Source organism: Mercurialis annua, linkage group LG5 (assembly GCF_937616625.2).
Source record: "Mercurialis annua linkage group LG5, ddMerAnnu1.2, whole genome shotgun sequence".
NCBI classification, from domain to species: domain Eukaryota; kingdom Viridiplantae; phylum Streptophyta; class Magnoliopsida; order Malpighiales; family Euphorbiaceae; genus Mercurialis; species Mercurialis annua.
In genome coordinates this window covers 11,223,078-11,358,494 of record NC_065574.1, presented here as the reverse complement: position 1 = coordinate 11,358,494, position 135,417 = coordinate 11,223,078, and the positions used below count along the sequence as shown (strand labels likewise).

General features: G+C 33.2%; 16 protein-coding genes and 2 long non-coding RNA genes across 28 annotated transcripts; 4 read left to right on the top strand and 14 right to left on the bottom strand.

The window, feature by feature from the left end:
- Positions 1-17,082: 17,082 nt before the first annotated feature.
- On the bottom strand, positions 17,083-18,132 carry LOC126682882 (glycine-rich protein 2-like). Its single transcript, XM_050378650.2, has one exon. The coding sequence runs from the start codon at positions 18,058-18,060 to the stop codon at positions 17,461-17,463; it is 600 nt and encodes a 199-aa protein (XP_050234607.1). The 5' UTR covers positions 18,061-18,132; the 3' UTR covers positions 17,083-17,460.
- Positions 18,133-18,686: 554 nt separating this feature from the next.
- LOC126683010 (uncharacterized) lies at positions 18,687-19,338 on the top strand. Its single transcript, XR_007641573.2, has 2 exons — positions 18,687-18,780; positions 18,930-19,338. It is a non-coding gene; the product is annotated as an uncharacterized LOC126683010 (long non-coding RNA).
- Positions 19,339-37,721: 18,383 nt separating this feature from the next.
- On the bottom strand, positions 37,722-38,039 carry LOC126681461 (chaperone protein dnaJ 11, chloroplastic-like). The gene has a single exon (XM_050376999.1). The coding sequence runs from the start codon at positions 38,037-38,039 to the stop codon at positions 37,722-37,724; it is 318 nt and encodes a 105-aa protein (XP_050232956.1).
- A 10,901-nt stretch (positions 38,040-48,940) lies between these two features.
- On the bottom strand, positions 48,941-49,545 carry LOC126682518 (chaperone protein dnaJ 11, chloroplastic-like). Its single transcript, XM_050378237.2, has one exon. It carries the CDS (start codon positions 49,390-49,392, stop codon positions 49,075-49,077), a length of 318 nt encoding a protein of 105 aa, XP_050234194.1. The 5' UTR covers positions 49,393-49,545; the 3' UTR covers positions 48,941-49,074.
- Positions 49,546-61,488: 11,943 nt separating this feature from the next.
- On the top strand, positions 61,489-68,658 carry LOC126683011 (uncharacterized). Of its 2 annotated transcripts, XM_050378825.2 has the most exons (8): positions 61,490-61,820; positions 62,009-62,214; positions 62,301-62,721; positions 62,802-63,009; positions 63,594-63,701; positions 63,796-63,948; positions 64,033-64,102; positions 68,447-68,658. In XM_050378825.2, the coding sequence occupies exons 1-8, from the start codon at positions 61,600-61,602 to the stop codon at positions 68,524-68,526; spliced, it is 1,467 nt and encodes a 488-aa protein (XP_050234782.1). In that variant the 5' UTR covers positions 61,490-61,599; the 3' UTR covers positions 68,527-68,658. The 2 variants fall into 2 exon arrangements, with proteins under 2 accessions (XP_050234783.1, XP_050234782.1); XM_050378826.2 differs by lacking the exons at positions 64,033-64,102; positions 68,447-68,658 and having other exon boundaries at positions 61,489-61,820; positions 63,777-63,943.
- Positions 68,659-69,594: 936 nt separating this feature from the next.
- Positions 69,595-70,758, bottom strand: LOC126682831 (uncharacterized). The gene has a single exon (XM_050378592.2). The coding sequence runs from the start codon at positions 70,712-70,714 to the stop codon at positions 69,758-69,760; it is 957 nt and encodes a 318-aa protein (XP_050234549.1). The 5' UTR covers positions 70,715-70,758; the 3' UTR covers positions 69,595-69,757.
- On the bottom strand, positions 70,714-76,025 carry LOC126682262 (pentatricopeptide repeat-containing protein At2g21090). 6 transcript variants are annotated; one of them, XM_056106063.1, is made up of 6 exons: positions 73,796-76,025; positions 73,328-73,391; positions 73,109-73,224; positions 72,434-72,531; positions 71,816-71,884; positions 70,714-71,624 (listed from the first exon to the last, which is right to left on the bottom strand). In XM_056106063.1, the coding sequence occupies exon 1, from the start codon at positions 75,792-75,794 to the stop codon at positions 73,983-73,985; it is 1,812 nt and encodes a 603-aa protein (XP_055962038.1). In that variant the 5' UTR covers positions 75,795-76,025; the 3' UTR covers positions 70,714-71,624; positions 71,816-71,884; positions 72,434-72,531; positions 73,109-73,224; positions 73,328-73,391; positions 73,796-73,982. The 6 variants fall into 6 exon arrangements, with proteins under 6 accessions (XP_055962038.1, XP_055962035.1, XP_055962036.1 ...); XM_056106060.1 differs by having other exon boundaries at positions 70,714-71,884; XM_056106061.1 differs by lacking the exon at positions 72,434-72,531.
- LOC126682264 (uncharacterized) lies at positions 73,365-77,674 on the top strand. Its single transcript, XR_007641423.2, has 2 exons — positions 73,365-73,453; positions 77,211-77,674. It is a non-coding gene; the product is annotated as an uncharacterized LOC126682264 (long non-coding RNA).
- LOC126682263 (anthocyanidin reductase ((2S)-flavan-3-ol-forming)) lies at positions 76,542-80,563 on the bottom strand. Its single transcript, XM_050377871.2, has 6 exons — positions 80,358-80,563; positions 78,274-78,440; positions 77,620-77,820; positions 77,268-77,427; positions 76,950-77,163; positions 76,542-76,783 (listed from the first exon to the last, which is right to left on the bottom strand). The coding sequence occupies exons 1-6, from the start codon at positions 80,482-80,484 to the stop codon at positions 76,642-76,644; spliced, it is 1,011 nt and encodes a 336-aa protein (XP_050233828.1). The 5' UTR covers positions 80,485-80,563; the 3' UTR covers positions 76,542-76,641.
- Positions 80,564-87,735: 7,172 nt separating this feature from the next.
- Positions 87,736-92,669, top strand: LOC126683121 (translocase of chloroplast 120, chloroplastic-like). 2 transcript variants are annotated; one of them, XR_007641610.1, is made up of 3 exons: positions 87,736-87,989; positions 88,189-92,131; positions 92,229-92,669. XR_007641610.1 is itself a non-coding variant. In XM_050378955.1 (2 exons), the coding sequence occupies exon 2, from the start codon at positions 88,213-88,215 to the stop codon at positions 92,035-92,037; it is 3,825 nt and encodes a 1,274-aa protein (XP_050234912.1). In that variant the 5' UTR covers positions 87,736-87,989; positions 88,189-88,212; the 3' UTR covers positions 92,038-92,669. The 2 variants fall into 2 exon arrangements, 1 of the variants encoding a protein (XP_050234912.1); XM_050378955.1 differs by having other exon boundaries at positions 88,189-92,669.
- Positions 92,670-93,602: 933 nt separating this feature from the next.
- LOC126683122 (dirigent protein 21-like) lies at positions 93,603-94,270 on the bottom strand. Its single transcript, XM_050378956.1, has one exon. The coding sequence runs from the start codon at positions 94,238-94,240 to the stop codon at positions 93,686-93,688; it is 555 nt and encodes a 184-aa protein (XP_050234913.1). The 5' UTR covers positions 94,241-94,270; the 3' UTR covers positions 93,603-93,685.
- A 4,426-nt stretch (positions 94,271-98,696) lies between these two features.
- LOC126682419 (dirigent protein 23-like) lies at positions 98,697-99,363 on the bottom strand. The gene has a single exon (XM_050378102.1). The coding sequence runs from the start codon at positions 99,305-99,307 to the stop codon at positions 98,747-98,749; it is 561 nt and encodes a 186-aa protein (XP_050234059.1). The 5' UTR covers positions 99,308-99,363; the 3' UTR covers positions 98,697-98,746.
- A 1,969-nt stretch (positions 99,364-101,332) lies between these two features.
- On the bottom strand, positions 101,333-104,477 carry LOC126680215 (probable amidase At4g34880). Its single transcript, XM_050375279.2, has 5 exons — positions 103,808-104,477; positions 103,011-103,225; positions 102,359-102,604; positions 102,080-102,278; positions 101,333-101,877 (listed from the first exon to the last, which is right to left on the bottom strand). The coding sequence occupies exons 1-5, from the start codon at positions 104,336-104,338 to the stop codon at positions 101,500-101,502; spliced, it is 1,569 nt and encodes a 522-aa protein (XP_050231236.1). The 5' UTR covers positions 104,339-104,477; the 3' UTR covers positions 101,333-101,499.
- Positions 104,478-104,848: 371 nt separating this feature from the next.
- LOC126680216 (probable amidase At4g34880) lies at positions 104,849-107,915 on the bottom strand. The gene is made up of 5 exons (XM_050375280.2): positions 106,768-107,915; positions 106,468-106,682; positions 105,983-106,219; positions 105,695-105,893; positions 104,849-105,280 (listed from the first exon to the last, which is right to left on the bottom strand). Exons 1-5 carry the CDS (start codon positions 107,293-107,295, stop codon positions 104,924-104,926), a joined length of 1,536 nt encoding a protein of 511 aa, XP_050231237.1. The 5' UTR covers positions 107,296-107,915; the 3' UTR covers positions 104,849-104,923.
- Positions 107,916-108,042: 127 nt separating this feature from the next.
- On the bottom strand, positions 108,043-111,017 carry LOC126680214 (probable amidase At4g34880). Of its 4 annotated transcripts, none has more exons than XM_050375274.2 (5): positions 110,348-111,017; positions 109,321-109,571; positions 108,973-109,212; positions 108,677-108,875; positions 108,043-108,529 (listed from the first exon to the last, which is right to left on the bottom strand). In XM_050375274.2, exons 1-5 carry the CDS (start codon positions 110,861-110,863, stop codon positions 108,137-108,139), a joined length of 1,599 nt encoding a protein of 532 aa, XP_050231231.1. In that variant the 5' UTR covers positions 110,864-111,017; the 3' UTR covers positions 108,043-108,136. The 4 variants fall into 4 exon arrangements, with proteins under 4 accessions (XP_050231231.1, XP_050231232.1, XP_050231234.1 ...); XM_050375275.2 differs by having other exon boundaries at positions 109,321-109,535; positions 110,348-111,016; XM_050375277.2 differs by having other exon boundaries at positions 109,321-109,554; positions 110,348-110,519.
- A 4,983-nt stretch (positions 111,018-116,000) lies between these two features.
- LOC126682172 (probable amidase At4g34880) lies at positions 116,001-126,936 on the bottom strand. Its single transcript, XM_050377766.2, has 6 exons — positions 126,348-126,936; positions 125,609-125,823; positions 125,236-125,478; positions 125,011-125,140; positions 116,639-116,707; positions 116,001-116,554 (listed from the first exon to the last, which is right to left on the bottom strand). Exons 1-6 carry the CDS (start codon positions 126,885-126,887, stop codon positions 116,189-116,191), a joined length of 1,563 nt encoding a protein of 520 aa, XP_050233723.1. The 5' UTR covers positions 126,888-126,936; the 3' UTR covers positions 116,001-116,188.
- LOC126682171 (uncharacterized) lies at positions 119,136-124,995 on the bottom strand. The gene is made up of 7 exons (XM_050377765.2): positions 124,374-124,995; positions 124,215-124,290; positions 123,432-123,519; positions 120,631-122,893; positions 120,244-120,561; positions 120,061-120,160; positions 119,136-119,987 (listed from the first exon to the last, which is right to left on the bottom strand). Exons 4-7 carry the CDS (start codon positions 122,889-122,891, stop codon positions 119,283-119,285), a joined length of 3,384 nt encoding a protein of 1,127 aa, XP_050233722.1. The 5' UTR covers positions 122,892-122,893; positions 123,432-123,519; positions 124,215-124,290; positions 124,374-124,995; the 3' UTR covers positions 119,136-119,282.
- A 1,149-nt stretch (positions 126,937-128,085) lies between the features above and the next one.
- Positions 128,086-130,599, bottom strand: LOC126682173 (uncharacterized). Its single transcript, XM_050377767.2, has 3 exons — positions 130,367-130,599; positions 129,673-130,129; positions 128,086-128,582 (listed from the first exon to the last, which is right to left on the bottom strand). The coding sequence occupies exons 1-3, from the start codon at positions 130,518-130,520 to the stop codon at positions 128,228-128,230; spliced, it is 966 nt and encodes a 321-aa protein (XP_050233724.1). The 5' UTR covers positions 130,521-130,599; the 3' UTR covers positions 128,086-128,227.
- Between the last annotated feature and the right edge of the window lie 4,818 nt (positions 130,600-135,417).

The following is a 135,417-nucleotide window of genomic DNA, read 5'->3' as shown; positions in this document are numbered from 1 at the left end:
AATCAGTGTTAAGACTGTATTGTAAGAAGTGAAATTAAAAGAATTAACAGTAAGAAGCAGAAGTGTAAAATAGAAAGAAAACTGATTATACAATAAGAAAGAAGTTAAGCGAAAGCTGATTAACGAGAAAAGTTCTCGAAATAGTTAAATGCTAAAGAAGCATGTAGGATTATTATGAGGTCATCTTGAATAAGGAACTAGGACGTAAAGGAAAAACATTATTGAATGAAAAGTCAATAAGAGATTCAAGGTAAACTTTCAAAGAGCAATTAGATGAAAGTGAAGGGGATAAGAATATAAGTAATATTAGTGCATAAGAGAGACTATACAAGCCATATGATCAGAAGTAATGTAAATTACGTATCTAAGACAATGGTAAAGAACAAAAGATCACGACCAATAGGACGACGTAAAGTTTACGATAGCTTAAAGAAGCGAAAGAATAAGAAGTGGGAGATAATGAAGGATGTATCAAGTTTAGCTATGTTAAGAGATAGTAACGGTGCTAGACAGGGTACAAGTTAAAAGAAATTAGTTAATCAGGAGTGAGATGTCAGATAACGGTAGAAAGGAGTAAGCAACGACGATAATCAGTAAGGAAGAAGGATGATATCGTTAGATGATAGTAAGACTAAAAGTCGTAGATTGTGATTACGAAAGGAAAATACTCAAAGAGTATAAATAAAGTAAGTACGTTATTAAAGATGGAATCAACACATTGTGACCATTCACGTATAAAGAAGATGAGTAACAACCCCATGGCTACTGGAAATGAAATGATGGAACGAAAAATGTTAGACAATGGTTAGTAACAATCAGATAGCAATAACGCAAGGACTACGACATCAAGGATACGTCCAAGGTTATTCTATTTCGGGGGAGACAACAAATGAAACGAAAGTAACAATGAGAAGATTCTCAACTATGCAACAGCAAGAAGCTACTATAAACAAGATAGATAATCGATTAACAATAAGTACGAAGTCATAACTATAAGTGAGAGCTAAGATTTAAAGTAAAGGAAGAAACTAAGTCTGACACGTAGTAATGGACGTCAAGGAAAGTATAAGGACGATTTTAAGATCCCAACAAGTTCTATGAAAATTCGAGGACGAATTTTTATAAGAGGGGAAGAATGTAATACCCCAAAATAATTAATTAGCTAATTGGACCACGTGTCCAGTTTTGAGTCGCGGAAGTGGCGATATTGGAAAAGTTTTCCGATAAATAAGTTTCAAGTAGGTCGGTTTTGAGAAATTAGCTATGAGAAGATTAAGGTTATATTTCAATTCTAAAGTTAGAATTGGAATTAATAGGAAAAATGTCAAGAAAAGTCTAAAATGAAGTACAGGGACCAAACTGGTAATTTAACCACTTTGTGTCGAAAATAGAAATATTGGATTTGACGGGAAAGTGTTATTATCGGGCTTTGTATTATTTATAGGATATAAATAATACGTATAAGTCGTAATAAAAGAGTTTAATGATTTAGCTATGGACTAAATCGTACGAAAGAAAAGTTTAAAAGATAAATGATAAGAAACAAAAAGAACAAGGATCAAAGTGGGCTTTTAGCCAAACAATATAAGAAAGGAAATATGAAATGAAGATCAGAGAAGGATCGAGAGGAAACAGAAGCTTCATTCGTTCGATATCGTCGTTTCGCCGCCGTTCCTCCGTACGACGTCCGATTCACGTGATTTTCGCGGCGATCTCTTCGGAATTCAATCCTCTACTGATCTTGAGCTTCATTTCAAGGTAAAGTTTCGGATTTTTGGTGCTAAAAGCAAGTTATAGGCTGTTTTAGTTTAGGAATTGGAATGATTGATTTAAACTCGATTTTCAACGTTTTTGGAGAAACAAAGTTACGGGTTTTGTTGGAAACGGAGTATTTGATATGTATGGCAAGTGATAGCACGACGGGAAGCCCGGAAACGATGTTTCCGGGGACTGCGTGCAGATCGCACGTGGTGTGCGATCGCACACCCGTGGTGTGCGAACGCACACCTGTGATGGTGTGCGAACGCACACCAGTGAAGGTGTGCGAACGCACACCTACAGTGTGCGAACGCACACCCATGGTGTGCGAACGCACACCACCTTGTGCAGACGCGTATTCCAGGAGGGACTTAAACGGACTTTTTGTCCGAGGGACTAAAATAGACTTAGCTCGACGTTTTACGCAAATAACGATAATGTAAAGTATTAAGAGAATTATATAACTCTCGGATACAAGGAGTAGTATTTAATACGTCGTGGACACGACTAAGAGTTTCTGAATACGAGAATAATACCAAGAATGTAACCAATATTTAAATTATGAAAGTATTATATGTATTAAAGTATAAAGTGCACGTCTAATCATAAACAATGTACCAGACGTGTCAGCGAGTAGTGGAGTCAGTAGAAGCGGACTAGCGGGGGCATACCATCAGATCGATCATATCATTTCTTGGTTTGCGGTCACTGTGAGTTGTACTTTTACTTTCATGTATTAAAATTATCTTATATATATATACTGTTTTCACGCATCGCATATATATAATTGATTGAAATGTTATATGCTTTATTAATTCCTATATATGAGAACTAGTATGCGATCCGAAGAAACTAGCTACCTATTGGGTGTCAATAGGCTGTGTGATCACCAGTACCGAGTCAGTCTAGTATGTTTGCATTGAGAAATGACTTGACACAGCTGGAAGCTGTTGATGAATATGAAATTTACGATTGGGTATATGATTTAGATACGCAGAGTGAACTCGGCTACGGTGTAGCCTGGAAGTCCCCGTATCTAGTGGCTGGGCCACCAGCGAGTTGGACTCGCAATTGATATTTACTATTGGGTTGAATGAATACATGATTATTTGAGAGATGTGTCGCATGCTAGGATATTAGTTTCGTACGGATCAAATACCTGTTTATATGTTTTATATTAATATTTTCTTGAGATGTGATGCTATGTTTTTATATTAATACTGTTAGTAAATGTCAACTCACTCAGTATTTCCCCAAATACTGACCCCTCACCTTTGATGCCTTTCAGGTGCTTAGCTTGTGGACTTAGCCAGAGACCAATTTTGGAGTGCAGAAGTCATCTGTATATGTTAGTTTATGACTTCTGTTAATGCTGCAGTAGTGGTCCGGTGTCAGCAGAATAGTAGCCTAGTCAGCAGTTTTATTTTGATTGTACATATCGACTGCTGTCTTTGTTTATATGTTTTTGATAGGCTACGTGTTTGTATATGATCCACGGCCCCAGATGCCGGTGTGATGGTTTGAGACACTAACTGTTGTGTATAGTACCGCGAGGCCAGTTCGTACAGGGTACGGTAACTAGAGCCCGCGAGGTTTTGAAACAGTTAGTGTGTATATTTGGTAATATGTTATATACGAGTATTGGCTTCCGTTGTTTGTTGTTATTTGTTTATTTTATATTTGCGAAAAATAAATTGTGATTTTAGGCTTGCTACGGGTTCCGGAGCTACCACTCCCGTTCCCTAGCGCCGGTCGCGGCTCAATAATTTGGGTCGTGACAACTATAAACACCACCCCTTCTAGTAGTCCTTGGTCTTCAACCCACACAGATACACCATTACCTAATCCTATATTCAATCAAGAAGATTTTCCTGTTCTCAGAAGATCTTCCAGAACCTTAACCTTACCTTCACTTCTCAAGGACTACACTGTAAATCTTCCCCCTACCAATCAAAAAAATTCACCACTACTCCTCATACACTAGCATCTGTGATGTCTTATGACTCTTTGTCCAGTGCTCACAGGCTGTTTACAGCCACCATTACTGACCTACAAGAGCCTCAGACCTACAATGAAGCAATCCAACATGAATATTGGAAGAATGCAATGCAAGCTGAACTCACTGCTCTAGATCTTAACAGAACCTGGTTTGTTACAGACTTACCACCTGGAAAACACACCATAGGATGTAAATGGGTGTATAAAACCAAATACAAAGCTGATGGTAATTTGGAAAGGTGTAAAGCAAGGCTTGTAGCTAAGGGCTTCACTCAACAAGAAGGCATTGACTATCTAGAAACTTTCTCTCCTGTTGCCAAGATGACAACTGTAAGAACACTTCTGGCTATGGCTTCAATCCACAAATGGCATTTGTTTCAGTTAGACATAAACAATGCATTTCTTCATGGTGATTTGCATGAAGAAGTCTATATGAAGTTACCTCCTGGATTTGAGTCTACTGGTCCAAACAAGGTATGCAGATTACAGAAATCACTCTATGGCCTTAAACAGGCTAGTAGGCAGTGGAATGCCAAGCTCACTCAAGCTCTTATTGCACAAAATTTCACTCCAGCAGATTCTGATCCTTCCTTGTTCATTAAAACAACAAACACTGGATTCATGGCATTATTGATTTATGTTGATGATGTCATTATTGCAAGCAATGACTAACTTGTTGTTGAGGATATAAAAAGGTTTCTTCATGAACAATTCTCAATCAAGGATCTGGGCCAGCTGAAGTATTTTCTGGGTTTTGAGGTGGCTAGAACTACTAGAGGCATCAGTTTGTGTCAGAGAAAATATTCCTTGGATTTACTCAAGGATACAGGTCTATTAGGAGCCAAACCAGCTCCAACTCCCATGCTCAACAGCACAAGACTTTCATTAAATGACAGTCCTTGTCTAGCTGATAATACTCTCTACAGAAAGTTAGTTGGCAAATTGCTTTATTTGTGCAACACTAGACCTGATATATCTTTCTCTATTCAACAAATGTCACAGTTCCTTGATAAACCAACAGAAGCTCATCTTGCTGCTGTTTATAGGGTTATAAAGTATGTCAAAGGAGCTCCTGGCAAGGGTTTGTTCTTCCCATCATCCAGTACAGTTCAGTTGAAAGGGTTTTCTGATTCAGACTGGGCCACTTGTGCAGATAGTAGAAAGTCAGTTTCAGGCATGTGTGTTTTTCTTGGCACTTCTTTGATTAGTTGGAGATCAAAGAAACAAACCACAGTCTCAAGGTCCAGCTCTAAAGCTGAATATAGGGCTCTTGCTGCTCTCACATGTGAGATTCAGTGGCTTCTTTACTTACTCAATGATTTGAAGCAGCATCACCCTCAACCTACATTACTATACAGTGACAGTCAATCAGCAATCCAGCTTGCCCACAATCCAGTGTTCCATGAAAGAACTAAACATATAGAGATAGACTGTCACCTCATCAGAGAAAAGATAGCTTCAGGAGTTGTTCATCTCTTGCCTGTTCCTTCTGCACTTCAAATTGCAGACTGCTTTACCAAGCCATTGTCTCCTAATTCTTTTCATCCAGCTATATCTAAGCTAGGCATGTTAGATATTTACCATGCTAGCTTAAGGGAGGGTAATACAGTTACTCAGCAATCTACACCATCAGTGCCATGTCAGCAATCCATGATGCAACATGTGGAAAGTATGTCAGCAACATGAGAAGAGCATGAGTCCAGCTAATTACTTGCGTGTTAAGCATGTTTGTTAGAGCTGTAACAGAGTTAATGCTTCTGTTACTAAAGGGCAGTTATTTTAACAGTTTTAGAATCTTAGTTAGTTAGTTCTGTTAGTTGCTGAGTATATAAAGCACAATACAGATTCATTTGTAACTTGATTCATGATTCTCAAAAAAGATTCTATTTCTCTTCATCACATAGGGACATAATTGATCTATTTCTAAAATAAATATATTGCGGAAGTATTAGTGTTAAAAGAAAACATTAATAATATCAAACAATATAACATACACCTTAAACTCTAAATTCTAAATCTTAAATTCTAAACATTGAATAATAACTCTAAATCCTAAATTATAAATCGTAAACCACAAATTCTAAAACTTAAGTCTTCAATAATCCATAAATTTTAGAGTCTAAATCCTAAAGTGGAACACTAAATCCTAAACCGAAAACTTTAAAGACCTAATTATAAAAACAATTCTTTATCAGCAGTTGTAATTTAGCCTGCATTTTGTAATTTTTATAATATATTGTCATTTCATTATTTCACTGCAATTTTAATATTAGTTTTTAATTTAATTTAATTTTTCAATCTTTTACTTCAGTGAAATACATATTTATTTTATTTACCTTTTCTATTCATTTTTAATTTCAAGCTTGTTCTTTTATTATTTCAACCACCGAAGGTTGGAGAATATAGAATTAGATTTTAATGTTATTTTCAACTTTTTTTAGATTAGAAGTTAAATTTTAAAAAAATTAAAATGAATTTTACTGATTATGCACTTAGTATATAAATTCTACTGAAAATTAGGACAATTGAATTAATTAAAAAAAATTGGCTAGAAGTGCAGCAAAATAATAAAATTGGAACAGTGTTACAAAAAATTTAAAAAACATTAGTTTAAATTGCAAACGCACTCAAAAATGTAATTTGTTTACTGTTAGGCCAATATTAAGTTATAATCTTAAAACTATAAATCATAAATCTTAAACTCTAAACCCTTAAACTTAGAGAATAAACCCAAAACTCTAAATGCCAAATTATAAACTATAAACTCCGGAATCTAAATTTTAAAAATATTTTATATAATTATAAATAATGAAAGTAGTATTTAACAACCATTTAAATGAATTTATATATCATAAAAAGATATATTGCGTCGAATAATTTTATTTAAATAATTAGCCAATCTAAACCACTATTATAATATAAACTTTAAACTATAAATTTCTCAACATAAAAAATTCAAAAAGCTAACATCTTTTGATTAATTTTTTCTTAAAAAGGCAAAAATTACAAAAAAACTCTCGTAGTTTTCACAAAAGTACAAATCAGTCCTTTTATTTTTTTTAGGTATAATTAAGCACTCTTTGTTTTCTAATAGAATAAATAACCTCTTTCGTCAAACACCATTAAGAACACTCGTTAATGGCTGACATATCTCTCATAATCATATAAGGAGAAGTTCAAAAATAATTTTAATAATTAAAATATTTACCGAAAATTTAAGGGGATAAGTGTCCCAAAAAGTAAACTAAAAGGGTTTTTTTGTTCGATTTTAAAACAACGATGGTTTAATTGTTCAGTTTTAAAACGAATGAAGGATCACTTTACCCCTTCAACTTGGCACAAAGTATCAAAAACGACCAAATTAGCAAAACAGGATCACTTTTATCCTGAACTTGTCAAATTTGGTAAAAAAAAAAAAACATCCCCACTCTCACCTAAGAGGGTGAGATACACTCTCCGGTTTTAATATTGGTTTCATTTTACCAAGATGATTTTTTATAGCAAAATGTTTAAAATAGTCCTAATTTTTCTAAAATATTTTAAATTAATACCTAATAATAAAAAAACAATTTAATCCCTCTAATTAAAAACTTAAAATAACAAACCCCCAAATTGTGTATGTATAACAAATTAACACTTAAATTTTACATATATAACAAATTAACCCTAAAATTTTTATTTTTATTCAAAAAAATAAAAACAATTAAAAAAAATTACACGCGGGTTTGTTCTTCCTCAAAAACAGACCCACGGGTCAAGAAAAAACCTAAGTCACCTGGGTTTGTTCTTGTTCTGAGAACAGACGCGAGGTCTGTTCTCTGAAGAATAGACCTCGCGATCTGCGATCCGTTCTTTAGAGAACAGATCGCGATCTGTTCTCTTGAAGAACAGATCGCGATCTGTTCTCTTGAAGAATAGATCGGTCATCTTCTCCGGCGAGGATTTTCGCCGAAAATCAAAAAAAAAATATTTTTTATGCAAAAGTTTAAAAAGGCCCCTAGATTAATTAAGGTTTAATTATGATTAATTAATGTTAAAATATGATTAATTAAAGTAAAATATGAATAATTAGAAACCCACTCTCCAATTAAGGTGCCATGTCAGCATATGGGTGTTTTTGTAGCAGTTTTGACAAGTTTAGTATAAGTGATCAGGATTCGCTAATTTGGATGTTTTTGATACTTTGTGTTAAGTTGGGGGGGGGGGGGGTAAAGTGATATTTTGTTCATTTTAAAACCACAAGGGCTTAATTGTGCCAAAAAAAGGGCTGATCTGTACTTTTGAGAAAAAATCGAGGTTTTTTTTGTACCTTCTGCCTTTAAAAAAATAACATGTTTGACCTAGGGGTGGCCACGGTTCCTAACCCTTTCCGATTAGAAACCGTCGGGTCACAGTTCAAGGAAAAATAGAACCGCCAGAAACCGTCAAAGTGACAGTTCCATACAGGTTCAGAATCTGACGGTTCCAATCTGGTTCCGGGTACTAGGCGGTTCATTAACATTTAATTTTTTAAAAATATAATTTAAAAATAAACTAACACGTGAAGATAATATTGCAAGAAAATAATGAAATAAAAAAAATTATAAATATTATGTTAACTAAAAAATTAACTAAAGTACATATAATTATATATATATATATATATATATATATATATTAAAATTAATTAATTTTTTATCGACAGGTTCAAACCTTGAACCGCTTGTTCCGACCAGTAACGACCGGTTTACAGTTCAAAAAGTTTGGAACCGGCGCGAAACCAGTCTTTTCACGGTTCAAAGTCGATTTTAGTCCAGTTTCGAGTTTGACAGAGTTCCGGGCCGGGTTTGACTGAGCCAGTTATGGGCAGTTCACGGACTAACCCAGCCCATAGCCAGCTCTAGTGTTTTTTTTCCCCAAGCTAGAATCAATTATGAAGATTAAAAATTACATCAAGTGAAAGTCATATAACAAAAGTTATCTATATGATCTTTCTAAAATATGAGATATTAAATAATAAGCAATAATTCAAATACAAGCTATAAAAAATCAAAAAAAAAGAAAACAATCTAAACTTATGATCCCGACACTTAAACACAACGATTACGTTGAGCGAGTGGTTAGATAGTTTCTTTTCCGATTTGCTCGACGAAACGCTTGAATCCGTTGAAGCCTACTATTCAGATCTCCATCTTCATTTAGACCCTAGAAAGGTAGCTCCACATCCTCACTATTTACACCTAAGCCATTAACTCCTCCTCATCCTCGTACCCGTTGCCTTCTATCTAGGGCTGTGCGTTCGGTTAGTTCGGTCGGTTCGGTCACCGAACCGAACAAACCGAACACCGAAGTTTGGTAAAAATCCCAAACCGAACCGGACCGGATTTTAATTTTGGCTTACACCAAACCGAACCGAAAAGTTCGGTTTGGTTCGGTTCGGTTCGGTGAAAAACCGAAATTTTTTACTTTCTCCATTTTTTAATTTTTTTATCATAAAATAAATTCTAATATTAAATAATAAGTGTCTAATAAATATTTTTATATAGTTATTAGCATAATTATATGTTGTATGAAGTTTATTAACTTATATATCAACTATAATTAAAATATTAAACCAAAAAAATATAAATTTATATATATTTATATATCTTTTTTATTTTTTATTTAATTGTTCGGTTTTCGGTTTTTTCGGTTTTTAAAATGCTCAAACCGAACCGAAAACCGAACACCAAACTTTTACCTAATTACAAACCGAACCAAACCATAGTTACTAAAAAACCGAACCGCAATTGCAATTTCGGTTCGGTTCGGTGAAACGGTTCGGTTTGGTTCGGTTTTTGCACACCCCTACTTCTATCTAATCTAAGCATGTCTCAACCACCAATCTCCATTAATGATCTGACCATGCAAAACAGCAAACTTAAATGTCTCTGAACCCACTTTGCAACTGATCCATGAAGATGTCAAGGACAGGTTAGTGCTAGCTGGTAAATTCTTGGGTACGAAACCCTACAACTTGTCTCTTTTGCACGATATCCTCTCGAAATCCTGGAGGCCCAAGTGGGGGCTGACTATCACAAAAGGTGTTGTCGAGATCTTTGTGTTCACTTTTAATCATGAGGATGATTTGACTAAGGTCTGGGAGGGGCGTCCTTGGTGTGTGGATAACAAGCTCCTGGTCCTACAAAAATGGGCCCCTGAATGTTCCATTGATGATATGGACTTCACCACTTCCCCATTCTGGATTCACCCATTAGGTCTACCAGCGAATCAGATCAATGTTCACAATGCTGATATCATCGGAGGGTTGTTTGAGGAACTCCTCGATACAGGAACGCTTAGTTCTACTATTACTGGAGGAAGCTCAAGAATGAGGTTACAGGTTTCCTTGAGGGTCGACAAACCTCTAAGGAAAGGGTTCTATACTATTCTACATGATGGCCAATCCAAATGGATTTGGATTCAGTACGAAAGACTTCCGGACATTTGTTACAAATGCGGTCTTATTGGTCACTATACATACACGTGTAAAACTCCGGCTGATTCCATTCCGGTGGATGAGGATCATGATTATGGTCTTTGGCTGAAGTTTGGAGCCAACAGGAAACCTCCGATGAAGCAGATAAGGTCGGCTACTTCTGGGCAGGAGCTGACAAGGGAGCAGCTGCCGGGGAACAATGGGAGCATTGAAGGTGGAAACCCTATTCCGGTCCTTAACCGATGGATAGACAGAAACCCTAGAAGAAAGTTTACGTCAGAAGACAAAGGTAAAGGCAAAGTGACTATGAAGGAGGGAGAAGAGAGTCAACGGAACCATCCTGCCAGTGCTACGTTTGACAATTGGGGTATGGATATGCCTCGCTTTAACAAACCCTTGGTGATAGGTAACTATAATGCTGAAAGTATCCCTCTAACCCAAGTTATCACTAATCCAGCTACTTCTGCATTAGCTGACTCTACTCCTACCCAAACCTTACCCTCTGCACCTCTCACTAAACTACACCCAAATATCACGAAAGCTAGTGAACTCCTTTCTCAAAACCTCAACACCCCACCCCAGATTACCAACCCCGCCTCTTACAAGAAAATACAACTAGACCCGTTTGTGTTTGGTTCGAACCCCAAGTTTGAGTTCAATGGGGACCCATCAGAAAGCACGATTCATTGCAGTACTAAGGTCCTGGAAGAACTTGGGCTTTTGCATTTGTTTATCCCAAGGCCCAATCCGGATAGTTCAAACAGTCTCCTGCATTCTAGTGACCATGCAACTTCTCTCTCTACGTACTTGCCAATCAACACTATCCATGTGCCACTTCCATCCGACTCCACCTTTACCCTAGACACCACATTCTCACCCCTACCATCCTTCTCCTCTGAATATGATCATCCACCTCTGTGGGAGCAAAGGCTCAACCCTACTCTACCTCTCTCCTCCTTGGCTGAGTTGGAAACCATCAATCCGGGGGTGGCTCAGATGGGCTCAGACAACTATTATCCGACGCTTCCGGCTCCAGATATTGCAGCTGCGCTAGGGTTTCTGGCAGATGTGAAAGTCCCACCAGTGGGAAGGAAACTCCCATGCTCTTTGACAGTTCGTCCATCTATGCGAAGGCAACAAGCTGGCCGGGTCAGGGTGAAAGCTGGGGGGAAGCAGAACCAGCAGAATCCTTCCCAGGATATCCAGGGTCCTACGCCTCAACCAAAGCCAGTTAGAGGGAAGATGGAGGAAGCTTCTGAAGGGAACCCATGTGACATGGGCGGTAAGCGCGGTAGGGAGAAAGACCATGATATGACAACCAAGAAAAGGCGTGTTAACCTAAAATCCAAAATGGCAGAGAGTACCAGCCTTATGGGTACTCCAAAGAAGATATGAGACTCTTGCTGTGGAACTGTCAGGGTTTGGGGAACCCCCTGACCACCCACCACCTGAAAAGGATGTGCAAGTCCTATTCCCCGGAGGTCGTTTTTCTCTCCGAAACGAAAAACAAATCTATCAAGGTCGAATCTTATCTTAGGAAAGTTGGTTTTAGGAACTTTATTTCTGTAGAGTCAGTTGGCTGCTCGGGCGGGCTAGCCCTTGCTTGGCAAGCAGATTGTATGGTGTCAGTTGTAGCACAACAAAATTATTTCTTTCATTGTACTGTGGTTAACAGAGAAGATAATGAAATTTGGAATTTTGTTGGGGTGTATCTTGACGTGTCACACTCTATCCGTTCACATCAGTTTGCATCAATTCATAACTATATTACATCCCTATCCGGCCTAATCATCATGGGTGGCGACTTTAATTGTGTGGGCTCGAATGAGGAGAAACAAGGGGGGATGCCCTACAACATTAGAAGAATGGAGGAACTGAACGAATTTCTCCTTAATGCGAACATGGTAGACTTAGGGTTTACTGGGTACCCTTTTACGTGGAACAATCGACGGACCGGTAACGCTAATATTCAAATGAGGCTCGATCGAATGGTGGCTTCCATGGATTGGCTCAATAAGTATCCGCGTGGGAATGTTTTGCATCTTGACGAGTTAGGGTCTGACCATAGGCCAATGCTTCTTGATTCTTCCCCAAAGCAGCAACGTAGGAAGGGTGTTTTTTCGTTTGACCAGCGATGGGCCTCCAACCAGGAGGCAACCTCCATTGTGCGAGAGAGATGGGTAGAGGATGGGTTTGGCCCTAGATTGGAACATGGGCTGTCCAGTCTGGATACTGTCCATCGTAAAATCAAAGCCTGTCGTTCTGGGTTGTCTGACTGGGCCAGATCTAAGAAGCTGAATGCAAAACGGAACATAGATGACCTCAACGTTGAGTTAATCAACCTCCACCAGAAGGGTTTTGCGCAGAATTCAGGGAAGATTAAGGAAGTAGAGGAATCGTTAGCAAGAGAAGTTGTCCGGGAAGAACAATATTGGCACCAAAAAGCCAATGTCAATTGGTTGAAGTGGGGGGATAGGAATACTTCCTTTTTTCACTCTAAGGTGATCCAAAGAAGAAGGAAGAACAATATAGCGCAACTCAAAAATAGTGCAGGTCAACTATGCAGAGAGCAAGATCAAATTGTAAACATTGCACTAGATTACTTTAGAGAAATCTACACTACCTCCAACCCAACGGGGATCAGCGATGCAACCAGGGGCATATTTAGTCGTGTCACTCCTAGTATGAACGCCTCCCTCACAAGGCCATTTGTAGACGCTGAAATAAGGAAGGCGGCCTTTGAAATACACCCGAACAAAGCTCCGGGACAAGATGGGATGACAGGGTTGTTCTTTCAAGCTTATTGGGACACTATTAAGGATGACATTTGCAAGGCTGTAAGGGAGTTCTTCGAGGGTGGTAGACTGCCAAGAGGCCTAAATCACACTACAATCACCTTAATCCCGAAGATTAACACCCCGACTTCAATGTCCGATCTGAGGCCTATTAGTCTTTGCCCGGTATTCTACAAAATCATTTCCCGCATCTTGACCAATAGACTACAACCCTTTATGGCTGCCATCATCAGTGAAAATAAAAGCGCGTTTGTTAAAGGGCGAAACATTTCAGACAATATCCTCCTCGCACACGAGTTAACTCATCACCTTAAAACGAGGAAAGGGGTTTCGAAATTCGAATTGGCGCTCAAATTAGACATGAGTAAAGCTTATGAGCGGATTGAATGGAATTTCGTTAAAAGAGTGATGAGGAGAATGGGCTTTCATCATCATTGGATCAAATGGGTCATGTGTTGTATTTCGACAGTCTCTTACTCTCTCAAGCTTAATGGAAATTCTCACGGATTTATCCAACCTTCTCGAGGGCTCCGTCAAGGAGATCCGCTCTCTCCCTTTCTCTTCTTGCTATGTGCGGAGAGTTTCTCTTCTCTTCTATCTGCGGCTGAAGCACGTAACCAGATTACCGGCGTTCAGATTTCAAGACACAGCCCGGCGATTTCGCATTTGCTATTTGCTGATGACTCACTTTTGTTCTTTCAGGCGGACAGTGACCAAGCTAATTGTATTAAGGACATTCTGCGGGTTTATTGCACGGCGTCAGGACAACAAATTAATTTCGATAAATCCTCTGTAATGTTTGGCAGGAACACTCCGACGGCGGTGCGAAGACAGGTTACAGATATAATTAGCGTGAGGAATAGTGGTGGGGAAGACAAGTATTTGGGTTTGCCGGCTCTTATTAACAAGTCGAAGAGAGAAACCTTTAGTGAAATCTGCTCTAAGGTGAGACACAAGGTAGCGGGTTGGCAAGGTAATTTACTTTCCTACGGAGGTCGGGAGGTTCTTATTAAAAGCGTGGCACTAGCGGTGCCGGTATTCTCCATGTCTTGCTTTCTCCTCCCAAGATCAGTCCATAAAGAAATCAACAAAATCATAGCTAACTTCTGGTGGGGGCAACGAAAATCAGAACGGAAGCTTCACTGGGTTTCGTGGAATCGCATGTGTATGCCCAAAAGTGAAGGTGGTATGGGGTTTCGAGATCTAGAGCAATTTAATTTGGCGCTCTTAGCAAAGCAAGGATGGAGATTCTTATCACAGCCGGAATCCCTGCTTTCAAGGGTTATGCGTGGTAAATATTTTCCCCATAATTCGTTTCTTGAGGCGACCGCTCACTCAAATGCATCTTGGGCCTGGAAAAGTATTCTTCAGGGACGAAAAGTTCTGAATTGTGGAGTTAGATGGCAGGTCAGAACAGGCAAAAGTATTTCCGTTGAAAGGGATCCTTGGATACCGGCTAACCCGGGATTCAGTGTCAGTCCGAATACGGTTGTTCCCCGGCATATTACAAAAGTCTCTGACCTAGTAGTAGAGGCGACAAATGCTTGGAACACTGAGCTGGTTAGGGGTATCTTCAACCAAGTAGAAGCTGATTCCATATTGAGCCTACCCTTGAGCGCTACGGGCCAGGACGACAAGCTGGTTTGGCATTACAACAAAAATGGATCGTTCACCGTAGGTTCAGCCTACCACCTTGCACATTCAAGAGCCCCCCTATCTCTTAGGAACGCTGCGAACAGAAGATGTACAAAGGAAATAGCCTGGAAAAACATTTGGAAACTGCAACTGACTCCAAATCTCAAGACTTTTATTTGGAAAGCTCTAAACGATGGTTTACCCACAAACTATCATATCCATAGAAGAATCCAGATCAGAGAGAAATCCTGTCCTCGCTGCAACGCGGATGAAACCATGATGCACCTATTTTTTCACTGCCCTTTTGCTGAAACCGTGTGGATTGGTACAAACGAGGGAATCTTGGACCTCATCCAAGAGCAAGACTGTCTTAAGGGAGCTTGGCTTGCCTTAGACCAGCCTCAACATCTTATGCAGGCAAAGATTGAATTAATGTCAAAGGTGGTGTGGATAATGTGGTCCTTATGGCGGTCCCGTAATGGATTGATTTTTAGAGATGAGTTTGATGATCCCAGCAGGGTGATCTCAGCTGCGACAATTCTCCAGACAGAAGCCAAACGTGCTGAACTGAGCTTGCAAGTCATGAATAGTACGCGAAGTTCGGAGACTGTCGTTACTGCCACAGCGGTTTGGACCCCCCCTCCTCCTACCAGCTTCAAAATTAACTTTGACGGGGCCTTTAAGGCGGATGTTTCAATAGGGGTTGGGGCGTGTGTGGTCCGAGACCATACAGGGAAAGTAATCCACACGGTAACGAACAGGTACTTCAATGTCATCTCCCCAGCTATAGTGGAGGCCAGGGCTATGAGAGATGCTATTCTACTTGCTAAACGCATAAGACTGCCAACGGTGATTTTCGAGGGGGACGCTAAAGGTATTTTGGAAGCCATGTCTTTGGGAACGAAGGTTGACTCTTCTTGTGAAGTTATCCTTGAAGATTGCAGAGCCATGCTGGCTAATGATCAATCTTATTCGTTTCAGTTTGTTAGGCGTGCATGTAATTGGGTGGCGAATATGTTAGCCAAAAAAGCCCTTAGAGATGTAAATTTTGGTTGTAATTCTCTATCCCAAATGGTGTGGCTAGATGTGAGACTCTCCGAGTCGATTTCTAATCAATGAATCATATTCATCCTTGTTAAAAAAAAAAACATCCTCACTATTTCTTAGATCTACAAATGTTTTGATCTAAAACTCCAACAAACACTATATTCTTGAAGATCTAAGAAATATAAATAAAGGAGGGACATAAAAGACCTTATTATTTATTGGCCAAATGTCGTAAAAAAGGCCAAACCTTTCATAAAAGTCCTGACCTTTTAATTTTGTCGATTTTCGCCAAAAACAAATTATTTGGTTTCAGTTGTAGCCAACTCTCAATTTGATTTCAATTTGCCTATGTGACGCCTATGTGGCGCCTATGTGGCATGCCAAATATTGAAAAGTCGGGACTTTTGTGAAACCAAATAATTCATTCTTGGCCAAAATCGACAAAATTGAAAGGTCGGGACTTTTATGAAACCAAATAATCAGTTTTTAACCAAAATCGACAAAATTGAAAGGTCGGGATTTTTGTGAAACTTTTGTGAAATGTTTGGCCTTTTTACAACATTTGACCTTATTTATTCAATAAAACAAACAAAGATCTAAATCAAAACTAAAATTTTAACAAGAATTTATTGAGGGGAATAATAGATCTATAATAGTTATTAAAGTGGGCGGAGAGAAAAACTTTTTCTCATTGTATATAGCCAACTCTAGTTTGACCACTATATATGAACAGAATCTATTTCACATATTTGATATGAATATTTAAAAAGAAAAATACAATATAACCTACATTTTTAATCCAACTCTTTTAACACATCTTACGTGAAAAGCTTTCATTCGTCTAATTCTCTTTTAAAAGTGTATATTTCAAAAAAATAAAATTTAATCAGTATACTCTTTGATTACCACATCACACGGTATACAAAAGTGAGTTAAAAGAATTGAATTATATAGTATTGTTCATTTAAAAATATGCCATATTTATTGTTGTCCTTAATTGTGTAATAGTAACAATTTTCACTAAAACCAATCAAAGACATAATGTGAATCTTTATTAATAAAGAATAATAAAGAATAAGGAAACTATAGTCATGTACTTGTTTCTTTGATATTAAATATATTTTCCAAAAACACAAAAAGAAGAGCAGAAGTTTTGAATTTTGATGTCATTATCAATGTTTGAAAACCCAACAATTACTTAACCAAAATGTGCAAAAACTTGTCTATTCTCCTTTTTCTTGTTCTTTCTCTAATGGGTTCTATTTGGGAATACAAACACATGGGGAACGAACAGACACCATTAATTGCTTTTGTTCCATACACCATCAATTCAATTCAATTCATATTCTCCATATACAATCACAAACAAATACTATAAGAAACTAAAAAAAATAGAAACCAAACCAGCATGTATATTTATGTAAATTGTGTATTAACACCATTTTTTAAAAAAACAGTAGAGGTTGTACAATTTGAAATAACTGAATCAAACCCATGCTCTCTCCCTCACTCTACTGCTCCTAATTAAAGACCCAAATTGCAGACAAATCACCTAATAGCATAATTAAAAAAAGACTAATGAAACCAAACAGTACTGGATAATCAAGATAAACCCAACTATTTCACCAACAACAGTTCACAGGCTCACCAAGAAAAACAAACTAAATAGAGCAAGCAAAAACCGATTATAAAATTAAAATGATATTAAAAACAAGTTAAATGTGACTAAACCACATTTCACTAGTTTTTTAAACCCTAAAGGTTTTACTTTTAACGCCCGCTATTAGGACACTCCCTCGCAAAATGCCCAGATCCACCGCAGTTATAGCAGTTCCCACCGCCACCGCCACCACCTCCTCCACCGCCGCCTCCATACCTTCCACCGCCTCCACCGCCGCCACCCTGGGGACAGTCTCTAGCCATATGACCAGACTCCCCACAAGAAAAACACCCACCACCGCCGCCACCGCGAGAATCGCCATACCCACCGCCACCTCCGCCATATCCACCGCTAGATCTACCTCGACCGCCACCTCCTCCATACCCACCACCTCCTCCATAACCTCCACCACCTCCATACCCGCCGCCTCCACGACCACCTCTCCCGCCTCCGCCGCCACCGCCGCTACGGGATCCTTGAACCGATTCACCATTAGGGCCGGTGACATCAACCGCCTTAGTACGGCCGTCGTCGGAGTTCTCAACTTGATACTCCACCTCCTCGCCCTCGCCGAGGCTACGGAAGCCCTCGGTTCTGATCGACGACTGATGAACGAACAGATCCTCACTGCCGTCATCCGGCGCTATAAACCCGAACCCCTTCTGGTCATTGAACCACTTGACCTTGCCTGTCAATCTGTCGCCACTCATTTTTGTAAAAAAAACCCTAAAAATCTGAATCTGAGAGAAGAAAACTGTAAGTGAGGTGGCTTTGGCGTTTTGGGTAGTGAAGGTTACTTATACTGAAATTCGGGCAAATTGCCACGTCACCGGTTTTTTTTATGTTGGGATATCAAGCGATTGATTTATTTGACGGTTGGGGATGGACTTTGGGGGTGATTTTGACCGTTGGATGCTAATGGGGGTATGAAAATATGTTTGTGGAGCGAGGGTAAATTTGGAAATTAGGAGGATTGTTTCTGGAATATTTTTTTTGGTTACTAAGGAAAGTGGGGCCCTGTGTAAATCTGATGCGGAAATATTATTCTATTTCTATCTGCATTAACCTAGATTTTTATTCTTTGGGATTTTTTATGTATTTATTTCCATCCTAAAATTACAATTGTTTTAATCTTCATATTCTAAAGTAACATATTACATTTAAGATACTGTTATTTATTTTTTTAAATAAAATTAATATAATAAAAATCCACCAATTTTATATGTTTTGTTATTTTAATCACACCGTGTAAAAGTTAGTATATCCATACATCAGCTATCAATTTTTTTAAATAAAATACATACATCAAAAATTATATTTGAAGTACTAGTTTTGATCTTAGCCTATCTTAACTCACCACTCTCTTTCCTCTCCAACCTTCTAGCCGCCTCCTTCATCTTCTTCATGGGGGTGATTTTTGTTCTTCTTAGGTAAAAATCACCTCCTTATCCACATAAATTCATATTTCTTAAGCTCCTTTCTAGTTTTTACATAATTAATCTCTACTTTGTTTATTTCAGTTTTTTCTCTTGATTTGTTGGTCTTGCTCTATAATTTAATTCTAGTTTTTATGTCTAAGTTGGGTTAGATTTACTCTAATCTAACTCTAGATTTGTGTGTCTTCATTTTTTGGAGTTGAGATGCGAGTTTTGTGGTTTAAGAGGGACGGACTCCGCATACAAGGCGTCATCATCTTCAGAGATCTCTAATGGACAGTCAATCACCTGTAAACTCTCGATATTTTCACCTCTTAGTGGATTTTTATGTAGGGTCTCACAAAGAGTTTGGTTCACTTATTTATTTTAATTGTCCGTTGTAATGTTGCAGTGTTTAGTTCTTTATTGATATTTATCTGTAATTTAATTATTGTATATTCACCATTTAGGAGTTTTGTACTATGATGATACCCCGTCATGAACTAATGTTGTAGTATTTAGATGAAAATCCTCATAAACTATAATATCATTTTAATAAAAAAAACTCACCTACTCTTCTTTCGTGTAACTATATTTTATAGCAATTTTTTATTTTATTTTTTCATATGGTCTCTTTTTACAGTCATTGCTCTCCTAATAGAAAGTCACGAGCTATAAGAAAATAATGCATGTGAAGCCTAACCCAAATGGTTAGACTTTATGAGTGCGTTTTTTTTTTAGATTTTCGTTTTGAATCCTAGGATTGCCGGTATCCATTTAACATTTAACAGTAACTACTACCTAGACTTGGCCATGGTTAGGGAGGTAAATGAACCGAGCCGTTCGCGAGCAGCTCGATAAGAGCTCGATTCATATTCGTTCGTATTTAAACGAACCGAGCTTGAACTTGATTTTATGTTCGTTAATATAAACGAGCCGAACATGAATATAGTGGTGTTCGGCTCGTTTATGTTCGCGAACAGCTCGAATAAGAGTTCATGAACGAGCTCGATTAAGAGTTCATAAACAAGTTCGTGAACGAGTTCATATATAGTTCAGAAACAAGCTCGTTTATAAACTCGATTAGGTATTCACGAACTAATTCATATTTAGATTAATTTGTATAATTATGTTTCTAATTTATTCAGTTCATATTCGTGAACGAGTTTGATTGAATTTTTTTTATTTATTCAGCTCATATTCGTGTTTGTTCGTTTAAAAGTTCGTGTTCTTCGTGTATCCGCTAAACGAGCCGGGCTCACGAACGAGCTCGTTTAGTACTTATCGAGTTCGTTCGCGAGCTTGTTCGTTCGCGAGCTCGTTTAGTACTTATCGAGCTCGTTCGTGAGCTCGTTCGCGAACTTGTTCGTTTAGCGGCTAAATCAACGAACACGAGCTGAACACGTATCGAACATGAACACTCTGTTCAAAGCTCGATTGAACATGAACCGAACATGAACACCTTGTTCGCTAAACGAGCCGAACATGAACACTCCAAAACTCGGCTCGGCTCGGCTCAGTTCATTTACACCCCTAGCCATGGTTCAGGAACCACCAGTTTTGGACCTGGCGGTTCATAGTTTAATAAAAATATGATTTGTTCCCGAACCGTCTAAAAAGCCTGAAACTATCAGTTTAGAATCGTCCGATTTTGGTTCACAGTTCCGACTGATTTCAAAAATTAGTAAATTAAATTTTTATTTATAATTTATATAAATTAAAAAATAGTATTTTTTATATAAAATTTAAACTAAATTGATTAATTCATTAGTATTTGATTATGTTTTTAATCCTTAAGACTTGAATACATAAGACTATTTAAGTGGTAAATTATAGCTTTTAAGTAAGGGATATTTCATCATTTTTTTTATATAAAGTATAATTTCATATGAAAAAATGTAAAAATAATAGATAAAACTCAAGTATAGATATAAATAAATAATTATAATATCCATAAGATGGCCATTACTCATGGGCCTAAATAAAAGACTTTTATTATATTTGAAGTCTATTATATTAAATAAATGGTCATTATTATACTTAACCATATATTTAATATATTTAAATTTAAAAAATATTCTACTTTTTACGGTTGGAAACCAGACGCGTCGGTTCGGAACCGAAACTGACGAATCCGATTTCAAAAAATATTGAACCTGTCTGGAACCGACCTTCTATCGGTTCCGGACCGGCTGTTGCCCGGTTATGGATCTGACCGACTACAGTCGACCCTCTAATAGTTAATATTTTATAAATTAATAATTCTAATAATTAATAGAAAATTGAGAGAACCAACTTCTGCCCACGTCGGATAATTAATAATTCTATTATTTAATAATTAATAAAATTTAAAATATATTCTACACGAATATTAATTATTAGAGAGATTTTTTTAAGAAAATATATAACAATTGATGATTTATTTGAGGCAATATCAATCTTAATTCATAAAGTGGAAGTTAAAATACCATCATATTATGACTTTCTTATTCTTTTAAGAAATTTTAAAAGAAGTTATTAGATAAACAAATTAAAATAAGTAAAGTATCTCTAATATAAAAATATTAAAAATTATTTTACTTTATGAATACAACTTCTTAATAATTATTTTTTAGTTTGATATCAATTGATATTTTTTAAATTAAATATAAAATTATTTCTTTTAAATTGAGTGATTGTAAAGTGTATTTATTTAGTTTTTTATAATATAATATTAATATTAGGTCTATTATTGTAGATGGTTTAAAATATATTTTATAAATTATTTTTTATGCAAATTCAATAAATTAATAATTCTAATAATTAATAAATTTTTGATCCATCATGTGTTTTAATTATCAGAGGATCGACTGTATATGGAGGATTTGACCGAGCCGGTTCTAGGCCGATTTAAAGGCTGAACCGGCTCATAGCCAGGTCTACTACCTACCTACTAGTTGGGTTACTGTGTTATTTATAAATTACAAAAAGGATACCGAGTCAATTTTTATAAAAAAAAATGATACTTAGCTATGATTTCATTACAATTAAAGGTCATTGTCGTAAATAAAGGTCACTGATTTATCGTGAATTACATGTATTGAGTTATATCTTTTTGTTAGAAAAAGGATATCGAGTTATAACTCATTTTTTTAATTTTGGCATTGCCACGTAAGTAAAAACATTGTGTTTTTAGTATTTTTCGAAGACAGTGACTTCCGTTGTAATAAAATTATAACTGAGTGATCTTTTTATAATGAAAGTTAACTCATTATTATTTTTGTTACTTGTGAATACCTCAATAATCTGGAGGGTTTAATATCCAACATAAATAGATTTCACATCTGATGAGAAAAAAAAGATAAAATAAAAATTTAACTCATTGATATAAAAGTTGTTTTTTCACATCTAATTATCTCTTTTCATTAGTACAAATGCAATTAAACACAATAAAATCCAATAATTGCTTTTCTCATATTTATCTTCAATTGTTTTATTAAAATTATATTATCTATTATTTTTAATCTAGTAATTATTAATTTTTAAAATTAAAATATTCGGACTAAACTAGTTGAACCTATCAAACCGTGAACTTCTTAAGAAGTCGGTGTGATTCTTGGTTCAATTAATAATATTGGGTAAGGTAATATAATCACGAAGTGCTACTGTTTTTGAGCCTCAAATAATTGACGGTATTGAAATCTCTATTTTAAAGTTTTTTCTCAACATTTTATAATTATTTTAACTTTATTAAATATTTGGAAAAAACTAATCATGCTAAAATATAATATTTTTATAAAATATAAATCTAATTAACTATTTTCTAAGTATTTGAAAACTATATAAAATTAAAATTATTAAATTGAAATAATTAAAATTAATCAATTTATAGATTAAATAAAAAATTATTAAAATTTTATACAATTTCTTTGTTTCCTATTAAAGAAATTGATATTTTTTTATTATTAAATTTAAAAAAAATATCATTTACAATCATCTATCAAATTAACAAAATCAGCTGGGATTTGCAACAATAAGCCTATCATAATTTCTCTCTCTAACAAACCCTATCCGCCTAAAGTTTTTTTCTTATTTTTTTTCGGCAGCCGTCAATGGCTTAATTTTTATATTGACGGTAGTCACCCCTTTTCTTTATGTTATTTTAATTTCATAGAATGTAATAAATAGCCAATTCTTTTTCATTTTTCTGACGGATTAAAATTTATCACAAAGCGCAATTCAATTATCAAGAGCGACGATAGATTGAAGATCTTTTAGTAACAAAATAAATTCGTCTATGAGCTATACTAGTTTTATTTATTTTTTATTGTTTGTCTTTTTATGAATGTTTTAATTTGTCCTTTCTTTATGAAAAGTTTATTGTCCTTTTTCTGTGAAAGGTTTGTTGTCTTCTTTTTAGAAAGAGTTGTTGTCTCTTTTTTAAAAGGAATTCATATCAAGTGTTGATTGAATCAGATGTTGTGAGTTTGCGGGTGTTTGGAGAAGTTTGATCGAAGAGTGATTGAGACTGCACTTAATTCGCAAAACAGTTAGTAATTTATTTTTATTTTCGTAAGTAAGGTCTACGAATCAGGCAACATGTTGTCTGTTCCATATTAGGTCATCAGGTTTAATTTTTAAATTATCTCGAATTTCTTACGAATGTAACTGTTTCATATTCAATCTAATGAGATAAGATGAATTAAAAAAAAATCAGCTAATCAAATCACACTAAATAAGTATTCCATATAAGCTATCTGTTAGCAACTACTAGCTATAAATCAGCAACAATAATTAAGGGAAAGCCACAAAATAGTCTTGAAGGGGCAAAAGAATTATACTTTACAAATATATAAATTACTCCCTCCGTCCCAATAGAGTTGTCCACTTTGCCTGTATCACACAGTTTAAGAAAAGCAATTATTGCTTATGGATTTTGTAAAAAATTTCTTACTTTTCTTGTCATACCCCTATTTAATATAGGGTCCACTTGCAATTTAATTTCAATTTATTCATTAGTGGATTTTAAATAGGGATAATTTAGAAAAATTGAGTGTAAAAATTAGTAACCTTTTGAAAGTGGACAAGAATTTTGGAACAAAAATATTTCTCAAAGTGGACAACTCTAGTGGGACGGAGGGAGTATAAAGTACTCTCTCCGTCCCATTTTATTTGTCCACTTTCTATTTTCACACATATTAACAAAACATTAAATACTAACAATTCTTCCTTTTATACCCTTTTTTGATTGTTGAGTTAATTTAGAATTGCTATATTGAAAAAGGAAAAATAGTCAATACAATAATAATAATATTAAATGCCAACACAAATATATTTATGGTACACATTATTCTAGAAATTATATCCATAAATATTAAGGGTAAAAGAGGAAAATATGTGTGTATAATACAATTGTGACAATCATTTTGGGGCATCTAAATATAGTATAGTGGACAAATATAATGGGACGGAGCGAGTATAAAATAGAAAATTAGGGTGATCTTTATTAATTTAAAATAAAAAAATTTCCATGTGACTTGGTCAAAATAAAAATAAAAACTCTATCTTAATAGAGTTTTCTATTTTCTCAATATCAGATACTTTAAAAAAATTAATACTATAAAATCTAACAATTGTTTTTATTTTTTTATACTTAATTTAATGTAGTCATTAATTTTTGTTTTCTTATAGTATTTTTAATAGGTATCAATAAATATTTGTTGATTAGTAGATTTTAAATAAAAACAATATAAAAAAATTTAGTTTTTAAAAAAATTATTACTAAAAATGAGAAAGAATTTTGTAGTTAAAAATAAAAAAATCGACAACTCAATTAAATAGAACAAAATACTCATGTTCGACTTTTCATAAAGGTGGCTAGTTGAACACTTTTACTTGTACACTAGGTAGCACGGAAAAAACAAAAAATGACACGAAATGGACACGGAAAAACGATATTTTTTTAAAATGAAGGATACAAAAAATGATTCTAATTATTATTTAAATTACTGTATTTATGTAAATGACATTATCATTTTGAGATGGTGGTAACAATGATTTTTTAGAAAAAGGTATCAGTACTTTTTTAATAATGAGAATTTATGAAAGAGCAAATTACTATGAGATTCTTTGTATTTGTCGTAATTCACATTTTAGTGTTTTCTCTTTAAAAATCAAATGATATGGTCTCTTGTTTTTATTTCCGTATAGAGTTTAGCGATTCCATTCATTTTTGGGATTAGTTAACGAAGTCAAAAGAGTTGGGGGTAAATTAATGTTAAAATATGAGGGATGAAATCGTTGACAGAAATAAAAATGAAGGATAAAATCATTGAAAGAAATATAAATGGAAGACTAAAATGTTATATTGATTCAGTTGAATAAAATTAAAAATGGTCAAAATGGTTAAATTGTTAAACAAATAAAAATAAGAGACCATATTTTTAATTTTAAATAAAGAAATTAAAGTATAAATTATACTACTAAATATGAATGGCCTAATAATTTAATTTTAATTTTAATGAAACTTAAAAGTAGTGGCAAGTGACTAGTGAGAGAGAATTTTTAGATGAATGGTCAAACGGTCAACGGGCAGTCAAAGGATGTGTAGGATTAGACTTGTCAACAAGTTCTGTTCTTCCTGTCCAGTAAAGCTACACGCTTCAATGCGCCATGTGTGTATTTGCTTTAGTTTTTAATAATTTAATTACTAATTCTTTCATCACATAGAAGTAAACAAAATTTAATTTACATAAAAAAATTTGAAAATAAAAAATTAATTTTTTTTATTATTGATTAATTATTTAAATATTTAAAATATTATTTAGAAAAAAATTAATATTTAAATACCTTATCATTTCAATTTTTAATGCGAAAAACTTATAACCATTTACATAAGAAGTCATGTTATATAAATTTTGAGTAAAAAAACCAATTTTTATAATAAATAATACTCCCTCCGTCCTAATAGAATTGTCCACTTTACTTTTATCACACAGTTTAAGAAAAACAATTATTTTTTTAAATTTTATAACGATTTTTTTACTTTAGGGTCCACTTACAATTTACTTTCAATTTACTCGTCAATGGATTTTAATTATGAGTAATATAAGAAAATAAGAAAATTGAGTGTAAAAGTTGTTACTTTTTAAAGTGTACAAGAGTTTTGAAACAAAAAAATTTATCAAAGTGGACAACTCTATTCGGACGGAGATAATATATTTTATAATAGAATTGTTTTCTGTGAATTTTTTAAAAATGGTTGGTGTCTTTGTGTACGTGAGCATGTAAGAAGTTATACCTCAAATTATAAATTTTAAAGAATAAAATCAAGCGATTATGAACGGTTTTGAAAAGACCTTAAAAAACTTCAAGAGTTCTTAAACAAATTTACTGAGAGAATTTTTGTAATTGAAAAATTAAAATTTACACTACAATTGAAAATAATGTTGAAATAGAAGATTGGAATAAGAAAAACGTAAATTGCAGTACATGAATTCATAGAAATAATAATTGCAACACTTGCTTTTTTTCTGAGAGTTTTGAGTTTTTGATTGATTTTGTTGCGCTAGTAATTGTTGTCTATTTTTGCTTTTATCGCGTTTCTTCAAAAATTATGAGATGCACACTTCCTTTTAACTGCTCACGTCCTTAAACTTCTCACATTCTCCACTATGATAAAAACTGCATAATTAATAAACTGTAATTGCACGTGTTAAAATTGAAAATTTTGAATTGTAGGCTTATGCGTTTGAATTTTAATATTTCCTCAATTATTTTTAGGCTTTTGACTTTTAGGGCTTTTGGGTTTTGTTTTTTTAGTTTTTTAGGATTACGAAACTCCTGGATTTTTTTAATTTTAATAAAACAATTCGTTTATATATGGATGGCTTTATAAATAAAGCAATTTATATATAATTTTTTTTAATCCAAATTAAATTTAACTCACACATGATTCGTGCTATTCAATAAATTCCATCTACTTCAACTAGCAGTTTAGACATTCTAACAGGTTCAAACGCTCTAGCTGTTTCAAATGCTCTGAATGTTTCAGATCCTCTATCTACATTAGACGCTTCAGTCGCTCTAAATGCTCTAGCTACTTTATTATTTTCAAACGCTCTAGAAGTTTCAGATGATATGATTGTTTCAAATGCTCCAACTTTTCCAAACGGTTCAGAAGTTTCAGATGCTTTGATTGTTTCAAATGCTCCAACCACTACAGACGGTTACTCCATTTCCAGACGTTCCAAAAGTTTCAGGTGCTCTACTTGTTTTAGATGCTCCAATTACTACAAACGCTCTAGTGGCTCTAGCAGGTCCAAACACTCTAACATGTTCAATCGCTCTAGTAGATGCTCTAGCAATTTCAAATGCTCCAAAAATTCAGATGCTCTGATTGTTTCAGATGCTCCCACTACTACAAACGCTCCAACAACTCTAGACATTTCAAACGCTCTATCAGTTTCAAACACTCCATCAATTCCTGCGGTCTCAACGATTCCAACTGCTTTATCACTACTAGCAAAATTAAGAAAAGTTGGCCAATATGCCTACCTTTCTTAAATTTATAATATGGAAAAAATTTAGGATTATGAATTTTTCTCTCATTTTTGTAAATCTATATATTTCAGATTCTTTCACGTTTTTCTTTTTTAAACCGTGGTTTCAGCCTCATTATTTAAGGCCGTGATTTTGTCCTTTACTTTTATTTTCTTATACTTTAACATAATTTGTGTATGGTCTTATCATTAAAACTACACTATTTTTTCGTGACAAATTATGAAAAATATAAAATAGTATTAATGACATTCAGATACAATAAATAAGCTGTAGGAAAAAAAAAGACTTATCTGATCAATGTCATTGTTAAGGACTTTGTATTTCATGAGTGATCAGTTTCTTCCCTTTTGATATCCTCCAACATTCTTACTTTCACTACCATCAAGATGGATTAGAGATATTTGTAAAACACACAAATTGCCTCCAGAGTCTCTTTGTTTATCATTCACAATAATATGATCGTTAGAGTTAACAATATTGCAACAGATTTTAGGCGATTGCATGTTGAAATCATTAGGATTTTGTCTAGTAATTTTTTCCTCACGTAAAAATATCTCCAAAGGCATTACATATTCAAACTCTTCCTTTTGAATTTTCAATGGTTGTCTTTTGGAGAATGTGAAAATTGTCTCATTCTGTACTTGCTCGAAGTATTTCTTAGGCATCCATATTTTGTATGAGTTTTTCTTCTTTTGATACTTTAAGAGATTAACTTTTTTCTTTAGTAAGTAATATCTCAGGAACCTTCAAGCTTTTTAAGTCTAAAATAATGATGAGAGCTGTAAATACTTTGAGCAATGAACAGTTATTCAATAAATTAATAATAATAGAAATACAATAAATGAACGGTTATTCACAATTGAACAAATTATTTTAAAATAATGATGAGAGCTGTAAATAGAGTCATTGATTAGAGCTTTTCAAACCACCAAATGGGTCACCCAATACATTTATGATTCAAACGTTAAAAATACGATCTTGAGCCGGTCTATCCTTAAAACTTCAATTTTTTTTAAGTTTTATTTTCAACTTGAATCCAAAAATTAGATCTAATAGAATACAATCAAACATTAAAGAACATATTAAAAAAAACTACCACAAAAATTTTATTTTTAAAATTGGGGATTTAGATCCGATTAAAAGAACTTTCAACTTTTGTGATCTGAGCAAAAATTCGTCAAATTGACTAAAAAAAGAGAAGAAAAACTTCATTTTTTTAAAAATCACTAGTTAGAAAAGAAGATGGTTTTGCGGCCACCAAAACCACCTTCAAACTAGGATTGTTCTTCCATCTAAAATAAAAGGATCTTCTTTATTAGTTAGTTACTAAAAAATAGAGATTAAAGGACGGAGGAAGTGATTTTCTGAGTAAAAGTCAAAACCACCTTTTCAAAAATATGGTTTTTGATTTGGATTTCTTATAGAAAAAGGAGAGATTTTTCTAGAGAGAGGAGAAGTGTGATGTTTGAAGTCGATGGTTTTAAAGTAAACATTCGATCAACTAAAAAATGAATTTGTGTGAATAGTGTATATTAAAAAAAAAGAGTTTTTACTATTTATAAATAAAAAAATGAATTAAAAATGGGGTAAGGGTTAAAGTGGAAAATAAAGACTTATATTCAAATTCGAGTATGAGTTGGAGATCGTATAAAATGAAAAAAAATGTATAAAATTAGTAAATTTTTACGATATTATCCTCTTTAGTTAATTAAAATATACTCTCTCCGTCCCGTTTAAGAAGTCCCATATTCTATTTTGGGATGTCTCATTTAAAAAGTCCCATTATTATTTTTAGAATGTTTTTCTATTGAATACCCTATTTTACCTCCTCTTTTAGTTATCTTAAAATAGTTTTATGGAAAATTCCACTATCATTAATAGGGGCAAAATATGAAAAAATATGAAAAGACAAAGATAATTAATGTTTTTTTAATCTGTGTGTAAAGTAAATGAGACTTCTAAAATGGGACAGAGGGAGTATAATTTTAGCTTTTAGAATATCAGACTGAAGCAAAGTAATTTGGTCCATTCAGTCAATATCTCGGTTCCCCAAATTTTGGTTAATGAAGGACAAAGAATGGTCAAAGTGTACAAAAGAGGCAGTGTGTAGGTACCATCACAGAGTTATTGAAAGAAATAGAAAATTAAAAGTTACAGAAAAAGGCAACTACCTTTCCCAATATCATTGTCTTCTCCTGGAAGGCAGTTGCAGCGTGCTGCCCGTACTCTTTTATTTTTATCTTAAATCTTTCCCTAATCAAATAATACCGTGTAATGTAACCCTCGGAAAAAAAAAAGTATACTTTTTAAAATAATACTCTATTTTGAATTTGATATGGATAAATGATCTTTTTATATTATACTATTTAATTCTCGACGATGTATTGATTTGATAACTTTGATATTATTATCCATGATATTAATCAAACTCGATATCATCGAGATAGAATTTATCCCATTAAATTTAATTGTTAATCAAATTTGGCATATTTAGTTAATTGTATCAAAAAATGATTTAAACGTGATATGTTTACGAAACGGATCAATACATATCAAAGTATCAACTCATTTATCAAAAAATTAAAAACAAATTAGTCCCTCCGTCTCAAATTAATAGGCAGTTTAGGATAAACACGGGTATTAAGAAATGTATGATCCCTATATAAAATGAGTTAATATATGAAAAAATATCATACTTGCCCTTATTTAATATAGTGGTAATTTTTGTGTTTTTAAGATTTTTGTTGTGTTTCCAATATATTCCCTATAATTAATGAGGGTATACTTGACAATTACTTATTTAAGTAAATATCTAGTGCCTATAATTTGGGACAAAAAAATTTGAAATAGTGCCTATTAATTTGGAACGGCGGGAGTATTTTTAAGCCATGATATATATCATAGTGAGTTTGATATTTCTTATTTGAAAATTAAACGATTTGATATTTCACTTTTAACTTCATTAATAATTAGGAGTTTCTGTTAGTTCCGTCAAAAATAATATAGTATTTACTTTCAAACATTTGGTAGCTCACTTTCAATTATGCTAACGATTTAGTACCTCGTTTTTAAACGATTTGATATCTCATTTTCAAATGATTTAATACCTCATTTTCGAACGATTTATTACTTTACTTTTAATTCCGTTAACAATTTGGTATCCAAATTTAATAGAAGATTGTAGTTGTTTGTGAAATTAAAAGTAAGATACCAAATCGTCTAATTTTCAAATAAAAGGTAGCAACATATGAATTATGACACATGTGGAGGGCCTCATAACAATTTACTCAAAAATCAACATAAGTTGATAATATACATAAAAAAACATTTAATCATTTATTTAATAATATGTTTAACACCTTTATTTAAAATATGCTTAATTTATTTAACACATTATTTTAATAAATGAAGTGTAATGAAACAACAATTTTTTTAAATAATCATAATATTTTATACAATAAATAATAATAAATAAGTTATATGCAGAGGTGGATCTAAAATTGTTTTAGTGATCAAGATTATACTAAAATTTTATAAGATGGACAAAATTAGTCAAATATAACATTTAAAATAGACTTATTATAAATTTTAATATGGAAAAACTATATTATCCAAGTATTGATATATCTCAAAATTCAAAATCATAAGGTGGAGAATTATCCATAGCTTTCTCTAGGCAGGCTCATGGTTATATATGTTCTATGTGCAATATGGTGGAGACGCATGAACATTTGTTCATACATTGTTTTTGCTAGAAGTTTATGGATTGATGTGATTAAGAGATTGGAGATAGCTTGGGTTTTTCCTAATTATTTTGAAGATTATATGTTATAATGGCTTAGTGTAATTCTGAGAGGACCTTATTGAAAACTTTGGGAGATGTTATGGTGTTTAATGGTGTGGGAAATTTGGAAAAGTCGAAATAGAAGAGTCTTTCAGAATGAAGCGACGGTCCCAGAAAAGGTGATTTTTAACTGTTTTACTAAAGCAGCTTTTCTTTTTAAGTGTTGTAATAGGAGCTTTTGCTACTCGGGTTTGGATTTCTACAGAAATCCTTATTGTATTTTGCATCTGAACTGATGTTTCTTTTATCCGTCTACTATAGCCTAAGCCTCTAGTATGCCACCTTGTGTGTGCTACTTCTTGTGCGAAAGCTATATGTGACGATTTTTACCACTTCTTGTGGTTTAATATACATATCTATTCATAAAAAAATTAACAATTTTAAACGTGTTTTAGACGATTAGGCGAGTATAACATGTTTAACTTGCTATTTAATCATGTTATAAACTAAGTGATTTATTTATAATTTGAATTTAGTTAAACTCAATCCGAACCTGTTTGATTTTATGTCATGTTGTGTAAATAGACCGAGTCTGAAATTGCCACCCCTATCAAATGCTTCTCCGTATTATATCCGATTGAATAGAAAAATGCCAACTTCATTCCAAATTTCAATTTATTTTATTTTAGTGGTAGCATTCTTTTTTTTTTTTAAATTGAAATCTGTTTTATAGTTGTTTTATTTGTTTTATCTTAAATGAAAGTAATTATAATTTATATGATAATGATTAGTAGACGAAAGAAGAAAGAATCAATTTGCCTCTTTGACTTTGCATAAAATATCAAAAACAGTCATTTTTTTACACTTTTTAATGATTGTTAACAAATAGATTTTTTTTTTTGGTTAAAAAAAAACAAATAGATTTTTCAACTTGACAGTTTAGATCATTTCCTTCTTACTACGCACGCATTATACTATACAATAAAGTAAAGTAAAAACGACATTAAAGGTAGAAGACATAGGTTAAACGACACTATAAATTTTGGTAACTCAAATTGATAACTATGAGATTAGTTATACATTTAGATATATTGCATACAATGAGTGTTAATGATAGAAATTATGACAAAACACATGAAATTACTTATGACAAAACACATGAAATTACTTAAGTAAAGGGAGAAATGGACAAAAAATTATGACAAAACACATGAAATTACTTAAGTAAAGGGAGAAATGGACAAAAATAATCAAATGTTACATTTTGAGTATGCTATAATTTTTGGTTCAGAGTGTTTATCCCATGCATCGACTGTGCATGTCATATTTACAATAAGCCAATGAGCATTTGTGATAAGAAATCTTTTAATTATCACTTAATTTTTTGTTATTAACCTTTTCACATAACTAACGCACTATTAATTTGTTGCTCGAATGACAATGCCGCAATGGTTGCATGCTATAATTTTTTTTTGAGTATCGACTTAATTACATGTGTAATGTTAAACACAATGTCTCCATTAATACATGCATATTAAAGCAATATTATGAAAACCGACCCGATCATTAAGCCGGTGAATACAGAGGGTAAAAGATTAGAGGTTCAACTGAGATTGCGCCGGAGGTTTAAAATAATAATATATTTAATAATATAATATAATTTTATAAAAAATAAATCCTTTACATAATTAAATATAATTAAAAAATAGTAAACCAACTTGTTTTAAATACATACAATATAAATAAAGTTCAAACATATAAAAGTTATTAGCTTGATGGTGTTGCATATTGAATGTTATTTTCATGGGGTAAGGATCAAACTCTAACCTTGGCATTATCTTTTTTTTTTATTAAAGACATGTGGCATCATGTTGAACCGGCCGAGCATGGACTCAGATTTACCGGTTTAATTGTTGAAAATCAATGGTTACCTGGTCGGTTCGATGAGAAAACAACGAGTTTGTAAATATAAGGGTTTATGTTGCAACTCGAACCATCGATCTGACCGGTTTGCGGGTTTTTTGGGTGAACTACGAATTAGTACCTACCTGCGAGTAAATTCCAATTGGACATTAGGTTCCCGGATTAACTTGTACCTGGACGTGACTCATGAATTACACCTCGTGACTCTTGAGTTAAACTTTGTGACCTTTGAACCGAATTTAGGTGAAATGATTATAACATCAGACCTAAACGGGGCCTACCTAAAATTCAAAAATTCGAAGTTGGAAGTATTTTCCACAAAACAAATACATACAACATGCATACGATATACATAAAGTATACAAACACGATGTAAACAGAAACTAAAAAAGTAGAAGGCATCTTAAGGATATGCATAAAGTATACACAAGATAAAACAAACACTGCAAAAATATACAAAAGGTATAACAAATACTGTTTATTAATAATTTGATAGAAAAAAATAAAATACGGTAAATATACTAATAATATACTTAAAGTATACAAAATTCGATTAGCAGAAAATATTGTAATAATTTAAATAAGTTAGTTCGTACATATAATTAGGCCTGTTCAAAAACTGAACTGAGCCGAGGTTCCAAACCAAAACGAACCAAAAATTGAAAAATGGTTTAGTTATTAAGTAATATGGAGCAGTGAAAAATTCTGGTTTTCAGTATGGTTTTGATTATTTTAAAACCAAATAAGCCAACAAATTGAATAGTAAAACGACGTCGTTTTATAAAACATAAAACGAAGTCGTTTTGTGTGTTTACATGTACAACCATTTAGCCTTATATATAATAATTGTATTTATTCATTTCATCAAACCCAAGTCTCAATATAATTGCCTATATTGTAACATAAATTGTTTCATGTTTATTATAGATTTAACCTCGCACAAAAATTAGAATTTTAATTAACTTATTTAGAATTTATAACTGAATTAAAAATTGAAAACCGTACCGAACCAAATTTTTTATGGTAAAAATATATTTCGGTTATCACTCTAAAAATTATGGTTCAGTTTTCATTTTTCATGTTCCATAAACCGTGCAGTTTTAGCTTTTGCATTACCGAGCCGAACCGTAATACCAAATGCACACCCCTACATATAACAATCAGTACATATAACAATTATACATTATACATAAAAATTAAGAAGGTATAAAGTACATATAACAATCAATACATATAACAAACATACATTATACATAAAACATACAGAAGGTATACCGAAATATAGTAATCGCTAAAAATAAAAAAAGACGACAACATTTAACAATCAATAATGAGTTTTTCGCTGGAGATCTGAGCAGAAGAAGAAAATCCAAATTATAGATCGGTATCTAGATCAAGTGATCCAAATTCCATCAATTTTTCAAAAAAAAAAAAGAAGCAAAATCACAAAGAAACTACAAAAACTCATTTTGAAACCCACATTTGTGGTAGAATTCAGGTTACATTTATTAAAGGGTTAATTCTATATAAAATCACACCTTTACACGTTTTTTTATTTTAATCACATTGTTGAAAAAGTTTCAAATAAAATCACCACCTTTCATTTTTTTTTTGCAAATCTATCACGTATGTGGAACTTCGGTGTATTTTTGTTGACTCGATAACCGGAATCAACAAAAAAAGAGTAAGATGAAAGTATTTTTATGTGTTGATTAGGGCATTAGTCAGATTAGGACATTTATTTAGGAGGAAAAAGACATCATATTTTCTCATCGATGATAGATTTGCAAAAGGCCAAATGACTAAAAAAGGCCAAACCTTTCATAAAAGTTTCATAAAAGTCCAAAACTTTCAATTTTATCTAATATGCCCTGAAACGCATGATTTCGTTTCAATTATATCCAATTACACAATTTTACTTATTTGGCGCTGATGTGTGACATGCCACATCAGCGCGACGTACACTACTAGAAACCAGAGAATTACCGACGGAATTTTTTTGATTTAACGACGGATTTTAGCCTTTTACCAACAGAAAATTTAATTTACCGACGGATTTCATCTTTTAGCGACGGAAAAATCCGTTGCTAAAATGCAGTTTTCTAGTAGTGGTAGGCGCCACTTGAGCAAAATTACATAGTTGGACATTATTGAAACGAAATCATGCGTTCACAAATTGGAGAAAATTGAAAGTTTTGGACTTTTGTGAAACTTTCATAAATGATTTGGCCTTTTTTGGTCATTTGGCCTTTGCAAAAAACTGAAAGGTGGTGATTTTGTTTGACACTTTTTAAAAAGACGTGATAAAATGAAAAAACGTGTAAAGGTGCAATTTTATATGAAATGAACCCTTTATTAAATGAAAATCAACAAAAAAACTTAAGAACCTTAATGATAAAAGGCGATAATATAAGTGTTACTTACCTGCTTGACCAGTATAGATCTGATCGGCTAAAACATTGTTATAGAGAGTATATGTAACGACGATTACAAATAAAACTTTCAATTTTCTTTAATTTATTTTACAAAAATCTATCAACAAACCATGAGAAAGGAAATTCAACAGATTTTGGATTCGCCAGAGATCTGAAAAGAAGAAAAAATGGATTTGTACTAGAAACGAGATCACCGTTTTTTTTCTTGTAGAAATCGTGATTTGTGAGATTACGTGTTGGATGTAAAAGTTTTGAGGAATCACGTATGAAAACAGTGTTGAAAGTTTTAGAAGTGTTAGATTCCGAAAAAGAGAAATTCTTATGTAGACTCAGTTCACCATATCATCTGTGGAGTTCACCAATCATATCATAACACCTCATTAAAATGAGGGTATACTTGTAATATCATTTTTCAGAAGTGTATGCAAATAAACAACAAAATTACAAGAATACCCTCATTTTAATGAGGTGTTATGATATAATTGGCTTAGTCCACGGATGACGTGGTATACTGAGTCTACATAAGAAATTTTTTCCGAAAAAAGAGAAATATCCGTATTCATGAGAATATTATTGGGTAATTGGGTATTTTAAATTTTTGTCTAAAAAATAGCTCATGGGCCTAAGCTCAAATAAGTGCATTGTCGATTTATATGGGCCGCTATAAGCAATTTCCTATTTCCTACTTAAGATATTGTTATTATTTTTGAACAATGTGGGTTATTTTTTGAACAAGTGATCAAAACATGGTGCTATATTATTTGACTGGCACATTAATGCGATTGAGAAGGCACAAACACAATATAAACAATTCTTTGCCCCCTTTGTATTGTGTGTACATAGTAATTTTAATTTGATCTTAACACTGAAATGGTGATGTGGTAAATATTATAGATTTTAAAACGTTGAAGCGATAATTAATTCTGGATCCATGGGGTCTTCGAGTTAGGCAGTTAGATAAGAAAAATGCTTTATAACCCACCTTTTTAATCCAACTCTTTTTTTTTTGAGGAATAATCCAACTCTTTTAATCCATCTTACGTGTTAAGGTTTCATTCGTTCAAATCTCACTTAAAAATGTATTATCTCAAAAAACAGAATTTAATAAATCCATTCTTTAATTATCACGTCAGGCGGTACAAAAAGATAGATTAAAAGTGTTGGATTACATAACACTATTCGTTAAATAAACTGGGTCAATGATAAATATAAAGGAAGGCCATCAAGTAGTTGAGTTGGAGAAATAGATATAACAATTTTAGACACCATAAAATTAAATGAATTTAAATTTAGCATAAATGAATTTATATCATAAACAAATTAATTTTGTTTATGATATGATCTTTTTTTAGATTAATTTATGGTATGATTAATGCTATATCTAAACGGATAAAATAAAGTTTAAGCGCATATGACACGAAAAGGAAATATGATTTATATTCAACTTATATAAATATGATTAGATATTTTAATCAAATTGAAAAATATTTACAAATTTTAATAGATTTGGATATATGTCCAAAAAATTAAAAAGATTTGCCTTATTAATAACACTAGGCATTTAGATAATTAGATAGATTTTAATAATATCACCATTAGCCATTAGAACAAAAAAAATTGACAAGTGACCTTTTTAATATTTGGCCTAATGTTTGAAAAACTCTCGACCTTTTAGTCCCTTTTCGATTTTACCTTGACGTTGAAACTAGTCAATTTTATCCAATTTTGTTTTTTTGAATTTCAATTGACACTGATATATTAATTTGACGTGTTTTTCATTTAGAAAGAAATACAAAAACGTTCTCCATGTCTATCATATATTAATTGTATGTAGTTAAAATTTATTTAAATTTAGTTAAATTAATTAAAAATTTAAATTAATTTTAATATGATGATGGTTTTTAGTTAGTTTTTTAAAATGAAGGATTTATTTATATTTTTTTGAATGGAAATGTATTTAATTTTACCTTTATAATTAGTTAATTGAAGATATCATTATTTAAGTAACAAATTGACAAAAATTGAAAAATTGGGGTACAATTAAAACGATAAAATGCGAAATAGTGTAAAATTGATCAGTTTCCAACGTCAGGATTAAAAAGCAGCTAAAAGATCTGGATTTTTTTAAGACATTAGGCCTTAGTATTTTCATTTTATGAAAATTTATAAAAAGTAAAAAAAAACTTCACAATATGCTAGCTAATTACACAATCAACATAAACTTAACTTTGTACAAAAGTCTCAAAAATACAATCAAAACTAGCAATAGAAAGCTACCAACACTGATCAGTCTCCCAGTTTCTATTTCTAGACCCAAAACTAGAAGCTGCTGCAACCATTGATGAAGACTTAAAAGACAGACGATGCTTAAAAAGATCAGTGTCGTAATTTGCACGTTTATTAGGATCCGATAAGGTAGAATAAGCTGCGTGAATTTTGATGAACTCATTAGCTGACATTCCTTTTTGATTGATCGATACAACATCAGGATGGAAACTTTTCGCTAGTTTACGATACGCAGTTTTTATCTCATGTCGGCTTGCACTTGCCGCGATCCCCAACACTTCGTATAATGATGCTGCTGAAGCCATTTTTTGCTGCTAAAACTTATGTTGCAAAAGTTATTTTTTTGATTGCATGTATAAATTATTAAATATAGAGTTTGAATTTGACTCTTAGGAATGTTTTGGATAAGATATATGTTATTAATTTGATGAATGGTATAAACTAACCTGAGGTGGCTGGTAAAGGAGTGAACTTGAGGAGGTTTATATAGAAGCAAAAATATGAGCATTTTCTTCAATTATTACTATTAGGAAGGGACGTTTTTCTTTTCTAAATGTCTCATTTTAAATGTTATTTTCTAATTTAAGTAACAATTTAGGTCACATGTATGATTCGTTGGCTTAATATATAGTTTGACCCCTGAACTTGTACCCTTTTACCCATCTAACCTCCAAACTTAACGTATCACTTATTGAACCCCTGAACTTGTTAAATAACCCGATTTGACCCCCGAACTTGATAAATACGTAAACATTGAACCCCTCCGTACACAATTTCTTCTAGAACGTTTCAAGTGACAGGTGGATACGAAGGGTTCAATATTTGTATATTTATTAAGTTCAGGGGTCAAATCGGATTATTTAACAAGTTCATAGGTTCGATAGGTGAGACGTTAAATTTAGGGGTTAGATGGGTAAAAGGGTACAAGTTCAGAGGTCAAACTATGTATTAAGCCATGATTCGTTAGCATTATAATCACAATACAATCATTAATAAGATTAGAAATATATTTACAATTTCTAAACGTGTGAAATATATAATGATCTTTTAAGAAAATGGAATTGACAACGTGCATAGTATTATAACCTACATTCTAGTGTATGGGAAGTAAATGAGTGTGGTTTTATTCAAAAAAACAATATTACACATGTATCATGTTGATAGAGCTTTTTAATTAAAAAAGTTGAGACTTCCTTCCATAAAACTCCAACAATGGGAGTGCTGAAAACCGGAAATTTCATTTAGAGTTTCCTTTTCATTACGGGCTATTTTCTTTTTGTTACGCTGGTTTACTCTAAAGATAAAACTATTGTAATTTAATATGAGAGTCTCAAGTTTGAATTTTCTATTTTCATTGTAATAAAAGAGATGGTTCGGTTTTTAGGGTTTTTGACAAAAAAGTGCCCCTCTCAAATTAATATTTCTGTTTTTGTGCCCCAGACCATAAAAATTATATTTTTGTGTCTGGGGACCCACCAGCCCGCAATGGCTTATTACGGGCTGGTATATTTTTGTGTCTGGGGACCCACCAGCCCGCAATGGTTTATTGCGGGCTGGTACCAGCCCGTAATAAGCCATTGCGGGCTGGTTTAATCCAGCTAATTAAGCAATTAATCAGCTGGATTAATTGTTAAAGCAGCCCGCAATTAACCATTGCGGGCTGCTTTGAGTTTTGAAAAAATAGGAATATAACAAAAGTAGCAATTCCTGGACAGCCTCCTTATTTACATTTATTTAAATTGCTTAACACATCTTTTGAGAATGAAAATGGACCCGCCTTACTATTTTACATATATCAAAAGTGAAATGACATGTCATTTTTTCTATAAAATGGTACACTCTTTTATCAAGATATTTTTTTAAACAAAAAATAAAAAATCTACCAACAATTTGTGTATGAAAATAAAAGGCCTAATATTTTAAAAAATCCCGATCTTTTAGCCCCTTTTCAATCATATTCTGACGTTGAAAATTTGTCAATTTTACCCTATTTTGCATTTTTGTATTTCAATTGTACCCTGAAAAATTAAATTAACGTCTTTTGTGTTTGGAAATTTGTTTAAAACATTCTCCATGTCTCGCATATATTAATTGTATATTTTTAAAATTTATTTAAATTTAGTTAAATTAATTAAGAATTTAAATTAGTGTTAATTTGATTATGGTTTTTAGTTAGTTTTTAAAAATAAAGGACTTATCTGTACTTTTTTAAATAAAAAAGAATTTCATTTCATGTTTAGACTTAATTAATTGAATGATTTCATCATTTAAGTAAAAAAATTAACAAAAATTACAATTGAAAACGGAAAATTCAAAAGTGGGTAAAATTGACAAATTTTCAACGTCGGGATGGAATTGAAAAAAAGTTTAAAGGTGAGGGGTTTTTGAGTGATTAGACCAAAATAAAATAAAACTCCCTCCGTCTCAATAGAGTTGTCCACTTTGCCTTTATCACACAGTTTAAGAAAAACAATCATTGTTTATGGATTTTGTAAATTTTTTCTTCCTTTTCTTGTCATGCCCTTATTTAATATGGGGTCCACTTGCAATTTACTTTCAATTTACTTATTAGTGGATTTTAAATAGGGGTAATATAGGAAAGTTAAGTGTAAAAAATTGTTACTTTTTGAAAGTGGACAAGAATTTTGGACAAAAAATATTCTCAAAGTGGACAACTCTATTGGGACGGAGGGAGTATATATATATATTTTAAAATTTTAAAAAATCTTTCATTATTATTAATTTTATAAATTATATATTATATATAAATTAAGTATTAAATATGTATTTGAATATATTATATATTAAAAAATATATAAATTATATATTAATTATGTATCACTCAAGTATCAATATATTATTTGTATATAATGTATTTATAGTGTATCATATATCTAAAAGAATATATGTAACATTCTCTAAAAATATTTTAAAACATCTCATACACGTATCGAAGACGTATCTATCATACAATAAATATTAAAAAAATGTATCCATGATATATAAATTATGTATCAATAATGTATTAAAAATATTTTAATCACTTCTCATAAACTAACAAAAAAATTGAGAAATAATAAATATTTAACATATTGAACAATATACTGTGTGTATTAAAATGTGTATATAGCGTACTTCATATGAAATTTATATACTTGACATTTATTAAAAATATTTATTTAAAAACATCTCATACACGTATCAAAGACGTATGTATCATACAATATATATTACAAAAAATGTATTTATAATATATAAATTATATATCAATAATGTATTAAATATATTTTAATCACTTCTCATAAGTTAACAATAATTTGAAAAGATAATATATCATATTGAATAATATATTATGTATATTAAAATTTATATATAGTGTATTTCATATGAAATATATTTACTTGACATTTATTAATATGTATATAATGTATTTATTATATAATATATGAATGCATTCAAATTTATATTAACTAACCAGTAATATATTACAAATATTAATAAATAAAATAATGATTATTTTTATAAAGAAGGCTGTGTGGATTTGAATGCTGCATGGATTTCAAAAAAGCATGGATTTGAATGCTGCATAAATTATGTATCAATAAAGAAAGCTGCGTGGATTTCAAAAAAGAAAAAAAGAAGGCTGCATGAAATTTTATTACATTGGGCATAACTTGTCTAAAGCAGCCCGCAATGGTGAATTGCGGGCTGCTTAACAATTAATCCAGCTGATTAATTGCTTAATCAGCTGGATTAAACCAGCCCGTAATGGTTTATTGCGGGCTGGTGGGTCTCCAGACACAAAAATATAATTTTTGTGATCTGGGGCACAAAAATAAAAATATTAATTTAAGAGGAACATTTTTTTGTCAAAAACCCCGATTTTTAAATACAATCGAATCTATGTATTTTATACTCCCTCCGTCCCGTTTAAGAAGGGACAAATGAGTTTTGCACAAATATTAATAAAATAAGACAATATTTTATTTTGTCATGTCTACCCCTATTAATTAGTATGGTTTCTCCTAATAATAGAATAAATGTATTGTAAATTGAGTTGCATTTAATGCATATTGAAATAACTAAAGGGATAAAAGTGGAAGTTCAATATAAATTGGCACAGAAAACACGATATGGCCTTCTTAGATGGGACAAATAAAAATGGGACATGTCCCTTCTTAAACGGGACGGAGGGAGTATAAAAAGTCTAAAAATAATCGGTGCTACTTCCATGTTATCCAACAATGGGAGTGCTGAAAATAAGAAATTTCATTTAGTGTTTCCTTTTTATTGGTGGGCCATCTTCTTTTCGTTTCTGCTGGTTTACTCTTATAATAAAAATAGGCAAAACTTTTAAAAAATACCAATTTTTTACGATCTTTTTAGTTATGGCCGAACCTTTTAAAACTTGCAAATATAATCCGTTTTAACAAATTATGTTCCTTTTACCAGTTTTGAATCTGTTTAATTTTTTATCGTGATTAAACCTTTTATTATGACACAATATGCAAATGCTTAGTATTTTATTGTGATTAGGACTTATGTATATGGTTGTCATGCTGGCAAGAAAAACGGAGCTGAAAGAGAGAAAACAAAGCTGAAACGCATGAAAAACGAGTTGCTGCCCTCGCTTCAGAAGCCGCCGTCGCCTCTCCAAACTGCCGGCGCCGGCAGACACGGTGCTGCCTCCGGCACTGTATGTGGCGGCACCGTGTGTTCATCCTCCCTCCCTAGAACCAAACTCCCAAATTCTCCAGACTTTGATCCAGATTTACAATTAGATTTCCTGGCTCGTTTGGGCTCGGAAATAGGCCCGGTTTGAACCCAAACGTAGAGAATTTCATGCACTTTACTTTTATGCGTTATAACGGGCCATAACCGATGTAATACATACCTTGAAGTCCAAACATGTAACATAAAATATAAACCGGGTCCATGAGCCCACAACCGGCGAACCCATCCACATCCAGGCCGAGTTCAAGGACCAACAAAACTCGGAATCGACCCCGGTTCAAATCGATAGAACCGTATCGACAAGACGAACAAGTTTCATGTTCTGTCTGAGAACCAGTTTTGACCACACTGACAGTCAAATACGCATAAGTGTCAAGCACGCAAAAGTCAACCAGGTTTAAAAGTATTCCTCACTTTGTATGCATATAAACTGCCCGTGAGCATGTTTGCAATATTTACAACTTTCCAAAAGCATGCCAAATTCAGTATTAACAAGTTAAAGGACTAACCACGTAAAATTTAGCTAAATCAAATCAATTCCAGCCTGTCACCTAGACATCTTAGGATTGTCACGAAAAATTAAGGTTGTATAGGATTTCAAGATCACCTAATAAAATTAATCTAACTTAGACTTCCGGTTTAGGCTTTGTGCATGTAATCAATCCAGATCAGCCAGACTTTTGCTACTTGTTAGAAACCACCAAGTTTAGATGTATACTTAGGAGTACCTGCTACTTGTTTCGCATGTCCAGTCCAGATCGAGTCATATGTGTTTATTGCTTTTTCAGACTTATTTATATTTCTAGCACTATATCTTATGGACTGCTAATATATGTTCAGATGAGAAATAACTGAATATGTCTAGTAAATAAAACTAGTTATTGATAAGTCAGGCACATGAGTAGGGGTGAGTTTGGTTTGGTTCGGTTCGGTTCAGAGAAATCTGAAACCAAACCAGACCAACCCTAAAAAATGAATATCAAATTGTACCCCTTCGGTTTGCAGTTAATTCGGTTTGATTAACTGCGGTTCGGTGTCTGTTAACCGTTTACAATAAATGCTTAAATTCAAATTAAAATTCAAAAAAATACAAAGGTGAAATAATTAATTTTTATAGACTTAAATCAAGTCTAACTGGCCAACTCCTAAATAGCTAAATATATTACATAAGTTCTTGTACTTATGTACAATACAAGTATCAAAAAATAGGACCTAACTAATTACAACCATTTTTAATTACAATTCAAAAAAATTAGGCTAAATATAAGACCTAGATTATATACATAAACTGGTCCCAACTTCAAAAAAAAGAGTTTGCTGGCCAGCTTCAAAAACTTCCCAAAATAACAGTAGCTACAAAATAGAAAACAAAAAGATTCAATAAGTTTGTGTATGAAGCAAACAATTGAACATTGAATGAAACTAGTGTATAATGCGATTATCATAAGTTAGGTTCAACATTCATAGTTTTTAAGCCAATGATAACCCAACTGAAAGATCCTATGGGGTATGGCTAACTGGTTTTTGAGTAGTGAATCGAAAGATTAAAATTCTTTAAAGCGGAAATAAGAATTTAAAAGAGGTTAAGAGTTTAGAGGATTGACACAAAAGATTTAGAGTGGTTCGGATCACAAATCGATCCTACTCCACTACTCAAACAAAGTTTGAGATTTAGAATCCACTAAATGAGATTCACAAACAGTTTTCTAAGCTAACTCAAAACTTAGTGCTTTATAGCTAAACACCAACTATGAGATTTTCCAAAGCTAATCTCTAACTTATTAGGGTTGAGTTTTTTCAAAGCTAAAATCTAACTCACACTTGATTTTCTAAGGCTAATCAAGAACCCACAATGATTTAGGAGTTTACAAGCTTACTCCAAAACTACAACAAAATAAATGTAAATTTAAGATGTGTGTTTGTTGTTTCAAAGTGTGAAAATTATTAACCTTGAAACATTGCAGATGGGTTTATATGTATACCCAAAGCAATCCCCAAACAAAGCACTAAACAAAACAAAAATTGCTCTCAACAAAAATATCTCCCCGAGATGGAAATATCACGGGCGAGATATTTGAATAGTCCAAAAAACCTTTAACGGCTAATACCACGTGTCAACGCTTCATTGGGTCTTCAAAAATATAATCGTTTGATCTTCAACGGTCTCATTTATCGCGCCCGAGATGTATTCGTCGCGCCCGTGATTCGTTCCAACAGTCGACTAGAGTTTTGTCAGCTCGAATATCTCCCCCATGATATTTGTATCTCCCCCGTGATATATATCTCCCCCGTGATATATATCTCCCCCGAGATGGTCTTTTCATCACGGGCGAGATATGCTATTGGACAACTTACTACTTAAAAACTCGATTTTTACTAGAGAGCTCCGAATTGACTTCCGATTGTTCATATGGGTTCCTATACACTAATAAATAAGATTAGATCACTTATAGTTGATTGTCAAAGTCAAAACAAAGGAGTGAGAAAAGACAAGGGTCCAACACCAACTTTTAAAAGGCAACAAGAAATTGATGTCGCACAATTGAAAATCAAGTAATTGTGGGCTTAAAAGTGGAAGTTTCATCATAGTCAAGTACATAAATAAAAATTTAGAATAAGACAGAGAAATCTAAAAGTATTTCCAGTTACTACCCATAAAACTACTCAACAGATCTCATCAATGTCAATTGCTAAATTTGGCTCAGATAGTGTATATCAAGTATAAACAACCTAAGATCATAAAAAGGTGGTAACAAATAATCAAGTGCCTCACATTTTACAACCTAAAGCATTACAACTTGAATGTGGAAGCATTCATCATACTAAGAAGAATAAGGCTCAGATTTTCAGTGCATATCAAGCATAAAATACCAAAAATCATAAAAAGGTGGTAACAAAATTAAGTACCTCACAATTTACAACCTAAAGCGTTCTACTTTAGATATTAAAGCATCATCATAGCCATTATCATACTGATACTAAGACAGAGATCAAGGGAAGTTAAACACAAACTTAAAACCAACAAGGATCTCTACAATGTCTAAGTATGTCAACATTTCATTAGTATTAAAAGGGAAACAGTAAACAAGTAAAAGGCATCATATTATGAGCAAGCAACTTCCACCAGATTAGGTAATCAAAGCAAATAGTCATCAAGTAAATGAAAAAGATTAAACAATTATAGTCTTATAGACAAACTATTAATCATTTGATGCATCTTGAAACCCTGAAAAAAACATAAAAACAGTTAAAATGATACTAATAGCAGAATTTAAAAAAGTAAGAAGTTAAAAAATGAAAAAAATCTAAAACATAATTAATTACCTTCTTCTGGCTCTTCCAACTCTTCCAAAGTCTGCTCAACAAGGCTTTGATGGATCTCTAACACTATAGTTACTAGTACAGTGGGCAGTGATGCACATATAATTAAGTCTTTTATTAGAAGTCCACGAATCATTAGTTAGACTGACTCTTTATGTACTAGTTTTGAATTTTTTTTTCAGTTTCAACTTCTCTTCAATAAACATAATATAGCAATCTTTATTCACAGTGAATTTAGAAGGAATATTAAACATTGCACAAGCAACACTCATTAATTAACTTCCTAAACCCCTCCTTCTCAACAAATTTAAAAGGTAATTCACAATAACTATCCTATATGAAATAGCCTGCCTAACTATATCCTAATCAAATTTCCAAGCAGTAAGACTAAACATATCAGAACCACCAGCAAGACCAACATTTGACACAGGTTGGAAAGGAAGAAGAGCTTGCCTGGTTTCAATATAGTGAGGTGTTTAGTGCATTTCATCATGTGAGCCCTCAAAGTAGAAATCCCATTCTTTTTAGTATTGCAGTTATATATACGAGCATAGTATTTGCATTTTGCTTGCTTCATCACACTTTTGCCATCTTTGATCGATTTAAAATGATCCCACACTACTAATCTTTGCACATCCTTTTTTTTTTGAATTTGCTTCCACAGTTTGAGTTTGTCCAGCAACGGCAGGGTCAAGTGTATCTTCCACCACATGAGCCTTTTGCCCAGCAAGAATAGGGCTAAGTATAGGTTCCACACTAGCTGCTTCTTGGCCAATTTCAGGCTCAAATTGGCTAGCTATATTAATTACAGGCTCAGGCTCCATCTACAAAATAAAATCCATAATCAAACATGCACAAATTACCAATAATAGTTTGAATAACAAACACAAGCTACAACAATAAACTTCCAGAATCGGACAAACAATCAAACAAGAGACCAATTACCTTTTAAATTATCAAAGAAAGCTTCCACCGAAGTATTTTCCAAATAACCTTCGAGTTATTGTTCATGAAAGGGACAAAAACAGACAGGAACACACTTTATTAGCAAACAGAGCAAATATGTTCGAATACCCTAAATAAAACCAGAATCAACAAACTAAAAGAACCAAAGCAGATTAAACTCGGCAATACCTCAAATAAATCGAATCTTTTTGTTAAGAAATACCAGATCTGCAACCAAAAACACCAAAAGACAGAAAAAATGTTAGATCCAATACATTTAAAGAAAGTTAAAGAGGAAATAACTTAAGTAACTTTGAATCGACCAAAATTACCTTAAAGTTCAAGTATTTCTTCATAAAATTTATCGATTCGAACTCTTAGAACCGGAAATTTAACATGCAAAAGAAAAGAGTGCTCTATTAGAACAGATAAGAGAAACTGAAACCCATTAGAACGAAGAAATGTTGAATCCATTACCAACAGATGGATTTGTAACAGCGAGAAGACAGAGCCTCTCTAAAATTGTGTTTAATCCATGATCAAGGTGATATGAAAGAAACGAGAGAGAAACAAGAGAGATTAGGGTTTCATTTTTAGGGTTACAGAAGAGAAACGAGAGACACGAGAGGTTTTTTTAGAGAGGGTGAGTTTGAGAGAAATGATGACAGTGAATGAGTGGCTGCGAGTGAATGAGTGGGGGGTTAGCAGATTAGGGTTTCATTTTTAGGTAGGGTAAATACAAAAATCACCCCTCCCCCTTATATTATAAAACGACGTCGTTTGTGTTCCTCGATTTTCGGTTCATTTCGGTTAAACGTGCCCTAAATTCAAACCAGAACCGCAAACCGAGAATTTTAAAATTTTAAAACCAAACCGATCCATTTACACCATATTAACCACTCCATTATTTACTTCGGTATGGTTTGGTTCGGTTTTTCGGTCTGGTTCGTTTTTTTTTCACCCTACACATAAGTTTCGGGGAGGTCATGAACCCGGTCTTTTGGCCGATGCACGGTAATCTTATCTATAAGCGAGTAATGTTATATAATCGGTGTAAAATGCATTTTATAGTTAGAATAGGTGGCGACTCCATTTTTCAAATCTTTCCAGATCCGAAGTGAGTCATAAGCCTGGGCTCCGAAATGCGCTCCGCTCACAGTATTATACTAGACTCAAACGCCTATGTGATGAATTTGCTAGCATTATATGTTTTTTCCCTTGTACCCGTGGTGCTGCCAAATCTCTTGCAGTTTTATACTCTATGAATAAATTGGTGCATTTTTCATGGGATTAAGTAAATGTTATGATCACACAAAAAATCAAATTCTTGTGATAGATTCATTACCTACTATTAACAAAGTATATACAATGTTTTCAAGTGTTGAGAAGCAGAGAGAAGTTCAATAAACTTTGGATGGCATTATAGATGGTTGAAATGCTCTATTTCATTGTATTTATTTAATTTGATACCGCAACTAGATTTAAAATATTTGTAATCAATCTTATCAAAAAAAAAAAATTGTAATCAATTTTATTATTAAGGCCTAATCACTTAAAAATCCTCCACTTTTAATTTTTTTTTCAATTGCACCCTAACATTGGAAAACTTTCTCAAAACCTCCCACCTTTAAATTTCATTCCAATTGCACCTTAACGTAGGAAAATCCTCTCAAAATCCTCCCACTTTTAGATTTTTTTTTTAATTGTACCCTAAATTGAATTTTTTTATAGTTTTAATTTAAAAAAGTTATTGAATATAATTTTAGTAAGAGTGATTTTTTACATATTAATAATATTACTCTTTCATTAGAATATAAATTAAAAATAAAAGAATATTTTAAATTTTTTTCATATGAAAAGAGGTCAATGTAATACTTTGGGGTACAATTGAAAGAGAATCTAAAGGTGGAGGGGTTCTGAGATGATTTTTCTACGTCAGTATGCAATTGAAAAAAAGTTTAAAGGTGTGTTTTTTTTTGAGTGAGTAAGCCTATTATTAATGACGTTTTAACTTTGGAAAAAAAAATGTTGAAGCTATAATTGGTTCTGGGTCCATGGGTCTTCGAGTTAGGCAGTAACTTAAGCTAAAGGGGGTCAATGATAAACATTATCCAAAATACCTTTTCTATGTGGGGGATAAGGAAGGCCATCAAGTAGCTGAATTGGAATAATTACAATTGAACGGTACTGACTCATGTGCACACAGTTTATAAGTGACCTTTTTAATGAAAATTTATAGAAAGTAAAAAAAAACTTTACATGCTAGCTAATTACACAATTAACATAAACTGAACTTTGTACATGAGTCTTAAAAATACAATTAAAACTAGCTATGCAAAGTTACCAACACTGATCAGTCTCCCAGTTCCTATTTCTAGAGCCAAAACCAGAAGCTGCTGCAACCATTGATGAAGACTTAAAAGACAGACGGTGCCTAAAAAGATCAGTGTCGTAATTTGCACGTTTATTAGGATCCGATAAAGTTGAATAAGCTGCGTGAATTTTGATGAACTCATTAGCTGACATTTCTTTTTGATTCATAGATACTGCATCAGGATGACAACTTCTTGCTAGCTTACGGTACGCGGCTTTTATCTCATGGCGGCTTGCGCTTGCCGCGATCCCCAACACTTCGTATAATGATGCTGCTGAAGCCATATTTTGTAGTTGATGAGGGTGATTGAGGAATCAATGTGAGAGCTTTGAGGTGGCTGGCTAGTAGGAGTGAACTTGAGGAGGTTTATATAGGGAAAATATGGGGATTTTATTTAATGCATTTTCAAGGTGGGGAAAATAAAATCAAGAGTTTAGGACTCTTTCTAGTTGATCGAACATTACGAGTTATATATAATTAATTTATAATTTTTTTTATAAAATGAATAGTATAAATTAACTTGATTGAATTAAAAGTCTTTCGTTTTTTAGCTCAATATATTTGCATTTCCATAAATGTGATATTATTTTAAAGAAATCGCAATTGACAACATGCATCATATTATAATCTCCACTCTTGTGAATGGGAAGTAAATGATTGTGGTTTTATTCAAAACGATATATTACACAAATATGATATATCATGTTGACCTTTAAATATAAGATCTTTTTTATTAAAAAAATTGAAATTTGTGGTTTAAAATAAATGTATGGTTGATTTTCATTACATTTTATATTTCTTTGCTTTAAATCCACAAGATATTATCCATGCTGACTCATCTTGCTGTTTATGTGGATAAGTCTTCTAATTAATTGCTTGGGCCATCTTCAAAAATAGGAAAAATAATTGGTGCTACTTCCATTTTTACTCCAACAATGAGAGTGCTAAAAACAGAAAATTTCATTGATATTGTATTTGTGTGAATGAGTTTGCTTAGGAGAAAATATGAGAGTTTCCTTTTTTATTTTTTGGTCAATCACCAAAGAAGCAATTATATTGCTATAGAAAAGAGAGATACACCAAAAACAACCAAGCCTATAATCAGGCCTACACCAATACAGGGGAGGACAAGCCCTCAACCCAAAAACAGCTACTAACAAAACAGGCCCTAGCCTGAAACAAATACAGAAGCCCTAAAACACAACAGGACAAGCCTACAAAAGCACCCCAACCAGAACTAATCAGATGAATTCACCCAACAAACAACCCATCAAGATCAGTTTCTCATTTCTATACTGCTTCTAATCTTGTTAAAGATTGTATCACAAGAATGCCTTCTCTTATTAAAGATCAGGTCATTTCTGGCAAACCAGATTTGGTACACAGCTGCACAGAATCCATTTTTCCTAACTTTTGCAGTTCTGGATTTACCTCTGCCTCTTCTAGTAAAAAAGCTCACTTCCCTGTTCCAATTGTCTGGATTTCTGTTGAACCCCAAATAAACTAACACCTTCTTCCAGACCTCATAGGAGAAAGGGCAAGAAAAGAAAAGGTGCCTAGTAGTTTCACTCTCCTGGTTACAGAAGCAACACTTATCATCTGGGATAGTCCCCCATTTATGCAATTTTTCTCTAGTATTCAGCTTGTTATTGAGGGCAAGCCAAGTAGTAAAAGAATATCTAGGAACATTACCTGCAAACCAGATAAGATGATTCCAGCTAACTTTATTCTTATCAATCAACAGATTTTTCCAGACACTATTAGTTGAGAATCTCCCATTCTTATTAAGGCTCCAGGAAACTCTGTCATTGCTATCAGTAGTATGGTAGTTAGCCATTATGAAATCCCAAGCTTCTTGAGTATGCTGATCAAGAGGTTCTGGCAAATTCCAGTCGTCCTCCTTAATACAATCCACAACTTTGGCTTTCTTAGGAACTTCAGAGTTCTTGATACAGACATTTGGAAATCTTTCAATGATGGATTTGCCATCCAACCAAGGATCAAACCAGAAAGAGAAAGTCCTGCCATCACCTAACCTGTATTCAAACATGTTATAAATGACTTTCCTAAGATTGAGGATTTGACCCCAGCTCCAGGAAGTATTATTAGGCTTCACAATCCCCCAAAAACTCATGTTCTTCAGATTAATAGCAGAGATCCATTTGGCCCAAATAGAAGGCTTTTGACTTATCAGATTCCAAACATGTTTAGTTATAGCAGCAATGTTGCTAAACTGGATTGGTCTGATCCCCAAACCACCCTCAATTTTCCTGCTGCAAACTGAACTCCAATTCACCAGACCTCCTCTCTTGCTATCATTAGTACCATGCCACAGAAAATTTCTGCAGATGGACTCAACTCCTCTAATAATAGATTTAGGCAAGATGAAAATAGAACTCCAATACACATTCATGCTTAGCAGCACTGAATTAATGAGTTGCAGTCTTCCTGCGTAAGAAAGACTCTTAGAGGTCCAGTTGCCAATTCTGGAAGTAATCTTAGAGATTAACTCACTGCAGTGAGATTTAGACAACCTGGTAGCTATAAGAGGAACTCCTAAGTACTTGACAGGAAGGCTCCCCTCCTTGAATCCCATAGTTTCCAAGATATTAGCTTTATTCTGAGGGTTACCATTGAAGAAAACTGAACTTTTAGCATTATTAGGGAAAAGACCAGAAACTGCAGAAAACTCATCCAAAGCCTCTTTTATAACTTTAATGGAATTCATGTCACTTCCACAGAACAAGAACAAGTCATCTGCAAATGAGAGTTGGAAGAGATTCAGCTTCTTACAGTTTTTATGAAACCTGAAGTCTTTATTAAGCCCAATCTTCATGCTCAGAAGCCTGGTGAAATACTCCATGCACAGGACAAACAGGATGGGGGAGATTGGATCCCCTTGCCTGGGCCCTTTCTTACCTTCAAAGAAACCAACAGACTCTCCATTTATCATAATGGAGAACTTCACTGTTCTAATGCAGGCCATAATGGACTTGATGAGCTTGATAGGGAATCTAAAGCCATAAAGGACCTCCTCCACGAAGTCCCACTCAAGGGAATCATAGGCTTTTTGAATATCTATCTTCATAGCAACTGAGTCCCCATTCCCTCTGTGATAGTTATTCACTATCTCATGGGCCACCAGCACATTATCTGCAATGCTCCTAGAAGGAATGAAAGCAGATTGAGTGTCTCTGACAATGCTTCCAATAATTTTGCAAATTCTGTTAGTTAAAATCTTTGAAATGCATTTATAGACCACATTGCAGCAAGCAATTGGTCTATAGTCACTAATAGTAGCTGGAGAGTGAACTTTTGGCACCAGAGTTATGATAGTAGAATTGACTTGGCTAAGCATTTTCCCTGAAGTGAAAAAATCTTTAACAGCCATTGAGATGTCTGAACCCACTATGTTCCAGCTTTTTTTAAAAAAATCACTGCCATAACCATCTGGGCCTGGGGCTTTATCTCCATTGATGGAGAACATAGCTTGTTTGATTTCAGCATTAGAGACCATACTGCTCATCAGATCTCTATCATTTCCATCTAGAATCCTTCCTTCCAAGAAAACATTGTGGTTCACATTCCTTCTCCCAGGATTATTTTTACCAAGGAAGTTCTGATAGTGGTTCAGAATCTCTTCTCTAATGATGACTGGGTCCTCAGTGTAAGTACCATCTCTTAAGGTAAGAGATTTAATACTTTTCCTGGTTTGTCTCTGCCTTATGCTATTATGGAAAAACTTAGTGTTCTGGTCTCCTAAGTTAATCCAAACAGCTCTAGACTTCTGTCTAAGAATGTCCTCTTCCCACCTGATCATCTTAAACAAGTGGTTATAACAGGCTCTTTCCTCTTCCTGCAGAAAGCAATTATAAGGATCCAGACTCAAATTCTCCTGTAAACTGCTCAGCAACTCCCTAGCATTATTAACTCTTCCAGAAATGTCAGAGAACTCATCCTTATTAAGATTCCTGAAATCTTTTCTAAGGAGTTTCAACTTGCTGTAGATCTGAAACATTTTAACTCCAGCAACTTCTTGACTCCAAGCATTACTAACAATCTCCAAGAACCTCTCATGCTTACTCCAGACATTATAGAATCTGAAACAAGCTTTTCTCTCATACTGGACAGGTTTCAAGGTGATTAAAATGGCAGAGTGATCAGAGATCCCAGGAGTAAGAACTTCATAGAAGATGTTATCCCAGGTATTATAACCCTCTTTATTGATGAAGCACCAGTCAATTTTCCTCCATACTCTGGTATCTCCTATTTGGTTGTTGCACCATGTAAAGTAGGGACCAATATGACTCATTTCTTCCAAATTAGTCATGTTAATCCAGTTCTGAAAATCCTCTGCAGCTTGAGTATCAATCTCATTTCCTCCTAATCTGTTCCCATTATCCAGAACAACATTAAAGTCACCTAAGACTAGCCACTTCCCTGTCATAGAATTCCCTATTCCAGCCAAATTACTCCACAAATCCTTTCTCTCTGAAGCCACATAAGAACCATAAACAAAAGAGCCCCAAAAGATATCTTTGTCATACTGAATTTTACAGTGAATAAACTGCTTATGAGCAACTACATCAGTCACTGCAATATCATTCTTATCAAAAATAACCCAAACTCTACCCATTTCAGAACAATCATAGTTATGAATCACTTCCCAATCATGCAGCTTCTTTTTCATATTACTCCAAACTTTCTCAAAACAACTCCTATTAACTCTGGTTTCTATAAGACCTATCATTTTCAATTTTCTTTTCTTAATCAGAGAAATCACCTCTGATTGTTTTAGAGGGTTGTTAATCCCTCTAACATTCCAAGCCCCTAACATTTAGCAATGTTTGGGGGCTTGGCAAGATTCCTTCCTTTCCTGCCTTCCCCAATTACACCAATGGACTTATTCACACTCACTACAGATTTTACAACACTATCAATATTCAGATTGCCAAAAGGATTAAGGCTTACCTGAATAGGAGGCTTATCCTTCTGAGAGTCAGTTTCCCTTACCACTATCTGATCAACAATGGCCTCTTCTTGCACATCTGGCTTAGGTAAAGCCTCTTTCACATTAGACACTGGATTAACATTCTCTTTCTCAGTCTTTCTTTGAACAACTTTGCAACTACCAGTAGAATGCCCTAATCTATTACACTTAGTGCACTTCATAGGTCTCCACTCATAATCAATCCTTTGACAGAACCTATTTCCATTCTCATCTTGCAAAATAACATTTTCTGGGAACACTCCTGTGATATCCATCTCAACCAACACCCTGGCAAATGAGAGTTTGGTTCTATAAACTGTACACTGATCACTATATAAAGGCGAGCCACAGATACTTCCAATTTTGCTCAATATCTCCGGAGTCCAAAATTCCCATGGTAATCCAGGCAATTGGATCCATATAGGAATGGAAGTGATGACAGACGGGTCCATCACCATTCTAGGGTGCCATTTCTTGAGAAGCATAGGTCTCTGATCAAATGTGAAAGGGCCTGAACCCAGGATCTTGTTACACTAATCTTCACTATCAAATTCAAACATGAACATAGAAGCATTAACCCTAACCACCTTTTGAAGACCCTCATTACCCCATCTATTCTTCACAAAAGCAGAAATTCTTTCGAATTTTGGGTATAGACCATAAACACAACCAATCAAAGCATTCTTCCACTTATACTCTTCCTTCTCCACATCCTTAGTGTTGAATTGAACAATTCGATCACCAGCATTGATGGCTGGGGGAATATATTTCAATTCACTGTTCATACTTCGAGATCGATTATCAGCAAACAGAGTATTCCAATTTTTAGGTTTCTCAATCGGAACCCTAATTTCCTCAGTTTCCGTCACCTTCGTCATCTCAGGAACCCTAAGTTCAACTTCTGAATCAGGAACCCTAAGTTCTAGCAAGGAATTACCAGATTCTTGGGTTTTCTCCAACTGAATATCAATCTTCTCCAATCCAACAGTAATCTCCATCGAATTGCTATTGTCACCAGCTTCATTCTTCGACTGAGTAGCCAAAACCACCTTCTTCTGAGTCTTCCTCTTCGCCATTGGCATTGGCGTGAAGAAAACGGTTATTTCTTACTAGCGCTCAGAGAGAGAGAGAGAGAGAAATTGGCATTGGCGTGAACAAATTTTAGTTTCCTTTTCATTCAAGGTGTTAATTGGGTTTATACATTTGTGCAATAGTAACATTAAATTCACATTTTTAGGTTATTAAAATTGAATTAGTCATAAAAATAATAAAATTGATTAGACTACATTTAAGTTTTTTAATTATTGTAATTTTATTTTATTTTATGTCGATAATTGCTTTATGTTGTTGATCGTTGATTTTTATTTTATTTGGAAATAATTTCACTTTGTTGGTACCTTATGAAATATAATTTTGTAATTTATTTGTAAATATTAGATAAATAAATTAATTAAAAGTTAAATGAGTCAATTTAAGGTATGGATAAATATATTGTTAGAACATAAAAAAAGTCAATTTTCAAAATATAGAAGACAATTTGGCCATAATTTTAGAATCAAAAGGACATGTTGAATTTTAGCATGGGCTGGAAAAAAAAATCATGATTTCGCCAGTGTATCTGGGTTTGCTCCTTTTCATAGATGAAGAAGAGTTCTCGTTTTCACAAGAGCAGACCCATCTTTACCCGTCTTCATCGAGCAGACCCATTTGTGTCTACTCTGCTCATCTTCATCGTTGAAAATGAGCACACCCAGATGGGTCTGCTTGTCTTCATCAAAATAGACCCAGATGGATTTGCTCGTCTTCACCGGAATTCACTAGAGCAGACCTCTTCTACACGGTGATGGCTGCCAGAATTTTTTTTTCGACGACAGTGATCGATAGCGACACCGGTGGTATGGAAGGATAAAAAAAGTACAATAAAATCGCTAAATCTGCAAAAATAATTTTTGTTGAATCAATTAAAAAATATTACATTTTTTTAGACTTTTTATCAATTTTTGTATGGAGACTGTGTTTTAAATGCGGGTTGAAAGTGGACGAGGATGAGGGAGGGAGCTGATTTGATGTACTTTAATAAAGTTACGAGTCTGTTTAATCAAAAATTTAAAAAATAATTTTTTGATATTTCGTGCCAAATTTAGCAGATGAATTAATCCTTTGGTCATTTATTAAAGGCTTATCCCCTTAAAATCCCCCCACCTTTTACCCCCAATTCGTTTGCACCATCACGTTGTAAAACCACCAAATATACCCAAATTACGACCTTTTACTTTCAATTGTATCCTTAAGCATTAAATTGACCTCTTTTCACTTGAAAAATGTTCAAATTAATACTTTAAATTTTAACATATATTTTAAAATAGGATTTAATATTTTATTTAAAATAAAAATAAACCTATTTTTTCAAGTGAAATGAGATCAATTTAATGCTTGAGGGTGCAATTAAAAGTGAAAGGTCGTAATTTGGGTATATTTGGTGGTTTTGTAACGTGAGGGTGCAAACGAATTGGGGATAAAAGGTGAGGGGTTTTTAAGGGAATAAGCCTTTATTAAATATGAGAGTTGTCTTTTGTTATAATACGAAATAAAAGAGTTGTTGAGAAACAGAAAAAATGTGAGGAACTATTGGTTAAAATTATCCCAAATCATAGTGTCAATTACAAGAACTGTAAATAGTTATTTGTTTTCGCAAGGTATTTTCTTCCTGTCTTTTCCCAAATACATGTTAAACTTGTCATTTTTATGTCACAAAAATAATATTAGAATGTTTTGTCTTTATCTATTGGAAAAGTTAGAATGGATAACCCTGATCACATGTGAGTAAAGATTAGATTTACCTAAAGAGTTGTAAGATTACTTAGAAATCATAATCTCATTCCCTTCTAATTTCATCTTTAGATAAGATTGGAATGAACTAGTCATTTATGCATAAATAATATTTCCTTATTACAATGAGAAAAAAAATGAGAATATTTTTGTAGTTTTTAATAATATGCAATAATCTAATCATTAATCATATACTATTTCCGTTTCAAATTGATGGATAGTATAAAACAAATATAAATATTCAAAAATTGGCAAAAAATACAAAAAATCCTCATAGTTTTTATAAAAGTACAAATCAGCCCTTTTACTTTTTTGAGGTATACTTAAGCCCTCTTTATTTTAAAATAGAACAAATAACCCTTTTCATCCATCATTATTAGAAATACTCGTTAAGGGCTGATATGTCTCTCATAATCATATAGGAAACAAATTCAAAAATAATTTTAATGTTTAAAATATTTACTGAATATTTGAGGGAGTAAGTGTACCAAAAGTAAACTAATAGGGTTTATTTGTTCGATTTTAAAACAACAAGGGTTTAATTGTTTAATTTTAAAAACATGAGAGTTTAATTGTGCCTAAAAAGTAAAAGGGCTGATATGTACTTTTGAGAAAAAGTCGAGAGTTTTTTTGTACTTTCTGCCTAAAAATTTAATAAATCTGTGTGAAATGAGTACTTTTATAAAACACACCACACTTGTCTTTATTTAATGTAGTGTTGACTTTATCGCTTAATAGTGTTTGCTCTCTTTTTAATACTTTCTCTGTCTCAATAGAGTTGTTCACTTTACCTTTATCATACAGTTTTAAAAAAAAAATAATTGTTTATGAGTTTCGTAAAATTTTCTTACTTTTTTTATCATATCCCTATTTAATATAGGGTCCACTTGCAATTTATTTATTAGTAGATTTTAAATAGGGGTAATATAGGAAAATTGAGTGTAAAAATTACTTTTTGAAAGTGGATAGAATTTTTGGGACAACAAAAATTTCTCAAAATGGACAACTCTATTGGGACAGAAGGTGTATAATATAATCAATGAGATTATCTATGTCATTTTATTATTTAAGTAATAAATGGCTGTCTGATAATTTGAGACAAATAAACTTAAAATATGGCCTATCAATTTAGAATAGAGGGAGTATTAATTTTATTATTTTACTAATAAAATTATTATTCATTTTTTCTTATTATAATAATTTGAATGATTTATTTTTTTAACACCATCAAATATGCAATTTAATAGTGCATTTATTCTTAGATTTAATATAAGTTCTATAAAATTAATACAATAAACAATGCGGGAGTACAGTGCCGACTGTGACGGACACACAATAGGTTAGCGGGAAATAAATTTTGGGCTTTCGACCTAACTCGGTTTGATTTGATCCAGTTTGAATAAATTGGTTCGGTTCGATCCGATTTGTTCTAATCGATTCGAAAATGATTTATTTAAGTGGACTATTAAAATGTAAATGAGGACGTTCGAATAATTAAAAGAGATATGAAAAGGAGAGAAATTGGTTTATTAAAACGTTACAATGTTTTAATTAAATTATACACTAATTAAATCAATTAATGTTAAATAGGAAAAATAAGTGTATACTAAGAGTGTTATTAAGATTTGAACGAGAAAGTTCAGTATCAAGATTAGTTTATATGTTTTAAGTCGTTTGTAGACGGGAATAGTTTAAGAACTAGAAATATATACGATTCGACTTAAGTTAGAGATTCGATGTCTGTTTATATTTTGACGTTTGAATTCAAACTAGATACGACGAGTGTCAATCTACCAAGGTGTTTGACTAGTGGGCTATCAAGAGCAGATATTTTGTGGGATATCGATTCTGTGAGTTTACAGTTACTTTTGCGTATTAATCTTAGAAATTTATTTACTATATTATTATAAGGGTTAATTCCATAAAAAATCACAACCTTTACACAGAATTTCATTTTAATCACGATCTTTAAAAGTTGACATTTAAAGTCACGACCTTTCATAAAGTAAAATTCAGTATATTTTTTCTAACTAAAATTACTAATCCTACATACTCTAACTAAAAGATAATAATATTTGATGTCGATTTATAATTTGGGTCTTTCTTTAATGGCTTAGTGAAGAACTTAGTCAATAAAAATGCACTAAAATGATAGATTTGGAAAAAATATATGTAAGATCATAGTTTTATATGGCAACTTTTAAAGGCCGTGATTAAAATGAAATTTCGTGTAAATATCATGATTTTTTTATAAAATTAACCTTTATTAGAATAAATGTATCGCATATTATATGATATTATTTATTTTGATTATTATACTGTGATTTTGTAGAATAGTATGAAAATCAATATAGAGATTCGAGTAAACGAGCTACCTATTAGGTGTCAATAGGAATGTGTGTTCACAGATGTTGGTTTAAGTCTTATGTGTCTGTTTTTAGTGAATGTGAATAGGAATAAGTTGGACATCGTTTGTTAGATACGAGATAACTCGGTGAAGTCTCTCGGGACTAGGATCTCGATGGAGAATACTCTCGGGACCTGTATTTACTGAGTAACTCGGTTGATATTTTCGGGACCCACAACTTTGGATTAAGTATTAGTATCAGTATAACTCCGTGGAATTTCTTAAAACTGTGCCATATGATTTGATAATTCAATTGGATGTCCTCAAGACCGTACCATAAAGACTAAGTTATTTGATATGGTTTGATATGAGCATAGCATGTGTACTTTTGATTAGGGTTTCGATCAGATTGAATATTTTTTGGCTATGATTATAAATGATTTTTATATACGATCTTATTTTATTTAATATGCATTATTGACGTGAACTCACTTAGAAATATTTATATTTCATAACCCCCCCCCCCATGTTTTCACTTTCAGGTTATCGAATTATGACATGGTCGGGCTTTCACAATAATTTTGGAAGTCAATGACACCTTTAACTCGAGAGCTGCAAGTAGTTGGGTATTGGAAAGTCTGTCTTTTGTTTTCAGTAGTTAATTATATTTTGATAAATCTAATTTGAACTACTGCATATGTTTGAAAAGCTGCATTTTTATCTAAATGATTACCATTTGATTAAAGTGATACACTAGTATTACATTTTAGCATTGTATTGGAAACAGAGAAGGTACGTCATATGCGATTGATATTTGCGATATCCCACTAAAGGTTTTAAAGGGTTTTATGACCGCGTTTTTAATAAAGGTTTTAAAGGGTTTTTGAGACGCAGCTGCAAATCTTTTTATGATTCGAAAACACAAAAAATTTGCAAAAGTTTTTAGGTTTGATACGGATTTCATAGCAATCACTCCCATTTTCTAGCGTCGGTCTTGGCTCAAAATTTTGGGTGAAATATTGGTCGTGACAAACAAACTTATTTGGACTTATACCAAGGATGGATTATATACTATCTAGTTTGGTTGTTCACGTAGTCAGAGATCAAGAGTTTTCAAAATAATGATCTCTTGTTCCTCGATTTTAACAAGTGCTATTGATAAATTCTTCAGAATTTATGCATAGCCAATAAAATCAAATTTTTATTTGGAGAGCTCTTCAAGGTGGTCTTCCAACGACTCAGGATTTGAATCATTGAGTGAATCTTAATATTTCTTGTTCTTTTTATAGCCATGCAAACTGCTCCTTTATCTTATATATCATTGTCAACATGCTATAAGAAAATCCGGTTCTCTCCCTTTTTATCCTTTCATTCTTCATGGTTTTAGTTTTAGATGGTTAACCATTATGGCTGAATTGTTACATCCGAATGACTCTAGCACGTCTATCTTGATTTGTTTTGTGATACTGTATGGCATATGTGAAAGTCCAAAAATTCTATTGCGTTTCAATCCATATAAATCTTACTGGAAGTGGTCGTTAATAGTCTGTAAGCTTGTTCGAGTTCCAATTAGTCCAATAATCGCATTTTGGTTCCTACTTTATCTCGGGTAACACTAATAACTTTTCGGTTAGAGGTGGTCTCTACTACTTCACCCAACACTATTAAGATTTAACTTTGATGCCGCAATGCATAAGGCATTACAATTCTGTATGGTTGTTGTTGTCGCCAAGGATTGGACGAGTACGGTCACCGAAAGAATTTCGGCATTCTTTCCCCAACATACATACTAGAGAAAATAGTGCTTAAGGAAGCCCTGAGTTGTGCACATACATGCAGCTGAAGTAGAATTTGATTTGAAGGTGAAGCCCTCCAATTATTCCAACCCATCAACAATAACTCTTGTGCAAAAGCTTCTTGTCGGGGTATTTATAAAAATGTTTGACATCTCTCTGCTTTCTTCACTCGCGTTTCGTCTCAGTATGTTCCTCATCGTTTCAACACTAAAACTCACAACTTGGTTCAATCTCGTATTAGAATCTATTTTGTACTTTCGAAGTTTTACGAGTTATTGTATTTGCAACTTTACTACCTTTTAATATATATTTACCTCCGTTAAAGAAAGTATTAAATCTAATCAAAGTATTAATGAACAACAAAATGAAAGATTTTAGATACCCAATTAAATAAATAAAGGGGCTAAACATGAAAAGATAAAAAGCTACAGGGGCTTAAAAGATGAAATTCCTTCACCTGATAAAGAGTTTTACCCTCCCCTGAATTTTAGCGGCCATCTAATCAAGTTATTCCGGCGAAAATAAAGAAATGCCGAGCAAGAAGAACAAGAGAAAAAGACCAACAATTCATCCAAACAATAAATACGCCGACAATCCACCTGATTTTGCTCTATTAGCTTCTCTTTACCCTTCTTTTAAACCCTATGTTTTTTATTCTCGCGATGGTAAGCCCAGAATCGACTGGACCGATTTCAACTCGACTCGGGAGCTCACTCGGGTCCTTCTCCTCCACGATCATAACCTAAATTGGTAACTTTTTCCACACTTTTAATCGCCCATTTTGCTCATACAAATTTGCATGCTGGTTTAGTTCAGTAATTTATGGTATTTTCTGGTTTTAGTGTATATGTAGGTTAACTGTTTGATAAAATGTCACAATGAAATTGAATTCTCGTTGACTGTGTTATATTTTTAATGATTTTTACACGAACTTGTAGGTGGATTCCGGATGGGCAGCTTTGCCCCACAGTTCCAAACAGATCAAACTATATCCATTGGATTGAAGATCTTCTTTCGTCGGATATCATTCCGAAGATTAACACGAATGGGGATACTGTGAAAGGTTTTGATATTGGCACGGGAGCTAACTGTATTTATCCGCTCCTCGGTGCATCTCTTGTAGGATGGAGCTTTGTTGGATCAGGTACCCTTTTTGTTAAACTATAAGCAGAATATTCAAGTGTTTCGAGTAATGCGCTTGGATTTTTATGATGCGTAATTTGGTTGCAGATGTGACTGAAGTAGCTCTAGAGTGGGCAGAGAGAAATGTTAAAAACAATCCACATGTTTCGGAATTAATTGAGATTAGAAAGGTTACAAACTGTCGAGATGTCCTTTCTATTGAATGTTCTCGTAATGTTGAACCTGAAAATTTGGGAAGCGGAATGGATATGCATGAAAGTGTTGTTGAGGAGGTGGTGGATGCAAATACGAATTATCATGGACGAATACTTGTTGGTGTAGTTAGGGAAGGTGAGAAGTTTGATTTCTGCATGTGTAATCCTCCATTTTTTGATTCCATGGAGGAAGCAGGACTGAACCCAAAAACTTCTTGCGGTGGAACTCCTGAGGAGATGGTTTGTCCTGGTGGGGAAAAGGCGTTCATTGCTCGTATTATTGAAGATAGTGTTCTACTGAAGGAGTCCTTTAGGTTTGTATTCTCATTCTTCCTGTTTATCAATATTCTTAATTGTGCTGTATTTGTCTTTATTTTGCACACCTTTTCTATAGATGGTTCACTTCGATGGTTGGGAGGAAAATAAACTTGAAGTTCCTCACCTCAAAGCTTAGGGAGGTTGGAGTCACTGTTGTAAAGACAACAGAATTTGTACAAGGACAAACATGTCGATGGGGGCTTGCTTGGTCTTTTGTGCCACCTGCCAGGAAGATAATATCACCTCAAGTCGTCGAGAAGCGTATCGTCTCTTTTATGCTTGAGGTCTAGTTACTTTTCCACTTGCTGTCATAAGTTTATCTTGACTTTCTTTTGTTCTTTCCAATGTCAACAAATCAAAACCTGAAGTTCTGCATTTAAAATTTCAACATAGGGGTGATGGATCATGGTGATTTATTTCACAGGATCTAATTTCCTTAACAGAAATATGAGATGGATATTTTACTTAACACTGAACCTGTGCCCTATTGATTGATTTTTTTGAATCTTGCCACTATTGTTGTTGCTTTTCTTGCTACCCTTCTTTCTTCCAGCCTGCTTTTGTGTTTGACTTTTATGTTGATCAGTTTCATCCTAAAAGATATAGGTAAATTACAAAGAGATGTTTTCCCCCAGAGTGTACAAACGAATTATGTGTTGCTTTGTAGATTTTATTCTTTTCTGATCATATACTGCTTTAATGAAATTACCAACAGCCTTTTCAAGTTCTTACAAGCCAATTATTGTGCTGCTAGATTATGGTTGTATTACGTCTCCGGTGGACGGGCATGCATGTCTGCATCACTACATCACATTATACGTTTCATTTTGAACATCCGTATTTCATGTGACATTTTGCTACCTCGCAGGGACTTCAACGCCAATTTAGTGCCTTAGATGTATTACAATCAGTTGAGTCGTATTTCCATAGTAGTGGCGCATCTTGTAAATTGAATTCCACGACGTTTTCTGTTGATGTAAGAATTATCACTCTTTACTTGTCTAATTCTTGTTGCATTAAGTGTATGATATTTATGTGTCCTTATATGCAGTATGATCTTATTTTAATAGATCACTGCATCTATGGATCAATGTGATGCAATCCTAAAGAATGAAGGGAAACGCCATTGTGATGAAACTGCTGACTGGAATTCTGTGGATGAGACATTGAATCCTTCAATTTTGCAGCACCCTTCTTTACACAAGTTGTGTTTTCGTATTTCGGTATACTTACCTCCTTGTCTGGCCTTACTAAGTTTTGTTTGTAGTCTTAGGATCTTTAGGTAATTGTACTTTTTGTCCTTGCAGGTTTTTCAGCAAATCCCTGGCACCCTTTTGGTGAAAGGATCATTGCAAGATAAAGATAGTACAGTTTCAGGTATGGAGTTCCTGTTTTATTTCTGTCCTACATATATTTAAAAGTGATATTTTAACATTTTGAACAATTATTGATGCAGTTTTTAATATTTAACTATTATAAAGTAAATGGTTCGGATAAAAACAAAAACAAGCTTTGGATAAAAACCGATGCAAGTCAAGAAAAAGCATTTTCTATACAGTTAATTTGTGAAAGCATAATACGAAAGATGTATTATAGTTGAGGCCAAATTGGGGTTGGGGGTGGGGAAGACTATGATCTCTAATTTCCATCCATTTCCTTGTCATTTGGGAATGCTCCGGGGTTAAAAATATTGCGGTCAGCCGGTCACTATTCTTTAGCTCACTTTTAAAAAAGGTATTTAAAACTAACTTATTTTTTAAATGAAAATTTATTTTTCAATCACCGGTCGGTATATTAATGAAATTCGGTCAAAATAAACTTTTTTGGAGATGAAACATCTCAGGAATCATCTTCGCATTATACAAGCCACATCAACGCTTTATATTAAACACCCGCCACATCACACCCATAACAACTCTTTTCATTAATACGTGATAGACTAACATCTCTCTTCACCCATCTTCTCCATCTCCTCTTTGACATCTCTTTCCTTTTTTTCCGATTTTCGCTTCAACATCTCCTACTGCTACACTTACATTTCGCTAACTAACTTCATACTTAACACATCTTGAAAATAAGTGTGTTAACTGAAAAAGCACTACTGATTTAGTTAAAAAAATAAACTGCCACTGAAATCATCAATTTAAAGGCCAACCAGAGCAATTCTATTGTAAGTCGGTCAAATGTTTGTGTTAATTTTTTATTATTCTTATTATTTATTTTAGGATTTGTAAAGTTTAAAAAATTTGAAATTGGATTTTTAAAATATAATCGTAATTTGTTTTACTATATGAAAAAATTGCAGCCTTTAACATCATTCAATTTTCAAACAACAAACAAAGAGTAAATGTATTTGAAAGGCTAATTAGAGATATTAGAACTGCTTTAAAGGCCAAATTGCATAACAAAAACCGACCTTTTATGACGATGATGTATACCGTCTTCATTTTTTTAATTGTTGATAATTATAATTACTAGTTTGTATAGTACATTGTTATGCAAAACAAGTTTTAGTTGTTTATGGCTTTTGTTCTGGTTGATATTTTATGCTTTAATTTTATGTTATAAATAATAAAAATATAGTAAATGTTCTACTATTTGATGATGTTATCAACCGGTTTACTGTTTCTCTGCAATTGGTTTTCTGATTATTGAACTGAATGGTCCTTGTTAGGATTTATGATTTTATATGAGGTCTTCTGAAATTTAAAATTGGAGTTTTTGAAATTGGAGTTCTCTGAAATATGATTGTTATGTTTATTTATTATGTCTTTTTATTATTGAAACATCTGGTCCTTGTTGTCTCAATGTATTCCTAGAGTAAAGTCTGAATATTTTGCAGTTAGATTGAGCACAAGTGTGCGATGATCGTGCTGTTTGATACCGTAGGATAGCTGGCTATATCGACTACTCTTGTGAAGACAAGATTTGCAGAATTGAGTTAGATAGCATCGGGTGAAGTTTAGGGTTTCAAGTTGAGCTATATAAGTTGTTCTAGATATTAGATGGCAATGATATAAGGATTTCTGATAATTGGGCTATGATAGAAATTATTATCAATTCTGATGGTCTGCTTATAGCTTCCGGGGCAAATGGTAAAAAGACTGAATTTATTTTTCTTGAATAAAGTAATAGATGAGGGTGTAGCTATGAATGTAGGAGGCTAAACAAAATTATGAGTAGGAAGAGGACTATATAGTAGAGTTAAAACAAAATGAAGGAGAGACAACATATAATAAGAAACTAATGAGAAAACATCAAAAAACAAGAAAGTGAGCATGATAATAATTTATACGACTCAGATTGTAGTTTTAATGGAAATGAGGACGTCGAGAGGATGATGGTCTGTTTGAAGAAAGTAGAAGAGGAGAGGCTGGAACATTATGGTACTGACAGCATATATATAATGAAATTTAGGTCTAACACAAAAAACGATTCAAGACATATTGCAAATGGCTGTCTGTTCTGTTAATGGACTTCACCTATGAATAAAGACAACGCAAGAGTATAGCTGTCTAAGGGCTTACAGTATCAGACATCAATTCGTAATGGATTGCTGGAACATACAAAAAGTACTTTAGGGGAAATCCTTTAGAATAGCGTTATACAGGTTGTGAGTTCCAACTAGGAGGCATGTATAAACATATAGAGGTAAAGCTATAGCTCTCAAGATAATTAATGGTGATGAAATTGAGCAGTTCAATATGCCTAGAGAATTGAACTCCTTAATCATAAGTCACCCATGATCAATTATATTTAAACAGAGCAATAGTACTTTTGGAGGCATGTATGTCTGCATTGAACTTTTGAAAGCTGGTTTTGAAGCTAGATGTGCATAAGTCATTTCTGTTAATGGTTAAAGGGATTATGCGGAAAATTGCTGTATACTACCAATAGCACGAGCTGCGTTATCGGTGATTTATAGATCAACAATAGTTATCGCAGGCCTTTATGAGCGACGTACGGAAAGTATTTTTAAAAATATTTTTGGCCTTTGGAGACTTCTTAAATCCAAATTTTTGCATTCATTGTCAATTATAATCAAAATCTTTTCTTTTTTGTAATTTTGTCCCAACTTTTCAGGTTTGTTGTAATTGGGTCATAATTTGTACTTGTGGAAAAAAAAATTACCTGCGTGGTATGGGTAAATTATGTTCTATGTTTTGTATTTGACATGTCTCCAGGCTTGTTCATATGGTATCTGAATGTATTGCCACGTAGCTCTTTTTCTACATAAACACAAATTGAGACGCCATATTTGCAAGAAATCTAAAAAGTTGGGAACAAAATGCAAAATATAAAAGTTGTAATTGATTTATAACGCAAAGGTTTGGATTTAAACAGTCTATAGACTAAATTTTTTTGAACCTGTCTATTTTCTATAATTGGATGGTTTGTAATGTTCTTTTTTTTTTGTTGCGTTTGTGATACAGTAGACCCTCTAATAGTTAATATTTAATAAATTTATAATTCTAATAATTAATAGAAAATTGAGAGAACCAACTTTGTTCCACGTTGGATAATTAATAATTCTATTATTTAATAATTAATAAAATTTAAAATATATTGTATATGATTATCAATTATTAAAGAAATTTTTTAAAATAAATATATAACAATTTGAGACAATATTAACTTTAATTCATAAAATGGAAGCTAAAATACCATTAAATTATGATCTTTTTTATTTTTTTGAGAGATTTTAGAAAAAGTTATTAGATAAACAAGTCAAAGTAAGTAAACTATCTCTAGTATAAAAAATATTAAAAATTATTTTATTTTATGAATACAATTTTTTAATAATTATTTTTTGTTTTGATATCAATTGATATTTTTTAAATTGAATATAAAATTATTTCTTTTAAATTGAGTGATTGTAAAGTGTATTTAGTTAGTTTTTTTATAATATAATATTAATATTAGGTTTATTAATGTAGATGCTTTAAAATATCTTTTTTATCTTTTATAATTTTTGTATACAAATCCAATAAATTAATAATTCTAATAATTAATAATTTTTTGATCCACCATGAGTATTAATTATTAGAGGGTTGACTGTATAAAGGATCTATTAGTCATTGTGACATTCTTTTCTATTTTGAACATCAATTATGTGCGATTCGTTAGATGAAAACTTTGACTAGCGGAATGAGAGTTTGGCTTTTGTTTTTGCTGCAAAACTCATTTAATTAGAAGTATCTAGCAATTAGCACTACAATTGCCTGTTATTGGTACCTAGCAGGAGGAGTCTCCAGTCCTTCAGTTGGTCCCTTTTTTGCTCTGCACTGTTACATATTTTCATAACTACTGATATATATGTTGCACGGAAATTTCTTCAGCGATTCGTTTTTGTTTCCAGAGAAGTTTCTGAAGCTCCGAAACTCTACATCTATAACATTTTCTCATAAAAAAATAATGTTCCGTCGTTATCCATTTCAGTATTTTTTTCGTTTCCGGTATCTGTTCATGTGCTATATAGTGGCCACTAGTAGCCATACTTGGCATCCAAAATTCATCGGTTATAAAGTGCTAATGAGAGGCTACAGCAGCTCATAGATTTGCAGTTGAAATGTCCATAGCTGCTTGGTGAATCTTATGTTTTATACACTATCGCCCATATAACATATTAGGCTGCAAGCATGTGGTACACTAATTTTGTGCACTGAATTAAACGTATATGCTTAAATGATTTATATAAAGTCTCTGGACTGTTCATTGCAGGAGTATTCTCACCAATTATCCAACGGTTGGAAGAAATGCTGAGATGTAAATTCTGTAGAGCAAAGCCAGCCGTTAGTTAAAGGCAGTCGTCGGATATATACGCCAGAGTCTTTGAAGTAGCAGAAGCTGTAATGTGTAGATTATTACATTTTTGTTATCATTGTCATTTTCTATATTCTATTTTAAAAAATATTTTATAATTTTTTAGCATATTTTTCTTTTTCATATTATTTTAATGATTAAATATATTTTACAAGATAATTAATGATAATGTATCATTTCAAAGTAACAATAACTATTATTTTGTTTGTTTTCTAGTGTTAGTAGTGAAAATTGTTAGGTGAAATGGAGTTGGTAGTGAAAATTACTTTACCCAATTAGTAAGGGAATAATATAAACAAAAAACTTGGTAATTTATGTTTTTATACATGTTTAAACCAATTAAGAGATTTTCTATAATTATTTTTATGGCCAATTTAAGAAAATAAATTTATTCTTATTGTGCAGCTCATGATCCAAGTATTGTACATCCATATAGGGTTATCTTTGTCGGCAGGTTTATATTTAATTTCAAAATTCGAACTTCCATTTCTAATTTTATAAGAATAAAAATCTTGTGGGACTAAAATTGTAAAAAACGTGCAATCACATAAAGAATAAAGTTCCTCGCAGCTTTTAAATGATTTTTTTAAAGAAAGTCTCGACATATAAATTTCTTCTTTTGATTCAATTATTTTCTAGTTTTACTATAAAAAAAAACTTTACCTTCTTTTTCAAATGGAATAATACTGATATAAATGGAAAAAATGGCTATTCCAGCTCAATGTATGAACTGGATGATCCCTAATCAGTATGCATAAACAAATATGTTTAATTTAAATTAAAACAACTTACCAAAACTATCACAAGAAGTAAAAATATTCCGGTAACATAATGTTTATGGAACAAGTTCCTAAACTTGTGATCGGGATCAAATAACTCATTAGATCAATTAAGGAATATACTCTATATTTACGTCGATCTCTGAACTTATTCATATTATGTAAAATTTTATTTTTAATTGACCTAAAAGTAAAAACTATTGTTCTTAATTGATCAAACAGATTGCGCGTGTAATTAATCTCGACTCACAAATTTAACCTGTTCAATTTGTATGTGCAAAACCCAAAATCATCCACTCAGAAACACTTTATACATCACACATAAAGCAATACAAACAAATAACTTTACACATCACAATTTTCATAGTGGAAAAATAATCTATGAACAAGAACAAGTAAAAGGAATTGTAAAACACTTAAAAATATCAAATCAAGCCTTCCCTTCAACCCTAGCTTGTGTTACACCAACACAAGCATCAACAAAATCCTGATCAATAAAATCAGTAGACAAGATCTGCAACCGATCCGCACATCCTTTAGCGAAACACTGAGTTATGAACAGCCTAGCGTATCCGTGAATCCGACCTGTCACCGGTTTCACACATAGGACCGGATTATCCGCCTGAGGAGTAACCGTATTTTCGACCCTGTAAAAATATTTTCTTGAAGAAACTGGCTGTTGCTCACTCAAATGTTTAATGTTGTTATCAAATTTTGTTGATGGCAAATCTGTATCAATCCAATTATCTTTCAAATACCCTGAACTCCATAAAGGGCTTCCGTGCTTCGGCTGGGGCGATTTTCTTGGCTTCCAAACACAAATTACTCTCTTCGGCAACAATTCTGCAACTGTCTTACCAAAAACATGACCATCCTGATGAATCAGGTATTCACCAAGCTGTTCTTCCAAGAACTTGTCGAAATCCGGTGGATCTTCATGACCGAATTCTGTCCTGATTTCAAGAATTATAATCTCAGACTGAGTTTCAGACAAGAATTTCTTGACATCATTGATAACAACATCAACACTATACGTCGTCAGGATTCCATGGCAAACACGACGATCTTCCTGAACGCGAATATCAAGAACCCGAGCACCTGTAGAAAGCTGTTTGTATATTGACATAGATTGACATTGAGCAAACGGTCTAGAAATCATAGCAATTCCAATCTTATTCGTAGCAGAATCGTGGGTTCCGGGCCAGACGATCTGGTTTATACGAAGCTTCTCGGGGTTTAGATTAGCCATCCAATTCTTTCTGTCAGGAGGATGATATTCGGAACCTGGATACGCTTCGCCGCAGGTTCCTTTAAGATCACACAGAGTTTTTTTCTCGGTTGAGATTGCTTTTCTTCTCTCTAATTGTTTAGAGACATGAGCACCCATGATTGGTTGAATCAATCAACGGTCAAGAACAAAAAGAAGAAGAAAAAATGGTGGATCTTTCTTCTTCCTGTTCTTGAAGGTAATGGAGAAGGTAGACAAAGAAAAAGTATTGAGTTTATGGGGTTTAATATACAACATTCTAACGTCAATTTTGTGGAGTTACTCTACGGTTAAGACTTTAGTTTATGAGTTGTAGATATACTGATTTTTGAGATTATTTTCTAGTTTCTACCCTTTATATAGAATATTTTTTACTAAAGGTTTATCTCGGTTTCTGAATTTGTGACTCGAGGTCAAATAACTAGCTTTCGGCCATTTAATTAGTTGGAAATATTACTATCTATTTTTAAGTCAATTAAGGACCGAAATGATCCAATTTCGTCTTTAATTGACATTAAAATAAAGAATATTGCCCGTAATTGATTAAAATAGCTGAAATTGAATTATTTGATCTCAAATTATAAATTAAAGGATCAAATTGACTCTTTACTCGATTTTTTTTAATAACTTAAAATCTAACATATTTCATTATGAGCCAATTGTCAAGTGATCGGATTAGTATTTTTATTTTATAAAAAAATTTAGACTCAAGTTCAAACCATCTCGTGATTATACCAATATATTAAGACGAGAATTTATCACATTTACGATGAACGTAAAAATAAAAATTATTTTTTATTATATAGCTAGCTACTTATTGAATTTCCAATGTAATATCTTGGATTAGGAAAAAGACTTGCCTTGTTGTCTTTTGTATATTGTGTGTGGCCTTGAATTATTGGTGGAGGGTCAAAATCAATGTAAAATTGTAATAGATGTAGCATTTGTTGGTTGGTCCACTTGTATGGCTGTCCAAATTTGTCTTTAAGTTTGTTGGTTGTTTGCTATGACCTTCCTTTAAACAAATAAACTTCACAATCATATGGGAGATTTTGAGCCAAAATCATTTCCACGTGTCATCAAAATAACAATCCCCAACATTAGAGTAGATAATTTAATAAATTAAAAAATAAAATAAAATAAATTGAAACATCCACTAATTGATCATGATGAGAATTAAAGGGCTCAATTGGAATCAATCTATGGTTCAAGTTAATTCACCTTGGAATCAATGGATATGTATGGCTCCTTCAACCAAATAGCCTTTGAAAAATATTATGATCCGGCAATCTGTTAGGAAGCACTCAAATGATGATGAACATAATCGAAAGTAATGCGCTCAATCAATCATCTAATTTTAATTTTGAAGCTTACATAAGGGTCTTCTTAATTAATTAATAATCGATATTTCATCACTAATATCAGTATTAGACTAATCGAAACTCATATCGGATGAAATCAAATAATACATGAAATTGATTAATATCTTTTTCTTTTTCTAGTACCATCAAGCAAATGCTTCAAAATATGTGTGAAATAAAAGAGTCAATCTTTGCTATATGAAAAATGTATAAGAATTTCTTATTTATTTTTGTTATATGAAAATGAGGAATTTTTGGCGTTTGTATAATCCACGATCTAAGCAGCACGTTGTCCAGCGTACATATCATTTGAACTATAGGTTATTGGTTTGAGTAAGAAAACTCCAAATAGGAAAACAAGTAAATAAGCTGTAATTTTATACCTCCACATAACAAATTATAACATTATCACATATTCATTTGGATAAGGAACAAAGTTTTCATAAGCATTTAAAGCTTGAAGATGAAGGAGGCCTACCATGTGCATTCAATATTCATAGTCTTGCTCAATGATTCAAGATAGTGAATGTCCCCACAACCTCAACTCCTTGTAACTTATAAGCAAGTTGTATATATCTATCATATGAATCACACCACTTAAATATCAATTTATACCCTCAATTTGTACATACCGGTCAATTAATATAGAAATTAACTATCAAATTAGTCAAAATAATTACCAATTAGCTCTTATAAACCCCGTGCATATATCCCTATCTCCATGAGTAAATTAGACATTTATGATCAAATTTGGTAATAAAATTAATTTATGAGCTAATTGACCAAAGTGTGCAAGTGGAGGGAGAAATTGATATTTAAGCTTGAATCACACAAACCATGTGATACATAACAAAAAATTTACCCCAGCTAAACAATTTGTCAATCACAAGATCATTTATATTTAAAATATTTCACTTGGTCTTGTATATTCAAATGCAACAAGAACAAGGTCACCTAATCTTTACTTTCCAAATAGTACACAGAAACCGAACAACCATTAATAAAGGAAATTAGAGCCATCCAAAGCAGTGTGATATATGTTGAATATTGTTTTTTTTTATCCCTACAAAACCAGAAAAAAAGAAAAAGCATTCGGACAATAGTTGTAAATCAGAACTAAGTTTCTTGTATCGAAGGCAAGGAAATAACTTACTATGATGTGAAATCCACCTCTTTCCGGCAGCTTTTCCATCTTTGAAATTCATTTCACAGACTTGCCCACTCATACCTATCTTGCTGCAAAGTCGGGCCCAAAATATAATGAACTTGCTGCAAATTGAAAGAACCAGAAAGCAACACATATCATATACAAACACCAAGAAGAAAATGTCAATAGGAAATCAGTGAACGCATAGAAGACTGAGAAAAACACCTTCAATCTTCAGTAAGATGGCTACCAAAATAATCCATTTCCTTTACGGGAAACACGTACAAAGCTGCAGAAAGATAAGGTCTAACTAAGAACTAGCTGTACCCAATTGAACAAGCATACAAACAGGTAAATCATACTAATACCAAATTCAGTTTAAATTGTTAATGCCCCATATCGATATGTTCATCTATGTGCATACATCATATTTTAAACAAACATTTCTTACTGTATAATAACATTTATTAAAGTTTGGCAAAAATGCATTTCTACAGAGTCTGTATGAAGTCATCAAACCTCTAAAGTCTCTATATGAGAATCAAAATCCAAAAACAAGAACAAAATTGAGAATGAATGTTTCCCTTTATCCCAATTTATTGAATAAATAACAAATGAAAACAATTACAACAGAAAGCAGGACAGTTTCATGTAATGTAATTGCTGGTCTAATTTTCTTTAACAAAATCTCACCAATTATTGTATTCTGGAGATTCAATATTTCAATTCTGTAAATGCATAACTGAACTACATGCTACTGCACCAGAAACCCAGCTCATTCAAATGAAGTTAGATGTAACAGTTTGAGTAAAACTGAACGAAGTAATAAACTTGTACTTATCCTTCCATTCCACTTGAAATAAGAAACAACGGCAATCTTCTACCTCTCACAATTAGGTGACGAAACCTCTTCTTCCATGTGGCCAGCTAATTGTTCCAAAACTAAATATATTACCTCTTTCAAAGGGTGTAACCTATCTGTTACAGTGAATGAATGCACCTTATTTTCAATTTCTATCCAACTAAGGGCTCGCTCCTTCCTTATTTGTCTCTCATTCATAAGATGTCTCACCTTCTCTACCAATTCCCACCGTCCAAGCGCACCATATATACTTGATAGTAATACATAAGCCGCAGAAGATTGAGGCTTCAATTCAATAAGTTTTTCAGCTACTTTACTTCCCAATTCTATATTTCCATGGATTCTGCACACACCTACTAAGGCATTCCAAATTTGATCATTTGGCTTACATGGCATCTTTTCAAGTTGATTAATCAACTTATCAAAATGTCCTGAACGGCCTAGGAGATCAATCAAGCATGCATAATGTTCCTGACTAGGAACGATCCCGTGACAACTAGTCATGGAGTCGAATATCCTAAGCCCTTCATGAACAAGACCTGAATGACTGCATGCATTAAGAATTACAACCATTGTTATCCCATCTGGCTTCATGCTTAATCCAATCATGTCATTGAACATCTGTATAGCCTCTTCACCTCGACCATGCTGTGCGAGGGCAGAAATCATAGTATTCCATAAAACAACATCCCGTTTATCTCCCATAAGATCAAAAACCAATCTTCCAATATTCAACCAGCCGCATTTTGAATACATGTCAATGAGAGAGCTAACAACAATTGTATTAGGTCTGAAATTGGTGCGTATCAAATAACCATGTATTTGTTTACCATGATTAAGTGAAGCTATACTAGCACAAGCACAAATACAACTACTAAAAGTAAATTGATCCGGTCTATAATGAAGTTCCATCATCATTGTAAACAACTCGAGTGCCTCGTGACCTAAGCCATGTCTAGCATATCCAGCAATCAAAGATGTCCAAGAAACAGGATTCTTATTAGGCATCAAATCAAACAGCTCTTTAGCTGCCTCCATATCACCCAATTGAGCATACCCTGAAACCATTGTCGTCCAAGCAAGAACATCCCTAACAATCATCTCATAAAATAACCTCCTTGCACCACCCATTTCACTGCATTTTGCATAGGCATCAAGAATGGAACTCGAAATCACCAAATTTGATAAGAACCCAGCAACCAAAACCTGCCCATGAGCCTGCCTACTAAGCTCCAGTTCCTTAATCTTCACACAAACTTTCAACAAACCCGCAAAACTATACGCATTGTATCCTATTCCCAACTCTCTAAAATCCCTATAAAACCTCAACGCCTCCTCGCAGAACCCGCTCTGCGCATAAGCGATCACCATAGTGTTCCATGACACAACATCTCGCTCCGTCATTTGATCAAACAGCTTCCTAGCCGGCTTAATCTTACCCAATTTAGCATACCCAGAAAGCATATTATTCCAAGAGTACAAATTTCTAACAGACATTTTGTCGAACACCTTACATGCACTATCAAAATCGCCGCAATTTGAATACATATTGATTAAATTATTAGCTAAAAGCGTATTGGGTCTCTTCATACCAGTTAACTTCAAATACAAATGAACCCATTTTCCCAATTTAAGAGATTTGGAATTTGCGCACTGTTGGAGAAGGTAAGCTAGGGTTTGAGCGGGCAAGCGAATGCCTCTGCGTGATAAGAGATGGAGAGAAGAAATTGCTTGGTAGAGCTGGCCAGAAGAAACTAAATTAAGAAGGGATTTTACTACGCAAGGAGTTTGTTTTGTGCGAATTGATTGAGATTTTGAGAAGGAGGGCATTGGAGAAGGGAACCATGTGAAGTATATGGTGACCTAGGTTTTGCAATTGTGTTCATCATTCATGTTAAAATTGGTTTAAGTGTGATTTTTCCGGCGACACTGGCAGTTTCCGATCTGTCAGGCGAAGCTCTTTTGCCTGAGTGAGGCCGTGATTTTATGTTTTGCTATGTCAGCAGACTGTCTAACATGAACAAACCTATCAATTCACCCCTCAACTTTAATAGAAATTTCAAAAGATTCATTTTTAATATGTTTGAACAAAATAAACTCACACCTTATCCAATTTAAATCATTTTAACATCTAAAATTAGGGGAGAGTATCGGTCGGTTCAGTAGTGGACGAGAAAAATTGAATTAAAAATTAGAAATAGGCCTAAAAAACATCAACGTTAACCAATTTTACATTCATTACTTTCAATTATAGCATTTTAGTCAATTTAATGGCAGTCTTCCAAAGAAAGCCAAATATTTTTAATCTTTTACAATTTTAACCATTTCTAACATTTTTCAATTAAAAATATTTATCAAAATTAAGATACAATTGGCGAAATTTAAAAATTTGGTTAGAATTAAAAAAGTTAACAGTATATTTTCGATGCAAAAACTTTTAAATTGTATAGTCGGTTAAAATTAAAACATGTTTATTAAAAATAGACTATAACTTGTAATTTTTAAAAGTTTTGAATAGAATTGACCGCAACGTAGAGATTTAATTTTTCTTTTTAGTGATTAGGTCGGAAAGATATAACTTGAAACGAATGAGCAATTGACATTGCTTAAGAGCAAATTAGCCTTATAAAATTATTACATAACACAACAAAGCAGAAGACAGCTCTACTCTTTGAACTCACTTAAGCATGCCCATAGCCTTTAAGTATTCCACAGTTTGGTCATAAATCTCTTCAATCCCATACTTGAAACAGAATCCTTCACCAATGAGCTTCTCTGAAGACAATTTCAACTTGGCCTTCGATGCTAAATCTCCAAAACTGTAATTAACATTTAAAATAACAAAAATCCTGAAATAACGGACATCGGAATGGAACAAACATTGTTTACATGAATAGATAACAAACGTAAAGTTTCGAATTTATTAAAACGTAAGACTCAAAAAGTTTCCGTGCAACATAATTGTTGAGGGTAGTATCGGCTTACTCAGTAGGAACTTGGTAGTCAGGATATCTGTTCTTGAGGAATTTGGCAAGCTCAGGAACACTGGTATTAACACGACAACATATATACCGTCCTGAAGCCGAATCTTTCTCAGCTAAATACACATGGGCACGACAAACATCCTCTACATGCGCTACGGATATCGATCCTGACAACATTTGCATTCCTTTCAATCCATTTATCATATACTCATTTCCTGAAAATTAATCAATTACGCTTATGCAGAGTTATTTAATTTGTCAGAATATTAAAAGCAAGAAAAAAACCAATGCTCAGATTCTGATTGAAGCAAAGTAAAACCTGTGATCAATGATGCTGCCAGGTTTACACTGTCAGGAACATCATGAGTCAGAGACGGACCGGCCATGAGAGTCGGAACGATCGTTATGAGATCGATGTTATTTTCTCGAGCGAATTTCCAAGCTTCCTTCTCCGCTAGCGTCTTCGAAACAGAGTATCCCTGCATATATGTAGTAAAAATTGAATATATATTTTTGGTTGTCCATCCGGTTTCTAGGGTTTTGCCCTGACTAATCCGGATCCGACCCACGTCGCGCACGTGAGATGGTGGGTGAATCTGCTAGCGGGGAAGTAAAAATTGAATATAAGAAACTAAAGATTAAATAGTTTGTTTGAGTAGATTATTAGTTACCCAAGTGGGTGGCTTCTCTGAAGTCAAGTAGTCAATATCAGTCCAATTTTGCTCATCCATGACCAAATCTGGACCGTTAAGCTTATTGATTGACACAGCTGCAGCTGAAGAGGTGAGGATGACTCTTTTAACTGTTTTTGTATTTGCACAGGCTTTCAATACATTATGTACTCCTTGTATTGCTGGCTTGATCATTTCGGTCTACATCCTCCAATTAAACATTTATTAAAAATATTTCATTCGTTTTGACTTTTAATATTAGTATTAGGCTAAATGTACCTAATGTTATTTAAAAAATGATAAAATGAATCCTCGTTTAACAAATTGTTGTGATGCGTAATTACGCAAACATCGATAACATGTGGCATACACGTGACATTGACAGATTATCCAATTTACACTTCTTTTAAAAATTACTTTCCAAATTAAAAAAAAAATTGTTCCTAAATTAAAACTACATGCGCATGCCATATGCATCCTCAACGAAATAAAAAATGTTAATAAAAAAGTTATATTTTATCTTTTTTAATATCGTTGGATATCACTTTAAAATTTAAAAAATCATTAAAAATTTAAATTAAAAATCGAATCTAAATGAACATCAAAATTGTGCATTTAGCCTTAGTATTATGTTTCTATTCAAAGATATTGTACCTCAGGATCCTGAGAAGCAAAATTAACCGGGGTTGCAACATGAAAGACAAAGTCGCAACCTGATATGGGAGCAATGAAGCTTTCTTCTTCGCTTAAATCTGCTTTAAATATTTTCAGATCGCCTAAATTTTGTAGTGCATGCAGAAAATAAATCTTCTTCTGATTGTCTGCTTGTAAGAATAAAAAGAGTGAGATTTCAAGGAAAATTAGAGATAGAAGGTATAAAAAGACAGAAGGTACAAAAAAAATCTTTAAATTTTTTAAAAAGAGCACTTAATTTTTTTAAATTATTTTTTGACTATTTAAGCCATAAATGTTTTTAAATGGTGCAAATAAACCTTCACGTTTGGAAAATAAAATCCTAATAATGACTAAAAGCATGAGGGGCTAAGTGTACAAAAATAAACTAAAAAGGTGTAACTGCTCTTTCCAAAATATTTAAAGAGTTTTTTTGCAACATTGAGGGAAAATTGCCAGTAAATAACGTAAAACACTTATGTGCTTTTTTGAATTATTTGAAAGATTTTATACCTTTATTTAGCCTATAAAAAAACTCTTTTAAGTTATTTTTTAAAAAAGCTCATTACTCCTTTTAATTAATATTTTACCATTTGAGTCCTCAATATTTTCAAATAGTATAAATAAACTCAAAAACCTGAAAAAAATAACGATAAATAACTAAAAATGTTGAGGGGTTAAATGACAAAAAAATAAACTAAAAGAGATTAAAGATTTTTTTGCACCTTTTAAAACTATTGAGAGCCCAAGTAGCAAAACGGTAACTAAAAAGATTTATGTGCTCTTTTTAGAAAAATTAAAGGATTGTTTTTACCGTTGATTTAAATTAAAACTATTGCAATAGTAAAATTCAATCATTTTCGCTCGTGAAAAATTCTTAGAAGAGTAAAATTTCAAGAGTCTTAATCCTCACATCCCAACTTTGTGAGGATTAAAATGTAAAGCCACAATGCATGCGTCCTTCCGTTTTCGAAACGTTTTAGTATCCAACACTTCAAACTATTTCGATAAATAATATAAAAATTAAACACCTAGTTCCTAAACAAACAAACAAAAAACTTAAAAGAGTTGCCACAAACAAAATGTAATCACTTACCACAAACAAAATTATAGTATAAAACCTTAAGTATTAATTTAAGTTACGGTTACAAAATCGAAAGATAAGTTATTATTTGTTAGTATAAACTTAAATTTTGAATATATTTAAATAATTTTGTTTTAATTTGTAGTAATCTATTTAAAATCTAATATATATATATATATATGTGTGTGTGTGTGTGTGTGTGTATGTGTGTGTGTGTATGTATGTACGTATATTTATATTTTTATTATTCCTTCATTTATCTCACATTTTATATCATTTTTTTTATATAATATCATACTTTTTTGAAAAGTAACTTTCGGTTTTTGTTTTGTATTGTTTTGCCTTTTTATTTTTATTCCCGTTCTACACAGGTACCATTTAAATGGGGCTGAATATATAGTTTGACCCCTGAACTTGTACCCTTTTACCCATCTAACCCCTAAACATAACGTATCCTCTATCGAACCTCTGAACTTGTCAAATAATCCGATTTGACCCCTGAACTTGATAAAAACGTAAACATTGAACCCCTCCGTACACAATTTCTTCTATAATGTTTCAAGTTACAGGTGGCACGGAGGGGTTCAACATTTACGTTTTTATCAAGTTTAGGGGTTAAATCGGATTATTTAACAAGTTCAGAGGTTCAATAGATGAGACGTTAAGTTTAGAGGTTAGATAGGTAAAAGGGTACAAGTTCAGGAGTCAAACTATGTATTAAGCCATTTAAATGGAGTTGAAGATTAATATTGAAAAAAATTCAAAACATGTGAAAGGAGCAGAAAAACATTAAATAAAATTTTGTTTTATAATTTTACTGTATCCGATTATAATTGGGTGGCACATAAAATTGCTAAAAGTGTTCTTAAAGATAGCGTTTTTTTTTGTAACAATCCACTAGTACAAATGGTGTGGCTGGAATCAAAGTTTTTTAAGCCGTTTTTCATATTAACGAAGGTATTAAAGAAAAATTAAAACCAACCTGGATTTCTAACTGTTGTGTTCACGTCATAACCTTTTTCAATTAGCAGCTTCACCAGCACAGATGCCACGAACCCACTTCCACCTATCACACATGCTCTTCTATTTTTGATGGAGTGGCTTGCCATTCTTAAGAATTAAAACTGCTACAAATTATAGAATTTATATGGTAAAGATGGTTTTAATTTTTAATTTTAATTATCTTTCAATGAGCATTAAAGAATGTTTGGTAGTGTTTTATATGCATATTTTAAAGCATTTAACTACTCATTTTAAGCATAAGGAAGTAGATAGGCATGTGACTACCAAACATTTCAAAATTTTATTAGAAAATTTCTTATTATATAAGTGATTTATACTTAATACTCTTTCAAAATAATTTCATTATAACGTATAAATCACATTATTTTTTGTATGAATTGTTGGATGCGTTATTTTACTGACTAAATGACATAGTATAATTTTTTTACTTTATTTTCTATTTTATATATTGTTGGATGCCTCATTATAATTGCTATATTGCGTAGAATTATTTTTTTAATTTCTTTTAATTTTAAATTGCATTATTATTTATTTGTGCGTTTGATGTTTTTGTTGTATCCGACAAATTATATGTAAAACAAAGATATAGATTTCTGACTGTTGTGTCCAAAGTATAATTGTTTTCTATAAGCAATTTCATTAGAAAAGATTTGCCGAATCTAATTTCTCATATAGACTTTTTTTATATTTTTGATCCATTTGCATGTCATTTTTTATAATTATAATTGGTACAAATAAGAGAACCTGAATTGTAAGAAATAGTTTTTGTTTTTGTTTTTCTCTCTCATTAATACTCAATAAAGGATGCCATAGTGTCTTAAATGCATAAGCATAGAAGAAGGTAGGAACATGTCTATCAAACGTTTCAAAATTTTATTAGGGAGTTCTTTTACCATAAATTAACTCCATTATAACGTAAAAATCACATTTTATTAGGATGGAGATTTTTGCACTCCACGCAATTATAACCACACTCCAATTCTTACTATTTTAGCAATTAAGAGCATCCACAATACTGTTTTTGAGTCTAATGACCATGCCACATGAGCTTTCTATTAAACTCGCTTTCATTATACAACTTCTCACAATAGTTAGACTTTAAAAAATAAACTGATTAGGGACCCACATTAATTAATAGTACTATTTCTTTTTTAAAAATTATATTATATTTATATTCAATTTTTATAGATTACGTGCAAATTGTTTTTTAAAATATATATTATAAAAAAAATTATCATTTTTTAAAAATAATATAATATAAGTTATTATTTTTTAAAAAAATATTCAATATTAAAAAACAGTTACAAATTTAAATATAAAATAAAAACTGATTAAATAAAATTTCAAAAATAATTGGTCAATTAAAAAATGTTTTCAACAATTTTTTTATTATGGTAAAGCTTAAATAGTAAATGTTTAATTATATTATTAATATAATATTAAATCAATATAATATATTAACTATTATTTAACTAATGAAAAAAGAAAAAAAAGAAAAAAAATTGGGCCCACCATTGAGCGGTTGGTGCAGACCAACCGCTCAATGGGTATTGAGCTTTTCCCAAATACTTACAATGGGAACTGCTCATATTGAGTGTATAATAACCCAAGAGCATCCACCATTGTGGATGCTCTTACAATGGAAACTGCTCAATATTGAGTGAATAATTGATAAGGATAAGCTTGCCATGAAGTTCTATCCTGATATAACTCTACAATATACTTGTAATTATCTAATAGAGTTAGATTAGCAATAGACTACAACCACATTGTGTAGTCCTGATGTATATATATATATTGTATCGTACATGAAATACAATCTGAGCTTGATCAATCTTTCATGGTATCGGAGCAAATCAGATCACTACTCGATCCATGACAGGAAATTCCAAGCCAAAGAAACCAACCTCTTATGCTAGCATCGTTGAAGAACATGAACCAAGCTGTTATTCTCATGCGATCAAACTTCCTCATTGGCGAAAGGCAATGGAAGATGAGTTTAATGCTCTTATTCACACCGGCACTTGGGAATTGGTGACTCCCGCTTCTCATATTAATATTATAGGATGCAAATGGGTGTTTCGCATCAAACGCAATGCCGATGGAACTGTTTCCCGCTACAAAGCCCGTTTAGTTGCTAAGGGCTATCATCAACGCCCTGGTTTGGACTTTCAGGACACCTTCAGTCCAGTTATCAAACCAACTACCATACGGCTGATTTTATCTATTGCGGTTAGTCGACATTGGCCGATCAAACAGCTTGACGTTAGCAATGCATTCCTCCATGGTACGCTCACTGAGGATGTCTTCATGGAACAACCCCCAGGCTTCATAGATGCAGCCAGACCTCATCTTGTTTGCCATCTCAAACGATCTCTCTATGGTCTTCGACAAGCACCACGAGCATGGTTTAATTGTCTGACTGAGTGGCTGGTTGTGCATGGTTTTATTGGCTCAAAAACTGATTCCTCATTATTCTATTACAGCCATGGCAATGTTCAAGCATTCTTTTTGATTTACATTGATGATATTATTCTCACTGGCAGTCATATATCATTCCTGAATAATCTGGTTCAGTCTTTAAGCAAAGACTTGTTGCTGAAAGATATGGGTTCTCTCAAATACTTTCTCGGTATTGAAGTTCAGTCATTACCAAATGGAATTCATTTGTCCCAACGTAAATACATTCAAGATCTTCTTAAGAAGGTGAATATGGTCACTGCCAATGGTGTTTCTACACCTGCTTGCCCAAATAACCAACTGAAACTTGGTGACAGTGAGCCATTTGCTGATAATACGCTATTTCGCAGTGTTGTTGGTATGCTTCAATATCTCTCATTAACACGACCAGATGTGTCGTACTCTGTTAATCGCATCTCTCAATATATGCATGCTCCAACATTGAACCATTGGAGCGCTGTCAAACGTATACTCCGTTACCTTCAAGCAACTAAATCTAAGGGCCTGTTTATTGAAAACAGTCCTACTTCTGCTATATCTATTTATAGCGATGCTGATTGGGGTGGTAATCTCGATGATCGCAAATCCACGACGGGTTACGCTATCTATCTGGGTTCGAATTTAGTCTCTTGGAGTTCGAAGAAGCAACGCACTGTTGCACGATCCTCAACGGAATCAGAGTATCGCGCAATTGCTACTGTTGTTTCAGAATTGAATTGGTTAGTCTCATTACTTCGTGAAATTGGCTTTCCTTGCTCGACCAAGCCTGTTCTATGGTGCGATAATATAAGTGCGACATATTTAACGGCTAATCCTATTTTTCATTCACGTTCTAAGCATCTCGAGATTGACTTTCATTTTGTTCGTGATAAAGTTGCCAAAAATGAACTTCAAGTATCATATATCTCGACCAATGATCAGATTGCTGATGTCTTAACCAAGCCATTATCCACATCACGTTTTCAATTCTTCTGTGACAAGATGAAGATTATGGAAAACCCAAGTTCATCTTGAGGGGGAATGATAAGGATAAGCTTGCCATGAAGTTCTATTCTGATATAACTCTACAATATACTTGTAATTATCTAATAGAGTTAGATTAGCAATAGACTACAACCACATTGTGTAGTCCTGATGTATATATATATATTGTATCGTACATGAAATACAATCTGAGCTTGATCAATCTTTCAATAATAACCCAAGAGCATCCACCATTGTGGATGCTCTAATGACTTTATTACTCTCTACTTTTTGTTTTCTATATTCTCCTAATATCTCTTTTTAATACAATCGTATATTTTTCAACTCTGTAAATTTATATGATTTTTTAAATATATGTATGTCACATTTAGTATTTATATACATTCTTAATGAAATCCACTGATACTACAAAGGATTAGAATAATTACTATCATAAAGACTATAAAACTTTACTTCTTCTTATGATTAATTTATATTTTTTTATCAAATTGGAAATAAAAATATTTAATTTGTATTTTAATTTTTTAACTTTTAAATTTCTCATAGTTATTTGTGATTTATATGTGATTTTATATTATTGAGGCTGTTTATAAAGTTACAATTTGTTTAAATTATACCTACGTATAAAAGAGAAAATCTGTTTTTTTTTTAAAAAAAATATGAAAAAAATCATATGCTGTTATGTATACAATCTGAAAAGTAAATCTATTAAAAAAATATTACTACGGAATTCTTAATTTATTTAGATAAAATAAAATTGATAATTTAGAATAAATGGATCAATAAGATTAAAATATAAAAATAAATAAAAAGATGAATATAATCGTTTAAAATTAAAATTTGGTCATTAAATAAAATTATGTAAATTAAAGAGTTAAAAAAAGTTAGAAATTGTTTTAAAAGAAAAATAATTGTGGAACATAAAAAGAAAAAAAATTAAATCAAGGGTTATAAAGTCATTAACAATTAAAATGGATGAAATCGGAGTGCTATTATCAGCGAGAGGAGTGTGAAAATCTCGTTGGATGCATTACTTTAATGGCTAAATGACATAAACATAATTATTTTTTTCTAGGTGTTATTGAATGCCTTACTTTAATTGCTATATTACATAGAATAATTTTTTACTTTTCTTTTAAATTTAAACTACATTATGATTTGTTTGCGTATAAAATTTTGTTTTGGTTTTATTGTACCCAATAAATTATATAAAAAGAAAGGGGTAGTATCATAAAAATTAACCAACTTTATACGTTTTTTCATTTTAATCATGCCGTTTAAAAATCGTTATTTTCATACATAAACTACCAATTTTTCTCAAATCCATATACCAGTCAAAAATCCGGCCAAAAATTATTAATGTGTCACTATCTGATTCATTATGGCATGTCACTATCTGGTGGCAAGCTCAACAATTTTCATTTGATTTTTGAATGGTGTATGGATTTGAAAAACTGATAGTCCGTATATGAAAATAACGATTTTTAAACGGCGTGATTAAAATGAAAAAACGTGTAAAATTGGTGAATTTTAATGATGTTAATCCTAAAAAGAAACATGAATTTTTCAATGGTGTGTTTATAGACTAACCCTTTTCAATCAGCAGCTTCACCAACAAAGATTTGATGAACCCACTTCCATCAATCGCACAAGTTATTTTATTTTTTTATCGACTTACATGCCATATATTATTGAAAAATATAATTGATACAAATAAGAAAATTTGGATTGTAAAATATGATTTTTACTTTTGTTTTTATTCTCTTTAATACTCAATAAAGAATGCGATAGTGCCTTAAATCCGTATTTTAAAGAGTGTTTATCTCATGAAAAATGCTTTATAATCCATCTTTTTAACTCAATTCTTTTAATTCAGATTACGTGACAAGACTTTATTCGTCCAATTCAAACCCAAAAGTGTATCTCAAAAAATATAATTTAATCACTCCTCTTTGATTGCCACATCAGGCGGTACAAAAAGGTGGGTTAAAAGTGTTGGATTTATTTCATATTTAGAACAAGATAATGAGCATTTATAATAGGAATTTTTTTAATTATTATTAAAAAATTTATTATTAATTTTTTCACATGGCTATTGCGCGAATGATATGGCGTAACAATTGCGTGCAATTTTTTTCCTATTTTAAAGCATTCAAATATTCACTCCATGTTCATGGAAGAAGGTAATAACTACCGAACGTTTCAAAGATTTATTAGGAAATTTTTCACTATATCGGTGATTCATTCCAGTGTTTTATAAATCAAATCAGTGGCTGAATTGGTGAAGCTGTCGGTTCTCGATTTTCAGTTCAACTGGTTCAGTGATATTTTTAAAAACTAAAATTAGCAACGTATTTTAATTTTTTAGCAATCGTAGTTAATTCTCTTGATCCGGTTTGATAGCGGTCCAACTGGTTCAATAACCATTTCAGTGACCAGTTTGTTCGGTTCGATCCGGTCCAAATCAAAATTCTGATCTTTTTACAAATTTTGAACCTAACCACTGGCTGTATTTCGGTTTATTTGATCGGTTCGGTTTTTTTAAAGCACTGGTTCATACTTAATACTCTCTCAAACTATCCATTATAACGTATAAATCACACTTAAGCATGATTCTTTTTATGTATTGTTGGATGCCTTACCTTAATGGCTACATGACATAGTATAATTTTTTATTTTAAATTATATTATTATTTGTTTGCACATAAAATATTATTTTATGTTTTGTGCAACCCAAACAAATTATATAAAAAAAACTTAAATATCTGACTATTATGTTGATAATCAGCAGCCTTATTTAGTAAAGATCCGATGAACAAAATCCCACCAATCACATGAGCTCTATAATTTTTGATATATTTGCTTGTTATTCTGGAGAATTATAATTGATACAAATAAGAGAATTTGAATTGTAAAAAACAACTTTGATTTCATTTTTAATTCTTTTTAGAACTCAATAAAAAATGCAGTAGTGTAGAGCATCCAAAATGTCATGCTATTTTTATGCTAAATTTAGCATAAAAGATCCTATATTTAGCATAACATTCTATTTTAACTCCAATATAATATGTTAAAAAAATGTTATAATTAGTTATTATAATAATTATCTATTAATTTTTATATTATTTTATAAAAAAATTAATTATATGTTATATAATTTTTTTAATATAAATTTAACTTTTTTATGATGTAATAATGAGTTTTTTTTAAAAAAATAATTGTTAAGAGAATCAATGAATTAAATCGCTTACCGAAGACCAAAAGCGTGAGAGATGGAGAGAAATCGAGTAAACCAGTGTATATAGACGCCCTAGGGTTTTAGGAATCAAAATGAGTGAGTGTGTGTGACTTTAGATGGATACTACGTACACTTTCCGTCTGCCGATAGGAAGTTGACTCCAACTCTTTCGACTTTTGCTAGATTACTGGACTGGAGTTTGATAGGCGGCCGGTTCTAAGAAAACTCTTCAAGTGTGTTTAAAATTCCATCATCTAAAATTAAAAAGAATTTTGATAAAAGAAATTTTTCATCATTTTTTTTGATAATTAGGGTGTGGGAGGGCGCTTGAGCAATAACTCATTGGTAGGAATTTTCCATCATTGTTTACCTGAAATCGAAAAAAATTATTCATTGTTTACAAAAAAATTAGTGATTATTAAGAATTTAATTTTGTTAATTACTCGATTTCTTCATTTGTGGTGAAATAATGAAACAATCACGTGACAGAATGAGTATGAGAAGTAGAGGACATTTTACATGTTCTCCTGGTACACCCTTAATCAATCAATCACATCATCAGAATCAGACGGTCCACATTAATTGTCTTCCCCCAAATGTCTGCACGTGACACACACCATATGCGGTGTTTCTTCCCCATTTTCTACCTATAATTTCTCTTTTTCTCCTTGGCGTCTACAAAAAAACGATGATACCAAAGCCATCAGCAAATCTCAACCGTTAGATTCGCTAAATAAAACCCGATCGTTCTCCACCGTAGATCAATTCACTTATCCCCTTCAATCAGCCACTGGCTTACGGCCCTCTTGGATTAGCAGCAGTTAGATAATTAACAGCGCTTCTCTCTCTAGAATCTCGTCACTGAAAATACTTGTTTCTCTCTCTAAAACTGAATCTTCAAAATCCCAGGTAACCTTTTTTGTTTTTTTATATATATGTTTTTATATTATGCTGAATGAAATTCTAATTAATTATCTATAAGAAACGATCTGTTTTTTTTTTTTAAGTATTAGGGTTTCTAGGTTTTATTTGCTATGCCATGTGATTGGTTTTTGTAGCTGTTGATGTTTTTGAATTGAATTGTTTTTGTTGTTGTTTTTGAAATTAGGGTTTTGGTGTGAACGGATTTTTAATGGAAATTGAAAATGGGGTTGAGAGAATTGGCGGGGCGGAATTGGGAGAGAAAAACGACGGGGAAATTCAGGTTGTGGGGCGTGATAATGAGGTGGAGGATGTTGTTGAGAGATTGAAAGATGTTGAAGAGGAGGTTTTTGAGGAAGCGATTGATTCGCAAGAGCAATTGCTGAAAGAGGAGGATAAAGTTGAGTCGGGTGTCAGTGTCGATAATGTTAATGATTCGGTTTCGGAACTGGTGGATGAGAATTTGAATGTGGTTAGTGAATTGGAGAATTTTGAGGAGGCGAGTGATGTTGATGTTCCTGTTGTTGAGGGTGACAGTGGTGAGGAGGTGGATGGTGGAGTAGTTGCTGAAGAGGAGGTGAAGGATTTGGTGGGTGGTGATAGTGTTGATAAGATTGATGAGGGGGGAACTGGTAAGGAAGTGGGAAGTGATGAGTTGAATGGAGAAAAGGAGGTTTTGGAGATTGATGGTGATGAAGGGATTGAGGTTTTGAAGGATGCAGTCGAGGTGGATTCTGGTCATCAAGCTGAATTGACCGGGGAGATTGTGCCTGATAATGGAAAGCAGGAATTGAAGGAGGATGAGGCAGATACTGAATATCAGAAAACCACGGGAGTTACTGAGGTCTTAGCTGAGCTTGAAGAGGGAAAGACTGAAGGTTATCATGAGAATCTGCCTAAGATTGATGCAGAATATGAGATTGTAAAAAGTGAAAAACTGGAGACCGGTGCAGAATATCAAGGTGTAAAAAGTGAAAAACTGGAGACTGGTGCAAAATATCAGGGTGCAGAAAGTGAAAAACTGGAGATTGACGATACACCTGTTCTTGAAGCTGAATTGACTAGGGAGATTATGTCTGGTAACAGAAAGGAGGTGGATGTGCCAAGTACTGAAGCTCCGGGAACTGCAATTGAGCCTTTGCTTGAGCTTAAGGAGGGCAAGGGTGAAGATTTTGGTGAGAATCTGTCGAAGATTGATGCAGAAAATCTGGGTGTAAAAAGTGAAAAACTGGAGGTTGATGATATGCCTGTTCTTGATTATGCAAATGGGGTGCATGAGAGTGAAAAACAGCAAGATAATTCTAAAAGCTTGGATGTAGGGCCTGAAGATGATAGCAATGGAGATGCAAAGAAAGCAGCAGTTCTATTGGATTCTATTCATCAAGGTGAATCTGAGGAGCTTATTTCTAGTTCAGCTGTTGTACATACCGAGGAAGTGATAGATGTGCCACAAATTCTGAACTCACAATCAGAAACAATTGTGAACAACGGTAATAAGGAGCCTGTGACTCGTGAAGCTAGTATTACATTAGAGGATAACAAGGTTGCTAAAGCAGAGGATGACAAGGTTTCTGAACCACTACATGCTAATCAGTTGGTTAATGGTGTTGGCAAGGACAATATTGTCATTGATGAGCCCAAGAAGGAAGCAGAAGTCAAGAAAGAGAAGCACAATCAAGGAAATGGTGAAAGAACAATTTCACCTCCAGTAAAGCTTGTTTCTTCCTCTGAAAGGTCCACCGGTTCTGCTCCCTCACCTGTTCGTCCAGCTGGCCTTGGGCGTGCTGCCCCACTGCTGGAACCTGCTCCTCGAGCTGCGCAGCAGCAGCAGCAACAGCGTGTTAATGGAGCTATGTCTAATGTTCATTCTCAGCAGATTGATGATCCTGAAATTGATGAGTATGACGAGACTCGTGAAAAACTTCAGATGATCAGAGTGAAATTTTTGCGACTTGCCCATAGGCTGGGGCAGACTCCTCATAATGTTGTTGTGGCACAAGTTTTGTACAGGTTGGGATTAGCTGAGCAACTGCGAGGGAGAAACGGAGGCCGAGTTGGTGCCTTCAGTTTTGATCGTGCAAGTGCGATGGCAGAGCAGCTTGAGGCAGCTGGGCAAGAACCCCTTGATTTTTCTTGTACCATTATGGTTCTTGGAAAAACAGGAGTAGGCAAAAGTGCAACAATCAATTCATTGTTTGACGAAGTAAAGTTTGGGACTGATGCTTTTCAATTGGGCACAAAAAAGGTTCAGGATGTTGTAGGCACTGTTCAAGGGATTAAGGTACGGGTCATTGATACACCAGGCCTTCTTCCTTCTGGGTCTGATCAGCGCCAGAATGAAAAGATTCTCCAGTCAGTCAAGTGTTTTACTAAGAGAACTCCTCCAGACATTGTCTTGTATCTTGATAGGTTGGACATGCAAAGCAGGGACTTTGGGGATATGCCCCTCTTGCGCACCATAACTGATATATTTGGGCCATCAATTTGGTTTAATGCTATTGTTGTCCTGACTCATGCAGCATCAGCTCCACCTGATGGTCCAAATGGTACTGCTTCAAGTTATGACATGTTTGTCACTCAACGATCTCATGTTGTTCAACAAGCAATCCGTCAGGCAGCTGGTGATATGAGACTTATGAATCCAGTTTCATTAGTGGAGAACCACTCGGCATGCAGAACCAATAGGGCAGGACAGAGAGTTTTACCTAATGGTCAGGTTTGGAAACCTCATCTATTATTGCTGTCTTTTGCATCAAAGATTCTTGCAGAAGCAAACACGCTTTTGATGTTGCAAGATAGTCCTCCTGGGAAGCCTTTTGCAACTCGATCAAGGGCGCCTCCTTTACCTTTTCTGCTCTCATCTCTTCTCCAGTCAAGACCACAACTTAAGCTGCCTGAGGAACAGTTTGGCGATGATGATGATGCTCTGGATGATGATGAAGAGTCATCAGATTCTGAGGATGAATCAGAATATGAAGAGTTGCCCCCATTCAGAAGTTTGACTAAGGCCCAGGTGGCCAAGCTTTCTAGAGCTCAGAGGAGAGCGTATTTTGATGAGTTAGAATACAGGGAAAAGCTTTTTATGAAGAAGCAGTTAAAGGAAGAGAAAAGGCGGCGAAAGATGATGAAGAAATTAGCTGCTGCAGCCAAGGACATGCCTAGTGTGCCTAGCGATTACAATGAGAATGTAGAAGAAGAAAGTGGTGGTGCTGCTTCAGTGCCAGTTCCCATGCCTGATTTAGCATTGCCAGCTTCTTTTGATTCTGATAATCCCACACATCGGTATCGATATCTTGATAGCTCCAACCAGTGGCTTGTAAGGCCTGTTCTAGAAACCCATGGTTGGGATCATGATGTTGGTTACGAAGGTATAAACGTGGAAAGATTGTTTGTGGTTAAAGACAGAATCCCAGTATCTTTCTCTAGCCAGATAACAAAAGATAAGAAAGATGCCAACGTTCAAATGGAACTAGCGAGTTCTGTTAAGCATGGGGAAGGCAAATCAACTTCCTTAGGTTTTGATATGCAGACTGTGGGGAAGGACATGGCTTATACTCTGCGCAGTGAGACACGGTTCTGTAATTTTAGGAAAAATAAGGCAACAGCTGGTCTATCTGTGACTCTTTTAGGCGATGCCTTATCAGCCGGATTGAAAGTTGAAGATAAATTGATTGCAACTAGACGGTTCAGAATGGTTTTGTCTGGTGGTGCAATGACTGGTCGTGGCGATGTAGCTTATGGTGGGAGTTTAGAGGCCCAACTGAGAGACAAGGATTACCCGTTGGGTCGGGCCCTATCAACACTTGGGCTCTCTGTAATGGATTGGCATGGTGATCTTGCTCTTGGCTGTAATATACAATCCCAGATCCCCATAGGACGAACCACAAACTTAATCGCCCGTGGCAATCTGAATAATAGGGGGGCAGGGCAAATCAGTATTCGAGTAAATAGCTCGGAACAACTTCAGATTGCTTTGATTGGACTCCTTCCTCTACTGAAGAAGCTGTTCAGTTACCCTCAACAATGGCAGTCTTGATAATGATGAAAAGACTAGATTGTTTATGCTGCAGCAATCATACCAAAGATAGCAAACTTCTGATGCGCCATCTGACGATTGGTCGATTTTAAAAGTGAGTAAAAAGGCTGCTTATCTTCTTTCATTTTTGTTCTCCAAAATGCCATTTTCTTTTTGTTTAAAATTTGATCATTATGTTACCTTGATTACAGTGACTAGTTTGCTTTGTTGAAATATTTTCACATGGTGGTTATATTGCTATTGCTAAGCTGCCAGGCACCTCACCTTTGTTTCTGGCATGTCAAATCCTCAAACCTATGTCCTGTATGGGTGTAGAAGAAATAGGGTTACCTTGTATAATGTATATAGTTACTTTGGTTTCAAAGTTTTAGGCTTAGAATTGCATGTGTTTTGTTTTTTGGTTTTGGCTTTTGTAGAGGCTAGAATAATAACAAAAGTTCTGGTCGCTTGCCATTCAATCAAGTGTGCCATGGACAGATGTGATAAAACTCATCTTATTTGAGAAGCAATGATTAGATTTCTTGCATTTTTTTCCCTGTCTGGGAGGGTTGTACAAGTCTAATATATATGTACTTCGTTTTGAATTTGGAAGCTACCTTTTCTCTAAAATGGTTTAGTTATTCTTTTGTTGACACTGTTCGTCTATCGTTTTCCTAAATATTGTTGACTCTGAAAGATATGGAGATTGGGGGTAATTTGCAGTGATAGTTCGTTCCTCATTCGTTCTTTCTCATTATAATTTTTTCTTATCTGTAACAAAAGAATCCCTTGATTCTGATTTTATTGTATTAAAAATTTATGGCGTTAGTTTGATTCCATTTTCATTAATTCCAGATGATGCGGCGATAGAACTGAATACCTATATAGATAATAAAGTTATTTTTTGTACAGTAATATTATGTCATATACACATCATCAGCTGGTGTTGATGCCACAGTCGATGTGATTGTGCCATACGGTGTTAATATATGGCATGATGTTATTACATGGTGCCATGTGACATGATATTATATTTGTTCAAAAAATAGTTTTGCTATCGATTAGTCTTCTAGCTCATCGTCGCATCTTTTAAAGTTGATGGAACTAGAGGCAAACTAATGGTTAGAAATTTTTGATGCAATAAAATTTAAATTGAAGAATTTTTATTCTTATAAAGTTTAGAGGAATTGCTTACTCCCTTTCTCCAAATGAGCTATTGAATTCATCTATTTCAGCTATCTTTTACCATGTTGTTTGTGCATATTTCTGATTGAACATGCATCTCATAAAATTTGTGTTGAAGCATGCCATTTTAGACTTTGAGGTCCAATCCACTAAACCCTTGTCTATTTCAAAATTTGGTTACCAACTTTCAGAATCAAACATTTTCCAACTTCATCAGAAATTTGTAACATAATAGATTAGAGTGGAAAGGTTGAAAAGCTGGCCATAGTGATTAGGTTGGCAATGAATTTTTTTATTTTAACAGACCAAATTTGTTATCTATGTGGAAGGGATTCATGATGAACACTCCTATAGATGCAGAGCTTGATTTACATAATAATAGCAAGTTAAGGAACTAGAAATCCAAATTAAACAAAGTTTTACTGAACCACTTTTGAAGATAAAACAAAGTGAACAAACAGGAAATACATCTACTCTTTATGTCTTAATAATGTGAAACTACAACATTATATTCTACAATAGCATCACCACTGGTTGCATTGAAGAAGTATGTTTTCAGGGAAGCAAATCCCCTTGACAATCGGAATGCGCCAGTCCCCCCGATAATTGGTATCTCTCGGACGTGTTCTAGGGCTGGGTTTCTGCCCAAAATTGCAAGAGTACTACCATTGAACTTTCCAGTAGTGAAAACCAAGTTCATGCCCATGAGAAGGCCCACATTCTTCTGATCAGAAGATCCGTAAAGCCCTTGAGCCCGACCCACCTCCTTCGATGTTGGTTCAGGTCCTTCCGTCAATGGGTCATCGATCATGACAACTATGCCGAAGAGAGTCGGTGATTTGTCGGTTATGGCGGATTGGGCTATCTTCATGGCAGTTGGATTCGCCCCGGAAAATGTATCATGGAAGTAAAAGTGAAGATGAGTTACTTTCTCCTTAGCATGAGAAAGCCATTGATCAATTTCTTGAGTAGAGCTATTAGCCATTGGCATAACCAATACTAGAACGCATGCCACTAATAAAAGTGCTACTCTGCCCATCTTCCTTTTTTTTGACTGTGAAATGAAAATTAGCCATCTAAAAAGTATCTTTTATAGATAAACGAAACCATGGAGTTAGTAGACTTAATAACTAATTTTAGTTAGTATGATGCAACTTACCAATAAAAATAATTCATTGTTTACAAAAAATTAGTTCAATAATTTTATGTAATTGCACCTAATTTGTGAAACTTGCTTATTATTGAATGTTAGTAAATGTTAGTTATTGAATTAAAAATAACATTTTATTTATTTTGTTTTGCGACTATACAAATATATCCTAACCTTGAATTACATAACAAATTTGTGTATAGGAGGACGCTTATAATTCTACTACCATGATTGAACAAAAACATTTACTTTGAAGAATCAAGGAGTCTGCCACTAGATAACCTAAGCATCAGAAAAGTATATAGTAAAAACTTAAGAATTGTTCAATTATTTTGTTCATAAAATTAAAGAAATGGAAGTGGTTAAGTAGCTAAACCAAGCGTTTACCTAATCTATTACTCTATATATATTTGGTAGTGAACTCTCGGCTACCATTAGTTAAAAAGAAACTTGTCTTTAGACTGGACTTTTGTTTTATATATCTGAAAAATAGCTCATACAGAGGTCCTATAATGTAGTAGTTAGCACTCTGGTTTGTGCACAAGTCTTGAATATTACAAACAAAAATTGAACGAAAAGTATCTAGAATTCAAATATATCATGACTCTTGACATTTTTTCGAACTAAATCGAACCAAAAATTTAATCGGTATGGTTATGGATCTTAGGCAAATATCCATACCGAAAACCGAATCGAAGAACAAAAATTAAAATTGAATATATATTTTTAAGGGTTAATTGCAAATTTATACACGAACTTTACCCTAATTTGTAATTACAACATAAACTTTGAAACTTAGCAATGTTAGTAACCAACTTTACACTTTTGGCAAATCGATACACCAAACACGAAAAATACTAACGTGGACATTGTAATATATTGCCATGTGTCGTTGCGTGATTGGTCAGTATACCAATTTGCCAAAAAATGAAAGTTGGTTACAGGCATTGCCAAGTTTCAAAATTTATATTGTAATTGCAAATTAGTATAAAGTTCGTGCATGCATTTGCAATTAACCATATTTTTAAATTTTAATTATAAAAATTATATATAAGTATTAAAGTATTAAATATATAATATCTAAATTATAAAATATCCTTTCATAATTATTCTCGGGAAATGTTATATTATGAAAATATTGTACACTTAAATTAGTTTTAACACTATCAAATACATCCTTAAAAAGAATCATATTAAATTAATTTTAACTTAAAAATACCATTTGTCCTTTTTAGATAATTAAGTTAAACTAATTATAAGAGTTTATTTTTTCTATAAATGTTTGGCTTGTATGGAGTTCATTAAGTTCAATAAGCTATTTTATGAAGAAATTATATAAACAATCTTGATTAAATTTATTATTTTATCTGCTGAATTTGATAAATGAACTCTTAAAATAATTATTCTTTTTATTAAAAAAATACATATTTCGTGTGGGTGACAAACAAAATTATAGCTTTAGCTTTGAATAATTAATAGTCAATAATAGATAAACACAAATTTAATTATAACAAAAAATACTGCTCCCTCTGTCTCATAAAGATAGGTCAAATTTAAATTTGTGCGGGAATAACTAAATAGAAGTTTAGCCTTTGTTTAAAAAAAAAAAACTAAATAGAAGTTAAATTAGTTAGTTTTAAACATTCTATTATACCTTTACATTAATTATCTAGATATTATAAATAGTTAATTAATTAAATATTTTAAATTAGTTAGATATCACTCACAGGCGTATTAAATATGCTAATTTTTTTTTGAGAATATCTTTCAATTAGTTTTTAACTGAAATAAATAAAAATATAAGGGTTATTTTTATAAAAAATCACGATCTTTACTCTAAGTTTCATTTTAATTACGATCTTTCACTTAATTATTTAATAATAACGTTCACGTGATCACAGTTTACATAAACAAATGTGAAGACTTATAAGTATACAATTTAAAATTATTCAAAAAAACAATTAAAAGGAATTCAGTTCAAATAGAAAACAATAATCTGTTAAGAATTAAAATATTATTATTAAATAAAGGATCAAATAGATATCACTTAATTTAAAAAATAAAATTCGAGAACAACTTTTAATATTTTAATTGATTTTTATAGAAATGAATGAAAATATTTAATAATAGTGTTTGAGTGATCACAATTTATATAAATAAATGTCCAAGACTTTTAAAAATGAAATCAACAATAATTTTATAAAACGTATAAAATATTTAATATTTATTAGAAGTATAAAAATTATGATTGTCCAAAAAAATTTAAAAGATCATCTCAACCCAACTAAAAAATAATTTATCAAAAATTAAAAATTTCATTTAATAAATATATTATTACTAAATATATATAATGAGTAATATAAATAGAGAAAATAACAAGAAAGTAAGAAAAAAAACTCCACTTTTCACATAATGCAATTTTATTAAGTTTGTTTACTTTGTTACCATGTATGAGTGTTTTATTTCATCCAACACCACCTTTTCCTAATAACCTACACATGTCCTATACTAAACCCTCATTTAATTTTTTTTTTTATAAAAAAAAGGGCCCCTTTTGCAGCAGGCCTGACGCGCATCAGACCTGCTGACGCGTGAAACAGGTGCACATGCACCTGTTTCACAATTTCTTGGGAGACAGGTGCATGGTGCACCTGTTATCCCATATTATGTATAAAATGGTGACCTTTTTTTTCAAAGGTCCCTATGCACTTTTTTTTAATATATAATATATATTTATATATATTTATTTATTTAAATGTTAAATATTTATCTTAAATATTTTAAAAAACTCAAATCATTAATTTATTTATATATTTTATAAATATAACGTATCAAAAATAATTTATTTTATATAAATTTTAGAAATATTAATTTTAAGTTTAAGATATATATTTAAATAGACTACTGTTAAATTAAGTTAAAAATTAAAAAATTATCAAACATATAATTTGATATATCTCGATACATATTTGATATATATTTGATCGTTCGAAATATTTTCTTGTTTTTTTTATATTTGTTTAGTTTTCTTACATATTTTAAATATACATATTTGATACATTTCCGATACATATTTGTTGTTTGGTGCATGTTCATATCATTTAGAGCTGGTGAATTTTTATTAAAAATCAATATTTTTGTTAAAACCAACCCTTGATTTGCTAGTGAATATGAGAATGGTGGTGTTACTTTTTTTATTATTTTACAACTATAGTGAAATTTTTCGACACATATTTGATATATTCTGATACATATAGGATACATCTTCGATACATATGTGATACATCTCTCATATATAATTTAGATCGTTTGGTCATTTTTTTTATTTTTTTATCGATTTAATTAAATCAACCGACTAACTCTATTGGTTTGTTATTATATTTTAAAAAATGAATACATCTCTAATACATATTTAATACATCTCGTAATTATACATGATATATATACTTTTCATATTTGATATATAATTTATACATGATAGATATATTTTTTTATGTTTTTAATACATATTTTTTAAAGTTTTATTACATATATTGTTTATACATATTTGATATATCTTCGTTACGTGTTTGATATTTCTTCGATACATGTTTAATACATGTTTGATACATGTTTGATACATCTTCAATATATATTTGATATTTTTTTGATACATATTTGATATATTCGATCATTCAATCCATTTTTCATATTTTTTATACATCTTTTTTTGAATTTTATTAGATATATTTTTTAATATCTGTTTTAGTACATCTCTGCGACATATCAAAATTTGTATTACATGTATAATTTTTATACATAATTAATAAATCTATAATACATAATTTATATATAAAAAATATATTATTCATGTATCGGATTTATATTCGGTATGTATCAATAATGTATCCGGTATATAATTTATAAAATAATATTTTTTAAAAATTATATTATTTATATATTTTTAAAATTTAATATTTTTTTTAAAATTAAATTAAAACAAATTATTTTATTATTTTAAAAAATAAAAATAAAATAAAGACCATGTTAGCAGGTGCACCAAAGTGCACCTGCTAACATGGGTTAGCTTCATGTGAGCAGTTGCACAATGCAACTGCTCACGCGTCAGTAGGTTTGACGCGCGCTGATGTCAGTGTCATACGCTGACATCAGCGCACATGGTATGGGTGTAATATTTTTTTAGAAGGTGGTACCTATGAAATAAAAGTCAATTTTATTGTAAAAGATAAAAATGGTAGTCACTTTTGTGGTAATTTTGTTATCTTCTCATATAAATATCATTCACGTACATACTATATAGCTCAATTAAATATATAGATTAAAGGCAATAAAGCAAACCACTATATAGTAATTAATATCAAACCATATTATTATGGATGTCACAAGAAATACAATCTAGTGAAGTACCGTTACATTGTATCCAACTATAGCATCCCCAGTACTCCCATCGAACCAATGCGTCTTCGCAATTGCATATCCACGAGCCAACCGGAAAACGCCAGTCCCACCGACCACCGGCAACTCGCGCACTGGACTCATGGCCGAGTTCTTCCCGAGTATGCTAATACAACTCCCATTGTAGGCTCCATCTATGAAGGAAAAAGTCATGGCCATGAGGAGACTTAATTCAGTCTGCCCAGCTGATGCATAAAGCCCCTGTGCCCGCCCCACCAGCTTCGAGTTCGGCTCGGGTCCTTGGGTTAACGGATCATCCGCCATCATTATAGCACCAAATAATGTGGGTGATTTTTCGGTGTTGGGTGACCGAGCAACCTGAATTGCTGTCGGGTTCTTACCGCTGACTATGTCGTGGAAATAGAATTGGAGATTGGTCACTGTCTCCTTTTTTTTGGTAGTGAGTTTTTTGGCTGTGTTTTTCTTGGTATGCAAGCTTAGTGCGCATGGCATGTATGCTACTAGAAATAACATGAACAAAACTATGCAAAACTTTGCCATTTTGTCTCTATGTTTGTGTTAAGTTGAAAGAAAATATTATTGATTTAGAAAAGCTAACACTTTTGAGTCTTAAATATGAGTGTTGGTCTTGCTAGTTTGCTTTATATTTCAAAAGTGGGTTAACAACAATTCACTACTAGTTTTCTATGACTTTGACTACCATGCATTGATTTGTTACAAGTGGAAGAATCACGATTTCTTTTCGGTTCGGGTTATATAACATGTGACTATCTGATTCACTTTTAATCTTTCGACAGTTCAAATTTAATCTTTTTCTAGCTCTAATTTCACTATAAATTGTTTCTTACTCATTTTAAAAAAATTGACAGTAATTCGAGCTAGGACCACTCTAATTCTAGCGTTAGTTCCATCCATGCATGGCGCGAAGAGTTTTGACGTTCATATAATTTACCCCAGCTCGAATATATATATATATATATATATATATATATATATATATATATATATATACTAGTCGATATTAATTTAATGATTAAAACAGTCAATCATGGAGTGATGTGATTGGTAGTGGAAGTTTCGAACTCGACTTTGTTTTTACCATAACAATTTTTTGTAGCGTACACACCGTTAATAAATGTGGATCACCTCTTTATAACAAGCGTAAAAAAATAAACTGCCAACGAGCTATATCAACTGGTATAAGCGCTAGGTAGCTTTCTATTAGAATCGTAGTAGGTTGAGTTCTTCTAACAAGCGGTAAAAATTCTTCCGCCCCATTCAAAATAAATGTACTATTTTATTCTTAATGGCGTATTAGTCCTGCCAAAATAAATAAAAAATAAAAAATCATAATATCCGAACGTCTCGTTAGGGTGGGAATTCAACGACTCCAATCTTTTCTTGCAGTGAAGAAAGAGCTTCAAATTCAGAAAAAAAAAATGTGGGAATGTAATAAGTGGACATGTGGATAGTATGTGGAAATTTCCTCTTCCAAATTGGAGAAATTAATTTGTTTCAGTTTACTAAAATATATTAATTATATGTACAAATTTGTCCACCTAATATTTCTTTTTTGTTTTCTAAACATTGTCGCGAAGAAATAATGTGCTTCTTGGCATGCTATTTGTCTTGCATATATCTACTTCAAAGAAATTAAACCAAAAAATTTCAACAAAGTTAATGAATAGTAACAATTAATTTATATTAAGAGGTGTGTATGTTATCATTGCCAAATCTATGTTTGACAAATTAGCTCACTAACTCCTTTTAAGCTTAACGGAGCTAAAAAGTCAAATATTTTTAACTTTCAATCTTTGATCTCGGTACAATATTCATTTGTTCTTTTTGTTTATTTTAAAGGCTTAAATGCACAAAAAATCACCAACTTTCGCGTGTTTTTGATATTTAACACGAACTTTTAATTTTGGCGTAAAAATACATGAACTATCAAATTTTTGCATATAAGACCAAGTTTGCATTTTTTCAAAAAACGATGTCGTTTTAAGGCAAAAACGGTGCCGTTTTAGGGGAGAAACGGTGTCGTTTTATGCCTAAAATTATGTTCGTGTTATTATTGCAAAAATCAGATAGTTCGTGTATTTTTATGCCAAAATTAAAAGTTCATGTTAAATACCAAAAACACGCGAAAGTTGGTGATTTTTTATGCATTTAAGCCTATTTTAAACTTTAAATTTATTAGCATTGACCAATGAAGAATAGAACATTTGAAATTGAATTTTGATGTTGTTGCTTTTTTTTTTGAATTAAGAGTTAAATTTTATAGTAATTATAAAAAATGAATTTTGCTAAATAATGAATTAGTATAGAAATTTATCTGAAAATTTGGACAATTAAAACAATTGGATAAAATTACAACGAAATTATTAGTATGGAATAGAGTTACAAAATTTAGAAATTTTGAATAGATTTGCAAAAAAAAAAGTTTGACTTTTTTTGCACCATTTAGCCTTTTTTTTTTATTATATTAGTACTATTATTATGTATTTTATTTTGGTAAATAATTATTGAATTAGCACGTCCACAAAGCAGTGGAAACAATCGAACTGAACAAACCTCCGGTCCCAATCGAACTGGTTGAATCATTTCAATTGATTGACATTATAGTTTATCTTCCATATCTTGAGGTGAAACAGCTTCCTGTTAGCACTATCTCAAGATATCTAGAAAATATTATTATTGTGCATCATAAACATCACAAAGAAGAACTATACTTAAGATTTGAATAAAGGAGCCTTTCTGATCTTAGTAGCTTGCTCAAACCCATAAGCAATCTCTATTAGTTTCGGCTCGCTGCCCTTTACGCCTCCGAAGCAAATGCCGAAGGGCACCCCTTTACTATCATAGCCAGCAGGAACACTAATGCCAGGATACCCTCCGATTGCAAGCAAAGATGAGAAACTTGAGCTCCTCACTATATCAAAAGGACTCACCAATGCGTCTAGATTGCGTTTCCTTACTAGTTTCTCGAGCCCATTTCTCGAAAGTACGTTTAGGTTAGGTAATGCTAACTTCAATATCTTATCGGCATTGGTCTTGTTCATCGATTCAGCTGATTCGAAGATGTCTTGGCCATAATCCTTTGTCTTCTCCTGCTCATTCAAATGAAAACAAAATCAGTTGAAGTGTTCATTTTTGTTTAATAATTTTCGCCTATATTGCACGGAAACTTATTGAATCTTACGTTTCCACGTTTATGTAAACACTTCTAAGACTCCAAAACTCTATGTCTATAATCTATTCTTGTTAAAAAAGATGTTCATGTGCTATATTTTTGCTCATATGCATACTCACCAAGTTGGCGAATCTTTTATTGAAGGCGATGAGGTCGGCTAGGGAACGGACTGGAGATTTCACCAACTGTTTGAGGTAGGCGTTGATCGCTGGCTTAAATTCAGCCAACAATGCAAACTGTTCCCCACTTTCGTAGCCATTTACAATCTCGGTAATATTTGATATCTCCAAATGGTCTATGACAATCGCGCCTTTTCGTCTAAGTTTGCACAAAATTTGTTCCATCATAGCATACTTGCAACATTGATTAGTAGATCATTAGAATGTTTAGTCAGTTACCTTAAAGTATAGATGTGGCGTTTGAAAGCTCGAGCTACGACAGATCCTTGGTCATTGCCGAATGTGAAGAATGGGTTTCTCACTATCCCCAATCGCTTGCCTTTAAGTCCGTCACGCTTAAGAAACTGCTTGTAGCCGCCTTTTGGAATAAACCTCGCTGCAGCTCTGGTAGCTTTGTCGTAGTAATCAAAACCTACAATTGCATCGAGGACATAAACTGCGTCTCTCACTGTCCTGCACATAGGCCTGCTCTATCCAAAATGTGACATGTCTTAGTAAGTTTATAACAGCAGCAGGCATATGGATACACTTTCATGTTTATGATTTAAAAAATGTGGAAGTAATAAAATGCTCTATTTCAAAACTAGCATACACATCTCATGTTCATAAAAAACAATTAATTTGTATCATTCTGCTACTATTGGATTTGAAGTAACACATATGTTGCACGGAAACAAAAATATTAAAATATTAAAATGAAAATATTAAAACCGAAAAAATCAAAAGAGAAAACAAAAAAATGATATGTTGTATAAGAATAAGTTATAATATTAAGTTTAGGAGTTCACAAACGTTTTTATCTCCGTAAGTAAAATGCCAGAACACAGGACTCGATAGGTTTTCATACAATGCTTAAAAGAAAATCACATACCCAACAGTGTCCTGTCTAGGGGAGATTGGAACAACTCCACCTCTACTAGTAAGACCAACGGTCGGTTTGATACCGACTACGGAGTTAGCACTCGACGGACATAAGATCGAGCCATCAGTCTCAGTCCCTAGTGAAACTGCCACTAAATTTGCTGCAACTGATATTCCAGACCCGCTACTCGACCCACAAGGATCTGCTGATAGAACATAAGGATTCTGCAAATAACAATAACCTCAAAAATCATAATAACATACTATTCCATTTTCCCTTATAAATTATAGGTAGCAATATAGAATTGCAATTTTTACACTCAATTAATTGCAGTTCTATCACCACCTTTATACCATACTGTTTTTCTGCTGCCTCCAAGCACGGTAAGGCTTGATTGCTTTAAAAGTTACAAATTTTATGTAAAATTTAATACGAACTTTTAATTCTTGCAATATTGAAAACTAACTTACATATTTTTGCAATTCGAAACACTAAACAATTTCCGTCAAAAAATTGCTAATACAAATGACAGAACAATGTACATTCTAGTGCCCACATCAGCATCTTTTTAACGAAAAATTGTTCAGTGTTTCATATTGTAAAAAAGTGATAGTTCATACTTTAAATTGCTAAAATTGAAATTTCATATTAAAATTACAAAACACGCTAAAGTTCGTGATATTTAAAGCAATTAAGTCAAAAGGTAATAAAATTACAAAAATTAGTAACTGATAAATGACATTGCAAACATTAATTTTTAAAGATGGTGATAAAATGCACTATAAAATTTGTGATATAACACTTGCCTTTCCTTGCCCAGTTCTTCCACAGTAACCACTAGGCAAAAAACTAGATCTAAAAGCAGCCCATTCAGTCATGCTAGCTTTCCCTAGTATGATAGCTCCAGCTCTCCTCAACTTCCCAACAACCCCTGCATCTCTCGGCACGACCGAACCCACCAACGCGTACGAGCCGGCCGTAGTATTAAGCTTATCTTTGGTGGCAATGTTATCCTTGAGCAGCACAGGAATGCCATGCAAACTAGGTAAAGTTCTATGCGCTTTAGCTTTGCGCTCGCGGTCAGCCTTTTCGGCTAGATAGCGTGCGTCGGGGTTCAGTTCTATGACTGCTCTAAGCAGAGGATTGAGTCTGTGAATTTGCTGAAGGTAGAAGTTTACTAACTGTGTGGTAGTTAGTTTGTTTTGGTGGAAAGCTAGTTGAATATCATCTATAGTTGCTTCTTTTATTGAAAATGATGCAGCAATTTGTGTAGAGAATTCACATGTTAATGTGATTGTGAGAATTAAAAGAAATGGTAAGCTGAAGGTGGTAGACATTATAAACTTAGATGAATGAGAACTTTGAAGTGTATAATTTGATGTTTTTATTTGCTAAGCTGTTTTGCATACTTACCAAAGCACTTTTTTCAAGACATAGCCAAGTGCTAGATAGTGGTTCTTTCAGTTAGTGGTTGTCATTTGACAGTTGCACCATGTCATATTAACAAGTAAATGAGTATTTGCACTAGGAAATATTTCACACGACTAACGCATTATTGGTCTTATGATGCAACAATTATGTTCATTTTGATGTGTAGTTTTGTAAAAAAAAATTAAAACAAAAAAAAAGTTTTCAATTGAAATGTCAAACATTCTTTTTAGAATATCAAAAAGTGCAAAAATGATAATTAAAATGAGTCCATGAGCACTTTCCTAGCTTTTGCCTCAACTTTTTTTAATTTTTTTTTCCTTATGTAAAGTCTCATACATCTGTAAAGAGATCCCATTTTCATAAACAAATGGCAGGAATTTGACAGAACACAAACCAATTGATTATGCATATTATAGTGACACCAAGACAATATTAATTATTTCCCATTTGAAAATTCATAATTTTAAATTGTTTTTTCAGAAAACAAATATTCAAGCCTTGAAAGAGGGAGGCTTTCTAATCTTGGTAGCTTGTTCAAAGCTATAAGAAATCTCAATTAACTTAGGTTCAGAACCTTTGAGTCCTCCAAAATTTATGCCAAAAGGGACTCCCTTGTCATCATATCCTGCAGGCACATTGATTCCTGGAAATCCTCCAATTGCAAGAACAGGACCAATTCTTGCACCAGGACTCACTATTGCATCTAATTTGTTGTCCCAGATCAATTTCTCAAATCCTTCTCTTGTCAGTTTGGCCAAGTTTAATAATGCTGCTCTTTCTACCTTGCCGATTCCGTTTGTTGCTTGGGCTGCAAGAAATATATCTTGCCCAAATTCCTCCAACTTTTCCTGCATGATCGATCGTTCATTTAAATACTTTCTTTTTAGATGCCATTTATTACTAGGCAGAACAAATCTATCTATCTATAACTATAACCAATTTGTCATATATACTATTATCTGTAAATCTTACTGGTTTTGTTTAGCATGAATATATGCATGATTAGTTTGGAGCTGACGTGTATATATACCAGATATGATAAATTATGTACACCTAGACATTCCACGTCAAATTAGCTATGCTCCAAAATAGTCATGAGTATTTTTGACAACGGTCAAAAAAATATCGGATCAAACTGGGAAAGTTCAAAAAATATGGATGGTATCTGTGGTAAACGTGATATAGTTGCGAGGACATAAATTCATTTTGCTTTGTTACTTTCCGTGTTATTTAAGGAACTGCATATGTATAATATTACTTACCACATCTACAAATTTTTGGTTGAATGCTATAACATCAGCCAAGCTTCTGACTTGTGAAGCCACCAGCATTCGCAAGTATGCATTTAAGGATATTTTAAATTCAGCTAGCAATGCCACAGCTTCACCGCTTGCATTAGGATTCAAGATAGTCTCTATATTTGCAATTTCCAAATTGTCTACAATAACTGCACCTCCTTGCCTGTGCATTTGCAAATTGATGAATAAATACGAGTTATAAGGCCATCTCCAACAGGAGCATCAACTCTAATTTGTATCTTTAAGTATTACCTTAGTGTTTGCAGATGATACCCAAAAGCTTGACTCTCAGCTTTACTGGCAAAGCTCAAGAATGGATTCCTTACTACGCCAAGCCGCTTCCCTTTGAGCCCATAAGGCTTGAGAAATTGCTTGTACCCACCATATGGAATGTACTGAGATGCTTGCTTGGTTGCAGCATCGTTGTAATCGACACCTACAATTGCATCAAGAACGTGGACAGCATCCGATACTGTTCTGCAGATAGGCCTGTACATACCATCCATAGCCAAAGAAATGTAACTTAAATCTTTATAATCTGTGTTGAACGGAAACTTCTAGAATCCTAAATTTTTTATTTTATTTTCGTTTCCGGAAATGCTTATAAAACTTCGAAAATCTATATTTCTAACTTATTATTGTAAAAAATATCGTTCCTCAATTTCTCATTTCGGCATTTTCCTATTTAGTTTCTTCATTTTCGTGCTATGTAACGATGAATAGCTAAAGAAACGTACCCAACAGTGTCTTGTCTGAAAGAAACAGGGACAACCCCAGCTCGGCTAGTGAGACCAACTGTTGGTTTTATACCAACAGCTGAGTTAGCATTGGAAGGGCATAAAATGGATCCATCAGTCTCTGTCCCTACAGACACTGCTACTAAATTTGCTGCTACTGATATTGCCGGTCCACTACTTGACCCACAAGGATCCGCCGATAGAACATAAGGATTCTGCACAAGAAATTCGATTTTTATCAGTGCATTATTGTACACAATATGTTTGATAAAATGACTAGATATTCATGACTGAACTCACCTTTCCTTGTCCACCTCTAGGACTAAATCCATTTGGCAGTGTAAGTGATCTAAAAGCAGCCCATTCAGTCATGCTAGCCTTTCCCAAAATGATAGCTCCTGCTCTCCTTAACTTCATTACAACACCTGCATCTCGAGCCACGACGGATCGAAACAGCGCAAATGAACCAGCTGTAGTGTTGAGCTTATCCTTGGTCCCAATGTTGTCCTTAAGCAAAACAGGAATTCCATGCAGGCCAGACCGTGAACCTGATGAATTAGTCTTGCGCTCGTAATCTGCCGTATCAGCTTGATAGAGGGCATCAGGATTGATTTCTATAACTCCATTGAGGATTGAATTAAGCCTACGGATTTCTACAATGTAGAACTGAACCAGCTGCCTTGAAGTGAGTAGGTTTTGGTCAAAAGCAAGTTGGATATCAGCTATGGTTGCTTCTTGAATTGAGAACCCATCACTTGTTACAGCAAGAAGAAGAGCCAAGATGACAGATGAAAAAAGAGAAAATTTCAGCTGTTCATCTGTTGCCATTTTGTAATCTGGAACAGATTTTTTCTTTCTTTTCTAAAATATGGTTTGAGGCAGATGACCAGAAATGGTTCCTATATATACATAGATAGGACCTGCATATTCTTCAGAATCATATATTTTTAGGACAACTACTATTATCCCCTGGGGGTAAAGTAAAAATTACTGTTCTCTCTGTATTTTGGAAAATCATAGTTTTCCCTCACATTTAGATACAAGAGATTTCAGTTAAATGAAATTAAAACATTAGGGGGGTAAAAGTAATTTTTTAAAATATAGGGGAAAACAGTAATTTTGAACTAACCTCAAGGGTGATAGTAATTATCCCTATATGTTTTATGGGGACAAGTAGTAGCTCTTAGTCTATGTTCATATGACCAAGTCCTCAAGCAGTTTTTTAGGCCTAGTTGCCGTCTAATTTTGGTACTTTCTATTGAATAGGTTCTAGAAGAGGAAAATATGTAATGCATTAAAGCCAAAAGAAAAAAGACGATTACCATGTTGGCTACTCATCTGTCCTTGAGCAGGATGGTTTCTCCACATTGCACAGGTAAAAACTATAGGATCAAGCCATCCCAATCTGACAGTTATTAGCAACAGTATCATGTTCTGTTGCCTCCAGCACTGGCATCACTTCTGCCAATTGGTAAATTTACATGCACAAACTCCGAGTCAGCAAGATAATTCAAACACAAGAAATCAACCAGATTAGTAGTTAACCTGAATAAACAAACAAAAATAAATGATAAATGGTTGAACAATTTCTTTTCATAAAATATGAGTCATTGAACTCTTCAAATTTAGTTTTGCAGAAATGTTTAAGCAGTCCTAAGCATGATGCCAACTATATACTTCCAAAGAGAGGATCTCTTGTCAATTGATAAGTCTTGAGAAAAGGAGGCCTTCTTGCCATGGTAGTTTGTTCAAAATCGTAAGCAATCTCAATTAGCGTAGGCTCAGTTCCCTTTAATCCACTAAAACAGATACCAAATGGCATTCCGTTTCCATCATACCCAGCTGGGACAGTAATTCCAGGATATCCTCCAATCGCCAAAACGGAGACAACGCCTGAACCAGGTGTTACCATAGCATCTAAACTATTTTCCATCATCAGCTTCTCAAATCCATCTCTTGACAGCCTTTTCATCAACTCTTTTGCCTTCTTCTCTTTTGAGCCGATGCCATTTGTTTTCTCTGACATTATGAATGAGTCCTGACCATACTCTTTGATTTTTTCCTGAAAGCAGAGTTTATTAAGTACCAAACATTAGTTCATGATATCTAATATTTCATTAGCTCTGTCATTTAATTATCAGTATTTATCTTGAGAAAATCTCTGAACTATCACAGTAAAACTGATATGCTAACAGAATCATGCACTTACAATTTCAGGGTTATTTTGGTTGAAGGCAATAACATCCGCAAGCGACCTCACAGGAGATGTGATAAGCTCTTTCAAGTAATCATTTAAGGCAAGCTTAAACTCGGCCATCATGAGTGTAAATTCACCGCTTTGTTTTGGACTGATAATCTGATTTATGTTGTGTATCTCAAGATTGTCCACTACAGTGGCACCTTTTTTCCTACAAATTACAACAGATGATATAAGCTGCAACTCAGATCACACATATGCAGATGCACACAAACACATATATATGTTTTAATGAATTAGTTTATTACCTTAATAAGTTTAGATGATGCTCAAAAGCAGAAACTATAGATTCATTCAACAAGTTCATGAAAGGGTTTCTAACAATCCCTAATCTTTTTCCTTTGAGCCCATTTGGATTGAGGAATTGCTTGTAACCACCAACAGGAATAAACTTGGCAGCTTCAGCTGTTGCTTCATGATCCCTCGGATCATAACCCACAATTACGTCAAGCAAGTAAACTGCATCAGACACTGTCCTGGTGATAGGCCTGTAGGTAGATAGATAGACCATTATACATGTGTGCATTATCAGTTATACAAAATGATCGGTACACAGACCATGATACTTATTCGATTTGCAGGATATGCATACTCACCCAACAGTGTCCAGGCTGGGCATAACTGGAATAACACCAGCTCGGCTAGTAAGTCCAACAGTGGGTTTGAATCCTACAACAGAGTTATGATCCGAGGGACATATGATCGAGCTATGAGTCTCAGTTCCAAGTGAAACCGACACCATATTTGCTGCAACAGAAATTGCTGATCCACTGCTCGATCCGCATGGATCCCCAGCTGAATAGTAAGGGTTCTGCATGTTTTCCATAAAGCTGAAGCATTCAATACACTTGCATCCAAATTCAATGGCAGAGTTCAATTACATGCGCAGAAGAATCCAAGCTAGCAGCTTTTAATGACCAAAAAGTTGAATTATCCTGACAATCTACAATATGCGCATTAAAGAAAAACAAGAACAGGGACCAGGTTGAACTATACATTTATTTAATACATATTACATAGTATTAAATAATCAGTTCACTGAATTAAAGAATGCCTTGACTTTACCTTACTCAAATAGTTAATAAATCAAATGAGATCGCCAAGAATGATCTCTAGACCTCTTAATCATGAAGAAAAAACTCTTATATTATCAAATAATCAAATCACAAGCTATTAGGTGTGACTCTTCTAGTATGAATAAACGGTCAGTCCGGTTCTCGAATTTGTGTCTCGGGATTAAATAAGTTATTTTTAGCTTTTTTTAAACAATTACATCCTCAAACTTGTGTTTCGAAGTCAAATAGATCACTTTTTGTCAAATAGATGCCCAAACTTGTCTCTCATAATCAAATACAACACGCGTTTGACACAAACGTATATAAATTTGGAATTACTTAGTGTTTGGATCTAATTAACTAAAAGAAGTTAAAAATAACTTATTTGACCGAAACACAAATTTAAAAATCTAATTGACAAAGAAAATTAAATAATTTCCTTAACCCCGAAACAAATTCGAATGCCAGATTGACCCTTTGTTCGTTTTAATATTTATAACATTATTAACTTCAAAAAACAATACAAAAAAAAAACTAAGAAGAAAAGAAGAGAGCTTAGCTTACTCACCACACCTTGTCCAGTTCTCGCACACCACCCATTAGGAACGCCACTCAAAGACCGAAACTTATACCACTCACTCAGACTACTCTTCCCCATAATCACCGCCCCGCCTTCCCTCAACTTCTCCACCACCCCCGCATCCCTCGGCGCCACCGCCCCGACCAACGCGTAAGAGCCAGCACTCGTATTCATCCGATCCTTAGTTGCTATCGTATCCTTAAGCAGCACCGGAATCCCATGCAACTCACCCAAACACTTGCCATTTCTTCTCTCTTCATCGGCTTTTTCTGCCTGAAACTGTGCGTCCGGGTTGAGTTCGATGACGCTGCGGAGGATTGGGTTGAGGGATTTGATTTGGCCAGTATAGAAGTTGAGGAGCTGGGTTGAGGTTAGTTTGTGCTCAGTGAAGGCGGTTTGGATTTGTTTGATCGTTGCCTCTTCGATTTTGAATGATTTGGTGTTGATTGGGGTTGAGATTGAGAGGAGGGTGAGTAGAAGTTGGAGTTTATTGTTGAATTTCATTTTGTTTTTTGTTGGATTGATTGAGATTTAAGTTTGATTTATAGGTTCATTACTGGTTTTAAAAAGTGGATTTAGCAGCTTGAGTACGAGAATGGAAAAGCTGATTAACTTTACGGGACGGAGTGAATTGAAAGATACCTTGAAATTGTGCATGATGCTCGATTAACTTGCGCTTAATCATTCTTATCAATTTTATATTATAAACTAGTCGTAAGCCCGCGTATTTACGCGGAATCAATTTAAATAAAAAAAATTAAATAATAATTTTATTTAATAATTAAATGTGAGAATTAATGTTAAAATAAAAATTCATAATATGCAAAATATTAAAATAAAGGTTAATAGTCTTACAAACAGCTGATCTTTAATTTTATTTTCAATAACACCCTAATGTTTAAAATCAGTCAATTTTATCATATTTTGTATTTTTGACTTTAAATTGTACCATAAAACATCAAATTAAACTTTTTTATTTGGATAATATTCAAAATCAGTCCTTCATATTTTTCATATATTCTAAAATTTATTTAAATATTATAAATACAATAAAAACCTTTTTCTCCACAAATTCAAAAAAAAATTCAGTTATTTAATATACATTAGTTGTATTTCGTTTTTTGAATACACGCTTCGAAATCCGCCAATGCCTTCTTTGGACCCGCCATCGCCCGCAAACCCGCCGTCGTCTTCCATGGGAGGACGATGTCGACTTTTTCTCAAAATAATTAGTTGTAACCAATCTCGTTCACATTTACCAGTGAGCATCTTTCTTCTTTTATGTCTTGATCTTTTTCAATTAATCTTTATAAATCTTTCAATTTACAAACACTAAAAACTACTTACACAAAAAAAAATTCAGTTATTTAATATACATTAATTGTATTTCGTTTTTTGAATACACGCTTCAAAATCCGCCAATGCCTTCTTTGGACCCGCCATCGCCCGCAAACCCGCCGCCGTCCTCCATGGGAGGACGATGTCGACTTTTTCTAAAAGTAATAAGTTGTAACCAATCTCGTTCATATTCACCAGTGAGCATCTTTCTTCTTTTATGTCTTGATCTTTTTCAATTAATCTTTATAAATCTTTCAATTTACAAACACTAAAAACTACTTACAAATTAATATTCAAGTTCAATAAAACTGATTTTAAAAATAAAACATTTTATATAAAAATAAATTTTTAAAAAAGTTAAATATTTAATTTATACAAAGTTAAATTCTATGAGAAATATTAATTTTCATAATAAAAATAAAACCTTTATATGATTTGAATTTTGTGATGCGCACTTGAATGACTTGTAAGACAATATAATTGATTGGATTATATATTTTAAATAATAAATAATAATTATTGATTTTAACTTATTACAATAATTAAAATTCTGTAAATAAGTCATGTTTGATTTTGCTATTTTTATAGCTATTTTTAAAGACAATATTGATTTTTTACAGTTTTAATATAAGTCATGCCATATATATTAAAATGACAAATAATTTTTTTTTAAAAATAGTATAGTTAAAATAAAAAAAAATCAACATTAAAAGAATTTTGAAAAAAATAATAAACATATATTCAAACAAATATAGTGGATGAATATAGGGTGTTTAGAAACGATACCATATTAGAAATATTGGTATCATATTAGAAATATTGGTATCCTGTTAAAAACGATGAAGCTTTGTCGATTGATTTATATAACCTAGCATAAAGAAATAAATCTGGGAAAAAGAATTTAATAATAATAATGAATGGTTTTGCTTTCTTATAAGAGATCAAGTATAGTCACCTTCTAATTCCATAATTTGACATATTTGTTAGAGAATTTCTGTTTTTTGAATTTGATTTCTCGAAATCAAAAATTAGATTATGAAAATAGAAAAAGTGATTTACATATTTTAAAAGAGTTATAAATTTCATAATTAGAACAAAATAATAGTTATTCATTAAACTTTGGAGTTTCTTTCTTTTGAAAAATTTTCTATTTTGTTTTGATCTTTTAGGCTTAGGAAGTTGATATAAAACTTAACTTCTAACTACCTGTAACTAAAGAGATGACCATGTAAATTAGAAGTTATGATAATAATTTAATAAATAATTAAACTAAAATAAGAGTTTTAAATAAAGTGACGACTAATGAGAATGCTTTTTTTGGTGAAATTAAATGCGAAAGCTTTATTTGGTGAAACTGAATGAGAAAACTAAACTCAGTAAAGTCTTAATAACTAATGCCAAAATAATGAATTAGCTAAATAATAATACTCAAACTTTTCAATTTAATAATATATACAATAATTGCATCTTCAAATAATTCTAAAAATTCTATTTTTGAATATAGAAATCAAAGTACATCAATTTATAATATAATTGAAACTAACTCTGCAATTCAATCTCATTCAAAATGTATCTTTAGAACAATCAAACATACCTTTAATTTGCCGGAATTTTTTTTAGCAGAATGCTCGTTGGAATCTGGAGAAAAAGGAACAGATAGTAATGCTTGTGGAATCTGGAAAAAAAAGACAAATAGTAAAATAATGATGTTATTTATATTGAATTAAAAATAAATAGAATAGGTAATTTACATTGATGAGGATATTGGTATAGATTAGAATTTTTTTTTTAGCAGAATGCTCGTTGGAATCTGGAGAAAAAGGAACAGATAATAATGCTTGTGGAATCTGGAAAAAAAGGACAACTAGTAAAATAATGATGTTATTTATATTGAATTAAAAATAAATAGAATAGGTAATTTACATTGATGAGGATATTGGTATAGATTAGAACTTATAATTTGGAGAAAAAGGAACAATTAGTAATGCTCGTGAAATCTGGAGAAAAAAAGAACAAATAGTAAAATAATGGTGTCATTAATATTAATATTGAATTAAAAATAAATAGAATATGTAGTTTATATAGATGAGGATATTGATATAGATTAGAACTCATAATAAAACTCAAATTATATAATTAAATTAAAATAAGTATTTTATAAAGAGTGGAAACTGATGGGAATGCTCTATTCGGTGAGAATGAATGAGAGGGCTCCGTTGGTCCTCTCAATTATATAATATATAGATATAGATATTTTTTAAGTCAACTTTAAAACTGTACAAAATGAACCAATCGAGAGACAAATGATGATGGGCAATTTAAAAGTTATTTGATTTAAAAGTAAAAAATATTCTCTCTAATTAACATAATTAATATTCATAAATCAATAATTTTAATAATTAATAGAAAATTGAGAAAAACAATTTTGTTTCACATCGGATAATTAATAATTTTATTATTTAATAATTAATAAAATTTAAAATATATTTTATAAAAATACTAATTATTAGAGAGATTTTTCTAATGAAATATATGATAATTGATGATTTATTTGGGACAACACTAATCTTAATACATAAGGTGCTGAAATACCATTAAATTATGATTTTCTTGTTCAATTGAGAAAAGTTTAAGGAAAATTATTAGATGAACAAGTAAAAGCAAGTGAAGCATCTCTAGTACAAAAAAATATTGAAAATTATTTTATTTTACGAATACATCGTTTTGATAATTATTTTTTGATTCAATATCAATATAAAGTTATTTCTTTTGAAGTGAGTGATTGTAAAGTATATTTAGTTGATTTTTTATAATACAATATTAATATTAGATCTACGAATGTAGATACATTTTATAGTTTTTTTTTATAATTTTTTTATATAATTTTAATAATTTTAATAATTACTAAATTTTTGATCCACCATGTATATTAATTATTAGAGGGTTGACTATACTTGTAATTAATTAAAGTAATTAAGTATAATTTAATGGATCCCGTGCATAAGTTTAGAGACCACAATTCTTGGTCTAATGATTTAAATCTAAAGCAATTCACTCTAAGTATTATTCTAGCTTATTTAAAATTTGAACAAAGGATCACTTTAACCCCCGAACTTGCGTCAAAGTATCAAAAAAGTCCAAAGCTGAAAAACCGGATCACTTATACCCTGAACTTGTGTAAACCGGCTCAAAAGCACCCCTTTGATGACGTGGCACCTTAATTGGAGAGTGAGATTTATAAAAATACAATTAACTCTAACTAATCATTAATTAAATCCTAATAAAATCCTAACTAAAACAATTTAAAATACCAAATCTCTAATTAATAAATCCTAATTTTATTTTTAAAAAATTCCTAATTTCAAATTTTTTTTCATCTTTTTTAACAGATTGGCCGGAAATTTTTCCGGCCAATCTGCTGTTCTTCTTGGAAGAACAGACCGGTGGGTCTGTTCTTCCAAGAACAACCTCTCTGTTCTTCTTTACGAAGAACAGCAAGGTCTGTTCTTCGTGAAGAAGAACAGACTCAAGATTTGTTCTTCGTGAAGAAGAACAGATCCAGCGGTTTGTTCTTCTTCACGAAGAACAAACCGCTAGGTCTGTTCTTCAAGCGAGGAGCGGATCCGCTCCTCGCCTGAAGAACAGACCCTCTGTTCTTCGTGAAGAAGAACAGACCCAGCGGTTTGTTCTTCTTCACGAAGAACAAACTGATGGGTCTGTTCTTCAGGCGAGGAGCGGATCCGCTCCTCGCCTGAAAAACAGACCATGTTCTTCTGAGGAGCTGCTGCTCCTCACCGGAGCAGCAGCTCCTCGTCTCAGGCGAGGAGGAGCTCCTCCTCGCCTGAGACCTAAAAAAATTTAAAAAAATTTAATTTTTTTGTAAAAAATATAAAAAGGTCCTCTATTTTTTAGTTAATATAAATTTAATATATATAGTTTTAAAATTAAAAGGACTAATTTGTTCTTTTTTTATTATTATGTGTTAAAAGAGAAAAATTTAAAAAGAATTGGACTATTTTAAACCTTTTTATTATCAAAAACCACTTTACCAACAAAACCACTATCCAATACCGGAGAGTGTATCTCACTCTCTGAGGTGAGAGTGGGGAGGGGGGTTTTTGACCAAAAATACACAAGTTCAGGGTATAAGTGATCCTATTTTCCAGCTTTGGACTTTTTTGATACTTTGACGCAAGTTCGGGGGTGAAAGTGATCCTTTATTCTTTAAAATTTTATATAAGTAAAAAAAATTATTTTCAGCGCAATAAGTTGATTTCTAAATTTTCTTTAAGACATTTAGATATAGAGATATAGAATTCAATCTATTGGCATTTTGAGTCGTCATTACAAATTGATACAGATTTATAGATCCATATCACATTAAAGTGGTATGGGTGCTGAAATGCAACTGTTAAAGCATTTGATTTTTGTCACAATTCTGTATAATGGTAGGGAATTTAAAAGAATTTTGCTAAACATTTATTAAGGCAATCATTTAATGTGGTGGTAAGAAAAAGGAGGCAGACGTGACAATGTAGCCTGCTCAAAAGCATAAGCAATCTCAATCAGTTTTGGTTCCATGCCTTTCAATCCTCCAAAACATACTCCAAACGGCATTCCATTGCCGTCATACCCGGCTGGGACGCTAATCGCGGGGTAGCCTCCGATGGCTAGAACCGTAGAAGCAGTCCAGCCGAGTGTTACCATTGCATCTAAATTGTTTTCTTTCATCATTTTCTCGAACCCTTCTTTCAACAGTTTTTCCATTAGCTTCACTGCCGCAATCTCATCCTCTCCGAGCCCGTTTGTCATTTCTGAAGCTATAAATAGATCCTGACCGTACTGTTTCATCTTTTCCTGCATGGATTGGACACATAAAATTACTGTGTGTACTGAGTTGCTCAATTCTGAGGCTTTTTTTTCTGATCAGAATTTATATACCAGATCAGGATGATTGTTGTTGAAACTGATGATGTCTGCCAATGATCTCACAGGCGATTTGACGAGTTCCACTACAAGAAATCAGCCAATCAGCGACGGAAATTTCCGTCGCTGATTGGCTAAAATCCGTCGCTACATAAGGTTATCGACGGATTACCGACGGAAAAAATCTGTCGGTACATTTTGGGTCGCTAATCATTTAGCGACCCAAAAAAGAGAACTGTCGCCAAATTACCGACGGCAATTCCGTCGGTAATATGACCTTGTTCAGTCGGTATTTTGGTCGGGCTAGCCGACCAAATACCGACACATTATCGACGGATTATTCCGTCGCTAATTTAGCGACGGAATAATCCGTCGCTACTTGTAGTCGCTAAATTGGACTAATTAGCGACGGACTTTCCGTCGCTAATTAGTCCAATTTTGTCTTTTTTGAGGAATATAGTGACGGAAAATCCGTCGCTAAAAGCTCATATGTGGTCGCTAATTTTTTATTTTTTCGGCAGAAAATTCCCGTTTTTCGGCATTTTTTGAATTTCCCTGTTTTTTAATAGACCCGTTAACTAATCACAGACATACACGATAGACAACAACAAATAAACATAAACCGAAACCGTTATATATAAATAAACGGTAAAAAAGTATACAATTCGATAAATACTAAATAAGTCAAAATATGCAAACTGTAGTATAAAAATCCAAGTCCAAATACTATACTACTCCAAACTAGTAGTGTCGTCAGCCGGTGGAGGTGGAGGTGGGGGAAACTGCGGTCGTAACTCCGGTGGGAGTGTAGTCATCAGTCGCGCAAGCTCAGTACGGATCCGCTCGTCGAAACCCGCCTCCACAGTACGGATCTGCTGCTCGACCCGCTCTTCAAAACCCGCCTCCACAGTACGCATCCGCTGCTCGAGTCGCTCCTCAACCTCTCTAGCAATGCGCTGCTCGATCTCCTCACTAACGACCGCCTGCTGCTGTGACTGGGATGATCCGCCGCGGCGCAATCGGCTGCTCTGGCCGATGTAGGATGCTGAAGCCGAACCAATACCGTAGACTCGCTGCTTCTTGATTGCCTCGAGAGACAAAAACAGCTCGTTCTCGTCGATCGGCTCTGGAGTCGACGAACTCCCTTCTCCAGCCGCCTGAGACTGGGTCGCTGCAGCAAGCTCTGCCTGGAAATGTCCTGAGAATAAAAATACAAATTTATAGTTTAGTAAAACTTTATAAAAATACTTCACAAATATTAGTTTAAACCTACATTTCTAACTAAAATTCGGCAACATTTTCTCTAAAATTAGATCATCACCCATTTTTCAGGGACATCCTGCAACAACTACAGACAACTCTTTTCAACAATACGAAATAGCAATCACAACACCCACAACAAACACGTAAACATCCTATAAACAACTCACTATATAAAGTTATATTTATATCATAGTAAGCAGTCACTAATTAAGGTTAAAATAAACTTACGTTTTTATCCTTTGATCTCTTGTCAACGAAGACAGTCCGATCAGCCTTGGTCAGGTGCAACCGTACATGCAACTCAGCTAAAGTGGGCTCTCGACCGAGCTCCTCAGTCTATCATATGAAATGAAAAAGTTAATTAGTAGATAAACAGAATATATAACGATTAGTAATATTAAAAACTTACCATAACTGTCTTATGCCTCGTAGCCGATCTCGATCCTGCGGTATGTCGAACCGGTCCGGTGCCAGCTCCGGACGGCTCACTCAGCCGATTAGCTCGTGCTACCTCAGACTTCTTCTTAGCCTCAGCAGTATCCCAGTCTCGCTTCCACGACGCCCAAGTATCAGCACTAACACTGCCCTCTTTTTTATCTGGCTTCATGTTGTGGAGAGTATCTTTGTACCGATTAGCCGCATGTCGGTAGAAGACCCCTCTAATCAGGTCCTCAGGGTGGGTGGAGTCCCAGCAAAAACCCTTCTGCAAACCATTAATTAATAAAAACAATTAGAAATCAAAAAGACAGTAAAACATATATTTAAAATTTTAATTTAACAACCTTGAACTCCTCGAAGTAGAAGCCCTTATGCTCTGCTGTCAGCTTCTTCCACGAGGAACCCTCAGGGAACCAGCTAGATCGGAAAATGGGCAAGATCGCCCTCGATGCGCTCCCGCTGTCGTTCCTGCTATCTAGTAACCTTTCTCTGTACGTTACAAAAAAGTTAGTTTTCACATTTTTGAAATAATATTTGTTAAAAAAAAGTTGTCAATCATACCTTGCAGCATCAGGTGTAACTCTAATCCTCCCAGTCTCGTCCGTAGCTGGCGGCTGGTCCTGTGGCTGTCTCGCCGCTCTCCGCGGTGCGGGTCTACCCGCCAGCACCTGCTGCTCAGCCCCTGGATCCGAGCTCTCAAGTGGATCCTGCTCTGGGTCGCCACGTCCACGTCCACGTCCACGTCCCTGACCAGTGTCCCTACCCCGGCCTCGGCCGGCAGAAGAAGAACCTGAACCTCTCATATCTGCAAAACAAATTACAAAACAATATTCGACAAGAAAAAAATAATCACATCTATTATAAAAACCATAACACATAATTTTTTACCAAAATAAAGTTACTACATCAACAAACGTAAATAAAAGTCAAAATTCTACAGAAATAACATTAAAACAAATCATGCAATTTCTATATCATCTTCCGCTCCAATGTCATCATCGTCTGATGAGGATGGTGGATAATCATCTTCCGTCTCTACTATTGGAGGGTTGTGTAATGCAGCCTCGTCCGCCTCGCCATTCGGATCAACTAAATTTGCCGGGTCGTCATTCGTTATGACATCGAGCGGATGTTCTGCACTATCATCTTGGAAAGCTGGAACAGTTGTTTCAGGCATGTCTAGCTCAGAGCGAGCTTTTATCTTGCATACTGCCCACCAATCTTTCTTGTCCCGCTTTTTGCTAGGATAAGGTAAGTAATGTACTTGGTCGGACTGTTCAGCTAAAATGAAAGGTTCATATTTGTTGTATCTCCTTCTGTGATTAACATCCACTATGTTATACCGAGGATGGACTAACATACCAACCGTTTTTGTAGGATCAAACCAATTACATTTAAATAAAACCGTCCTCTTTATTGGTAGAGCTGGATACTCTAACTCAATAATGTCAGTCAACACTCCATAAAAGTCGCTTTCAGCTGGGCCGTAGAGTGATCCTTTTACACAGACTCCGCTATTCATTGTGACCCGATCCTCCCCATATTCTTCAGTATTGAATTTAAACCCGTTCACACAGTACCCCTTGAATGTTTTGACCGATCTAAGCGGTCCCTTTGCAAGACTTAGAATATAGGGATTGGTACTGACAGTTGGGTCTTTCACCTGTAGCACAATTATTATATCAACACGATAATATAACATACAACTACGACGGTAAAACAACATTAATACTTACATATTGCTCGAACCAAAAGGCGAATTCCCTCTCCAATTTGACTACAACTTCGGTCTGTGTAATTTCGGGGTTGAATTCATACAACTCACCTTCAAAAACTCTTTTTACAAGAATACGAGCGAATTAATACAATTTGTATCAAATTCTTCAATACTGAACTTAAATTTGTATATTAAGACTTACTCTCTGTAAGGTTCGATTTCAGGGCAATTCAAAAGGATGTAGCTTCGGGCAGCAACATATTCATCATCATCCAGATATCTGTTCCGACAAGCACCTACAGGTCGCCCTTTTGGTTTGAAAATATTTAATCTGTCGAAATCATCATCAACGTCCATTTCGCAAACTTCATTTCTTTGCATCCGACATGGTACCATCGGATCACCATCCTTGAAATAAAAAGATGCAAATTTTGCTGTTTCCTCCAGTAGATATCCGCTGCTAATGCTTCCTTCCACTCTGCCTTTATTCGAAACCTTATTTTTGAGTTTTCTCAGGTATCTGCATAATCATATAATTAGTTAATTTACCTAATTATCGGTTGACGAAATAGAACTTTAAATATATCACCTTTCAAACGGATACATCCAACGATACTGAACAGGTCCTGCCATCATAGCTTCGTATGGAAGGTGTACGGGGAGATGTTCCATCGAATCAAAAAAACTCGGCGGAAATATACGTTCCAACTTGCACAGTATCTTCGGGATATCAAGCTCTAATCTCTGAAGATCTGCCTTTTTCAGCGATGTGGCGGTTAACTCTCTGAAGAATATACTCAACTCTGTTAAAGGCTCCCACACTTCTGCCGGAAGAAGCTCCCGAAGAGCAATTGGCAAAAGTCGTTGCATGAAGACATGACAATCATGACTTTTCATGCCCATCATCTTTAAACTGTTTAAATCAACGCACCTAGACAAGTTGGACACGTAACCATCTGGAAACTTTAACTTTTGAATCCATTCTAACAAAATCTTTTTTAAATCTCTGTCCAAAGCATACAAAGCCTTTGGATATCTACCAGTTTCCTCATCTTGTGCCAGGCCAGGACGATCACAAATTTTATTCAACTCTGCCCGAGATTTTGCCGTATCTTTCGTCTTACCAGGTACATTGAGCACGGTATTGAAAACGTTGTCAAATACATTTTTCTCAATATGCATGACATCGAGATTATGCCGGATCACATTTGTCCTCCAATACGGTAAATCCCAAAATATACTTTTTCGGTTCCAACCACGGCCTTTAGATAGTTCATCATTCGTAGCCTTAGCATCATTCTCATAGGCCCTCTTAAACCCCAAACCGTCCACCTCTGCTAACACTTCATCTCCAGTCCTCACACCTCCAAATTGATGTCTAACTTGTTTGCCTTTTCGGAATTCGGTAACATTCCGACGGAAATGGTGACCTGTAGGTAAAAACTTTCTGTGGCAATCAAACCACGATTGTTTTCCACTCTCGGGCAACGTGAAAGCCTCAGTATTTTTCATACAATGCGGACATGCCAATCTTCCTGATGTGCTCCAACCGGACAACATTGAATAAGCGGGAAAGTCATTAATTGTCCACATAAGCGCCGCCCTCATTTGAAAATTCTGCCGTTTTTGAATGTCATATGTCCGGATTCCAGATTCCCACAACTGATTCAACTCCGCTATTAATGGCTGCAGGAAAATATCCATATGGTTTTTTGGATTACCGGGTCCCGGGACAAGTATTGTTAGAAACATAAACTCATCCTTCATGCACATGCCAGGAGGCAGATTATACGGCGTCACAATAACTGGCCAGGAAGAATAATTTTTCCCAAAACTACCAAATGGTTGAAACCCGTCAGTACATAAGCCTAGCCTGATATTTCTTGTTTCGTCAGCAAAATCTGTATGCAACTCACTGAACCGTTTCCAAGCCGGAGAGTCAGAAGGATGACACATCTTCTCGTCTTCCATTTCATGTTCAGCGTGCCATGTCATATGTTTAGCTGTGGCTTTGGAAGCGTACAATCTTTGCAGCCTCGGAGTTAAAGGGAAATAAAACATTTTTTTGTACGGAACGTTAGCCCTTCTTTTGGCCGAATTGCTTTTCGTTACAGGTTTCCACCGAGGAAATGTGCAAACTTTACAGTGGGTTAAATCCTCGTCCGCCCCCCAGTAAATCATACAGTTGTGGAAACAGCAATCAATAACCTCGACCGGCAACCCGAGACCTTTCACCAGCTTCTTGATATTTGCAAAATTTTTCGGCATTTTGTTGTTCTCTGGAAGCAGTTCTTGTAATAAACGGCAGGTGTCATCAATCAAAGATATCGACCCCTGATGTCGACACTTAATATCCAAAATTTCAACAGATGCGGACAGGGGTGAGTGTTTGCTATTTCCGGGCCATATTTCTTCTTCTGCCGCACTCATCATATCAAAAAACTTCCGAGCTTCGTCATTCGGGGTCTCTTCCTCAAAAACTTCGGGACCAGCAGCATCAATAACCATTCTCTGGCCATAGTTTAAATCTCCCCCTCCCTCATTATAGTAATCGTATTCATTAGCCGGCTGCTGAACTACAGGAGGGACATTCACCTCACCGTGGTGAATCCAGACATAGTAATCTGGAACAAACCCAGACTGCAAGACATGTAGTTTCACAACTTCGACATCTCGAAAATTTGTATTTCTACATTTTGTCCTAGAACATGGGCATTTTATCTCTTCCCCACTCATACACTCGGGATGTTGTACAGCAAAATTCACGAACTCTTCAAGATTAGGGAAAAAATCAGGCGGCAGGAAGCCTCTGTCATGTCTCGTATACATCCAACTGCGGTCTGGATTCATTTCTGGAGGACGTACAATTAGGTACTGGTTCATAAGCTCAACGTAGCAAAGTCAATGTAATTGACTGCTAAAAGGGTAGGGTCCTATCCCATTCGCAAAACTGGCGCCCCATAATTCGATCACGATATATGCATGAATACGGAAAAAATATTCGGCAGCCTTCCAGCGTCGTTCCCCAGTTGCATTATATAATATAGGTGTGTAACGCTAATTATATATTCCGTAAGGAATAAGCGTTACACAGCCTATATTAAATAGCCACCCGGAGAACATACGCCAGAAAACTACCAAATATTTTTATACCATATCCATACATATATGTTTTTTCGTGATCAAATTACGCAGACGACAGCAGTTTTACGAACTGTACACACGTACAATCTCGTGTCGTTCAATCTCTTGAACACACGGGACGGGTTTCTACGGCTAGGTAAGATTTTATTCGGTGGGAATAAAATCTTTGTTGATTAAATTTAACAGTTATTCAATTTACTCGAACTAATTAATTAAATTGAAATACAAAAATGCAATAACACTTACTTGTTGAAGAGCAGAACCGCAAATTAGAGGACTTATGAGAACGGTCGGTTTAGTGCGAAAACAGTCTACGGCTATCAGCGCCAAAATCCTACGGTTTAAGTTTTTCATTAGTTTTTAATATTTAAAAAAAACCGGCAGCATTTCCCCTAAAAATGAGCATCACCCATTTTTCAGGGAAAGCCTGCAAGTAAACAATACATATTCCAACATAACCAACAACTTATTTCATCTCAATGTTTTTCCAATAAAGCATACGGTTAATAAATTACGCTAATTTCATTTAATTAACATAATTAACATAAATTAAAATTATAGGTTGCCTAATATTACAAATTAACTAACTTAATTTAACAAAATTAAACAATACAATTAATCTAATAAAATATTTAACCTAAAATATTTTTTATTTAACCTATAATACAAAAATTTAATTAACATAATCATTCAAAATTTAATCAAATTAAAATTAAACAATTTAATTAACCTAATCATTTATAATTTAATTAACCTAATCATTTATATATAATGTAATCAACTTAAAATTAAACTATTTAATTAACCTAATCAAATAACCCAAATTGACATAATTAATATAAAATAACCTAAATTTACTAATTAGGTATAAAATTAACCTTAATGTACTAACTAATGATAAATTAAATTAACTAAATAACCTAATCTAATATAAAATTAACCTTAATCTAATTAATCTAAGTTAACTAATTACTAAACTAAAATAATTAATATTAATTAAAATAAAACTTAACCTAATGTTAATCATACCTGGACCGGCAGCGGAACTGAAGACGGCAGCGGCAGCGGTGGCGACGGCGGCGGCAGCGGTGGCGACGGTGGGAGGCTGGAAATTAGAAACAAATGTGATGGATAAAAATAACCTAATGTTTTATAGTAAAACAAACAAAAAAATAGAAGAATACATACCTGGACCGGCAACGGCAGGTGGAAGAAAGTGGACGGCGGCGGCAGCAAAGGCTGGTCTGAACTCGACGGGCGGCGGCAACAACGGCACGGATAAGGAGGCGGAGAAATAAGAACAGCGGCGGCGAAGGAGGATTGGATGGCGGCAGCGATAGGTGACCGGCGGCGGCGAAGGAGGATTGGATGGTGGAAGAAGGTGACCGGCGGCGGGAAGTAGAGAAAAGAAAAAATTAGGGGAAAAGAAAAGTAAGGGAGGAGAAAGAAAAATGAAACGCATCGTTTCAAGGGTTATATTTAGCGACGGATTACAATCCGTCGCTAAATACATCCCTAAAACGATGCGTTTCAACAGCACCATGAAATTGGCGACGGATTTTTGTAATCCGTCGCTAATTTCAACATGTAAATTTGGCGGGTTTGCTCCCGCCAAATATTATTGGAAGTTTAGCGACGGATAGTACAATCCGTCGCTAATTTCAGTCTGCAAAATTGGCGGGTCAGCTCCCGCCATGGTGTTTTGGAGAATTGGCGACGGATTTACTATCCGTCGCCAAGGCCGTCGGTAATTCATCAGTTTAGCGACGGAACTAGGTTCCGTCGCTAATTGCGGTCGCTAATAAGCTGATTTCTAGTAGTGTTCATTGAGATATTGATTAATCGTCAGCTTGAATTCAGCGAGGATCACTAATGCTTCACCGCTTTGAGTGGAATCCATTATTACATCAATATTCGCTATCTGCAGATCGTCCAACACAGTTGCACCTCCTCGCCTATAGGAGTCCAATATTTTGTCATTTCGTTTCTGTTTCTGAAACTGTAAATTTTGCATTCTCAACGTCAATGATTATCGTAGTCTGAGTAGTACCTGAAAACTTCCAGGTGGTTGTCGAAGTCTGACAGGATTGATGAATCGTTGTAAAAGTCAGAAAACGGATGACGAACCACTCCAAGTCTTTTTCCGTTTAGTCCGTCCTGCTTCAGAAACTGCTTATAACCACCTGCAGGTATGAACTTAGCAGCTTCCTTTGTTGCTTCAGAGTCTCTTGGATCGAAACCAACAATAGCATCAAGAACATACACTGCATCTGATACAGTCCGGCATATGGGCCTGCATTTCCATTCCCATTTTTGAAATTGTTACTAGATTCTAATACTTTTGCAAGATTACCGAAATGTGTTTGACTGACAGAAAATTAGAAGGTGGAATTCAGAATTTGGCGAAGTTTTCAACTGTTTACCCGATTGAGTCCTGACGATGTGAAATTGGAACGACACCAGCACGGCTAGTGAGCCCAACAGTTGGCTTGATGCCTACTACAGAGTTGTGATCTGCTGGGCAAAGAATAGAACCATCAGTTTCAGTTCCCAGCGAGACTGTTACCATGTTTGCAGCCACTGATATTGCTGATCCACTACTTGAACCACATGGATTTCCCCATTTCACATAAGGGTTCTGCATTAGTTAAGTAAATAACTTACTCATATTACAGCCCCAAATTTTCAAACAAACTTTTGTACCAATTTTTACATATATACACAATCAAATTGTTAATTCTGCAACAATATGTATGAGGCAATGATTAAAATTGTCATTGTCTTATTAGTTCAACGAAAGCAGCGGCAGAGCTACTCACGGGTAGGCAGAGTTAGTTGAATATGTAAATTTCGTTACACAAAAAATTTCATTCTAAATTCCTCTCGATCAATATGAAGAAATTATTAATTAGAATTTTCCTCCTTATATAATTCGCACCCCTAAACAAAAGTCTTACATGACAAAACTAACAATAAAATGTTATTCCATATTAAAATTAGAACTTATAAGCGGATACAGATAAGTCAAACTTGATCTATTTTTAGAGTTTAGTATATAGATTTTTAACTATATCGACATTTATATCTTTAGAGAGTATAAAAAATAACCGTAAAAAAACAAAACACAAAATTTTTGGAATTAACATAAAAAGAAGTACTAACCACAGCTTGACCACCTCTAGCACACCAACCCGCGGGAATTTCCATAGACCTAGATCCATACCACTCATTTTGACTAGCCTTCCCCAATATAACAGCACCACCCTTTCTCAACCTCTCCACCACTCCGGCATCACGCGCCACCTCAGACCCTAGAAGAGCGTACGACCCGCACGTCGTGTTCAGCTTATCCTTGGTCCCTATACCATCCTTGATCAGCACAGGAATTCCATGCAACTCCCCTAATGATGCACGTCCCTGATTCATCTCCCTCTCTCGATCAGCCTTCTCTGCTTGATCTAACGCGTCGGGATTTATCTCCAGTACGCTGCGAAGTAGCGGATTGAGGGATTGGATTTGGTTTAAGTAGAATGTGGTTAGCTGTTTTGAGGTTAGTATGTGTTCTGAGAAAGCTTGCTGAAGATCTTTGATTGTTGCTTCTTTTATTTGGAAATGTGAGCTGTTGATTGGGATGAAGATGGTGAGGATCAGAAGTAGCAGAAGGATTAATTTTGAAGACGATGATGAGACATTGATCTTCATCTTCAAGGTCAACTCTCAACTGTTTTCTGATGTTCGGAGAGTTGAAAATTGGGTTAAAACTTAAAGGGAAAAGGTGCAAAAATAACCCTAATGTTTATCCCCCATCTCATATTGGCACCTTATGTATTTCGGATCTCAAAAATGACCCTAACGTCTTGAAAAAGTATCAAAGATGACTCTTCCGTTAATATTTTCGTTTAATGCCATACTCATTTCTGTTTAACACCGTCCATTTTCTGTGTTCTTTTTTTGATACATTTTCACAACAATAGGGTCATATTTGAGATCCGAAATACATAAGATGCCAATAAGAGACACATGATATACATAAATGTCATTTTTGCACCTTTTCCCAAACTTAAAAATATTGGCGCACTTTTTTTTAGATTATAATATTGGGGTGTATTTTGGTTTCATTTTAAAAGGTAACAGAAATTATTTTATTTTTTTATAATAAAAATTTAATTTTTCAATTACCATAGATTTATACTTTAATAAAATTTGTTCAACATAGATTGATGTAAAATCGGAAATGACATTTCTCGATTATATTCAATTATTGACCACGTCACTCTGGCAAAATAATCTATTTTTTTCTTCAAAATTATTATAATTTATTAAAATATTAATAAATTTAATCAATTATAAAATGAAACCAAGTACACTTAAATAAGTAATATTGGCATCAGACACACAACCAGTTCAGATTCAAACAAATTTTTGTACCAATTTTTACAAAAAAATGAAAATCATATAATAAAATAAAAATAATCAAAAATCCAAGTAAAGAGTTAATTGGAAAGAAGAAAAAAATGAATCTCACTAAATGTCGTTTTGACTCTCAATGATGAATAAAATTATGTTGAAGCGAAAAACATAATTATATACTTTTCTGATTAAATAACGATCCACTCGATTTCTTGACACTTACCACTTTTCGATCATATTCATCTTCAATGAAATTTCGAAAAGATAGATTATAAAACCACCAAAAAAATATTAAATCATCAAGAATTTAAATTTAGCTTTCAAATAATCACTAAAAGTCCTTGAATAATTCAAAAAAGCCGACATGTAAAGCGAAAATAAAATCACAATAATACTTATTCAAATTCAAAATAAATTTCATTTCATCCAGATATGAGTAACGGAGAAAAAATGTAAAAATAAAATTCATATGGACGGAAACAAAACAATGTAGAGGGAGAAGTTTTTATGTATTTAGTATACTTGTTTGTAAACTAACACTACAAGTTTACAATTCAATAAATAAGAAGCAAGTAGCATCAAATTGACAATACAAACGTAATTATGCAATAAATAAACATCATCCGAACAAATCAGTTGCAAGCAGTGAATTTGCAAGGGGTGCGACCGCTATAACCAGAATTGGCCCTAATGAAACTAAGAGCAGTACGAAGAGCAGTCCTCTGAGAACCCATTAATGCCAAATTGAAACGTGTAACCACAGTTATTGCATTGTAAGGAAATTGAAGACTGTTGTAAGAATTGAGGAGTGCAGTTATGGCTTCTCGTAGCAGAGTCTTGTAAGGGTCACTTCTTCCTTGGAGTCCTTCCCATAATGTCATGTCGGTGCCGTATTTTCGGGCCGCTTCCAAACCGAACACGACCGCGACTTTCATTTCGGGGTTTATTGCTCTCCAGTAGCATTTATACTCCGGCATTGTCCAATTCCTGACAAATTAACGAAACCATGCTAGTCAAAATCAAGTGTTTTTCGAACTGGTTCAACTGAGACCAATCTGATTCGATTCGCTAAAAATTGAAAATACAGTTCAGCCACTTGAAAGCATAAAAAGTCAGCCGATTTTTATAAATTTATTTGTTTTTCTTTTAAAAAAATTTACAAACGCTTATACATAAAATCTGATTATAATTTTTTTTTATTATCTTAGTTGAGTCTCATACATGTAAATTTAAAATGCCCACCCTCATTTTGCAAGGCTTAATTAGGAGATTTCAAATCAAAATCAAACCGATAAATTTGATTAGATCCAGTTTTAGTTATACACATAAATCTTTTGCACATAGATTAAGATGATAGAAATAATTAGTGTTACTATTTTTTTCATTTGTACCTTTAGTAGTGATTGTCTTTTAAATTGTATTTAGAATTACAATAATTAATTTTAGAAAAAAAAAGAGATAAAAGAGAAAATTTCATATAAAATGATACTAAAATTTTAAAAGATTTGGTTTGGATTTATTTTCAGTAATAAATTTTTATGATTACTGTTTGGTATAAATTGGAATTAAAAAAACTGAGCGAATATTTATTTAGTTTGATAATATTAGAAATATTCATTTTTTTAAATGATTTCATTCAATTTACAAAATAAAATTTTGAATTGTTTTGTTAGATTTGAAGTGGAATTCAAATCAAAGCGAGGAACCGACGAGCTATAACTCAAATTATATAAGAAGCTAGCTATCAATTAATATGGAAAAAAAATAGTTCTGGTGAAACTTTAAAGTCATTCCAGCTCATTTTTTTTAATTTGCTTCAAAACATTGGCTTTCACATTATTCAGTAGATGTGTCAGACTTTAAATACCTGCAATAATTCGTTGGTTCGGTTGAACACAACTTTCTAACATCTCTAACTGAAATCAAACTAAATTATTTTCAAATATTTCAATTCTGTCTATTTGGTTTAACTCGGTGAGTCAACTCAGTAATTTGTTTTTGAAAATATCAATTCAGTAATTATAGGCAAATATATAAAGAGTAAAATAAAATAAAAAATAGTAATGCGAAAACTTACTTGTGACTACAAGCAGATGCTTCCAGGAAAGGCACCGGCGGCATAGGCGGCAACGGAGGTAGCGGTGGCAATGTAGGAACCTTGAAGCGCGGAGGCGGCATCACCGGAGACACCTCCGGAGCCGGCGGCCTTACGGGTTTAGGAACCGGGTTATTAGACGAGTTGGGGCAAAAAGACATTGGTTGAGAAGGCTGAGTTAGCAACGAGTCCACAGAATAAATTTCCATATCAAACATTCTAAACATTAGCCTCAGCTTTTGTGCTGGACCAGCTCCTACACCACAGCCATTTGAACCTCCACCACCATCACCATTGCTTGAAACCTCTGCATAACAATTGCTCAAATCTGGACTCCCATCAACTCTCATTCCATAGTTACCTAACCAATCTGTTGTCTCTTCTCTTGACATTGTGATTTCTCCATTACTATTTGCACATTCCATCTTCACTTTGATTCCTGCAAGACGGGCATTGCGTAAATCGACAAAATCTACATAGCACGAAAACGAAAAATACTGAAATAAAAAATTTAAAATGGTTTTTGAAAATTAAAACGAAACCATCGAAATGTAAAATTCCAAAAGGTTATGTTCAAGTATCAAGATCGGACCTCTAAAATTTGTACAACGCGAAAATAAAAGCATCGAAAAACGCCAAATAAAAACGGTGAACTAAATATAAAAAATAATTATACCATAAATGGGATAATCAAAGAGAGATCGTTGGCCATCTTTGCATTGGTCACAAAAGACAGTGCCACTAACCATAGCATCACCATGAATGCCATGAATGGAAGAAGAAAAAAGAATGAGAAAAGGCAAGAACATGAGGGAATGTGACCAATCCATGTTTGTAATTGGGAGCTATGGAGATGAAGGAAGAATTAAAAAAAGGGGTCATTATATGAGACACAATTTTACAATAAGTCAACAAAATCAAATGTGGAGCTTCTTATTAACTCTCAACTGCCTATATTTATGATTATGTTGAATTTATTTAAAACAAATGGAAGGAATAGGTAAATGGTACGACACATCATTTAAAAGAAGGGGTAATAAGTGAATTTATTTAGGACACAAAGAATAAATTACAATTGTAATTTAATTCCTTTTGTAAACTTTTCTTTTTTTTCTCAAACAAAAAAAACCCTAGCGTTCTAGAGTTTACTTTTTATTGTTTTTCTTCAGTTGTTGTTGATGGTTTGTTTTTACTGTTGACGGTAATTTTTTTGGTACAAAGCCGTTTAATTTTTTGGTCAAGTTTTAACTATAAGACGGCACATTTAAATCTTCTGCATTCAGACTAATCTCAAATTCGAGTAGTGTAGGTCTGTTGTGGAGGCAGACTCTGACACCAAATTTTAAACGACTGTATACATCAGTATGGTTCGAATTCGTGAACTCACTTAAACGAAAAGAGCGCCTTACCAACTCACTTGCGCTTTGAGGTTACAATAGTCATTTTTTATAGGCCTAATGGTAGATTAAATCCAAAATTTTATGGGTTATTGCGATTCTATCCAAACATAACATTTTTTTAATAATAACCTAATTTCAATTGCAATTTTAACCATTTTTTTCAATTAATTTAATTTTCTTAATTTTTCAACTCAATACAGTACCTATAAGCTTCATATTCCTTTCTTGATTTTTTTAACTTCAAATTCGTTTTTTTTCAACCATCAAAAAAGTTACATAATTTATAATTTGATTTTAAATTTATTTTTATTTTTTTGATATTAGAAGTTAAATTTTTAAAATTATAAAAAATGGATTTTGCTCATTACGAAGTTAATTTATAAATTCAATTAAAAATGAACTATTTATCGAAATTTCACTTTGATCAACTTTTAATCAATTGAATTTACCTTGTTCACCAAACTTTATGCAATATTTAAGAAAATATATGGTTCTAGAATTTTAGCAGCTCAGCTGAATTGACCTGACATTCCAGCATTTTCATACATGCTCCCCCCCAACCACATCATTGAAGTCCCAGTTAGTTAATATACGATCCGTAAGTCCTTTTTAACAAAGAATAACATAAGTGATGCTAAATTAAAAGAAAAATTCTATAAAATTCAAAAATATCATTTCATTTATATAATGTAGTTTCATAGAATATTAGTAATTAATTATAATTCACTTAAAATAAATTAAAAGAACTGTAAATTAAGTAGTATCAGGTTGTTGAAAGCTGATGAGTTATTGGTGCAAGAATACATTGATGACAAACTCCAAATTATGAGAGACATGGATATGAAAAATGTCTTGTTTTTCAACATTTTGGCGGTGGAGAGAATTAATTGGCCGTTAAAGTTTGATGGCAAAGAAGCATTAAGTAATAAAGAATTATGTGTTCATGAGCTAGGGTTGTCTTCTTTTTTCTTCTTAATTCAGCCTTTTCAACTGCACTAGCATGCTGCATGCGATGTGTGCACATACCCATTAATTGTACGCACGTACCCTATACGGCTATACCTAATGCTTTACACTGTTGTACCTAAAAGATTGAGTTAGAACTAAAAATTCTAATATAAAAAATTAAATCATACAAATATAGAGACAATTGTACAAAAATACAAACATTGAAATTTAGCAATATCAGTAACCAACTTTTTATTTTTTGGCAAATTGATGCACCGAGCTAAAATAACACTAACGTAGACATTGTAATATCCAGTCACGTGTTTGTTTGCATGATTAGTCGACATACCAATGTGCCCAAAAATAAAAGTTAGTTACTAATATTGGCAAATTTCAAACTTTATATTGTAATTGCAAATTACATTAAAATTTATAATTTAATTTGCAATTAACTCTTATTTTAATCCTCAACTTTACATCATAATTCTATTTCGATGTAGCATCATCTAACAATAGACTAGAAGTATCACAACAACCAACTCATGATCAGTTAGAATACAACATAATTAATTAAAAACGAAGCAAATTATTTTAAGCCTTCTTACGTTTATCATAATTCACAGTTTAGTACCGATTGTTTGAAAATCAAACGATTTGGTACCCTCAGTTTTGATTTTGCAAACAATTGCAACCTTCTTTTAAACATAGTGTACCACATTGTTAACAGAATGAAACGTGAGGTATCAAATCACTTGGAAATGAGGTACCAAATTTTTAATATAATTGAAAGTGAGGCACTAAATTGTTTACATAATCAAAAATGAGGTGTCAAATCGTTAATATAATTGAAAGTGAGATACCAAATTATTTACATAATCAAAAGTGAGGTACCAAATCGTTTGAAAATAAATATCAAATTATTAACGGAACTAACATAAACCCTTAATTGTTGACGGAATCAAAACCGAGGTATTAAATCATTTGATTTTCAAATAAGGAGTATCAAACTGTGAATTATGACAAATGTGATGGACCTTAGAGTAATTTGCTCTTAAAAATTTCTCGCGTTTCAAAAATATAAAAAGTTTCTTTATACGTTCGTTCAAATTCACAAACAAACACACTCAGTAACTTAACAATGTCAATTGACTTAGTCAAACGATCAAATTGTTTAGAATAAATCTTATTTTAATTCCAAAATTATTTTTACTTTAAAATCATAAAAATCAAATTAATTATAAAACTTTATTTATAATTATATATAAAAAATTTATTTTATTTTAATTCAAATTAACATATTTTTAATAATATTATTATTATTTTATTATTTTTATTTAAAACAATTATAAAATTAGGAGTTGAAATTTTTAAAAATTTAACATTTATTTTTATTTCAGTACGTTAATAATTAACATTTTTTACAAAATTGAATATTTTTTAGAATATAAATTATTGCACCTTATGTATTAATAAAAATATACAACTTTATCTCGTTGCATATATACTAATTAATAACCCATACATTGACGAGAAAATATACAAGGTGCAAAATAAAAAAATATTAATCATATATTTGGTACGATATATATATATATATATATATATATATATATATATATATATATATATATATATATATATATATATATATATATATATAAGTTATGAAATAAAACATACATTGACGAGTAAAAATATACAAAATATTTTTATATAAAAAAATTAATATTTTGTTTTTTTGAAAAATCAATTCCTTATTGTAACAATGTTTTAAATTATAATAAATTATTATTAATATTAAAGACTTTAACAATTTAAATCAAAATTAAAGGACTATTAATCTATTATATCATGTATAATTTTATAAAAAAAAAATTCATTTTTATTATTATTAAAGAATGTAATAATTTAAAATTAAAATAATTATTAATTAATTATATTTTGAACCTTATATAAATTATATCCACCAATATAAATTCTATTATGAATCCAATATATCTCGTACCAAATGAAAAAAAAAACAAAAAAATTATTTCATATCTTATATATTTACTCGTCAGTGTATGTTTTAATATATAAGTGACGAGATAATTAAGTCATTAATATATATTTTATTAATACAGAAGATACGAAATATTTTATTTTAAATATTATATTTTAGTAGCAAAAATTAATTATCAATATACTAAATATAAAGTAAACATCAACCAAAAAAATTATCATTTCTTAAAATGATTACTTTTCTAAAAAAATTGTTAATTTAAATTTTAAAAAATAATATTTAATAAATCATTATTTTATATGTAATTTTAAGTAAGTTTTTAGAATTTATTTTATTTTTATGAGTTTATTAAAGTTATGTGGAAAAAAAGGTTAGTTACATAAAAAAATCATGAGGTTTACTCCTAATTCACTTTAAACACGACTTTTAAAATCTGACATATAAAATTACGATCTTTTTTTTAAATCCATCACCGAATAAATATTCGGTGTGTTATCCGGTGTGTTTTTGCTGACTGGGATATCGGACTTATACGTGGCATGAAAAGCACCATTTTACATGTGGAGTTAGTTGCTTCAAAACGCATCATTCCACACCGGACACCGTCTTCTTCGTCTCCCACTCCGACTGCCCTATCCTACCGCTAATGTCTTCTCCAATTTCTCCATTAGACATCGTCTTGTCCAATGGAATTTGTTCTTTGAAGAACATAAGAAATCTGTTCTTTTTCGTTCTCCATTGGAGAACGAGGAACATATATGTTCTCCAACGAAGAGATCTGTTCTTCATATGACAATGAATCTCTTCTTCAGTGGAGAACGAAGAAGAGAAGAAAAGGTATGTTTACTTTTATCAATGAATGGTTATTGGCGATGAATTCTAGCGATTTGCATGCGTTGGCGGCAGTTTCTAGTGCAATCAACGTTGTAGATGTGCGTGTGGCTGTTGCGGCTGGAGGTGGCCGCTTCCATGGTTTTTGTTGCGATCGGCAAAGGGACGAAGGTCTGTTGTGGTAGCAGGCGGTGGCACGTGACGGACGACAATAAACGAGAGGCTGATGAGTTTTAAAGAAGAAGAAATTTGAAGCAATTAACTCCACATGTCTAACGGTGCGTTTCATATGTGGAATCCCACGTGTTATGCCATATAGAATTTCGGTGTCCCAATCAGTAAAATTACACCGGATATTAGGGCTATCCAGAAAATATTCAAACCAACCAAGTCAAATAAATCAAATCAAACATTACGGTTTAAAAGATTGTTTAATTGATTTTTATTTAAAAAATAGAAAAAATAATAACTATTAGTCTGGTCTGCAGTTTCAAAAAATATAAACCAACATAAAACAAATCAAACCAATATATATACATGCATACA

Bases quoted from the DNA above. Each gene is read 5' to 3' on its own strand.
- LOC126682172 (XM_050377766.2), bottom strand. From the start codon at position 126,887: ATGAAGATCAATGTCTCATCATCGTCTTCAAAATTAATCCTTCTGCTA. The intron at 125,824-126,347 runs GTTAGTACTTCT...TAACTAATGCAG, and splicing joins CTAGAGGTGGTCAAGCTGTG to AACCCTTATGTGAAATGGGG. The intron at 116,708-125,010 runs GAACACTACTAG...TTTCTTGTAGTG, and splicing joins CGATTAATCAATATCTCAAT to GAACTCGTCAAATCGCCTGT.
- LOC126683122 (XM_050378956.1), bottom strand. From the start codon at position 94,240: ATGGGCAGAGTAGCACTTTTATTAGTGGCATGCGTTCTAGTATTGGTT.
- LOC126682171 (XM_050377765.2), bottom strand. From the start codon at position 122,891: ATGAATCCAGACCGCAGTTGGATGTATACGAGACATGACAGAGGCTTC. The intron at 120,562-120,630 runs GTGATATATTTA...ATGATTATGCAG, and splicing joins TGGATGTATCCGTTTGAAAG to ATACCTGAGAAAACTCAAAA. The intron at 120,161-120,243 runs GTAAGTCTTAAT...TCTTGTAAAAAG, and splicing joins GAAATCGAACCTTACAGAGA to AGTTTTTGAAGGTGAGTTGT.
- LOC126680215 (XM_050375279.2), bottom strand. From the start codon at position 104,338: ATGTCTACCACCTTCAGCTTACCATTTCTTTTAATTCTCACAATCACA. The intron at 102,605-103,010 runs GTATGTGATTTT...TGGATAGAGCAG, and splicing joins CCTAGACAGGACACTGTTGG to GCCTATGTGCAGGACAGTGA. The intron at 102,279-102,358 runs GTAACTGACTAA...GTGCAAACTTAG, and splicing joins CGCCACATCTATACTTTAAG to ACGAAAAGGCGCGATTGTCA.
- LOC126683121 (XM_050378955.1), top strand. From the start codon at position 88,213: ATGGAAATTGAAAATGGGGTTGAGAGAATTGGCGGGGCGGAATTGGGA.
- LOC126683011 (XM_050378825.2), top strand. From the start codon at position 61,600: ATGCCGAGCAAGAAGAACAAGAGAAAAAGACCAACAATTCATCCAAAC. The intron at 61,821-62,008 runs GTAACTTTTTCC...ACGAACTTGTAG, and splicing joins CACGATCATAACCTAAATTG to GTGGATTCCGGATGGGCAGC. The intron at 62,215-62,300 runs GTACCCTTTTTG...ATTTGGTTGCAG, and splicing joins ATGGAGCTTTGTTGGATCAG to ATGTGACTGAAGTAGCTCTA.
- LOC126682882 (XM_050378650.2), bottom strand. From the start codon at position 18,060: ATGAGTGGCGACAGATTGACAGGCAAGGTCAAGTGGTTCAATGACCAG.
- LOC126682173 (XM_050377767.2), bottom strand. From the start codon at position 130,520: ATGGATTGGTCACATTCCCTCATGTTCTTGCCTTTTCTCATTCTTTTT. The intron at 130,130-130,366 runs GTATAATTATTT...CCCGTCTTGCAG, and splicing joins CTTTGATTATCCCATTTATG to GAATCAAAGTGAAGATGGAA. The intron at 128,583-129,672 runs GTAAGTTTTCGC...TTAATTTGTCAG, and splicing joins GCATCTGCTTGTAGTCACAA to GAATTGGACAATGCCGGAGT.
- LOC126681461 (XM_050376999.1), bottom strand. From the start codon at position 38,039: ATGGCTTCAGCAGCATCATTATACGAAGTGTTGGGGATCGCGGCAAGT.
- LOC126682419 (XM_050378102.1), bottom strand. From the start codon at position 99,307: ATGGCAAAGTTTTGCATAGTTTTGTTCATGTTATTTCTAGTAGCATAC.
- LOC126680214 (XM_050375274.2), bottom strand. From the start codon at position 110,863: ATGAAATTCAACAATAAACTCCAACTTCTACTCACCCTCCTCTCAATC. The intron at 109,572-110,347 runs GTGAGTAAGCTA...TTTGGATGCAAG, and splicing joins CGAGAACTGGACAAGGTGTG to TGTATTGAATGCTTCAGCTT. The intron at 108,876-108,972 runs GTAATAAACTAA...TGTAATTTGTAG, and splicing joins CATCATCTAAACTTATTAAG to GAAAAAAGGTGCCACTGTAG.
- LOC126682263 (XM_050377871.2), bottom strand. From the start codon at position 80,484: ATGGCAAGCCACTCCATCAAAAATAGAAGAGCATGTGTGATAGGTGGA. The intron at 78,441-80,357 runs GTTGGTTTTAAT...TCTTACAAGCAG, and splicing joins CACAACAGTTAGAAATCCAG to ACAATCAGAAGAAGATTTAT. The intron at 77,164-77,267 runs GTTTTACTTTGC...ATTAATTTTCAG, and splicing joins GGCAGCATCATTGATCACAG to GAAATGAGTATATGATAAAT.
- LOC126682262 (XM_056106060.1), bottom strand. From the start codon at position 75,794: ATGCCCTCCTTCTCAAAATCTCAATCAATTCGCACAAAACAAACTCCT.
- LOC126682831 (XM_050378592.2), bottom strand. From the start codon at position 70,714: ATGGGTGCTCATGTCTCTAAACAATTAGAGAGAAGAAAAGCAATCTCA.
- LOC126680216 (XM_050375280.2), bottom strand. From the start codon at position 107,295: ATGGCAACAGATGAACAGCTGAAATTTTCTCTTTTTTCATCTGTCATC. The intron at 106,220-106,467 runs GTACGTTTCTTT...TGGTATGTACAG, and splicing joins TTCAGACAAGACACTGTTGG to GCCTATCTGCAGAACAGTAT. The intron at 105,894-105,982 runs GTAATACTTAAA...GCAAATGCACAG, and splicing joins TATCATCTGCAAACACTAAG to GCAAGGAGGTGCAGTTATTG.
- LOC126682518 (XM_050378237.2), bottom strand. From the start codon at position 49,392: ATGGCTTCAGCAGCATCATTATACGAAGTGTTGGGGATCGCGGCAAGC.